The sequence below is a fragment of the Haliotis rubra genome, unplaced genomic scaffold, assembly GCF_003918875.1.
Source record: "Haliotis rubra isolate DU_JTF1 unplaced genomic scaffold, ASM391887v1 Scf385, whole genome shotgun sequence".
Classification (NCBI taxonomy): domain Eukaryota; kingdom Metazoa; phylum Mollusca; class Gastropoda; order Lepetellida; family Haliotidae; genus Haliotis; species Haliotis rubra.
Window position 1 is genome coordinate 688,675 of NW_025767063.1, and position 111,804 is coordinate 800,478.

The following is a 111,804-nucleotide window of genomic DNA, read 5'->3' on the forward strand; positions in this document are numbered from 1 at the left end:
TAGGGAGGTTACTGTGTGTCTCAGCTGACCAGTTGACCCACACATGGTTCCAGTGTTTATGTGTCATGGATAGTGACACACATTCACTAGTCGTCTACCAGATTGACCAGTTAACCCACACATGGTTCCAGTGTTTATGTGTCATGGATAGTGACACACATTCACTAGTCGTCTACCAGATTGACCAGTTGACCCACACATGGTTCCAGTGTTTATGTGTCATGGATAGTGACACACATTCACTAGTCGTCCACCATATTGACCAGTTGACCCACACATGGTTCCAGTGTTTATGTGTCATGGATAGTGACACACATTCACTAGTCGTCTACCAGCCTGACCGGTGGATCGCTTGTAGTAAGAGGCGACTAACGGGATCGGGTGGTCAGGCTTCGCTGACTTGGTTGACACATGTCATCGGTTCCCAATTGCGCAGATCAATGCTCATGCTGTTGATCACTGGATTGTCTGGTCCAGACTCCATTATTTACAGAACGCCGCCATATAGCTGGAATATTGCTGAGTGCGGCGTAAAACTCAACTCACTCACTCACTCACTCACTCACCGGTCGACCGACACATGGTTCCAGTGTTTATGTGTCAGTTGCTTGGTTTATCTACCTCTGACCTGCTTACTTCACATCAGGCGGACCCGTGAAGATTCGGGGTAGAACAGGTCTTCAGCAACCCATTGACCCATGAAGATCCGGGTTAGAACAGGTCTTCAGCAACCCATGGAGCCATGAAGATCCGGGGTAAAACAGGTCTTCAGCAACCCATGGACCCGTGAAGATCCGGGGTAGAACAGGTCTTCAGCAACCCATTGACCCATGAAGATCCGGGGTAAAACAGGTCTTCAGCAACCCATGGACCCGTGAAGATCCGGGGTAGAACAGGTCTTCAGCAACCCATGGACCCGTGAAGATCCGGGGTAGAATAGGTCTTCAGCAACCCATGGACCTGTGAAGATCAGGGGTAGAATAGGTCTTCAGCAACCCATGGACCCATGAAGATCAGGGGTAGAATAGGTCTTCAGCAACCCATGGACCCATGAAGATCAGGGGTAGAGGTTAGGTGAGGTGAAATTGGGTTTAACATCGTGCTTGAGAATATTTCGCTCATATGACGACGTGCATGCGTGCGTGTGTGTGTATGTGCGGCTGCTTGTACTAGCCCAGACTTAAGCTGGTTTTATAGTGCTAGTCCACTGAGATACCATGGCGCAGTGAAGCATGAATACCCCACTCAGATACATTATACTGACTCCGAGCCGACCAGTCCTTGTTGTACCCAGTAATGCCGAGAGCCAAGCAGGGACCAACAAGTACCATATTTTAACGTCTTTTGGTATGACGCGGTCGGGGATCGAACCCGCGACCTTCTGCTCTCCGGGCGGACGCTCTAACCACTACACCACGGAGGTGGTCCCGGGGTAGAACAGGTCTTCAGCAACCCATGGACCCGTGAAGATCTGGGATAGAACAGGTCTTCAGCAACCCATGCTTTCCACAAAAGGCCACTATGCTTGTCGTAAGAGGCGACTAACAGGATCGGGTGGTCAGGCTCGCTGACTTGGTTGACACATGCCATCGGTTCCCAATTGCGCAGATAGATGCTCATGCTGTTGATCACTGGATTGTCTGGTCCAGACTTGATTATTTACAGACTGCCGCCATATAGCTGGAATATTGCTGAGTGCGACGTAAAACTAAACTCACTCACTCACTCACTCACTCACTCACTCACTCACGTCATGCGTCAGAGTTTAGTTTGACCCTGGACACTTCAGAAACACTTCAGAAACACTTCACAATCACACAAAAATAAAGAGAGGATTTCATTTTGCTCTTAAGTTCTGAAAGTTTTGTTTATTTTGAAAATAGCAATGCATTTTGTTTGTTGTGTTGAGAAACATCTTAAAGGATTCTTCATACTTGTCAGGTGCGACAGAAGGAGATTAGAGACGCAGATGGGTAATGGCTTCCACTTAACAAAATAGGAATTTTCAAAGAAAAATACATCTCACAGATTTGTACCATTGGTGTAGCCATTTCATCCATGATCATACCATATATAACATGCAACTCAGTGCTGAACAGTGAAACGTTTTATATTATTCCACTATATTTCACCTCGGATCGATATACCCTACTGTTTTATGTACATATTTCTTACAATGCCTTTTTGGATGACAGATATGAATGTGGGAGAAAAATGCATGACGGACCAACTCGATTATGTGCAAGTCATCTATTTGCCATACAATACTGCATGTTGGCAAGTAATAAACAACCCCAGTTCATCCTACTTGGAAGGCAATACATGTCCCCATTGACCAGCCTTTGTTCCACAACAACTTGATAACCATTTTATTCAGATATATTCAGATCATAGCATCGCAGTGCAACTGTTCTGCCTTGTGGAAGCCATTTTATCAAGCTTTAGGTTTTACACATCAATTGAGTGACATTTGGTTGCAGTCTTGTTAATATCCAATTTAATGAAGGCAGTCTGTCTAATCCATTAGCACAGTCTGGGAGTAATTTGAATTAAATTCCATCAAGCAGTTTTTGTTAATGGTATTGATCAAATGCAGCATGTAAAAGTAAGACATATTTGTGTTTTTCTAGAATTTCCTGGTTGCCATGGTAATTGATTTGGTGTAAGTTTTCTTTCCTTTTTCATGTCTGCTTTTGTTTCATAATTCCAAAGTGCTACTTAGGTACAATTTCTCGAATTTCAATGTTTGATGCATATGAAATGTGAATATCTAAAAGGAGTGAAATGATATGTAAAATGATATGTGAAGTGGTGTTTGAAATTTGGGTAAATATAAAAACTATTTACACAGCGGAATCAAAGGAATCAAATGCTGACTTAATAGAAAGACAAATCTAGCACAGCCAGCCATCTGACAACAAATTACTAGTTTTCATGAAACAAAATCATAAACATTGACAACTCCCACTGTTTGCTTGAAAACAACAGAGGCGAAATTAAAAACTCATTCATTTCAAATAAATCTGGTAATACCCAAATCTGCTTAAATTATCATTGATCAAGATGGCAAATGATCATCACCAGCTGATTGATAGTAAATAATGTATTGATCGTTTGATTATATGTGTAAATTGACTATTGTCCTAGATCCCTGTTGCCATGATTGCAGTAAGCCCAACATCCAGGTGAAAATTGCCAGATCAATACGGCGGCCATGTTGGTTTGATGGAAAGTGATAAGGTGACCATCGACCATTACGAGGTTGTAGTTGCCAGACAGCAGGCTATGGGAGATGGACTATATGAGTATTAATCTATCTGGACATTAGTTGATTCAGCTTCCTCAGACCAAGTTGTTTTATGTCTCCATAATGGCAGACTGCAGATGTCTTGGGCAGCCATATTGGAAATCTGTCCAATCTAATCTTGATCTATAAGCACAGATTGATTGTTCTTAGAGAACTTTTATCAGCTGTGAAAGGACTTGGACATATTGGTGATCCTGTAAAGCTTGAGTTAGTCTGCATGGTCAGTTAGATGCTATTAACTCCAACCAAGGACTTGGTCTATTGCTGCCCTCAGTGTCGCAGGCACTGAAGGTCGGAGCACTTCAGGCTGCAGCTTCTCAGGGCCAGGGCTAGACCATTCATCTGTCTGGGCAGGTGCACGATGTTCACACATGATGATTAGTCTATGTATGGTTTAGCAAATGCAATAGTCTTCAGACAAAGCAGCTTGTTAAGTAAATGATTTGTGTTTTTTGTAAAACCTGAAAACATTTCGGTGAATAGATTAATAGTTCTTAAACCCAGTTAAGAACGGTGTCTGCACAGGACATCGACCATTGGGTGAAATGTTATGGTTCAGGTAAGAAAAAAGGTTGACGGCCTGTCCATTTGACCTTATACCAATTAACAGGGGATTAAAAAAGACAAAGAAATAATCCAGTGTTTACACAAGGTGATAATCCGGATTATGTGGTTGAAAGCACGACAACAGGAGAAGAGTATTATATTTCGTCCATTATATTTCATACAAAATCATCCCACATGAAGGAGGTGAGATGCAACATCTGCAAACTCTCTGGTGTTGATTTGTCCACTCCTGAGATCATGCCTAAGGACGTCCAGGCGACGGTCCAAGTCCCTGTATTGCATTTTCTTCAATTGATGTTTTTGTCCACCGCCGAACTGTAACAGGCGGACTTCAGTGTGAGTCTGCCATTTCGAAAATGAATGTAATCTACCTCGAGTTCTTTCCTTATATATATCCAAACTGAATAAAATTGTAAATATCACTCTCATATGATAACATTGATGACATTGACGACATTTTGTGTGAACTACGTGGTGAACTATGTTCACACCTTACGCGATGCTCACATTATGGACAATCTTAAAACAACATGTACGGGCGGAATTAGCGTGACTCGAACAACGCCTTCGACATCAAAGTATGCCGCAGGTCGATTTCGTGTCCATAGCGAAATTTCAAAAGGTCGACTTCGTGTCCATAAACCTAAAGAACAGACGTGCCCCCAAGGCCCAATACTTGAACATACAACCTTGATACCAGTTTATACAACAGGTTAAATTGCAAGACAGGGCTTAGCTAACACTGCTAATAATTTCAGATTATTGAAGAACAAACATAAAATCTGAATGAAAATCTGGTTACAGCACCCATTAACGAGCGTTTATTAATGGAAATAATCTGTGAACCCTAATATAGAAGGCCTACGCTAAGGATATTTGTTATCTCGTTGGTTTATGCTGCCATATTAACTTTCTATTCGGCTACTGTAGAATGGGTTGTAAGCTTCACAAGGCTGAGACACAGTTTAGTACGTTCAAGTTTCCATAATATCACCTGAATCAAATACTATTCCAGATAAAGAGGTTTGTTTTCTTAGTGCATCAATTTGAAATTTTGAGACAGTACCTAATTTGGTCACCAAGACAAGAAATGTTTGTTTTATTTGTGATGAGTTTGGTTAAACATTGCTGTAAATATTATTATCTCCAATCTAGTATGTGAGACTTTTCTTTAGGAATGATTTGATGCTTGTCAATCTGTTTTAACCTTGAAGCTTGCCATGTATTGCAATGTGCTATCTTGCTGTGGAGTGTAGCAGGCAGGAGAAGTCTGAGATTGTCCTGATGCTAGACGTAGTGGGGACATTGATGATAATCACATTAGACAGTAATAGAGCTTGGACCACATAATAACAGCTTGCCTCCGATCAGTGGCTTATGAACCTTAAAAATTGCTATTAAATGTTTGGGTCACTGGAACCAATGTCCATCTCAGCCCCAATCAGACAGAGCACATAAACAAAGCCATAACCCAAATTGCAGTTAAAGAGTGGTAGAGACGGGGGAAATAATGATTGTAGATCTTTGGAAAAACAGCTGTTGGGGTATGAAAATATTTTTGCCAGCTGAAAGAACCATGTTGTTTATTTGGGTAGACTAAAGTAGACACATTTCCTCCCTGAGATACAGGTACTGATCAGCAAACAGACTGTGAAGGAATAATTCTCTGCTGTTTTGTACAATGTTTGCAAGTCATTGTTAGAATCTACAATGTGCCCTCATGAGGCTTTGAGATAGAAAAAGTCCCAGGAATAGTATCAAGAGCTGATATTGTATGACTGACTGGAGGATTAGATTGTGTGACTACACTGTGTGACTTGTTGGCTACATTGTGTGACTTGTTGGCTACATTGTGTGACTGGTTGGTGACTTAATGACTACATTGTGTGACTTAATGGCAACAGTGTGTGACTGGGTGGTGACTGAGTGACTACATTGTGTGACTTAATGACTACATTGTGTGACTGGTTGGCTACATTGTGTGACTTGTTGACTACAGTGTGTGACTTAATGACTACATTGTGTGACTGGATGGCTACATTGTGTGACTTGTTGACTACAGTGTGTCTTAATGACTACAGTGTGTGACTGGGTGGTGACTGAGTGACTACATTGTGTGACTTAATGACTACATTGTGTGACTGGTTGGTGACTTAATGACTACAGTGTGTGACTTAATGGCAACAGTGTGTGACTGGGTGGTGACTGAGTGACTACATTGTGTGACTTAATGACTACATTGTGTGACTGGTTGGTGACTTAATGACTACAGTGTGTGACTTAATGACTACAGTGTGTGACTGTGTTGTGATGTATGACAGGGTGGTTACACTGTTTCATAAGCACCTGTTCATTGGTTGAAAAGTTTTGGGTGATTTGCAATTGAATACATCAGGTGCTGCTAGCTAAAGTAATACAGACAATGTAATAACTATGTATTTACACATTCTGAAGGATAATATAACTTCAAACAAGTGTTTTAGAAAATTCTCTTTTGAAACGGAAGACTTTCCTGTTCAACATGTAAAAAGCAATGTTAAAACAGCATATGATATGGAAAATATTGGCAAGTCAAGGTCCCAGCTGACAAAATTACCATGCCAAGACTTAGGTATCATTAATAGAACATGTCTGCTTAATGCATGGATCTGTCAGAACATCAGCAGGGGTCCACAAACAGCACAGTTGTGGCCCTGGCTGCTGTGTCATAGAGGTGTACATTGCCAACATGGTTTGTCCATAACTGGGGTGACAAAAGGATTAGGTAACAATTTGGTGGTGTGGAGCCAGTCATCCTCGTCAGCCTCTTAATGGAATATCACAAGTCAGTGGGAACATAATGGTTTGGGGAAATCGGAGAGCCTTCTGTCCGAGGGATGCTGTTAATGGAGGCTGGTGTTTGACACTACTGAGGATGCTCAGATGTCCTTGATTGTTTAAAAGGTGTCAGGCTGGATCCAATTTGTGGATGTCTTTTGAGCTCATGGACCAAACGTGGGAATAGTTTGGAAAAATGTTTAGTTTTGTTATTTGTTGTTTTAGACATGTGTGTTTGATGGTTTACTTTGAACATATCAATGATATTTGTAGCTGTTGCAGTGGAGGGATGTTAGTAGTGAGTTGGATGTTCTTGCTGCATTGGGAGCTATGAACAAGTGGTTGATGTAAATGGCTGTCTGCGTCTCTGTCTGTGGCAATCTCTGTGAGTGTGTGTCTCCATTGTTGTCTGTTTCTCAGTCTGTCTGTGTCAGTCACTCTGTGACTGTGTCTGTCCATCTGTGTCTGTCCATCTGTGTCTGTACATCTGTGTCCATCTGTCTGTACATCTGTGTCTGTCCATCTGTGTCTGTACATCTGTGTCCATCTGTCTGTACATCTGTGTCTGTACATCTGTGTCTGTACATCTGTGTGTCCATCTGTGTCTGTCCATCTGTCTGTCCATCTGTGTCTGTCCATCTGTCTGTACATCTGTCTGTCCATCTGTCTACATCTGTGTCTGTACATCTGTGTCTGTACATCTGTGTGTCCATCTGTGTCTGTCCATCTGTCTGTCCATCTGTGTCTGTCCATCTGTCTGTACATCTGTCTGTCCATCTGTGTCTGTACATCTGTGTCTGTTCATCTGTGTCTATACATTTCTTGCAATATGAAATACAATATCAAAATACCTCTGAACTCTAGAAAATAGGAAATATAAAATCATCTCAAGTTTTACCCAAATTAAGACTGTTTTCCAATTTCCTGCCAAGAGCACTTAGTTTGGAATCTCAGTGTAATCATTTCAAGCGTGTTGTGATGCCATTTTGTTTGAGTAAATCAATTATTTGGGGACAACAGGATTCGTAATTGTACACCTGGACTGCCTGTCCAGCAGTGATTGACATGACAGTAGGGAGGACAATCCCGGTAGATGTACATCCCACACGGTGATGGAGGGGCAGACGTCACGACACGAGGGTAGGGCAAGGATGTTGACAGGACAATGTTTACCTGAGACACACCTGGGACACCTGTACAGAATCTGTTAGAATTACCTGTCTGATTGGGCTGATTTATGTACAGGTATTCACTTGTGTTCACGAGGGACTGACATTTAGCTGTTCACATAACCACGGCAACATGGTGTACAGACTTGACCGACATGAACCAAAAGCCACAATCTCAATATTATATTATTTGAATAATGAGCTCCCTGGTTCACAATAATTATGAAACTTGGTTTGCCCCCACCACATCCATATTGGTGGCCATGATGTCCAGTCTGATTTGGGGCGGAGGGGTAGCCCAGCAGTTATAGTGTTTGCTCGTCATGCCGAGGCCCGTGTTTGATTCCCCATGACTACAATGTGTGACGCCCATTTCTGGTGTTCCCCTGCTGTGATATTGCTGGAATATTGCTAAAAGCGGCGTAAAACCAAACTCACTCACTCACTCCAGTCCAATTTAAGCTGATACCAGATTAAGTTCAGGCTGGGTCAAGTGTACCATATCCTGATGGAAGACGCCCATTGTGAGGATCATATTGTAACAGTGTCAGTTGGGTTTGGGCACAATTTGGTGACCAGCAGAAGGTAGATGGCCACCATTTTACAACTGAAGTGTTGCTGAGCAAGTCATTTTCTTTCACTCACTCACTCACTCACTCACCCACCCACATTCTCACTCATGCTATCAAATACTGTTTGTGGTCAATGACCACATGTAAATGACAATATGGTCATAAAATAAAAAACAATTCAAGATCGGTTCTAGTTTTATAAAAGCCTATGTACTTGTGTACACCTGATAAAACAATTCCGTTACTATGGTTATTGCACTGATTATCATGAACTACAGCAGATCTGTACAGAGATGCCTCAATTAGTCCATCATTAAGGGCGTGGTGTACTTTCTGTCACTGATAGGCACCTGATAAACCCACCAACTCCTAGCTAGGAAACAATTACCCAGGCTTAATGGACAGACAATGGTATCCCTGCTTACAATGGAGCTTACATAACTGAGTGGATGCAGATACCAGGAGTTGTTGTATAGCATATCAACAGCCTGGGTGACCCAGGTGGATCAGTTCACGGCCTCGGACCATGTACACACTAGCCAGGCAGAGGTGGAGGCTTGTTACTGTGGGACGGTGTGGGGCAAGGTTAGGACACTGCCTGTCATCAGGTCTGTCAGAGTATTTACATCACTCAACTCACATAGGTTCATGGGTTGTCATTGTCTGGGAAAGACTTACGCCGGTATCCCCCCTTTGATTTCATTCTAGTCACAACATATCACCTGAGGGGCGGTGGGGTAGCCTAGTGGTTAAAGCGTTGGCTCGTCACGCCGAAGACCCGGGTTCGAATCCCCACATGGGTACAATGTGTGAAGCCCATTTCTGGTGTCCCCCGACGTGATGTTGCTGGAATATTGCTAAAAGCGGCGTAAAACCAAACTCAGTCAGTCATATCACCTGAATATGTATTCCTCGTCTGATAAGGATGAGTTTTAATATGTTTTTGTAATTGTATCTGAACATGCTTAAAGACATCCAACTTCTAAAAATGACACTCAAAGAAATTTTTCCTCATTGTTAAAATTTAGGGGCCGAAGTCTTACCGAATTTTGCACTGGGCTGAAGAAAAAATGTAAATTTGTTTATTTCAAACCTGACTGGTCGGACAGCATCTTCATTTATGTGGACAGTTAAGATAAACATTCATTATGAATGTTTAATGGTACCTACCCCACAGAGGGAAAGCTGTAAATGACAAATAAAAACATGCATTATGTGTAGTCAAAACACCTAGAGAGGTAATATAACTTTTCATGAGACACTTGAACTAAAATCCCATTGTAAGAGTCTTCAGTTAAAATAGCAGGAGTCACACAGATCAACACAGACATTGGCAAATGTACGACATGTCGTCTTTACAGGGTTCCAATCAACTTGTACAAGTGCTTACTTCCTTTTATATATTTCAGTACAAACTTAATTGTATTGTACTTGTATTTATTGCAGTGACTGAGATTCAGTGCTATTTTTAGACCATCCCCCCTGAGTGTTTCAGGTTACTGTTACCACAGTGTACTCTTTAGGGATCTGTTGTCGTAGGAGCGAAATGTGTCAGAAATAAGTAATCTCTCATTTAGTCTGGTTGCGGGGAATCACAAATCTTGTCATTGTTTATCAATGAGGTCATCTTACGGTAGTAACCATCTTTGTGAAGCAGTTTTGAAATAACAACAGTGATGTGATTGTATTTCACATCATCATCACAAAGGCACACTTCGTGCTCTGTCATCCATGGTGACTGGTTTATACGACTGCATTACCCCATGTTTGATATGCAGTCAGTATGGGTGCTCTGTGTCAAGGCCAAAGCTGTCTGCCATTTGGATATCATGAGCATACCTGACACTATGTTTAATGATGCAGTAATGTTCCCTGCTTTTTTTCTGTAAAACGTTTTAACAAAATTTATTGGAGAACCGACCCTTGCTGTACTCCACTCTTAGCAGTTTCAGTTACAATATCAGTTTTCTGATGCAGATGTGACAATAATGATCAATAAGAACAACTGGAAGTATTTAAGAAAGGTGCCATCAATATCACAATCAGTCTGCAAACAGAATATTAGTATATTTTATTTGCTTACAAAGAATTCTCGATCAGCATCTCATGTGTTGATAAATAAAGTCTGAGATATTGATGTCAGAGCTTTCCTGTGTAGTGATTAAAAGTAGTGTTATTCAGAGCTGAGGATAATGTAGATGTAGTTAATGGAGCTAATGGTAGTTTAGGAAGAGTAGGGTTTGGGAGGGGTAGACTTTGGGAGGGGGTGTAGGCATTTGTATAACTTGGCTAACTAATTTACACATTATTTGCATGTTGACTGTCAGGGATGGCTTGATAGGGGAATATAAGATGGAGATGAATGAATAATTAATGAATTGTTGATTGTCCTTGTTACCTCAACTGTCACCAAGCATTATGTATTTATCACCTTTCATGGGATAGGTGTGACAGTGTGTGGGTGTGGGTGGGGTAAGGAGGGTAGAGCCGTTGGAGGAAAGGAATAACCTGGGACATGGGACACCAGTCTGAGGGAGGAGGGAGGGTATTCAAGCTGCTCTAGGGAAGAGGGAGGGTAGGGAAATACTGACTACCCTGAGAGAGGGTACTGGTGTCCAGGCTGCACCTGGGGAGGATGGATGGCACACAGAATTCAGGCAACCCTCGGGATTTTATAAAGGGAGAGGGGGGGTGTTACACAGGCTACCCAGGAGGAGGGGGTAGGTAGAACCCAGGGAGGGTTGGGCAAGGTAACCAGGCAGCCCAAGTATCTCCCATTCAGACATTAGGTATGGATGACAGGCACACTGATAACATTGAGAGGGTACATGATATGTATCTGATTGCTTGTCATGTCCAACTTGAGATTAATGTTCCGGTAATCCCACAGTAACACAATCCCTTTGATCACCTTAATGAGACCTGATTTGTTGCTATAACAATGGGGAAATGGAGTCCTTGAGTGGTATTTAGATGTTTGTAGTACACACAGATAACAGCTTCTGTCTTTCTGCTTGTGGTCTATTCTTGCCTCATCTTCAATTGTGAAAATCATTTGAAAAATAAACATTGTATCCTATTATGTCATTTTATAAACTCAAATATTTATAATTTTCCAGGTTGGACATTTTTACATTAATTGATTTGTTATTGAACTAAGTCAGATTTTTTCATATATTCATGGTTTTGCCCAACAGAAACATGTGTGTCCAATCTACAAATATAGTGAAAAAAATATGTTCCAACAAAAGAATTGCATAAAAATACTCATTGTGCCAAATACCTGATAAGAAGTTTATAGGTCCAGTAATTAAACTGATTAGTTAGTGTCTCTAAAGTTATACTTAAACTTCAAGTGTTAATTTTAGATACACAAAAATAACCAGAAATTCGGTTGGCACCATTCCTGAAAAAGATCCAGACTGAGTGGTAACTCTGTATTACCATGAACTTTTAAACATCCACTCTCCAAAATCTATTTTAGCTTTCCTTGGAGACGCGAATTTGTTTGATTTTTTCATTTTAACTAAGGGCAACTTGTGAATATTTTCTGGAAGTTCCTTGGCAGGGATACATTTTGTAAAATTGATTAAATTGCTTTCATTTTCACATGGAAATCTTAATGGCAATTTTGGTTTTAACAATCATATCACATAGAGAAATTAAACTAGCGCCAGAACGTCCTTACAGGAGAGTGAATCATTGTCAAGTCATTTCAGGCTGCAGGTTTAAACCCACAGTAATTTTACTGAAAGCTCAGGAAATCTCCCAGCTCTTTACAATCTTCCTAATTTGCATCCATTGTCAGTTTGAGGGAGACAGAGGTGTCGGGTGGAGCATTCACATCGTCCACACTCACTCGACTGTCAAACCGAGGGAGCATCGCTGTGTAATTTATGCTGATCTCGCATAAAATCCCTCTGGATCAATGCCGATCTGATTACGAGTATCTTCGCTCGGACAGTCAATATTTGCAGGCTAGCAGGGAGAACGCAGGGGCATCTTGTGTGATGCTGGTGTATTGGGAATAGCGTGATAGCACATCTGCCCCTTCTATTCTGGAGAGTGACGGCTTCAGAGGCCACTGGTGGAATGTGAAATAAGTAGTGATCATTGCCTGGGCTTTGTTTGTTACAGAGTGATAGCGAACTGCTAGTATACATGGAATAATTGACCAAGAGCCGTCCCCACGCAGAGGAAGTCAGCGGACATGTGTTAATGTGTGACTGACCAGTGGCCGGCAGGTGAAAGGCCAGCTGAAGGTAAATATATCATGTATGTTATGGTCAGTTTGAAGTGGACATCAGGGGTTGTGACACTGGTCATCAACCTCATGAATGTGCATACATCATTGTTGGGTTTACCACATCGTCCACCACACAGAAGTTCTGCAGCATAGACTGGTAAATAGCATTACTGTTGTCACCGGTGTCATTATCTTGTATATCATTTGCTTCTTGTTAATTGTAATTTGGTATCACTCTTTGGTGATTTATTTCCAGAATTAGCAATAGACTGCTTTCGTTCTTGAGTTTTAATGGTTGGTGCTGGGATGGAATTTTTGGAAATGAGGGAAAGGCTTATCGGAAATGTGCGAAGGATTTGTATGGATAGATCTGAATGTATGTATAATTGCCAGTGTTGCGGTTTGTGTAAATGCCTTTGTTTTCTGGAGTGCTGACGGTGTGGATGAAATCCTAGGAAGCGAAAGTGCTATTTGGATTATTCCTCTCCGTGAGTTATTTTGAGATTTTATCACCCGCCTGGCTGGAATAGATAAATCACTGTAAATGATGGAAGTCGATTCATGTAGAGATTGTCAGTGAAAATCTGGGATGGTGGTTTTCCTGGGATTCACTTTGCTGGATGTTGAATGTGGAACACATCATCTGTAGAAAGAGTAAATAATTATCAACATACTACCGTAGAAAATCACAGGATTTTTTCCGGTTCCATGCCTGGGCCCTGAAGTTGTAAAATTAGCTTTTCTCCTTCACTCCTTCAATTATCTGGTTTTAAATTAAATTTTAGCAACATGGATTTACAAAGTTTGGTGCTGCTTTCTTGTGTGGCATAACGAATATATATGTGACAGAACGTCATTCTCAACTCCCTTGAGGCAAACTCTGTTAATATTTTTAAATCTTGGAATTATTGTAGTCAAAACAAGTTAAGAAAAGTCCTTGTCTTGGAGGATGCTTGATGTTTGTGATGTAATCAGGATGTAAATAGTTTATGAAAACAACAGATTGTGTTACTTTGAAATAACAGAAACAGGCGATATGAAGGGCAACATCGTGTCTGTGATGTAATCAGTGTCTAAACAGTTTCTGAAGCTGCAGTCCATGGTTCTTTGAAATAGCAGTGTTGGGTAAATGATAAACATTCAATATTATCTGTTAAACAAGATACATTGTGTATGTAAACTGTTGTCAAGTAGACTAGACACAACAATATTTACGTTAAGCACTCAGGTAGTTAATGCTATGAGCCCTTTGTTTATGCAGGAACATTGTTGACTCGGAAAATGGTGTGTTAAATACTGCATTGTTCCCAGATTACAGCCTGTCAGAAGGCAACTACACTCATGTGTACTGATATATTTACACACATTTCCTGTGTGTGCGTAGGTAAAAAGGTTTAACACAAGGTGATGCTGGGATTGTGTCTGTATCTGCTGAAATATAGACATTGGGGAGGTCAGATCAGTGTAATCACTTTTCACATAATTTTGTATCAATTGGCAAGATGCTTTTGGAAAAGTAGCACCTGCAATAATACTTATTCAGTGGTGAAATGTATGACTGCAGTGTGCTGATATAGTAAAAAGGTGACTAACAGGATCGTGTGGTCAGGCTCGCTGACTTGGTTGACACATGTCATTATATCCCAGTTACCTAGATCAATGCTCATGCTGTTGATCACTGGATTGTCTGGTCCAGACTCGATATTTACAGACCGCCACCATTTAGCTGGAATATTGCTGAGTGAGGCATAAAACTAAACTCACATCACTCACTCACTCATGTGTTGGTGAGGGCCAGCAGTCAGCAGGGTCAGGGGTGTGTCAGACCCTGTGTATTGGTTGGTTGTGTGTTATACACTGATTACATAGTTCTTTGCTCACACTAATAATCACTGGATTGTCTGGTCCAGACTCAGTGATTTACATACCATTGTCAGATAGCTGGGAAATTGCTAGGTGTAGCTCAACCTCCCAGTCCTCGTTTATCAAGACATGGGTCTCCGTGGTCCAGGTATGACCAACTATATCCATAGTGACTAACAAACACCCAAATGTAAAACAGGTAAATTTACAGCTGTGGCCTAATCTATGCTAACCATGATGATGAACTGTAATCTAACCTGGCTGACAGATGCTTCCTGTGTACACTGATGGTCCAGCTCTACCTGGGCTATATTCCATTTATCACACACGTGGGTGGGCCTGCTCAGTGTTTATTGATTATTGTTGGGGATATGTTGGATAATGCAGCCATCTGTTCAGGTAGACCGACTGGCGGTGTTAATCAGCGATGTTGTAACTGCCATTGGGTGTTAAACCATTGCTTGTGTCAGGCTGATCGGTAATGGAATCACAGGTAATAGTCTCCGTGGCTGATGTCTGCAGGTTAGTGACAAATGTTCATTGCATGACTCTGTAAATGATGAAAGGGCTATGATTCTGGGAATATCAGGATATTGATATGTGAGGACTGTCATGTTTATTGGGGATTTTACTCTGAACGTGCAACACAAATGTCCTTGTTTGTCAAGGGTTACTGATTGCATGAGGAAGTATGAGAGGCATCTGTTGATGCATTTTATGATAATACAGATGAAAATTGACTACCAAAACAATTTGCAATCATGTGATTGTTGTTTACTGCTGCTCTCAGCATGATGGCATCATGTACAGTAGCAGCGTATATGCAGCAAAACTAATAATATATTATAGCAAAGTATATTCAGTAAGACTGATCATATATCATAGTGATAAATATATACCAATGTCAATCTGTATATACACTGCTATGATATGTGATAATTAATTTAACTATGAATATTTAGTCAATGAGATAATGTGTATCCCATTAAATATATTCTTGGGGGATTTGGGGCAGAATTGGTTCCCTGTCGTTTAGTCCTCTGGTACGTAGTATTTAGTTCCGTGGTATTTTGTGCTGAGGTATTTAAGCCTCTGGTATTCAGTTTCTGGTTCCCCGGAATTAGTATTTAGTTCCGTGGTATTTAGTTTTTAGTTCCCCAGTATTCAGTTCCCCCAGTTCAGTTCCCTGGTTGTTTCGAGACTTCAAAGAGCCTGTTGATGTTTTCACTGATACAAGGAACAGAAACACTGTGGCATATTGAGATGGAACAGTTGAAAGCAGACTCTCCCTTTCATGAATATTTTAGATCTGCAAGCCGAACAGCCAAGTGAGTCAGTTACGTCTCTGTTGTCACTATCAGTTGGGGCGAAATATCGAAATATTGTCCCTGACAGACAGCTCATTTCCCTGCCTGTTTTCACTAAATTAATGAGTTGTAAAATATACATTAAACAAAAGAAATCAAATTCAATGATGGATGAATTGTCAAACTTCCTTGCAAGCACGCATAAGCTGACATGCTATGTTTAGATGGATCACCAAGTAATTTGTGGAATCACTCTCTAAAATGATTTTATACTTTGGTCTCTGATGATCTCACTGTTGTCTCTGATGACCTCATTGTTGTCTCTGATGACCTCATTGTTGTCTCTGATGACCTCATTGTCTCTGATGACCTCATTGTTGTCTCTGATGATCTCCTTTTGTCTCTGATGATCTCACTTTTGTCTCTGATGATCTCACTGTTGTCTCTGATGACCTAACCTTTCTCTCTGATGATCTCACTTTTGTCTCTGATGACTTGTTATCTCTGATGACCTAACCTTTCTCTCTGATGACCTCACTGTTGTCTCTGATGACCTCACTGTTGTCTCTGATGACCCAACTTTGTAGCCATTAGGTCTGAAGTACCCTTGTTATCGCCAATCTAGAACAACCACTGCATATTTGCTGTTGTGGAAGATGTTCCCTGTACAGCTGCCAAGATAGATCCAACTACCTGCTTTTTGTTTTAAGAGTCAGCTCAATGGGTCTTGTGGTCAGACTCCATGCTCATTGCATATCATTGAAGCCATTGAATCATAGGATAGTGCTCATTACATCAACCACTGGTTCAGACTCATGAGACTGGTGTGGCTGACTACTCCCAACTGACGGTTGCTCTAGCCAGGGTCCACTGGGATGTCATACTTTGTTTGGTTGTTTTACATGCAACACTCTGTCTCGGTCTGTATATAATCAAGTCTGGGCCAGACAATCCAGTGACCAACATCATGAGTATTGATCTAAGCATTTGGGATATGATGACATGTGTCAACCAAGTCAGTGAGCCTGACCACCTGATCCTGTTAGCCGCCTGTTACGACAAGCATGGGTTGCTGAAGACCAGTTCTAACCCAGATCTTCACAGGGAGACAAGCATGGGTTGCTGAAGACCAATTCTAACCCAGATCTTCACGGGGAGACAAGCATGGGTTGCTGAAGACCAATTCTAACCCAGATCTTCACAGGGAGACAAGTATGGGTTGCTGAAGACCAATTCTAACCCGGATCTTCACGGGAGACAAGCATGGGTTGCTGAAGACCAATTCTAACCCGGATCTTCACAGGGAGACAAGCATGGGTTGCTGAAGACCAATTCTAACCCGGATCTTCACGGGGAGACAAGCATGGGTTGCTGAAGACCAATTCTAACCTGGATCTTCACGGGGAGACAAGCATGGGTTGCTGAAGACCAATTCTAACCCAGATCTTCACGTGGAGACAAGCATGGGTTGCTGAAGACCAATTCTAACCCAGATCTTCGCGTGGAGACAAGCATGGGTTGCTGAAGACCAGTTCTAACCCAGATCTTTATGGGTTAGGATGTCATATTGCAGATGTAACCATGGTTACAGTTGAGCTACTGTCGTAGTACTATAGTATTAGGTTTTGTAAAGCAATACGCGAAATATCAGAACATATTTGAGCAAACAAAATTGAATACAATTTTTCCTGTGTACATTGAAGTCGATTATACTGAGCAATTAATTTATTTTGGACAATCAGCTTTAGTTTCCAAATGTCTATTGACAATCGAGTAATGTCATGCAGTATCTATGTTGTGTTGGTGGTACCATGGGAAATACCGAATATATCTCATCATTTGCCACTAAGGAGGAGTGTAAATAAAAGCCTTCGCTACGCTGCTGGGGCTTCACATGGGGGTCCCTTCACTAAATCACACAGGACTGTTTGGGGATTAAGCGTGTATGTTTTTTTGTATATATAAAATGGGCTGTGACTTCTTTATCAAAAGTAATTTGTTGACAGAGTGTGTGTGTGGACCCTCACGTGCAATGCTGTGTCTTTGTTACAAAGTACCCCTGTGTGGACCCTCGCATGTAGTTCTGGATCTATGCCGCAAAGTCCCCCTGTGTGGACCCTCATTTATGATATGGATCTGTGCATTTTCTCTGTGTGGTATTAGATGAAAAAATAAGACATTTTCTCAGTGAAGAGTATAAGTAGTTGCCTCATTTTGGAAGCGTATTATTTTCAACTGCGATATGACGTCTAGACCATTATTTTCTTCATCAATCAGTTTGAAAAACAAGCAAGGGTTTGTTCAAGTTGAACCTGTTATTATTCTTCAAAACTTCTGAACAACTGTGACAAATGGGTAAAAAACATATTCAATTTATTAATATTTCATTGAGATATTTCATCATGGCATCCACTTCATGCATAATTTACAATACTTAGCACCAGGCCAGGATGCATGGGAACTTGCTTGTTGACAGATTCATGAATATTTAAGACAATCACATAATAACTTAGCACTATTTGGAGGAGGAGGATTTCTCTGCCTGGCTTCTGCTCAACATTGGCTGTGCTAGCGACCAGACAACTGATCATAATGCTAGTATTTGCCTGAGTTTGTCCAGAATGAACGGACTGATTATCTCGGATCATGCAATGCACTCTGTACACAAGGAGATAATAAAGGTCTGTTGTGTTGTTGCCAAAAGTGAACAGCTTTTAATGAAAGAGTGCTTTTTGGAAAGGAAAAGACTTATTTCCATATTGCGTGGGGAGAGTGATTTCTGATGCATCCTGAGAGAAGGTTGATACACAGATGTCGAACTCATTTCCGAGGGTGATAGAAACTTGACATTAAGAAAGGAAATTGCAAATGATAAAGTTACATCATCGTACCCCAGGATCTGCATATGTGGAGAAGTTGTCATTTGTAGGAAATTGGATTTGTTTGAAACGTGTACACTTTTGTAACACTCATGAAAACATCATTTCCTTTCTTAAGTTGAAGGAGTACAAAGACATTGTTAGCTGGAACTTTGATGTCAATCAAATAAACCAGTTTTTATTCATATTTTTGTGCATTGATGTGTTGACTGTCTAATGTGTTCCATTATTATAAATACACCCCAGAAGCTGCGGCTCTCTCTCAGTGAGGGGAAGTGATGTCAATATGCCCATGATCAGCGATTCCGTAGGGAGAATCTTGGATTCATCACGGTAACTTGATTGGACAGTTATTTTGTAAAATATTTGAAACTCAAAACTTGAGTTAAGGGAATAGTCCATTTATTCATCATAGCAGGGTGGCCAAATGACATTGGGCACAGGATAAATGAAGATGATTTGAGTTGCAAATCTGTCTCTGAGAGTAGCATGGACATCAAGTGTGTCCAGTCATTTCTACTGCTAGAATTGTGATTGGATGGTCAGAATGGCAGCAGAGTGTGACTGGCTGCTGGAGCACAGGGAAACTGTAGCACAAATAGGGTTGCGCAACAAAGAGAAATGACCAGTCTTCCTATATGCGAGTGAAGCGAGCTAACCTTGGCAATGTACTTCCCTCGCTTCGGTTCGAAAAATATTTTTAATATCAAAATAAAAAATCGCCACCATCAAAGGTAGACACCCATTTCCTCACAGGGTTGTGCTCTCAGATTTCCAACCTCATATTTAATAATTACTCATGTAAAACATATTTAATTCAACATTTTAAGCGCCACTCGTGCCATATCAATCCGTTCTTTGCCTCCATTACCCCTGCCAGCTTCCGGTTCAACTGCGATTTTTAGTTTTGATATTTTGATAAAAATATTTTTCGAACTGAATCGAGGGAAGTACGTTGCCAACCTTTGCTCGCTTCACTCTCATATAGGAAGACTGGTCATTTTCTTTTTGTTGCGCAACTCTATTTGCGCTACAGTTTGCCTGTGGCTGGATGGACACAGGGGAGGTCCGAACTGGACCTGTGAGTGGCTGACTATGTGTCCTCCTACCCTACCAGTAGACATCCTCTGACTGGGTAGATCTGCAGCAACAGAAGTTGTTGATGGACACAGGAAAGGCCGAACTGGACATGTGAATGTCTCACGTTCTGACCTCCTACCCTACCAGTAGACATGCTCTGACTGGTAGATCTGCTTCTGACCTTCTACCCTACAGGTAGACATCCTCTGACTGGTAGATCTGCAGCAACAGAAGTTGTTGATGGACACGGGAAAGGCCGAACTGGACATGTGAATGTCTCACGTTCTGACCTTCTACCCTACAGGTAGACATCCTCTGACTGTGTAGATCTGCAGCAACAGAAGTTGTTGATGGACACGGGAAAGGCCGAACTGGACATGTGAATGTCTCACGTTCTGACCTTCTACCCTACAGGTAGACATCCTCTGACTGGTAGATCTGCAGCGATATATATGCTGTTGTAAGATGAAGTCAGGATCAGATTGTCAGGCCTGGTGACTTGGTTTTGTTATCACACCCTGGTGGAATTGTTCATTAACAGTATCACTGGATTGTCTGGTTCCCACTTGATTGTTTGTAAGCCTGTCATCATGCAGCTGGGGTACTGCAATGTAAATAAACAAAACAATCTTGACAGCATGAATGGTTGCTCAGACCAGGAGTTTCATCCTGCAGGATTATACAGACAGATTTCATTTGGTTATTGTGGCATGATGATGACTATCAATATTAACAGAGTCTAGCTGCCCAATAAGCCAGTCGCCATGCTGTATATGTCTGTTGGTCATCCTGGTGTCACCAGATCACCCACTTGCGAGGTGATCAGTGCGCGTTCACTCACTCTAATTATAGTCTGTTTGCAGTGAAAACGTACCGATGAAATTCACTTTTTACAAAAAAGTAAGTCGAATAAAGTGAAATTAAGATTCCGAATCCTCATAATTTTACCTTGCCAATTGAACATTTAAATATCCAAATTTTATTCATCTTAGAATAAAAGTTGTTTAACAAATGATCATAGTTTCAAATGGCTATTATTGGTTTGTATTACAAGGGGTAAGCACAGTAGTTGGAACAGTGAAACAAATGCACGTGCGGTAGGTGATGAGCATTAACTTAGGCCAACCCTACTTGTTCTCGGTGTTTTATTTAATGTACGTTTTCACAGCAGACTATAGTCATACAGACACTAAAACAGTACAGTCCTCTAAGTCTGGACTTCCTAGCAAGTCTAGATTCCTGCAGTTTAAAGAAAGTCTTGCCATAATGATAATTTTATAGCATGTTTTCTTCTGTAAACTATTTTCATTTCAATGACATGTTAGTCCAGCTTTGAGTTAACCTAATGTCTGATGGAGTCACAAGATAGATTTCATTTTCGCCAGAGCTTATGAATTTGTTAGAAGTGTCTCGAAGGGTGTGTAGGATCTTTTAGAAGCTGAATATTTTTGTACACCTTAAAATCCAAGTTGGATACCTGTAAATATGTTCATCTTGTGATATGCAAGAAATATATTGAATTATTGTCTAAAGCATTTTGGGATTGAATCCAAGGTACAGTGCTTTCTGAAGGCTGAAGAAAGCCGTTGTAATGGGTAGGTTACAGGAATGAGAAGAACAAAATGGCAGACCTATTCTGAATGCTTGTCTCACTACTGATGAATGTACAAGCATTTGCTTTTCATATTCATGAACGTGAGATGGGTCTGTGGCATTGACACCTTCACAGTGACCCCTTCCGGCCTGGGGCAGATACGACCATTAGGAATTACTTACATGACAAACAGATTCATGGAAATGGTCAACAATAATATTTGTTGAAGCAATAACTGGCGGAATTTCCAAGAACGTTGGAACAACAATGTGAGCTACGATGAAGATCAATTGTTCAATCAGACGGCATGATGGGTAAGGGAGATATGATTGAGATTCTAATTAACGATGTGTATGCTTGACTGGCTCAGGACATGGTGTCGGAGCACAATCAAGCTCTCGGCAAGCAGCTTCACTTTAGGAGCGACTCCACTCCCTGGGACCATTCCACGGAAATATGTGTCTATGGGCAATTTGTCGTGAGCTGTTTTCGCCTCTGTTCTCAATCATAGAATTATCAGTTTCTTTTATTGATTGGTGACAATGAGCTGTGATTTATGTTCAGCTTCAAGCAAGGCTGTGATATTGACGTACAGGGAGAGACTTATCGGGCTGTTTTGGTATTGACCATGTCTTCCAACACGGCAGAGCATCTTCCCAATCCAGTAAAAATGTGATGATGTGTTTGGGCCACGTGTTTTGATACACACAATTACTGCTCGTTATTTCTGAGGCTTCCCAAATTTTATGCCTTTGCACAAGGGGATAATGATGGCTGTCGATTCCCCAATTATTTGGTTCAGTTTCAGATCAAATTGTCCTGACTGTAAAGCGATGGTGCTTGGAGACTAGCCCAGATCTGAATAGTCCCGGAGGAGGTGCTCTGGTAAAACGGCAAAGCTGTAACCCTAAAACATACATTGAATTGAGACTTACTTAGTCCTTTGATGGTTCGAGAAATAATTAATTTCATTCAACGAGCAGAGAGGGATCTTAATCATGAGCATCTCATGTGAGTTGCATATCTTGACTGAGGGGAATTAAAATTGAACTTGATATTGGATTGTCAGTTCGATGCAAAAAAACAAATATGAGAATGCATATTTCATTATACACCTCGTATGATATATACACTGTCAGTTGTGCTTTTAAGATCAATTTCATGATTATCTTGCCTGGAAGTTGTCTCTGTGAACTCGGATGTCTCTACTTGTTATTTTCACCCAGGGAGTTCGTCAGACTATCAAATCATCAATTAATGCAATATTGGCATTTTACTGTCTGTTTGAGAGCAATTAAACTGATGATGTAATTATAGACCTTATATATGTATATGGGAAGGATAGGAAGCAAGTTGGAGTGGTATTTAGATAGCAATCAGGCATCTATGTAGGCCTAATCACTGGAGGACACCAGTCAAAGTAGGGCATTAATCTCTTTCATGTACATTTCAGTGTCAACAGTGCTGGTCAGGTTACAAGCACCTAGTTTGTTCTACTGTCGGAAGCTGCAGTAACCTTCTTAATGCACTTCAGATGTTTAGTTTCTGGTTGGAAGTATTAACCACCATGTCATGATGGCTGTTTTCTCATTTAATCTTTCATCAGATGTCTGCAGTTTTTTCCAGATCAATACTTTTCTCAGAATTGATACAATATTTTAGAGTATACACACACTTTGAAGTCATTGAAATATCTTCGTTGTGATATTATAGTTAGTGAGCAAGTGAGTAGCCATATTCCAGCAATATCACGGCAGAGAACACCAGAAATGGGCTTCACACATTGTACCCATGTGGGGAATTGAACCTGGGACTTCGCTGGATGAGTGAACGCTTTAACCACTAGGCTACCCCACCACCCTGATATGATAATACTGCTAATGAGGAAACTATATGGTGGTGAACTGCATGCCGCACAAGCATGTTTTATTGTTATTGTTTGAAAAAATATGTGAATATGATTAAGAATTGTTATGTTTTTATCACTATTATTATATTTCATTGGGATGTTTGTTAAAAAATGTATTACAAATTTGTGGTAAAATAGCCTCATCCATTCAGTCCTTGTCAGATACAGTGTGTAGAGTCACATCACTTCCGCCGTGAAGCTGACACCTTGTGGTATAACCAGAGTTAATGTGGTGTTAAACCCAGCTCATTGGTCCATTTGCTCATTGTTTCTCGGGTTACCAAATTTACACTTTGACTTGTTCAGTATCTTCCATACTGCCATACAAAAAGATGCTGTGATCAGTTATCATCTATACTCAAAGAAACATCTCTTTTAGATTCGTCTATAAATAGCTCCACAGGAGTCTAGCAGTTTGATATTGAAGTGAAGTGTGAAAAAATAGCAATTTCGAATTGATTAGAACCAAATGATTGAATTTGTTATTGATTGAAGACTTTTAAAGTGAATTATGTTTTCATGCTTGAAGCAGATCAGGTTATTTGCTTGTTGACAGAACGCCGCGACACATGCTCAGTTAGCTACGTCCAGATTTTCCGTATTTAGTAAACGGTGCAAAAGATGCACATTGTGTGAAGAGTCTAGCACAGATGTTACTGTCTGGTGTCCTTCAGCCACCACAACGCTGTCACATTGTGTGAAGAGTCTAGCACAGATGTTACTGTCTGGTGTCCTTCAGCCACCACAACGCTGTCACATTGTGTGAAGAGTCTAGCACAGATGTTACTGTCTGGTGTCCTTCAGCCACCACAACGCTGTCACATTGTGTGAAGAGTCTAGCACAGATGTTACTGTCTGGTGTCCTTCAGCCACCACCACAACGCTGTCACATTGTGTGAAGAGTCTAGCACAGATGTTACTGTCTGGTGTCCTTCCAGCCACCACAACGCTGTCACATTGTGTAAAGAGTCTAGCACAGATGTTACTGTCTGGTGTCCTTCAGCCACCACAACGCTGTCACATTGTGTGAAGAGTCTAGCACAGATGTTACTGTCTGTCTGGTGTCCTTCAGCCACCACAAGCGCTGTCACATTGTGTGAAGAGTCTAGCACAGATGTTACTGTCTGGTGTCCTTCAGCCACCACAACGCTGTCACATTGTGTGTGAAGAGTCTAGCACAGATGTTACTGTCTGGTGTCCTTCAGCCACCACAACGCTGTCACATTGTCCAGCACAAGAGTCTCCAGCACAGATGTTACTGTCTGGTGTCCTTCGGCCACCACAACGCTGTCACATTGTGTAAAGAGTCCAGCAGAGATGTTACTGTCTGGTGTCCTTCAGCCACCACAACGCTGTCACATTGTGTAAAGAGTCTAGCACAGATGTTACTGTCTGGTGTCCTTCAGCCACCACAACGCTGTCACATTGTGTGAAGAGTCTAGCACAGATGTTACTGTCTGGTGTCCTTCAGCCACCACAACGCTGTCACATTGTGTAAAGAGTCTAGCACAGATGTTACTGTCTGGTGTCCTTCAGCCACCACAACGCTGTCACATTGTGTGAAGAGTCTAGCACAGATGTTACTGTCTGGTGTCCTTCAGCCACCACAACGCTGTCACATTGTGTGAAGAGTCTAGCACAGATGTTACTGTCTGGTGTCTTCGCCACCACAACGCTGTCACATTGTGTGAAGAGTCTAGCACAGATGTTACTGTCTGGTGTCCTTGAGCCACCACAAGCGCTGTCACATTGTGTGAAGAGTCTAGCACAGATGTTACTGTCTGGTGTCCTTCAGCCACCACAACGCTGTCACATTGTGTAAAGAGTCTAGCACAGATGTTACTGTCTGGTGTCCTTCAGCCACCACAACGCTGTCACATTGTGTGAAGAGTCTAGCACAGATGTTACTGTCTGGTGTCCTTCGGCCACCACAACGCTGTCACATTGTGTGAAGAGTCTAGCACAGATGTTACTGTCTGGTGTCCTTCGGCCACCACAACACTGTCACATTGTGTAAAGAGTCTAGCACAGATGTTACTGTCTGGTGTCCTTCAGCCACCACAATGCTGTCACATTGTAAGCTGCATAGCGGGCCAACAGTGGAAAGTGTTTAAAAACATAACAGTCATTACCCAGAAATGTTTCCAAAATTAATTTTGTATGTTTTTGAATATTCACTGAACAGGCTGGATGAAAATGAATGTGATGTGGCATACTGGATTTGTTGGGTTTCCTTCGGAGATTTATATGTTTTGAATCACCTTTGAAGAAGTTTTCTGTCTCGAACAAAATCCTAGGCGCTGCTGAGGATATCAATTCCCCTATCTGAATCGTATGTCAGCTTAAAGTATTCTTTATAAATTGCCTGCACTCATCTCACAGGGCTTTCACAGAGAGCCTTAAACGATGAAGTGTCGTTGGTATTTGTATATTAAAGTGCCTGGTACCCCAAGACGAGTCCATGTTCCTCAATGGTTTACAGTGCTGTTCACCCAGATTACAAGGTCCTGCTGCATAATACTGGGCATCAGTGAATATAGGAATACTGTATGTCATTTTCTGTCTGTGCTTATTTTTAATATGGCACCCTAGAAAGCATCTTGTACAACACTGAATGTTCTGATACAGAACGCCACGGCATAAAACTAAACTCACTCACTCACTCACTCTGATACTGAACCTGAAGAAAATGTGTTTGATTTTTTTTATGTTCAGAGTTTTGTTTATATGTTTGTTGTTTAACACCACCCTCAGGAATATTCCAGCTGTATGGCAGCGGTTTGTAAATATCTGAGTCTGGACCAGACACTCCAGTGATCAACATAATGAACATTGACCTATGCAGTTGGGATACAATGACATGTGTGAAGTCAGTGGACCTGACCGCTGGTTAGGCTCGCTAATCTTAAAGTACAATTGTTTATAATCTGTTGTAGCTGGAGTGCATCACTGTAAACACAGGTCAGTTCCAGAAAGTGATCTTATCAGTAAGATCGTAACTCCAGTAACTTAGCATAGACTAACGACTGTCTGATAACTGCGACCCCTCTCTTTGTGGAACCCCTGTACTTGGGGACACATCTGTCGTACTGGTGCCAACAACCTTTCAGCTAAAAAAGCAAGGAGACAGTCGTGAGTCATTAATTAGAGAGCTTTGCCAGCTAATTGTCCCCAGCCGAACACAGCTCAGCAGCTGCCCCTAGGATCTCCCCACGGAGCAGGCCAAGAAGGAAGCAACCCTATATGATGAGTGTGGCTCTATCTCCCGGAGGGATCCCTGTCCATGTTGGTGTGTTGAGCAATGAACTTGCTGACAAGGCAGCCAAAACCGCCCTAAAGCCCCAGAAGTTACGTAAGCATACCTACAAATGAATTCAAAAGCCTATTCAAAAATGGCAAAGTAAGTACCTAACTTCAAATTATAAACTAAAATGTCTACTCCAAAAACCACTCAATAAACTACAAATATACCATAAATATTATATACTGTAAACTGAGAAATATAGACAGGGTTATAACTATAACACAAATAACCAAACAGGTTAACTCCCACTTATATGAAATGAAAAAATGCCAGACTAGCAAATGCAAACACTTCAACGAAGCAGAAACACCCGAACATGTCCTACACTGTACACACTGTACACACTACCTACAACACAGAATGGTGCTCCAGAGTTCACTGGACACTAACACACACTGACACTACGTACAACACAGAATGGTGCTCCAGAGTTCACTGGACACTAACACACACTGTACACACTACAAACAACACAGAATGGTGCTCCGGAGGTCACTGGACACTAACACACACCTGACACTACCTACAACACAGAATGGTGCTCCAGAGTTCACTGGACACTAACACACACTGACACTACCTACAACACAGAATGGTGCTCCGGAGGTCACTGGACACTAACACACACTGACACTACCTACAACACAGAATGGTGCTCCGGAGGTCACTGGACACTAACACACACCTGACACTACCTACAACACAGAATGGTGCTCCAGAGTTCACTGGACACTAGCACACACTGACACTACCTACAACACAGAATGGTGCTCCGGAGGTCACTGGACACTAACACACACCTGACACTACCTACAACACAGAATGGTGCTTCGGAGGTCACTGGACACTAACACACACCTGACACTACCTACAACACAGAATAGTGCTCCAGAGTTCACTGGACACTAACACACACCTGACACTACCTACAACACAGAATAGTGCTCCAGAGTTCACTGGACACTAACACACACCTGACACTACCTACAACACAGAATAGTGCTCCAGAGTTCACTGGACACTAACACACACCTGACACTACCTACAACACAGAATAGTGCTCCGGAGGTCACTGGACACTAACACACACCTGACACTACCTACAACACAGAATAGTGCTCCAGAGTTCACTGGACACTAACACACACTTGCCACTACCTACAACACAGAATGGTGGACCAGAGTTCACTGGATACTAACACACACTGACACTACCTACAACACAGAATAGTGCTCCAGAGTTCACTGGACACTAACACACACCTAACAATACCTACAACACAGAATGGTGGACCAGAGTTCACTGGACACTAACACACACTGACACTACCTACAACACAGAATAGTGCTCCAGAGTTCACTGGACACTAACACACACCTGACACTACCTACAACACAGAATAGTGCTCCAGAGTTCACTGGACACTAACACACACTGTACACACTACCTACAACACAGAATAGTGCTCCAGAGTTCACTGGACACTAACACACACCTGACACTACCTACAACACAGAATAGTGCTCCAGAGTTCACTGGACACTAACACACACCTGACACTACCTACAACACAGAATAGTGCTCCAGAGTTCACTGGACACTAACACACACTGACACTACCTACAACACAGAATGGTGCTCCAGAGTTCACTGGACACTAACACACACTGACACTACCTACAACACAGAATAGTGCTCCAGAGTTCACTGGACACTAACACACACTGACACTACCTACAACACAGAATAGTGCTCCAGAGTTCACTGGACACTAACACACACCTGACACTATCTACAACATGGAATGGTGCTCCAGAGTTCACTGGACACTAACACACACTGACACTACCCACAACACGGAATGGTGCTCCAGAGTTCACTGGACACTAACACACACTGACACTACAAACAACACAGAATGGTTTCTCCAGAGTTCACTGGACACTAACACACACCTGGCACTACAAACACTCCTGAGCCCACTCTATAACACTCAAACCTTCAAAGCTTTGGGCTTTTTTCTAATCAAAACTGGCCTTCTGTGCTGCATATATTCGCACATAACCCACGAGTACCAACATAACAAAAACGTAGTAACCTAAAACGAAAAGAAGTAAAAAGACAAAAACAAAACAATATAAACAACAACGACCAAACTACCCCATACTTCCGATTCCCCCATGACTAATCTGGCAACATTCAAAATTCATACAAAAATTGAACATGCAGCGCAAACACCCCCCTGAGGTTGTCCTTCCTTTCAGTCATAGTCACCCCTCCTTCTATCTGACACTTAGTTGATGCTCATGCTGTGGATCACTGGATTGTCTGGTCCAGACTCAATTATTTACATATAATCGATGCCGTCATATAGCTGGAATATTGCTGAGTGTGGCATGAAACTAAACTCACTCACTCACTTAATGGCCTGGTACTAGGCCATGTGAAAAATATGCATCATGTCGGAAAACAGAATAAATCCTCATCAGCATCATTATCATGAGAAGTGGAGGCTGTACACAGATACTCCAGTCTCTGATGACCCATGTTTGGTGCTATATGCTGTGATATTGCTGGAATATTGCTAAAAGTGGCAAGACAATACTTGTTTGCTTACTACAATAACTGTTTGATTCAGATTCAGTCCACCTTGATACACTTTCATTAAAGTCAGTCGTGGCTTGCTGTTGCTCAGATCTAAGGACATCCAAGGACCTTTGTTAGCCTTTGAATACAATTGACATGACTCTGATACTGGCTGACTGAAGTGACTGGTGCCAGATAACAGACTGCTCAGATGGGGCCCACTCATTACAGCAGGCTTCATACAGTGTGCACTGTACAACAGGCTCCATACAGCAGGCTCCACAAAGTGGGCACTGTACAACAGGCTCCATACAGCAGGCTCCATAAAGTGGGCACTGTACAACAGGCTCCATACAGTGGTCTCTGTACAACAGGCTCCATTCAGCAGGCTTCATACAGTGTGCACTGTACAACAGGCTCCAACAGGCTTCCATACAGTGTGCACTGTACAACAGGCTTCATACAGTGTGCACTGTACAACAGGCTCCATGCACTGTACAACAGGCAGCAGGCTCCACAAAGTGGGCACTGTACAACAGGCTCCATGCAGCAGGCTCCGTAAAGTGGGCACTGTACAACAGGCTCCATACAGCAGGCTCTGTAAAGTGGGCACTGTACAACAGGCTCCATACAGTGGTCTCTGTACAACAGGCTCCATTCAGCAGGCTCCATAAAGTGGGCACTGTACAACAGGCTCCATACAGCAGGCTCCGTAAAGTGGGCACTGTACAACAGGCTCTGTAAAGTGGGCACTGTACAACAGGCTCCATAAAGTGGGCACTGTACAACAGGCTCCATACAGCAGGCTCCGTAAAGTGGGCACTGTACAACAGGCTCCGTGAAGTGGGCACTTTATGGCAGGCTCCATACAGTGGGCTACATACAGCAAAATGAGCTGACAATCAGTACAGACCAAGATGGATTCTGTTGACCTTTCAGCTTTAAAAAGTTAATAGCATTCTGGAGATAATGTCAAAACCTTGTGATGTACAATTCAGTAGTTCCCTAAGGTGTAAAAAACACTATACCAACAACTTATTTATTCTTAGCCGGACAACCAATAAACTGTCTTGTTGAAACCGTTCGTAATACTAATCAGAATCTGTGGCCTTTGAAGATAAAGATAATGAGGATTTCATTTTTTCAAAGGTTCCCAATAAAAATCTGAATATTCGTCTTGTGTTCTGATCTGTCATGAAGTCGTTGTCTCCGCACTCCACAGAAAGATCAGGCATTCTCTGAACAACATCAGAAGCCAGTATCGCGTTCTCGCTCAAGTCACAAGAGAGGCAGACGTATTAGCAGCAGTCTTTGAAGACGGCCAAGCTTTTGGTAAAGGGATTAGTTTCCCGATCAAGATGAACGCATTTACATAACTGCCTGTCAGTTGAAGCAGCCATGTTTTATTTCTTCTTGGTCAATTCTGTGGAAACGCTGGTCGGAGTGTTAGCGTAGCCATTTACCTTCCTGCGATCACCTTGTTTATCACTGCTACTTGACGTCTGCTGGGACCAAGTAATTGTGATCCTAACCCTGCGCCTTGGGATAGAAAATTGAATTTTGTGAATATTCATCACCTTTGACCACCTTCCGTGGTCGAGACATGGAAACGAGCTCAGATTAAAAGAAATGAAATTAATTCTGTGATGGTGAATTACATGGTCCGCGTCGATGTGACATTGTGCAGGATCTTCGATTGTCAAGATGCAATCCATCTAGCGTGTTTTTATTAAAAATGAAATTTCCAATTCTGAGTAATTTACCAAGCTTTGACAGGCCAAAATATTGGTACTGTGTGGATTGAAAGCAAACAAATTAACATATAGATATATGAGAGTTCTTGGATCAATTCTGTTGTGGACTGGTGGAGATACAGAGCGTGGAAGAATTTGGAAATCTAGCATATTAGCTTGTGCTGCAGGCAACTCAGATTAGCATATTGATACAGTTAGATATCTACTGGGTATCAAATATTCTGACAAACAGATGCATTGTAGCAGCTATTGCTTGTTGTGTCTAACTGATGCTTTTTTACTCTTTGTTCTTTTCTAAAAACTCATTTAATCTCCCTATTTGAAGTATAAATTTCAAGATGGTAATTATAGTTCAGCTATGAGTTTCTTGACATTTATAAATGTACAGCTCTTTATGTTCTTAGAAATCCTCATAAATTATATGTGTGATTAATTCCACAGACACCAATATTTCCGTGAAGTCTGGGAATAGAGTTTCAATATAACCATGACTCAAATCACTCAACATAGAACACACACATTATTAATTGATTAGTCAACTTTTTAAACTCTTTATTTAAAGCTGTTTCATTGTAGACTACTCATATTACATAGGGGGAATAATAGAATATTACATAACAATCAATAATATTTTACTTAATTACAGTGTTTGACTGACCAAGGTTTTTTAGTTTTTAAAATTCTCATTTTACATTGTACTGTCAGAAGTCATTTATCATTTACTTGATCACAGTGTTTGATAGACACCTCTGAAAATATCAAAAGCCCAGCTCAGCAAGATATATTGTCATAAACCTATTGTTCCCTTTGCACTAATCCACTTGTGCCATAAAAGCCTAATCCATCCCGCCCAGTGCACTCTATTGAGACATTATGGCCAGTCAGGGGCAAACACCAAGTGATTAGCAGTGTGAACCCCGAGCTCATAAGCGCTTCATTAAATCCACCAAGCTCTGTCTGGACTTGCTAATCACCGGCTATTTGGCCAACAATACATCTTTCCTCCCTGGGTGGAAATTAGGGGCGGGATTAGGGTGTTAAGATCTTCCCAGTCGTCTCCAGAGCAGCCAGTAGTGGCTGGCCAATACAGAAGCAGTTCCTTTAAGGCAAGTAGTTCTTTTTGAAGACGAATGTCATAAAATAGAACAATGCCAAATTACCTCGAGGTTCTGGCTCAGTCTGAAACTTCAGCATGAGTGACTGCCAGTGACTTCCAGTGACGACTGGCTCGCTGTCCTTTGAAGACCTGCCTGGGAAAGACAGGTTGATTAAGCTTGGTTGTAAAGTCATTGGGAGACAATTTGAGGTTGATGTGCCTTGGGGCAAGCACCTGGGTGTGTACAAGGTTGTTTCAGATTGTTGATGTCTATCTACATGTTAGGCTTACCTAGCCTGGAGGATATTTTGTTTCGAGATTGAGACTTGAGGAATTGGATAATATGGGCATGTCCCTAATCCTGGCTGTGACGACTTGGGTTTTGTGTTGTACAGATCCTACTCTCTGCAGTAGCTTGTTGGGAGTACATTGTTTCATACTGTGTTGTCAGTGGACTCATGTGCAGTCGTGGATTTATTTTGGGGTAAGTATTGTTACCATTTTGAAGTATTTGATATTACCTGTGTCTTCTGGAAGCCAGTGACATTCACAGGGCTTATGTAGTTGTCCGGGAACAGGGCAGAATGTGAGTGTATAGGTTAAACATATTTGACATATGATAATGACCTAATTCACATGATTTACTAAACTGATCCTCTATCCAGCCCCGCCCCCTTGCCCTTCAACCCACTCTTCAACTTCCAACTCCACCTGACCCCTCCCTACCTCACCCATCCCCACCCCCACCTCCCCCACCCCCATCCCACTGTACCTCACTCCCTTACTAAACTGCTCTGTTCACCATCCAACTGCTCCCATACTCCACCAAATGGTATTCTATATCTCTCCACCATTCCCTCCACCACTCTCAACACCACCACCCACAGCCCCCTTCACTTTTAAACCCGCCTACATCTCATGGATCTTAACAATCCAAGTCTTCCTTTAACCCCTTTACAATACAGGGGGCAGTGGGGTAGCCTAGTGGTTAAAGAGTTCACTTGTCACGCCGAACACCCGGTTTTGATTCCCCACAAGGGTACAATGTGTGAAGCCCATTTCTGGTGTCCCCCCGCCATAGTATTGCTGGAATATTGCTGAAAGCGGCATTAAACTAACTCACTCACTCACTCACTCACTCACTCACTCACTCACTCACTCACAATACAACTAGTTTTTATGTTGTGTTGGGCTGTAATTTGTTTTAAAGTTATGTAGGCTCAGGCTTGTTTCACCAATTTTTGTGAAATTGTTATGAAATGTATTGTGAAAAAACTTGGTGTTTTTTCTGGTGGTTTGACAAAAGTACATCATTTCCCAACAGATAATCATTGTGAAATGTTTGTCAATAAGCAAACACTGAATTAACAGACTCAAAATTATCAGACAGCTGTACAAAACCTCATACCTTTCTATTAAGTCTAAACCAGATTACATATCATCATTTCCCTAATTCTGTCTAATTTTGTCTTTAATGCATTCAAACCTATCCGACTATTTCAAAGTGATATCAACAAAATTTGTCATTAAAAAGGCATAAATTCTCTATTGCCATTTGTCAGAGAACACATTACACATGTCCCAAGAATACAACAAGACGTATAATTACTGTTAATACTTGATGTCAACCGTCAAACTCCGTGAGTTGGATCCAGCGTGAGAGACAGGAGTAAACAATGATCCATGTAGGCTGGGTTGTGGTTTGGATGACAGTAAATGCACCAATTACATGAACCAGCAGCTGAGTTGAACACAGGCAGACGAGCAGACGTGAGTCACATGTCGGAGTCGGGGGCACCAACCCCCCACTATTGTTCTGCTGCCATTCTGCAGGGTTTCCTTAGCTCACCTTACCACCCTGGCAGTCTTGCCATTGGTCCGCATCTTTGGTTTCTGAGTGAAGGGCGTAGGTAACCTAGTGGTTCAAGCATATATTCTTGCAGCTCTAGGGCCTGGTTCGTTTTTCACAAATATCTGACTTACTCACTTGGGTTTATGCTGTCTGTAGCAATATTACATGGTGAGGACAACTGAAATGGTCTTCACTAATTGTATCTTGAGAGGAATCAAACCCGGGTCTTCGGTGTGACAAGCAACAGCTTTAACCACTAGTCTTCCCCATTGTCCTCACTCACTCACTCACTTGGTGATGCGTGAAGATCCAGTTGAGCGATCACTTTAACTTGTGACTAGGCTACCCTCCGCCCCAACTATGTATTATATTCCATGTTGTGTATCAATATAACAGCATGAGCATCGATCTACGCAATAGGGATACGATGACATGTGTCAACCAAGTCAGATAGCCTGACCACCCAATCCCTGTGCCGTTAGTGCTGTTACAACAAGCATGGATTGTTCTGCAGAAACCCATGCTTGTTTGAGAGGCAACTTGCAGGATCGGGTAGTCAGGCTTGCTGACCTTGTTGACACATATTATCGAATTCCAATTGCGTAGATTGATGCTCATGCTGTTGATCACTGGATTGTCTGGTCCAGACTTGATTATGTGGGTTTTACAAAGTGAACTCTCCTTCTTCATCAAGAGGGGCAGAGGGGTAACCTGGTGGTTAAAGCGTTCGCTAGACACATCAAAGACACGGATTCGATTCACCACATGGGTACAATGTGTGAAGCCCATTTCTGGTGTCCCCAGCTGTGATGTTGCTGGAATATTGCTAAAAGTGGCGTAAAACCAAACTAACTCACTCACTCACTCACTCACTCACTCACTCACTCACTCACTCACTCACTCACTCACTCACTCACTCACTCACTCACTCACTCACTCACTCACTCTCTCTCACCAAACTGTCTCCTGACATTACTGCAGTACTGATCAAAGCAGCTTCCACAGAACTTTGGAGCTTCCTAAATGATGATACAATCGGCATGTTTGACCAGAGTCTGTCTGACACTATTCCCACACATCAGTCTAAACGCTAACAATGGCTACCAGTAGGTGCCCTGCGGTGACATAAAACTACATTCACTCATTCACCAAGTAACGTCTTCAGAGACTTCACCATTCAAGGTTGTGAGAGACATGTTGGCCCTTCCATTCCAACATTCAGCAGTTATATGTGAAATTTTACCATAAGCAGCACATTTTGCTTGATGAAGAAACTGTCACGTCATGTTGGAACTGTTCCTCCCTGCTGATGTTATTCGTTGAACCCTGAGCAAGCATCCAGTAATTTGTCCTGTGTTTCTGTCTTTAATGAAGTAAGGAGCACTCTCCAACAACCCTGATCAATACAGTTGTACCTCAAACCGTGGACTCACAGAAGTTATAATTCAAAATTAGATAAACTATTGAAAATCATTGGCAGATGAGGATAAAACATTATAGGCCATACAACCAAATAATAGAATTTCTTCCTTGTAAGTTTGACATGAAAATGAAGAAGTTATCGTGTTTGTACTTCGCCCATCAATTTCATGCTCTCCATGTCAGTCAGGCATAATGACTTGTGATCAGAGAGGATGCTGCACGAATTAGGCGTGACCTTGAGTCACCATGCATTCATTCTTCAACACAAATTTCCCAGCATGCTTTGTAGAGCTGTCAAAACGTTTCAATCAATTGAATGAAGGTATTGATGAGTCAGTAGAAGAACACATTTAATCATTGATTCTGTCCCAAAAATATAAAAAGTGTGTTTGACACATTTTCAAAACTGTAATGTTAAAACCTAAATGCATTTAATTAACTTTGTTTTTACCCAGTAGTGTTCAGTACAGCTATTAAGGAAAATAATTAGGAAATCATTTTGTGAAATTTGTCTCTTATCAGAGCAAAAGAACCCAGCTTGTTTGAGTTGTGTTTACACATGCATTGAGTCAACAGAAAATCGCAGGAACGTGTTTACAACTCACAATATGTTTATAATTTTGTTGAAAGCAATTGACTGTTTCCTCATCCTGTTTGTGCAGTAAGGAAAATACATGGAGAGTGTATACTTTCCTGTATACAGATGACAAACATATTCTTGCTGGACAAATAACCTAGATAGTACATATTCATGTCCAAGCCATCTCCACCTGCAGTGAGTGAGCCATTCTCCCACAAAGTACAACACCCTGGCTTCATGTATTGGTATTCCCCTTCCAGTTAGATGGTAATGCATTTCAGATTGGAATTATTCAGGGTTTAGGAAAACAAAAGACTTCGATCTGCCGTCAGAATAAACAGTTATTTCCTGACCATGACTATGAGGGAGAAATCTTATTAAGCTGAAATTTCTTGAAGGGCACAGTCTGTCAACATTACATTGGCATCGACCAATGCTGTGTATTCACAGACATTCAGCGCCTCTCCCCAGAGACTTCTTTGCCCCATTCTTTGGCAATTCTTCTCATATCATCACAGTTTGTCAGCAAGTGTGAAGTCTTTGCGTTGCAGTTATGCTCTAAGGATTCAAAATGTCCCGACTATAAAATGTATATGACGGATTGAGAGTGGTGAAAATGATATCTTGTGGTATAATGGCCATGAGGGATGGCTAGCAGGGCGATATACAGCACTGCTATAAGATAACCTGGGGCGATGCGGAGGAGGACTGGGAATGTACACTGGAACCTCCTGCCAGGGGAGTGTTGAAGTCTGTTTCAGGTTCACATCTTTCGGTGTTAGTTTATTGTCTTATTTTGCTTCCAGTTATGATAAAAATAACAACAATAATAATGCATGTGTTGCTGTAGTTGAACCCAGATCATAATGTCGGGAGACAAGAGACTGAAAGTCTTTTCATGGGTTGCTGAAGACTGTTTCTAAGCCTGACCTTCATTTGGGAAGACAAGATGGGTTGCTGAAGCCCAATTGTTAGACTGGTCTTCATTAGGGGAGACAAGCATGGGTTGCTGAAGCCCAGTTGTTAGACTGGTCTTCATTAGGCGATACAAGCATGGCTTGCTGAAGACAATTGTTTGACTGCTCTTGCTGGGAAGACAAGAGTTGTGAAGCCCTGTTAGACTGGTCTTCATTAGACGAGACAAGCATGGTTTTGTTGAAGCCCAGTTGTTAGACTGGTCTTCATTAGGGGAGACAAGCATGGGTTGTTGAAGCCCAGTTGTTAGACTGGTCTTCATTTGGGAAGACCTGAAGCCCAGTTGTTAGACATGGGTTGCTGAAGCCCAGTTGTTTGTTAGACTGGTCTGCTCATTAGGGAAGACAAGCATAGACTGGTCTTGCTGAAGCCCAGTTGTTAGACTGGTCTTCATTTAGGGGAGACAAGCATGGGTTGCTGAAGCCCAGTTGTTAGACTGGTCTTCATTAGGGGAGACAAGCATGGGTTGCTGAAGCCCAGTTGTTAGACTGGTCTTCATTAGGGGAGACAAGCATGGGTTGCTGAAGCCCAGTTGTTAGACTGGTCTTCATTTAGAGACAAGCATGGAGACAAGCATGTTGAAGCCCAGTTGTTAGACTGGTCTTCATTAGGGGAGACAAGCATGGTTTGCTGAAGCCCAGTTGTTAGACTGGTCTTCATTAGGGGAGACAAGCATGGGTTGCTGAAGCCCAGTTGTTAGACTGGTCTTCATTAGGGAGACAAGCATGGGTTGCTGAAGCCCAGTTGTTAGACTGGTCTTCATTAGGGGAGACAAGCATGGGTTGCTGAAGCCCAATTGTTAGACTGGTCTTCATTAGCGGAGACAAGCATGGGTTGCTGAAGCCCAGTTGTTAGACTGGTCTTCATTAGGGGAAGCCCAATTGTTTGACTGCTCTTCCTTTGGGAAGACAAGCATGGTTTGCTGAAGCCCAATTGTTAGACTGGTCTTCATTAGGGAGACAAGCATGGGTTGCTGAAGCCCAATTGTTAGACTGGTCTTCATTAGGGAGACAAGCATGGTTTGCTGAAGCCCAGTTGTTAGACTGGTCTTCATTAGGGAGACAAGCATGGTTTGTTGAATCCCCAAAACAGTGTAAATGGACGTAGATAGAAGTGACAAAAGCCTTTCCATATTCATAAGAAATCTCTGCCAAAAGCAGAGTTGATTGTACAATTGTGACTATATCATGAACAGATATTTGTTTCAGCAGTATTACAGCTATATGATGTTGTTTGTAAACAAATCGGGTCTGAACCAGACAATCCAGTGATCTTCTATTGGGGAGACAAGAATGGTTTCCCATGCAGTCCCTGCAGTGCCTGAAATGGCCAACATCTTGATCTGGGGCAGTTTGTATCGGTCAAGTACTCAGTTGTTTAGTGTTGCAACTCTCGCGCTTAGATTCGTGAAATATTTCCTCCAGTGGATTATGTATACAGGTAACACAGGAAAGAAAGATAAATATCTTCCTGTTAATGTATATGCCAACACACAAACAGAAAGTACAATCCTTTTCTGTTTTGGAGAGCTGACCGGTAGTCCCTGTGCCATCATTCAGAGAATACTGAGATTAGGAATGGGTTTGTACAAGGTGTCACAAGCCTGGTGGTGAGTGTTCATGCACTGGTTGTTAGTGTGTAGAGCTTGATAATGGAGTAAAAACTATACACTGACATGTCACTACACGTAATAAACCAAGAAGGGGACCGAACCCTGATCTTCAGCATGGAGAGCTTTTACCACTAGGCTACCCCACCACCCAACTACTGTAAACGTAGTATATTTCGGGGATAGGGATTTCCTGTGAGTAAACAAATAAACGCCGCCTGACAGGTTAAGCCACTCTGTTTGTTTTCACTGCTATTAGTGGCGGCCAAAGAGACAGCTGGCAGTTCCGGCAATTACTGATTGCGCGAATAATTGACCGTGCGATGTAGTCTAAACTGTCAATTCGCGAAAATTTCACCACGCGAAAATAGGTACGTTTACAGTATGTATTACCTCCATGTTGTCTATCAACACAACATCATGAACATTGATCTACGCATTGGGGATACGATGACATGTGTCAACCAAGTCACACTTACGACCAGAATGTATTGGTCTTCAGTAACCCATGCTTGTCGTAAGAGGCAACTAATGGGATCGGGTGGTCAGGCTCGCTGACTTGGTTGACACATGACATCGTATCCAAATTACATAGATTGTTGCTCATGATGAAATGTCATCGTAATCCCAATTGCGTAAATCGATGATCATGATGTTGATCTCTGGATTGTCTGGTCCAGACTTGATTATTTACAGATCGCCGCCATATAGCTGGAATATTGCTGAGTATGTGTTAAACAACAAACCAACCAACCAACATATATACACCCAGGATCTTGTTGAAAGTGTTCTCTATAAGATTTAACACTAAGCTGTATTGCCCACCCAAGGCCCAGCTGAAAGTGTCAATGGTGTATTTACTCTGTCTACCTGACTACAGACCTCTGGTGGCCAACTGTGTACAGCTGTGTCCCTGTCAACCCCCGACCACCACCAGCCAGCCATGTAAGTGTGCATATATGTAGTGCAGTGTCACAGCCGATCACACTGTCGTGACATGCTAATGATGACAATTACATAATTGGTGACAACTGGGGAAGTGTTTCTGGTTGTTCACGTGTTTCTGGGCTACAAATAACATCTGTATTCAGGCGTTTATGATGCATCAGTTTGTATGGGAAAAACGCTAGCTGTTCTCACATGATCTGTCAGTTTTCACAGATTACCAGAACATGGATGACGCTCCGAACGTTAAAGTTAGAGCTGCTACTATGTAGGTATAAGCTGACAGCCCTCATGTCACATACCTGCAATTGTTGAGGGTCCCATCCCCCTTTGTAGGCTTGTCACATGTCACATCATCTATGTTTAGTTTAACAACTCTTGAGTCATATCAGTGTTTTGTTACTACAAGTTAATTACTCTGACCATGCTTGCTGATCTTAGGGACAAAATAGTTTAGGTGATTTGTATGTTTGTTATTGAAAAATTAGAATCTGTGTACCAGATAAAGCTGGGGCACCCTGTGTACTCCACTGGGACATACAGAATGCCACTTACACAAATACCTTGTCAGGCATACCAAAATGGGGTCGGACAGAAGATTTGCTTGTATCAGTGTTCTTGTTTCCCACGGATGAGAGACGATTTGGGGACCAAGGCGTTAACAGTGTGTCAAACTTCATGTGTAACAAATAAGAGACATGGTTTGGTAAAACACTTCTTGACATGTGCTCCGTTTTTAATATTCATATTATGAATGGTCGTTGTGGCAGTGATGCACAACTCGGAGATTTTACTTACATAGGTCTGAATGGTACCAGTGTTATTGATTATGTTATTTCGTCAGCAGCATTATTTGACTATGTAAATGATTTCAGTATACAATCATGCATAGAATCAGACCATCTTCCCATTATATTACGAATAAAATCAAATCATAATAGAAAAGCTGATACACATGATAAAAGATCTGAAATTACGTACAGGTTTACTTGGGATAATGATAAGTCAGGACAGTTCAGGGAAAATTTGCTATCTGAAAACGTTCAGGAATTGCTAGATAAATCTGTTGATTGTGCTTTCACTAGTATAGATGAAAGTATACGATATATATGACAGATGCGATCTGTTCAGCGGCTTCTTGTATGAGAAAAAAGTTGGTCAATCAAAAGCATACTTGAAAAGTTGGTTTGACTCAGATTGCAAAAAAACTAAAACCGAAAGATGCAAATTTCTCAATAAGTTCCGGAAATGTAAAGACAAGCATTCATTTGATCAATATTGCATCGTAAGAAACCAATATAATGCACTTTGCAAGAAAAAACGTATTGACTATTTTAGAGAAAAACGAATAACAATAGAAAATAGCATATCTAATTCCAAACATTTCTGGTCTGAACTTAAACGTTTAAATAACCATCAAGTAAGGCAAAACAATATTCAGATACATGATTGGTTGGCACACTTTGGGCAACTCTTTTGTGGTGTTCATACAGTAGATAATAAAAATGACCATAATTATCATGACAATACAGAGCAGACCAACCTGAGCCGGCAAAATTCAGAACTTACGGCAGATATACTTGATTCACCAATCACTAGAGAAGAGATTTTTGAAAGTATTGACAATCTTAAATCAAACAAATCACCAGGATTTGATGGCATGATATCAGAATTCTTTAAACACTCGTCCGACCTTATATTGCCATACCTAGAACTACTATTTAATATCATATTGGAAAATGGTACTTTCCCAAAATGTTGGACGATTGGTATTTTTGTTCCGATCCATAAACATGGTGATGCAAATAACCCAAATAACTATAGAGGAATAACATTACTTAGTATATTTAGTAAAATTTTCACTTTTATAGTTAGTAAGAGACTTGTAAGCTGGGGAGATACAATGGATAAGATAAATGAATCTTAAGCTGGATTTAGACATGGATATACCACTGTTGATAACATGTTTATTTTACAAAGTATAATACAGAGATATTTGAATTTAAAAGGAGGAAAAGTATATGCCCTATTTGTAGATTTTGCTAAAGCCTTTGACTCTGTCCAACATAACAAGCTTTGGTCTCTATTTCAATATCATGGTCTCAGTAACAAAATGAGTAAACTTTTGACTAATATGTATGAGAACTTGAAGGCATGTGTTAAAAATAATCAAGAATTTTCGGAAACGCTCAAATTAAAACTTGGTGTAAGGCAAGGATGTATACTTAGTCCTTTCCTGTTTTCATTTTTCATCAATGAGCTTGCTGTTCAAATCGAAACTAATTGTTCAAGTGGCATACAACTTCACCCAGAAATATTTAAAATCTTCCTTCTGTTGTTTTGCAGGCGACATTGTGTTGTTTTCAAGCACCGTTAGTGGCCTCCAAAATCAAATAAATGAACTCGAACATTACTGCGATAAATGGAAATTAACAGTAAACAGAGAGAAAACAAAAATCATAGTCTTTAAAAAGGGAGGTAAACTTTCTAAAAAAGAAAAGTGGTTGTTTAATGGTATACATCTAGACTGTGTTAGCTATTATAAATATTTGGGATTGTATTTTACCAATGGTTTGTCTTGGAACATGCATGTCAAATATGCTTTCCAAGCAAAAAGCACACTTATTGGTATTATGAAGACAGTAAGTACACTTGGAGATATTAGTTACAAAACCTTTTTAAGATTTTTGATGCAAAGATAAACCCAATTTTGACGCACGGAGCAGAAATCTGGGATTAGCAGACTTTCATCAAATAGAAAGAATACACTTGTATGCATGCAAGAAATATCTTGGTGTTAAATTGAATACAGTTAATGCAGTAGTTTATGGTGAATGTGGCAGATATCCAATGCACTTGTTTACAAGCATAAAAGTTGTCAAATATTGGTTAAAACTGTTAAATATGCCTTCATATGGGTTACCTAAAAAAATGTTATAATATGATGTTATTGTATGATGAAAATGGACAAAGAAATTGGACATCTCATGTTAAGAACTTCTTATTCTCTGTTGGCTTCGGAAACGTTTGGAATGCACAATATGTAGAATCACATCGCCATTCATTCAGTCGTTAACCATAAGACTTAAAGACATATATCTTCAAACATGGTTTGAGAAAATATCTTTGTCAAGTAAATGTTTTACTATTCAAAATTTAAAAAGATTTATTCAATGAAGTATACTTATCATGTGTTAATATAAAGAAATTTAGGCGAACACTAGCAAGATTCCGATGTTCATCTCACGATTTGTTGATTGAAAGCGGCAGATATAAAAATGTTAAAAGAGAAGAGAGAATATGTACACTTTGTCGTTTAAATGAAATTGAAGATGAATATCACTTTCTCCTCATCTGTCCATCATATAATTCAATACGATGTAAATACATTAAAAAATATTACTATATCCATCCAAGCATCATAAAATTCTCTACCCTTATAAGCAGTAAAAATCAAAATATATTACAAAATCTTCATCCACACTGCAATGTTGTATAGAACAAAAGTTTTATCACTGTAATGTAAATATATTTATTTATGCAATTCCCCATTATATATGTATATGTACTAAAGGCCTGTGGCGTCTTCAGTACGAAATAAAGATGAAAAAAAATGGTATTTGTGATGCTTTGCTTTTGTTGGTGGTGATTCTCTTATTTGAATTGAAACTTATTAAAAATATTACAGTCATTAACAGGGTTAAGGGGGTTCCTGGGATCCAAAAGCTTTACTCCTTTGGTTTTCACCTCTTATCACCCCTAAATCAGACGTAGACAAGGACCCCTAAATTGTCCTCCTGTAACATCAGACGTAGACAAGGACTGCATGATTTTCAAAAAATATTTTTGAACACTGCATGTCACTACAGCAAGTCGGTAGAATCCTGACCAGACATGGCTATGTGAGAAGACTGCAGCAGTAGTGATGCATATCGCCAGGTAGTGTCACATTGTTGTGCAGCACCTGCTTTGTCCTGATCCAAATCTAGATCAACAAGCAGCAGGGTTTGTTTGCTTGAATTGTTTTGTATAGATTAATATAGGGTTGCATTGGACATAAACTATGAAACATGCAGTCAACACACAATGAGTTGGTTGTTGTCATGGAGGAAGCCTTTTGTTGGGTTGTGTGTTGTTGCACTTACAATATTCCTGCTAAATCATGGCAGCCTGTAAATATTGTGTCTAACAGAACCTGGGTCATATGTCTGGGTGATACAAAGGTGTGGATGTAGTGTAGGTGTCTATACATTCAACAGATGTAGGTGTCTATACATTCAACAGATGCAGGTGTCTACACATTCAACAGATGTAGGTGTCTACACATCCAGCAGATGTATGTGTCTACACATTCAACAGATGTAGGTGTCTACACATTCAACAGATGTAGGTGTCTACACACAGATGCAGGTGTCTACACACTCAACAGATGCAGGTGTCTACACATTCAACAGATGTAGGTGTCTCTACACACTCACATACACATCCAGCAGATGTAGGTGTCTACACATTCAACAGATGTAGGTGTCTGCATATTCAAGACTTGTAGGTGTCTACACATTCAACAGATGTAGGTGTCTACACATTCAACAGATGTAGGTGTCTACACATTCAACAGATGTAGGTGTCTACACATTCAACAATTGTAGGTGTCTACACATTCAACAGATGTAGGTGTCTACATATTCAAGACTTGTAGGTGTCTACACATTGAACAGATGTCGGTGTCTACACATTCAACAATTGTAGGTGTCTACACATCCAGCAGATGTAGGTGTCTACACATTCAACAGATGTAGGTGTCTGCATATTCAAGACTTGTAGGTGTCTACACATTAAACATTTGTAGGTGTCTACACATTGAACAGATGTAGGTGTCTACACATTGAACAGATGTAGGTGTCTACACATTCAACAGATGTAGGTGTCTACACATTGAACAGATGTAGGTGTCTACACATTGAACAGATGTAGGTGTCTACACATTCAACAGATGTAGGTGTCTACACACTCAACAGATGTAGGTGTCTACACATTCAACAGATGTAGGATTATGTTGCTGTAGGGCACTATGTGTGGGAACAAATATCCATTCCGAGAGAGATAGACACAAGAAATGTTCCTGGAAGCTTGAGCTCAACATCAACAACTCCTTCCACTTTGACAGTATATTTCTGTTTTGTAACCTTGTGCCAGAAATTGACCCAGCACAATTAGCTAAATGACCTGCGACAACAATCACAAAGATGGTAAATACGCCTGGATATGTATCATTAATAGAAGCTAATATCTGCCACCCTGAGGACTTGCCCCTCAGGAACTGGAGTGAATAAGGACCAAGCTCCCAGTTGATCCGTCGTTGAATACGCAGATTTGGTTCCATAGTCGGAAACTCTGATAAAATGCCGCTGGGATTTCAGACAGGACCAAACTGCCAGTAAAGTCACTGAGGCCACGTTCACAGAGTGTTCCTGCCTTCTGCTCTCAATTGGAACAACATTACAATATGCTTATTGATTGCTTCTCGGGCCAAGGGTTAATTTCTTCCGGTGGATTGAAGAATGCCCATTCCAGTACAGCCATCTGATATGACCTTCTGTGATCAGTTGGAACTGCTGAAATTGTAGTTAGGGTTGTGATAAATGAGTGAATTGTACAAAATTGCAATTGTGGGATTATAAGGAATGAAACTGATACGGATGGTGATTGGGTTCTTGTGATACATGGCAGATGGACCATTCATGCAGTTGGTGGAGCACCAAGAGCTGACATCTTCTACACAAAAGTCCAATAAAAATGGGGACGTTCTGGGAAATGTGATTTTATGTTACAGCAGAAGGTAATTTAGATAACATATCACCCATGCTGTCATTTTGTGGAAAAAAGGTATTAACGTTGTGTAAGATGAGTCCAAAATGACATAAACAGGAGATACCTCTGATTGCCGACTCTGATTGTCCGGTTTGTTTTATAACAGAGAAAGGTTATTCTGGAATTGTATGGGCAGACATGTCAGTATTCATTGGAATCATAGTACTGGGAGTATAATTTCTACTGAAGGTCCTTTTGGCATTTATCTATATTGTCATTTATGATGGTGATTGTTAAATTATACTGGTGGGATTCCAAAGGGATTCAAATGATATTCTGGAATATTGATTTACTGGATGTATAATTTTCTCATTTGTCTGATGTTGTTTTGTGGTGATGAGAACTTTTGTTAATTTTGTTTCCATTCATGCAAATATAGCGTCAGACATCTTACATCCGCAGCTGGGGAAATCATTATTATTTCACAAGGTTGCAACATTTTCCTTTGTCCACTGAAATGTTCTAATCTTGTTATCCCTGGCAAATAGAATATTTATGAACCTTTTTTAAAAAGCAAATTTTCTGTGAACCTTGCACATTTTTCATGAACAATTGATTTGTAAGATTAGAATATTTAAGTACTTGGGGGACATTGGGTTGGGATGAATCTACCACTCCATCAGTCAGGTTTCTATACATTTAATCCCTAAAGGATCAAGATGTCAGGCTGACCATGAACAAAATAGTGATTCTAGTTGTTTACTTTGCTGCAAAATGTATGGGGTTTTTCATCGTTTTCGCCTTGATGCCAAAAGCAGAATTTCCAAATGAATTTTGAATTGTGTACAGATCTGTGTGATCAAAGTAGACCGAATGAATAATTTCACAGGTCACTTGAGGAAAGAAGTGTTCCTTTTTTAGAGTAGTTGACCTAATTCAGACGGATGTTTGAGCTAGGAGTTTGGAAAGCAGTTTGGAAATTAGTTTAAGACTAATTAAGATGGATGTTTGAGCTGTAAATTTGAAAATCTCTAAACATCTCTTTCAGCTGGGAGTTAGGTATGTTTTAGGTGGATGCTTGAGTCTGGAGATAATTTAAGGCTTCTAAAGATCTTGTCTGTTGAAAATATGGGCATAATATTATTACAAGGGAGGTTGCAGCCATTTCTCAGCTCACCTGGCAGTTCTCAGCTCAGTCACAGATTCAACATGTTAATGAGACTTCGGACTTCTAACTCTCTCTAGGTTTATTCCTGCTTCTTGTTGATCCTTGTTGTTTGTTTTCAGATTTGGAATTATCTATAATACTGTGTGTGAGGACGGGAGACTTCTACAGATCCAAGCAACAGGTAAGACCTGAAGTATCTTGCTCTTACAGATTAATTGGAGGTAAAAATACTGGGTTGACATACATCGTTGTTCTACGGAGCCAACATAGAGCAAGCTTACAATGTCTGTAAACGCATCATGGTAATTTTTAAGCCAGACTGTTTGGTTACATGGTTGAAGGGTGATTGTGTGTCCAGTGGGGTAAGTTACATGGTTGAAGCCAGACATGTTTGGTTACATGGTTGAACTGTGTGTCCAGTGGGGTAATGTTTGGTTACATGGTTGAAGGGTGATTGTGTGTCCAGTGGGGTAATGTTTGGTTACATGGTTGAAGGGTGATTGTGTGTCCAGTGGGGTAATGTTTGGTTACATGGTTGAAGGGTGATTGTGTGTCCAGTGGGGTAATGTGTGGTTACATGGTTGAAGGGTGATCGTGTGTCCAGTGGGGTAATGGTTACATGGTTGAAGGGTGATGTGTGTGTCCAGTGGGGTAATGTTTGGTTACATGGTTGAAGGGTGTCGTGTGTCCAGTGGGGTAATGTTTGGTTACATGGTTACATGTAATGATACATGGTTGAAGGGTGTGTGTCCAGTGGGGTAATGTTTGGCTACATGGTTGAAGGGTTACAATGTTGGGTAATGTGTGTCCATCATGGTTACGGTTGAAGGGTGATTGTGTGTAATGTTTGGTTACATGGTTGAAGGGTGATTGTGTGTGTCCAGTGGGGTAATGTTTGGTTACATGGTTGAAGGGTGATTGTGTGTCCAGTGTGGGTGTCGTGTGTGTGTGGTTACATGGTTGAAGGGTGATCGTGTGTGTCCAGTGGGGTAATGCTACATGGTTGAAGGGTGAGTTACATGGTTGATGTTTGGTTACATGGTTGAAGGGTGATCGTGTGTCCAGTGGGGTAATGTTTGGTTACATGGTTGAAGGGTGATTGTGTGTCCAGTGGGGTAATGGGTACATGGTTGAAGGGTGATCGCAGGTGTCCAGTGGGGTAATGTGTGGTGCATGGTTGAACAGTGATTGTTACATGGTTGAAGGGTGATGTGTCCAGTGTGTCCAGTGGGGTAATGTGTGGTTACATGGTTGAAGGGTGATCGTGTGTCCAGTGGGGTAATGTGTGGTTACATGGTTGAAGGGTGATCGTGTGTCCAGTGGGGTAATGGTGTTGTGGTTACATGGTTGAAGGGTGATCGTGTGTCCAGTGGGGTAATGTGTGGCTACATGGTTGAAGGGTGATCGTGTGTCCAGTGGGGTAATGTTTGGTTACATGGTTGAAGGGTGATCGTGTGTCCAGTGGGGTAAATGCACACAATTATTCAACAATTACAACATTGGAGGATAAGTATTTCTTTTTCAAATACTTGTCGGAAGCTTTGCCTTGAGCTCATCAGTCTTGCAGTTCATCATTTTGTCAGCTCATAGACAAGTTTGTGTAAAGATGAAATAGAAAATATTCCTCAGGTTTGATTACTTCTCACAGCAACATTTTGATGGTTGGTGAATCTGGAAATGTGTCAAGTGGGTTACAATTATTTCTTTCATGTTTTCAATTAGAAAACCCCCAATCTCAACGTTAAAGATACGGTCCAAAGTTCTACTTCTCACTCATCAGTATGTTTTTAAGCGTCAGGGTTAACACTGATTTGATCAACCTTCAATCATACGGAAGGAGTATTGAAGCGAGCGATATTAACATAAATGTAATCATAAGATTTGTCTAACATGTTATTTCCAGCAGCAGGAGCATGTCTTGACTGAGTCTTGATGAATGCCTTCATCAGGATACAGTAACTGATTTGACGCTTAGTGGTCGTTAAATGACAGTTAGATTGATAACTGGCGTGAGCCAAGGAATAATGTGGTACTGTGGTCATGAGGAAGGTGATTGTGCAACTACTACATCCATCCAATGTATTGTTCATATGCGAAACACAAGTATTCTTGTGTATGTATGCAATAATGATGTATGATAATTGAATTGAAACTTCTTAGTTTATTTTTCATACCTCTTTTGCATAATGATGGTATGAAGAACCAGTGTATGAATGAAGGATTATTTTACTCTTTTTTGTGCATTCGTTGAATGATAACCGACACATTCTATAAAATCGCATCTTCTTATGTGGTTTGTTTCTCTTGAATTTGACTAAAAGTACATAAAAAAAGCCCTGAATTCGTTGAGGATACATTTCTGCTATCCCAGTAGTTACAATTGTAAAATTGGGTTGAGCTGCTTTCATAGATTGCTCCATATATTTTCAAGTAATAGGGACATGAACTGAAATGAACACCTCGATGTTCAAAATCCTGATCAATTGACTCAACATGTCTGTAGTACAAGCATGTACATGGGTGGAGATTTTCTGACAATCTCGCCTTTGTGCATGTTGTGCATCACCTCAGTGTTTTGTCCGAAGTTGCTGGAGCATGGCACTGTTGCTGAAAGCGACAGTTCACATTGAAAGTTATTTCATTTTGCATAAGATTATATAAAGTAGCACAAGTAGCAGAGTGCAGAGTCATCCTACAGATGACATTTTTCCACCAGCTAATGGAGTCAGTCATGTGAAGAGGGTGTGTGATCTTGGATCAGAATAGTTTGAATTTGATATGAACATGCACAAATGACATACAGGAGCCCGTGAAATTCTAGATTTCTCAAGTCTAGTCCAGTGAACCAGTGTAAACCCTATTACACTGGTCCTGAGAGTTTGTAGCTAGCCCTGCTTGAATGAGACAAATGTGTGCCATGTCTACATTAATGTCAGTTTTATTTAGCTCCAATTTGTAGAAAAATCCAGCATTAGGAACTGGTTCATGTGCTTCCTGCAGGGAGGACTACCATCATGTCTTGTATTTGTCTTTACCACATTTTAGTAGCCTTGGGCTGGAGGACCAGCATGAAGTCTGTTAAAGGAAGCAGACTAGATAGTTGCACAAGGCTAGACATTAGATGATATGTTCCGCAGGCTAGACTGTTGCATGGACTAGACTTTCAATGAGTTCATTAATCAGGATGCTCTACCCAGAAGTCAGGACAAGTGTGTCTAATGTTGAATGTATCCCAAGGCTAGTATCATTGCAGACATGTTTGAGGGTTTCCTCTATATTGTAGCAATCCGGGTAAATAATCGTTTCAGGTTAAATACATCCAGGACAAAGACAGAGTACACATTTGTGCAGAATGGTAAAAGTATTTTGTTCTTGACTTTGCCATGAACTCTGTGTGACCCATGGTGAGAATTACTGGTGTTGTATCAGTACTACTGCTCTCTGCACGGCAACAGGCTTCAGAGTGGTTGCTGAGCTTGTAGTGTTGGCTGCAAATCACGCACATTGTCATAATATCGGCATAACTCAACAAAGAAGGTATCACTGGGAATGATTGTTAGAAGGTCTTATCTTCCTCATTGGCCTTCTGAAGCTGGAGACAGAGAGATTGCCAGGCAGCGGCTGATGACACTTTCACATGGCAGTTTGTGAAACGGTCTGAGTCCGTGGGGAGTCAGGGTCAGGATTACAATTGGTTCCCAGCAACTGAGACTGGTTGTAGGAGGCAGCGGCATTCGGAGGTGATGGTGACATGTGGTGATGTTGTTGATAGCATGCATTATTGCTTATAGTCACTGGATTGCCTTGCCCAGACTTGCCCAGATTTGGTGTTGTATTGCTGCAATATTTCTGAATGTAGTAAGAAACCAAGCAAACTGGTTATTGGAAGTATCGCAGGCAGATGGATGATTGTTGCAGATGAGGGCATCTGGTGTAGAGAAAACTACAAGTTGGTTTCACCAAAGTGCTAGAAATCTAACTCTGTCATTGGGCTTTCCTCCCCGTATCTGGATCACGCAATGTTTCTGCAATATCTCTCAACGTAACATTAAACCAAACTCATTGATTGCATCCTGTGGTGTGAAAGAATGCATTGGAAAAACAGTTTTTAGAATCAGGATATATAAATTAGCATTGATTTTGAAGGTTTATGCCTGGCAGTCGCTTTATATGTGGGGTGGCTTTGTTCCTGTTTCCTTATTTTGGTCGCCTTATTTTGCCGTAGGTGAATACAGTGGCCAGCTACAGGTACGTGTCAGATGAGTCTGTCCACTGTCTCAGGTTGAGGTGGAGTGGAAGCAGTCAAGTCAGCCATGAGTACAGACAGGCTGAGGAAGTATAGTGTTTTCAGTATTGATTGGCTGTGTAACCTGGTCAGCTTGATGTTGGAGGACGACGTTCATGGAATCAATGTTCTGCACCTTTAAGAATATAATGTGTTGGTAGCAAACTTTAGCATTGATGGCTTCAACATGTTCAGTACAGCAGTCTCAGCGACATTAGTAGAACCCTGCAGCATTGTTGATGGAGGACAAAGTTTAGATTCAATGAAGATGACAGAATAAACTGAGGGTTGTTACCATTTTCATATCATTTCTTATCTCTGTGTATTGTGGATTCTGAGGAGACTTTGTTATATGTTTCCCAAGAAACAAGAGTGGCTAAAAGTATTCCATTTGACTTTGACCATACCTGATTTTCATCGTGGATGAAAGAGACTTCTCCCCCAGTATAGCTCCTGGGTGGCTCAGTTGTTTAGACACTGGATTCAGGTGCAGAGTTCACTCCCTTAGGTGTGCCAGACACCTATGAACATAGCTCCAAACTCTATTTGGACCTGGTTGTGTTTCTTGACAGCTCCATGCCTATGGGTTTCACCAAAACTGTAAACGTCTAAGTTAAGACAGTTGAGCTTTCCTCCCACGCCAAGCTTGATGTTGAATGACTGAAATACTTAAAGGGGAACTTGATGGATGTCAACTTCTGTATATGAAGAACATGACAGTTTGGAGTATATTCTGCTTGCCTTCATCAGGTGAATGATACTGCTGTAAGAATATCATCCTAAATGTCATGTTCCTTGTATGACAGAAGCTGACATGCATATATTCCCTGACAAGGTCACGACCACCACAGGTTAAATCACAAAAGATGGTGCTGATTACACATGATCATTACAAAACGTAGCAATAACAAACAGCGTATCTTTGTCTGTCATTGGTCTCACTCATGTCAAAGCTGTTTAAACCTGTTGGTTTCTGAAAAAAAAGTTCTCAGACTTTTTTAAACAATTTCATATTGGAAAGATAAGATCTATAAGATTTCAGAACTATCAGTTTTCAAGAATAGTTGTGATATTGCCATATTTGATGAAGTGAAATTTCCTTCAAAGTTTTTCTTCAGCTGTGTATTGACAGGTTTGTGGTGCTTCATTATATCGTGGGATTCTGACGTGTATTTTAGCAGCTTCATCCCAGTGTAGAGCTGGCTATAAATGGCTATATCAGCAGTTGCTGTAGCCATGCTGCTTGGTGTAGATACAATATTGGTCTAGACCCTTCACACACAATCAATATTTTGACCAACCTCCCTTTGAAATACAGATGTTCAATAAAACAATTAGCACATTGCATTTATATGTCTACATCATCCAGCCTAAGTTCTGCTGGGCAGCCTTTCATGTTCTGAAGCATTGTACTACTGTGCTGCTGGCTATTGTTCACTGGACAATAGTGTACAGGCCACATGGGTAACTCATTGTCCGGTCAGCTCTTACCTCAGTGTGGTGTCATCAGATTAACATTAATACATTACCTGGAGGCAGTGTGCCATCCGTCTTAAGGTGTTAATAAAGTCATTATGTCTGCTGTGTGAGGACTTATTGCTGGCCGGTTAGCACCTCATTAATCAGGGTGATAATGAGTCTGCCTGGCTACTGTGTGGGCTCCCAGCAGTTACACCACGGCAGATGACAGGGACAGTATGTACAGAGGCTGGTGAGTCAGACCAGTGGTGTTGGGAGGCAGTGTATCTCAGTGGTTTTATGTTCTGGGGGGAAATGTTGGTTTCTTTTTTAATCCAAGGGAGTGATTATGGTTATATGCTGCTTTTAGCAATATTCCAACAATATCACGGCAGGGACACCAGAAATGGGCTTCACTCATTGTACCCATGTGGGGAATCAAAGCCAGGTCTTCAGCCTGACGAGCGAACGCTTTAACGACTAGGCTACCCCACTGCCCCTTGTAATTTAAGACAAATGTTGGTCATTAACCTGGCAAGAACTTTAGTAAAGTTATTTGAATACCTAAAGAGAAGGCGCTATAGTCAGACACAGGCGTGATCATAAGACATAATGGTGAAGACAGTGATGTGTGCCTCAAGAAGAGTTAGAGAAGGGCTTGGTGGCCAGCAGGCTGTGGGACTTTGAGAAGCACTTGAGTTTATGTACTTGAAGGGACAGTATGTCGACTTTATGGGTGAGTTTAGTTTTACGCCGCTTTTAGCAATGTTACAGCAATATCACAATAGGGGACACCAGAAATGGACTTCACACATTGCACCAATGTGGGGAATCGAGCAATGGTCTTCGGCGTGATGAGCGAACACTTTGACAACTAGGCTACTTCACCGCCCCCTTGACTTTATGTAGGTAAACAATAGTTGAAAAAAACCAAGCTTGCTCGATTCTGCTCGCCTTATATCATGAGAGAAGTTTCTGCTCTGGCGACCACTGATGTGGGCTTATCACATGACCAGACATTTCTCTTGTTTCTAAACAAACACGCCAACTATGAAATAAGAACAGGTTGGCCTAATGCAAGCCTTTTGGTGCCGTTTGCATGTTGTTTTGTATAATTATATAGATAAACTTCACCAATAGTAACAGTGAAGTGCAGGACAATGCAACTGTACAATTTGGAATGACTTTGCTTGCTCTCCCTAGGGCTTTGATGACATCAACTGGAGGATAGATACTCAAATTAAAAGTTTTATACATTTTAGGATATTTTGTCGTAGATAGTAAAACATTTCATGGCGTATGGTAATCGAATTGTGTCGAGTAGTGAAATATGAAACAGATGAAAAAACATATGAGCAGACTGTGTGAGATGTGATGTTCAATATTAGATACTAGGCTGACTGCACGGAACTATATGGGTAAGAGAGTTCTTGGTATTATGCGACTGAGGCATGTATGTATGTTTGACTCTGTGACTTGGTTAATTGCTTGTCATCGTACCCTAGGGACAGGTTGTCCCTCATGCTATCAACCACTGTTTTCAGTGCCCAGATTGAATTATTTAGAGACCACTGCCATATAGATGAGTGGTTATAAACAAAACAGAACGGGTACAACTTATTGCTGTGGAGGTGTCTTACCTCTTCAACTATAGTCTGTTTGCAGTGAAAACGTACCGATGAATTTCACTTTAAACAAGAAAGTAAACCGAATAAAGTGAAATTAAGATTGTGAATCCTCATAATTCTACCTTGCCAATTGAACATTTAAGTCTCAGAATTTTATTCAACTAAGGATAAAAGTTGTTTAACAAACGATCATAGTTTCAAATCACTATTATCGCCAGCTCAGTGTTAGTACCATGATTTTCGAAACCTTATAATATAACACATAATTACCTGAGATGTGTACTAAGTAATATAACACATAATTACCTGAGATGTGTACTAAGTAATATAACACATAATTACCTGAGATGTGTACTAAGTAATATAACACATAATTAGGGGCGGTGGGGTAGCCTGATGGTTAAAGCGTTCGCTCATCACGCCGAAGACCCGGGTTCGATTCCCCACATGGGTACAATGTGTGAAGCCCATTTCTGGTGTCCCCTGCCGTGATGTTGCTGGAATATTGCTAAAAGCGGCGTAAAACCAAACTCAGTCAGTCAGTATACTGGTAACACATAATTACCTGAGATGTGTGTTTAGTAATACAACAGGTATATATTTACCTCTACTTAGTAATGTAACACATAATTACCTGAGATGTGTGTTTAGTAATACAACAGGTATATATTTACCTCTACTTAGTAATGTAACACATAATTACCTTAGATGTGTGTTTAGTAATACAACAGGTATATATTTACCTGTATTTAGAAATATAACACATAATTACCTGAGATGTGTACTTAGTAAAATTATAGATATATTTACCTGTACTTTGTATGTAATAGGTAGTTTGTTACCTGGGGCAGGTAGATAGTAGTACTATGGGATGGTCAAATGTTTATATGTGTGGCAAGAACATATACAGACAGCGGAATAGATTCAATGTGCTTTGTATAAGTTGACTTACAAGACACATCACTGAAGCAGTGCTTATATTGTAGAAATAACATGAACGAATGAACGAAGTCACCAACCAGTTTCTCCCTAATTCCCAGTGATGAAGCCCACATTAGCAGGTTCATGCAGGTTCCTGTTATGTACACTTGTGCAATGCTAGGTAATGCTTGGAACTCAGGTGTGTACAGGTATGTGTTATTGTGTGATGCATTCCTTGTGTGATGTAATGATAGATTATCAGCAAGTTAAATGTGTTAGCCTGTTATCACGACTAGACCGAGACTAATAGGCACCTTGATGACACACAGGATATTACATTTCAGTAGGCAAAATAAATTACTTTTTGCCTAATTGAAATTTGACAAATCTGGACTGAAAGACAAGGTTTGTGTTATGTTATATGATGTCACCTTTCTTAACCAAAGAAAGCAGCATTTGCTCTTGGTGCTGAATGAATGGATGATGTAGGTAACTCTTGAAATGAGAAAAGTACATCAAGGTACTATGGAACTCCAGTCAGTGATTACACTGGCAGATGTCCTTGATAATATGGACGATGGACCCTGTTACCAGCAGATAAGGATGTTAATATTTGCAGGGATTACGCTTTCCAGAGGTTATAACATAAATAAAAGTTTATTTAAAGGGTAAATATTCATTGTGTGTGAACAAGGCTGTGAGAGACCCCTGGATCTGTGGATTATGTTCATCATCTACAGTCCACGGTGCTGATCCACAAAGCGTTCATAGTGCTACGACATTTATAAGTCTATGATAAACTATGTATGACAGGTCGTAACATTACGAACTGTTTGTGGATCTGTGTTCAGGACCTTGTTCCACAAAGCAATCTAAGGGCTATGATACGCTAATGTTGAAGCAAGGGAGTTTCCATCACTTCAGCGTTAAGATCGTCCAGTGGAACGTGACTCTGTACTGCATGCAGGCTGTTGTCTGTCCGTCAGACTGCACTGGCTTGTGTCATCGTGTACTCTGACATTGGCATTGTCGTCAGGTGAACTTCAGACCAGTGATGACCAACACACTGCTTCACAAGCAGACTGCAGGAAGTGTGCCGGTGTAGGAACTGGGGTTTCTTTGAGGTGTGGATTTCTGTAGATGGTGCAACAGGAAACCCATTGTTGGTGTTGTGTTCAGGTTCAGTGACTCAAGGTCACCGGATACAGAGGCTGGGTGTCACTCGGGGTGGGACATCTGTACACTGTGAAACTGGGTTACTGGCGGATCACCACTGGTTAGGGTACCCTGTGATGCTGCGCAGACTGATTCGTATGTAGTTAAGTAACATTTTCATAAAATGTAATTAGATGGTATGTATGAATACCGCAGCTTCCTCTACATTCCCCTTACATACACAAGTGATATTGGCAAGTCTGTGGGGCACTGGTTGCCCAGTATTGTAAAGCATATGATATTGCTCTACTGAATTATTTCCCTTTGTCCAGCTAGGATTCACTTGTTTTGGGTTTAAACCTGTCCTTGTTGTTTCATCAAGATGGAGACTGTCAACAGGTGTCCTGGATGTCGCGTCACAATCCTACGTGTTGCTGTCGACTCCATTAAACTTGATGAGTTGTGATATAAGTCTGTGCACAGCTCACAACACCATCTGTTTTCAAAGTGTCTGACATGTTACGTGACAATGCCAATAATTCGCTTCTCTTCCTTAGATTTATCATCTAAGACTAAGAAAGAAATGCCCACTGATTTGAACACTGATGATAGAAATTCTGGTTTGATGTGTCAGTATCTGGGTTGATGTAGATAAACACTGCAGACTTGTTGGTGTTCTGCAGCTTCAGGCTGTGGTTTATTGGCTGTGAGTTACTGACGCGTATTACCTGGTGGAGGTAACCGACAGTCACATCATGGATGCCCTGAAGGCTTTTGTTTACTCTGATAAACAAATACAGTCAACTCCCGATGAGTCGAATCTCTGGGGACCAAGTAATAAATTCGACTTATCGATGTATTCGAGACATAGGTATGTCTATGAGGTAGAGAAAAGATGACCCAGTTCTAATTCCTCCGCCTAAGCATTTGTTTATCTAATGATTTAATAGGAGCACCTTATCAGTTCCAGTCTGATTAGCACAGACATTGATTTCCGTAAAATCACTAATCTGCCTTTTGAACTCAACCGTCAAAGGCGGAAAGGTGTGAGCCGCGCTGTTTTGTTAATTGGATCAGTTTGCTACACCAATCAACTTCTCATTGACTGACTTCGGCTTATGTATACAAGATTGCTGTTGTTTCAATCTCATGGGACCAAATTTTCTTCTCGAGTCATCGTGTGTATTTATGAGACGAATTCGTGTAACCGGTATTCAAATGATGACAACTATAACAGGGAATGGTCGGGACCGACAGGTACTTCGAGTTATGCATAATATTCGAGACACCGGCATTCGACTCATCGGGATTTGACTGTAGTTTCATAGTGTGCTTAATGACATCATATTTTCAATGTCAGTTCTGTGAATCTCTCTGCAGAGTAAACTGTCTCTGGTTGGTGTCATGACAAGTCTCTCGCTGATCTTCATAGAGACTGTACCCTGGCTGTCCATGCATCCCTCGTATGATGTTCTTCTAGTGACATCTACTGATGGAGGTAGCTGTGTGGTTAAAGTGTTCACTGGTCACACCCAAGTCTAAAGTTCGATTCCCCACATGGGGACAATGTGTGAAGCCCATTTTTGGTGGTGTTAGAGTTAAAACCAATTCACTCACTCACTCGCACAGAGTGGTCAGGTTTTTTGTTTGAAACAGATGAGTTTTTCAGCCTGCATTCCTTTTGTTTTGAAAAAAAAGCCAAACAGTTGTGAATTAGACCTAACAGTTGTGTATTAGACCTAACAGTTGTGAATTAGACCTAACAGTTGTGAATTAGACCTAACAGTTGTGCATTAGACCAAACAGTTGTGTATTAGACCTAACAGTTGTGTATTAGACCAAACAGTTGTGTTTTATACCTAACAGTTGTGTATTGTATTAGACCTAACAGTTGTGAATTAGACCTAACAGTTGTGAATTAGACCTAACAGTTGTGAATTAGACCTAACAGTTGTGCATTAGACCAAACAGTTGTGTATTAGACCTAACAGTTGTGTATTATACCAAACAGTTGTGTTTTATACCTAACAGTTGTGTATTGTATTAGACCTAACAGTTGTGTATTATACCTAACAGTTGTGTATTATACCTAACAGTTGTGTATTGTATTAGACCTAACAGTTGTGAATTAGACCTAACAGTTGTGTTTTATACCTAACAGTTGTGTATTAGACCTAACAGTTGTGTATTATACCTAACAGTTGTGTATTGTATTAGACCTAACAGTTGTGAATTAGACCTAACAGTTGTGTTTTATACCTAACAGTTGTGTATTAGACCTAACAGTTGTGTATTAGACCTAACAGTTGTGTATTAGACCTAACAGTTGTGTATTAGACCTAACAGTTGTGTATTAGACCTAACAGTTGTGTATTAGACCTAACAGTTGTGTTTTATACCTAACAGTTGTGTATGAGACCTAACAGTTGTGTATTAGACCTAACAGTTGTGTATTATACCTAACAGTTGTAAATTAGACCTAACAGTTGTGTTTTATACCTAAGAGTTGTGTATTAGACCAAACAGTTGTGTAGGAACAGGAACAGATATTTATCTGATTTCTGCTTCACACTCACCATCAACTAAATGCACAAACAAACTGGGAGTATTGAGACTTACTCTGCTTAAGTTTGATGTGACATGGTCAGTCTTAAGCCCTAGACACCATTAAACCATTAAACATCCGAGTCCTGTGGTGGGATTCGAACTACAGACTTATGTCCCAAAATCTACCACTTTACCTCTTGACCAAACAGGTTAGGTTGACACCGTGCCGTGATATAGCAGAGTAGACGGAGACACTTTACTTAAGATTACACTGACCGGATGCTGAAATATCCTCAGTTGATTAAATAGAGTAGAGTTGTGTACGGTGGATCATAGATAATCTTTCACTTGCTGATGAAATCAAGAATTTCACAAAGTTAGGAAATGAAATCTTTATCCAGCCTGACCAAACAGGAACTAATTTTGAGAAGGGGGCTTGTGGAATTACAAGACGGTATAATTCTTGGAAAACACGGCACCATAGTTTCAGTTGCTTCATCCCGGTGCTCACCTCATCCTAAAGAATGTTTTTCCCTACTGATAAAAAATATAGTTCATACATGTATCTGTAGATTTCAGTGATGGAATTCAGGGATTGGTGTTTTGTTATTTTCTACATTTATGCAATTGAAGTCTGGAAGTATATACATTATGAATTGAAAATTCTTTGAAGTTGTAATATGGGATTGTTTTTTACTGAATCACCGGTGTATTGAAGTAAAAAGTGTGCACAGCTGATTGCTATTTCCGGCTTAGTTGACAGAACAAATACACGAGGTAATCTTTATCTCTGCATAGAGGACAATGCCTTGCGTAACTTGATCTTGAATTGAAATTGTGAATTAACATGTCTAGTGATGGAATACATACAATATATCCATATGATATATCAGGGATGAGGAGGGAGCTTGGTGTGCAGATGGATGGCTGTCAGTACGCTACTGATGTATACATGGTAACAGATTTAACATTAATACTTTTATTTTAATCAAGACTTTTATTACCAAACATTACCATTTTCCTGGCATCACCATCAACATTGTAGAAGCAGTTCATGACATATAATACAAGGATGTTTTTCCTAGATACTCTGAAAGTTTGTCAGTGTCTGGGGAAGTATGATTTATGTATAACGTAGGTAGGGAATGTCGACCTCATGGATTCTGTTGATGGAAGGAATATTTTTGTCCCTGTGCATATATTTGGTTTCGAAGTTTGATCACTTTGATTTGAAGCAATCAGTTAGTGTAAACATATTTTATTCAAAATGAATTGAACTAGGATTGGTAAACAAGCCGTAATGGCTTATTTGAATACCTCTCCATTTCATTGATACATGAATAAAACAAATATTAAATAATATGCAGCATGATAGGAAAGCAAGCAACCAACCTGCGTATTAAACATTATTAATCATTTATCAAACCTATGCGATTTCATTATAAAAGTATGGACAGATTGTAGTATGAAAGAATTTACAAGTACATTTTTGTTTTGATTACCATTTAGGACAAAATTTAAATTATATCCATGTTCGTAAAAATACATGTGATGTCTGAAGCTATCAGTTGAAATGGAGCAGACTTTCATACCTGAATAGCTCATGGAATAGAAATGTAAAAAACACCCAATTCTTTGATGTTACTAGAATTATTCTATACTGGAATTGGGGCAGTGAGGTAGCCTACTGGTTAAGGTGTTTGCTCATAATTCTAAAGACCCAGGTTCGAGTCCCCACACTGTCACAATATGTGATACTACTGTATCAAGTTTAGGGAGCGACATTGATATAATCATGTTTATGCTTGTTTGCCAATACCGTCATGATTATTTGAATAAGTATGTTTAAACCAAATATTGCTAAAAGCAGCATATAACCATACTCACTCACTCGCTATATTGGCATTACTGCATAAGTGTAGTAATATGAAACAATCAGTATCTTTAACCTTGTTGGAGTAGTGTATAGCCCCCAACAGTGTGAAATGACTTGATTTCTCATATCTTAGTCTAAACAGATGTTCCATGTGGACATACAATTATGGAAAGGCTTTTGTTTAGAAAAGAAGCATGTTGACTTCTAGTGTGTCAAGGATTAATATTTTAATATTCCAGTAGTTTGTGAGTTTCATAAGCACACAGTATGCATGGAAACCAAGGACGAGTGAGTTATAGTCACGTCAGCCAGCTTTCAACTGTATGAAAGTTTGAACGTTATTAGTGAGTCAATTTCATTTTTTCATTTTTTGGGGGAGTATTTGCTTTACCAATTAAATTAAATTGCTTTAAATTAACAGTATCATTTCCTTACAGTCAAAATAAATGTAGCTTTCTACTTCTCTTTTACTGAAGTGGCTCTTTTGAGTTTGACTTCTATGAAGTAGAATGACATTTCTGTTGGTGGAAGACTCTGAAGGTCAGACACTTCGCGCTTTGAACTAATCATGCAGAGGTAGTAGTGATCAAAGAGAACAATAGACACCTACCGTGACAGATAGAAGTTTACCAAAATACCTGGCACTGACACTAATCACAACAAGGAATGACAGAGCGTGGCTAATTAGCTCAGTGCCAGGCCATAGACAAACATGGCAGCAAGAAAACAATGCTTTCACTTTGAGCTGTGGTCCATCATTATTTGTTTAGATAAGAATTTAATGAGCAAACTGGTGTTGTTTGAGGGAAGGGTGCCAGACAAGGCCAGACTCCATTGTTTGCTGGTCAACTCTTCACCTGAGTATTGTTCACCTGTAACGAGTTTACCTCCCCAGTGAAGGGGTTAGCTTGACCAGATACAGAACTTGTTCAGCAGAGCTGGTGGATGGGATACTGTAGTGTTTGTGTGATGGATTAACAGTGTGTGGAACTTGGAGGGATTAACAGTGTGTTGGACTTGGAGGGATTAACAGTGTTTTGGACTTGGAGGGATTAACAGTGTTTTGAACTTGCTAGGATTAACAGTGTTTTGAACTTGGAGGGATTGTACACTTTTTAAACAGATTATGAGGTAAGAATGTTAGCTACTTGTAGCATAATTCAGGGTTAGAAATATTTTTGTAATTTCACTAGTCTTAAAATGTGATATGCCAAATGTTAAACAGTGGTGGTCTACAAGGAAATATCACTGGTCCTTCCTTATTGTAACACTTTCAAGAGGTCCTGTCCTATGTTAATTCAGACTCTGATACTGTGATGTTTTGTTGGTGATATTTGATACTGAATCTTAAATGTTGTATTTCCTGGTGGCAAAGTGTGTTTTTGAATTCCTAATCTGTTCAACTAAGTGTAAAACTTTATTTGTAGATTATTATGGAAGATGTAAAAAGGATATTGATATGCCTTGTGTCTTGTTAACACTAAATAATAACAAATAACTGGGCGTTTTGATTGACGCATATGCGGACACAGTAACACTTAGTGACCCAAGTATTCTCCCTCAGGTAGCCGGTTCTCAGTATTTCTTATGCCTAGAGTTGAATTCCATGAAAAGGCGTGTGTACTGTAGTGACTGCGTAGATTTTACACTTAAACTAATTACATTTGTGTGTAGTAATGTGATATGTATTATCCCTGGAACGTGGATATTGTCTGGCTGTGTTGAACAGTGAGAGGGGGCTGGTTGTGATTAGGTTTGACAGCCGTGTTGACCTGGCTGTGTGGCTGATTGAATCAATCTTAGTCACAGTACGACCTATTTACAGCAGCATTTCTTCCCAACTGAGACCGTTTCTATGAAATGTACCCCACCTGTACACGTGGAAAGGTAAGGATCAACAATGTCTGGTTTAGGGCAGGGTTATATTCTATGTTGCTCACTGTTGCGCGTGGATTTAATCTTGAATTCAATGTGGATCAAATATCAGGCAGGTTTTGCAGCAGTTTCATGCTGTCATGGCAACCGATTGGATAGATTTAAAAAAAAAATGTCATTTGACAGACAGACAGACAATTTATTTCGGGTATTCAAGGCCATGTCCCATATTACAAAAGGGTTTTAACAGGTGTATTCATGCTGGTCATATTACAGGTCTTGTCACCGGAAAAAACTCTCGTAAAATAACAAATGTCATTTGAGACAATCACATTCCTGGTATTGATCATCTGTGTACACATGGTATGGAGGTGTACTCATGGAGGTGTACTCATGTCTGTGAAACTAGTGGTTGACATTGAACACAACAGCATGGCCATGGATACCTACGTCAGTGTGGAGAAGAGTCGTGGAAACAGATGATACTTAGTATTCATAGATTACCTGACAAATCAACTAAATGAACTGATGTACTATAGTACTCAGTGGTCTGTTTATACATATCTCACAGTTAAGTTATATTTGGTATATTCTGCTACTTAAATAATAACTATAATTCTGTCATTAATCCACTCACTCATGCCATGACTGATCAGCTATAGTAATATTAGAAGAAGCTGGTACTCTGTAAATACTTCTGTGTAGTTTAGAATGCTACTGTATATATTGAAAACGGCATAAGTGTTTGACACAGGCTGATATTTCCAGGTTGTATGTGGAGTTGGTCGCACTACTATATCGTAACAGGTTCAGAGGGTGTGATGTATGGCCATATAACAGTTTAACATGACAGTTTAACATGGAGGTCAACAATGAGTTTAGCACTATTTAACATGCTACCTTGCTCACTCACTATTTCCTTCTACTACCACATCACAGGTGATTTTCACATTCTGTGTCCAAACCCGTGACCATCTGATTTGTCCGATACACTACTGTGAATTCAGCAACATTGTGTTGGTTTTTGTCCACTTACCAAGAATCTACTCAGCTGACACATGGAAGCAAGTAAGGGCTTGTCTGGGAAGTGACACAAATTGTTTATAAATATTCAGAATATATCCTTGAGCTCTGAAGACATCTTTATTCACTCTGAATATAGATTAGGTTCTGATGGTTGGAAAAGCGCACTTCTTTTAGAACAGATAATGATGGCTTCTCTGCACGTGTACATCATGGCAAGTGATGTAAATATTGTCTGTGGGTAGGCAAATATTTTCACCATCATTGTTATGTTAGAAGAAGGAGGTTATCGTCGCATGTTGTTTTCTACTGCTGCTTCAATTCTCATTGTCAACACTTGATCAAGCAGACATATTGACAGCCAGGACTAACTGAATGGTTCCTTGGTTCTACATACAGTGTAGGGAAGGTATAGTGTTGATGCAGCTTCTGGTTTAACACCTACATCAAACGGTGGGCAGTCAAGATTATTGACTTGTGGGATGAGATTATTTACAGTAATTGGAACTGTGATCTTCAACAGAGACTGAAACCAGTCTAGCAAGTTTTGTTGGCAAGAGTGTTTATTGGCATACACAGAGCCTATTGCCTGGGGTGGTTCGGCAATCAGGGATACTGTCACACCTGACCTGGTGCCTCGTACAGCTACAGTCGAGGGGTTTCGTCAAGTTCTTGTTGTTCGTGATGCAGCATTTTCAGAGGCAGGAGTAAAAAAACCAAATTATTTCATCTCGAGGTTGATGTTGTGTGACGAGTCTTACACAAGGCGTGACTATTTTCCCAGAGACAGAATGAATATATCTCCGGTGGGTTTGTAATGCTGAGAGTTATATTTGTAGGGAACTTGTTTGGCTTTTGAAATTCAGGTGACGTTCAGTTCGGGATTTGTGAAGTCTGTGTACACCTGCGACTTTTGTGCATGGTGAATACACTTGTGAAGTGAAGATTGTGTGCCCTTGTGGGTTTGAATCACTCAGTGTTAGTCCTGCTTTGTGGCAGTGTATGTGCCAGACAATCAGGTGATTGATATTATGACCAATGGTCAACACCTGGGGGTACAGTGACACACAAGCACAGAAAATGCTGCTTTAGGATGTAAAAGAAGGATGAGGTATTTTAGAGACACTTCAATCACTGTGTTCAGACAAAACTGTACAGGGACAAGCTTGCTTGGCTGCTGTGTCAGTCTACAACACTGTCCTGTTTGATGCTTCGGTCTTGTTCATTAGTTACATGATGTGTTGACTTGTAGGTACTTAGGGACAAGTCCCACTGTATGCCATAGTATGGATTGATGCAGGACAGTTTGAGGATGAGGGCAAATCCAGGGCAGATATTCTATATATGACATGATTCAGCATGAACCAAGTTCAGAATGTTGTTTTTCATTGCAGGTGTAGTGTAGTGTGCATGATGTGACATTCAAGATGCTGCTGAGATGTCGTCGTCGGCCATGTTGAGACAGCCAGCGACACTGGTGGTGTTCTTCCTCTCCCTCGGCCTCCACCTTGCCACCAGCGCCGCCTTCATCTTCGACAGCAGCGGAAGTAAGCCTCCTCCATGTTGATGAATTGTGTGTCAAATAACAATGCTTACGTATAAAGGATTGGAAACAATTATCATCACATTTATACTTCTGTCAAAATGATGATAGTGTCGTGTGTAATCTGGCGTGGCATGGGAGGTTTAAAGGACAGTATGTTGACCGTTCTGAAGTATTGTTGTGTATAGCTGCCAATAACACGACAATACAGCCTTACACAACCACGTGACTTAAACTCCCATAGGTCTCCAGTGGCAGCATGTGAAGGATAAATAAGTATATAGAAATAGTGGTCCATGGTTTCGGAACATTCACAATGAAAGTTAATCATTCAAACTACAGTCAGACTCAGTGTCAGTTTTATTTTTAAGATGCACTGCCTTTGAATGAGAGGATCCTTTCATTTTTTGTAAAAATGTTAATTTTCTTTCCTGGCTGTTATCTGTTGTCTGAGCAAGTAACAGTAAATTGTAGCATGAACTGAGTCCTTATCTCCAGAACTTTATTGTTTGTTGTTTCACACCGCTACAGAAGCACTCAATATTTAGGAGGGTCCTCCTTTGTAACGTGTACATGTATGTTTGTTACCAGTTGTACGGCCCAAGAACCCATATGGTTTCATCGGCGATGTGCTGAACCTCACCTGCAATGTGACCGACCTCAAGGTCAGCGGCAATGTGTCGGGATACATGTACTTCACCAAGCAGTTCTACAACGAGGAGCGAGCACTGCCGCTGCACTACGTCCGGATACTCAGCACTCGCAGTATCCGGCTGCAGTATCCGGTGGAGTCCAGGAAACAGCAGGGGACGTACGTCTGCCACCTCAACAACACGGAGGATGGAACCAGTATGGTGCTCGGCAGCCAGTACGTCACTGTGGACTGTAAGTAGTATTGACAAGCATGTAGCTGTCTTCACCTCAGCTATGAGGGACAACCCAGACCTGTCATCTTGCACATTGGAATTCACTGTGCAGAGTTATCCTTCGTAGGTGTGCTAGAATATGTATTGCAAGTTTAATGTCCAGATAACTGTAATACAGTTCAGAGTGCTGATCCAGATATTATGGGTTGTAGTGAGTGCGTTTAGTTTTACGCTTTTTGCAATATTCCAGCAACATCATGGTGGGGGGACACCAGAAATGGGTCTAGCTTGTGTCCATGTGGGGAATCAAACCCGGGTCTTCGGCGTGATGAGCAAACACTTTAATCACTTGGCTACCCCACTGTCCCTTTAGTAGGCTTTAGTCCAGATTTTCCCAAGAATCACATCAGTCTGACAGCACCATGTAGCCATGCTAGTGTACTTCCACCAAGCTTTCAGGCTTTTCTCTAACAATCTTGTACACTAAAATACTGTTCAACATCAAACAATTAGATGAGAAAAGTTAAACTAATATGATGTTTTTTTACTGACTCCTTATGATGTTGTTTTATTTTGGCAGACCGAGCCATGGCCGTGAGTCGCATCAACTGCTCGGTGTACAACTGGGAGAACATGACTTGTACATGGGATCTGGGCAGAGATTATGTCAACAACTTCAACGTTCAGCTTGTGTGGGCCTTAATGTAAGTATGTCTTCTCATCTATGTTGGTGGAAGATTTTCCCACATTTAACACTGCAAGCAGACCTATGCTTGTCTTGGTGCTCAGAGCCTAACTCCACCTAATCGGACAGGAAAGCATGGTTGTGTCGGGTCAGGTGTTGTTTGATGCGTTGATGCTGTGACATGGTGAGGCTGAGGGTGAAGGCGCTGAAGTCGCTTGAGTCAAAACCTCAACAAGCTCCATGTCATGTTTACATTTTCTGTCAAACTCTATGTGCATGAAGATTATGTTGCGTTTTTGCTATTAAGTGCCTTTGAGTAAAATTATTATGTTCAAGTGTTGGTGTAATTATTTCCTTTTACATTCTCAGATATTTATTTGAAACATACAAGTTTCTGTTTTACAAATGAGCAGCAGGTCACAAGTCCAGAGCTTGATACAGATTAGTGGTGACCAACATTCAGATGAGATGTGTATGTGCATAAAATTCACCATTAACCTTTTGATTTTGATTTGCTGGTGTACAACTTTTGAAAAAAACAAATACTGTGTTCTTGTCCAGTGGAACCGTTTCTAGTGGAGAACCCACGTTTCTGTACAGAGCAAGATAGGCTGACAGTAGAGACCATGTACATTTACACTTCTGGAAAAAGTAACCAGGTTGTCACCAAAATAACAGTATAAGCAGAACTATTTTTAAAATTTGTTTTTAATTGGTTTAAAAGTATACATAACACACTCCACGTAACATATCACCCATGTTAAATAACCAGAGAAAACTATCAACATCCAGGGTGAATGATCAGATGTAATTGATGTTTATCAGTGGCTACGAATTCTGAAGCCTATTGGTTGACTACCAAGAAATGCTATCCAAGCACAGGCTACACATACTGGTGCAGGCTTCATGTGGTCCATCTGTTTGTCACATCTCAGTGGTAGTTTAATACATTTTTACAGACCATTTAAAGACTGGTATGTATTTTGAACTGTTTAGCTGCTTGTAATTTGCATCTTCAAAACGCTTGACCCATATGCCAGAGTTTAAAACTAACATGTGTTATAAGTTGATACATTTTCCTAATTCCTGCTTTCACAGCTTGTGTTGAATTTCTATTGAGCAATGCCTACCTTGCTTGTGTAGAGACAGACGAGGAAGTAAATAGATTTGTAAGGTTATGTTTGCTGTTAAGTGGTACTGAATACATGATATCTAGACAACGACCTTCCTCTACAACTAGTATACCTATAACATAACTTAGCCCAGTGCTTGGGGCATTGTAGTCGGAACCAAGTTAGTGAGTGAGTTCAGTTTTATGCCGCTTTTAGCAGTATTCCAGCAAGATATGGCCTTCACACATGGGACCCATGTGGGGAATCGAACACATCTTCGGCATGACAAGCGAATGCTTTAACCACTAGCCTCCCCACTACCCTTGGAACCAGGTTAGATTGGACCAGCTGTATGAGAGCAATGCATCACATTTGAGTCAACTAAATGGATCAAGTGATGAGATTCGAGTGGTGAGACTAGTGTCCATCTAAACAAAGAAAATCACAATGTCTTTAAAATCTTCATAAAATTATAAATATTTTCAAGTTATTGTTGTCGTACTGGTGATTTATAGCCAAATCACTCAGTGGACAGTACAGAGGAGTAAGGCTTTTGGACACTGCATCTTATAATTCATTAAACTGCCCTACACGGAACAGCTACGACACCGCGTGAACTTCACATTAACATTACATGTATTTCCATTCATAACCCAGCTGACCTGTAGGGTGTGTAACTCAACTGTCTATGTCACTAAGATTCAGTGTGCTTCATCAACGTCTAAACACAAATATAGTTAATCTCCATTATTTAGTGTTCAAATGTGAATATCTGCTCAGTAATTAATCAAAGATATTTATTGCTGAGTTTGGCATAAAACTAAAACTAAACTCAAAGATGTTTAATTTTCTGAAATACTTTTGAATTAGAATTTCTTTTTCACTTGGAAAGCTTCTCCTTGTCATGTTCCCCAACACTTCTTTTGGTGGAAGGTCACTTGTGCTTGTTTGAGCTTTGAGACTCCATACAGTGTTCCGTTACACACATTGCTTTCACACAATGGCTTGATGTTTATGGAATTTGTTACATTGTTTCTTGTGTTGCAGTTGGACTGTTTGAATATATTGTGTTAATTCATATGCTTACAGCACTATACCTTTGATTTAATATAATCACAATGAGAATTTGTATGTCGCAACATGATCATTTTTTTTAGTAGCTAAATAATCTTGTCATGTACAACATTTAATTCACCATGTTAGCTGTAGCCTGCTACCATTCCATCCATCTTAATCTTTTGCTCCAACTCCACCTGGGGTCTTCAGCTGGTAGGAGCGTCCATCTGACCCTCATCCTGATCTGTCCATCCTGTCCATCTGTCCACCCCATCCTGTCATGTGGTATTCCCAATCCATCCTGTCCACTTCAATCCCTCATCCCCCCACCTCCATACCCATCCCCCATCCTGTCCATCTGTATCCCCCATCCCCCATCACCCATCCCCCCCAATCCATCCTAAAAAAATCCCTCCCTCCATACATCCTCTCTATCATCCATCACTCTTTTCTCAATCAACCACTTTCAATTTCTCATCCTTGAATCTGTCACTAATCCATCTAAACCCCTGCGTCCATTAATCACTCATCCATCCTATCATTTCTCAATGTCATTTGTCCTATCACTTTTCTGTCACAAATCCATCCTTCCATCTCACTGATCTATCTGTCATCCTTTAGGTGGATTGATGGGTGATAGCATTCATCCATCTAGCATCTATTCATCAGTCATCCATCAATCCATCCACTATCCACTCTGTTGTGTGGTTTTTCATAAGTTTTTCTCTGTGTGTTCCAGCCATGGCCAGTTTGACTGCCCCCCATCCCTACGAATACCTCCTGCAGCTGGAGGCAGCATGATGGCAGGGACTCCTTCCAAGCCGGCAAGATCTACTACATGATGGTGATTGTCACTACCAAGGACAAGGCCAACAACACAATGAGCAGTGCTCAGTCTGGTCTGTTCAATAGAGACCAAGAATCTCGGTAAGTGCTCACCTTCAATCCAGGTATTGACTTCCTCTGAGAGGAGAGACACAAGTACTACAGGTTAGATGTTTGCCACATACATGACCAACCAAGAAACACAGTCAGGTTGGTTCAGTCCCAGTTTCTGGCACAGTTGTTGCCTTTGAGACAACAAGGCCCCTAAATCCCCAGGTTACTTTAGATGCTGTGTTGATGTTGCAGTGAAGCCAGCACCGGTGTCCAGCTTGACCCTGCTGGACAAGAACAGCACCTGCCTGTCACTCAAGTGGCACCACCCAGAGTCCAGGAACATGATGTACCGACTGCACGTGTGGCAGGGACAGAAGCAGAAGGTGAGGTGGAGGAGGACACTACCATCCATATGATGGTTTCACAATTTTGCAGACATTAATATAAAATGAATTTGTGTAGCTAATATGTATTATGTTGGCAGATTATTATGCATGATGTTTTATACTTTGACTGTTTTACAAGGACACATCTGAGAGTGGGAAGAGGTTATGTACAATTTGTTTGCTCAAGTTAACAGTGACATTTGTTTTCTTTGTAGTTGTGTTTTCAATTTTCAATGAAAAATTCAACAAAGATTGAGTGGTATATGATTCATTTTAATGTTGTTCAGACTATAGAACTATAGAACTATATTGACTGTCTGATTCCAGAAGTACTACATGACGCAGGAGAGGAGGAAGGTTATTTGTGGACTTCACCCGGCCATGGACTACGTGCTGCAGGTGTCCTGTATCCCCATCCCAGAAGGTCAGGTGGAGCCCAACGGCACTTACAGTGAATGGACCTCTATAGTGGAGAGGACACTGGAGGATGGTGAGAAATACACATTGTACAACACACGTTTGGAAGAAGCGACTAACGCAATCGGATGGTCAGGCTCTCTGACTTGGTTGACATATCCCATTTGCGTCGAATGATGCTCATTATGTTGATCACTGGTGCGTCTGGTCCATTATTTCAACTGCCACTGTAGCTGTAATGTTGCTGAGTTTGGCGTTAACCAATCAACCAGCCAACCATACTGTAACACGCTGTAGAACAAACTTTACCTAAAATCCATCTCAGTCCTGGTATAACAAACAGCATAACCAACATTATGTTACATCCATCTTAAAATGTTCTCATCTGATTTGTTCATGTGATCTTGATAATATATCCTGCCCAGGGTAAACTATAACACTACACTGTTTGTTATTCAGTGCCAAGTGGGGTTCCTGGTGTTGAGATCAGCAGCTTCAGATACCACAGGTGCAGCTCTCAGACCTCTGACTGTGAGGTCACCATCTACTGGCAGGTAGGTAGAATAGTGTTTGTTAGCTTATCTATAGTCCAATTATATGATGGAGCAAACAAACCAGACATTGATATTATGAACAAAATCCACATCTCTAGGGTATGGTGGTGGGCAGTTAATGGAGTTATCGAACCTGGTCATCTGAAAGTTTTATCAAAATACTGATTTAAATTTTCCTTTTAACCAACAGCCAGTTCCAGAAATGGAGTGTAATGGGGAGATAACCCAGTACCAGGTGACGCAGATCGACACAGAGTCGGGTCAGATGCAGGAGTTTGAGGTGGAAGGGTCAGACACATCGCTTGACCTTGGGGTCAAGAAGGTCAGACAGTACTTGATCAAACTGAAGGCCAGGACTCGGGTTGGATATTCAGAACATTATGCATCTTTGGTGATTCCAGCATTCCAAGACAGTAAGTAGATGATTTCAATCAGGTATTAACAAAATACAGACTAGGCATTTTCACGGTTACAGATAATCAGCACAGCGGTAACTGTAAAAAATTAAGCATAAAATTTATTGAAATAACAGGGGTGGAAATAACCCATTGCCCGACGTCCGAGTCTGGTGTTTTTTCCTGTCGGGCAAGCAAATGTGTATATCACGCTGTACCAATGTCCAGTTGACTTTCCAATGTTAATTATGTTGTTTATTTAAACAATCAACAAGAAACTTGGTATAGAGGAAACATTATCAGGGTAAGTGATTTTACATGTGTCACTGTACCGGTGTACACTAGCAATTTTAAAGTTATTTCCACCCCTGAATAACTTGGAAGTCAAAATAATTATTTGAAACTGAAAACATTGTTATGGTTTAGATGTTTAATTAACATTTCAGAATTGTTTTTCATATTGATACCACAGATAAGTTCATGTTGTTCCATGACCTGTTACAGAGTTACCTCCACCTACCAACATCTTGGTTGAGGCCGAGGATTCTGTTCTGCACATCAGCTGGGGTCCCCCAGAACTCTCCCAGAACTCCCCCGAGGGGCGGATCCTTGGGTATACACTGTACTACTGTACTGGCTCCAAGTTCACATACAAATGTGTGGTAAGATTTTGTTTTTACTTTGAAAAATGCAACTAGAATTACTATATGGTAGAAGAAATTAGTCCAAAATAAACCCATGGATACCTACAGACCAATGAGAGATAGGTTTGTATATAATACCATTATAAACAGTTTTATTGAGGCATGTATGCTGGGAATTGGGCATGCTCATAAAATGATGCAGGCCATGTGTGAGATGTGGAACCAACAATCAGTGAATCCTGACTTGGCTAAGGGAGGTAACTATTCAAAGCAAGTTGCTGCTGAACTTCAATACAGGTGGTGGCAATGACTCACATTTTCTGTATGTTCCAGGACAACATTCAGTGGCTGCCCTTCACCACTGACCAGATGGCATTTACTTGGTCAGTGCCTGATGGTAACATTGACAACAAGATGATTGGCATCTCAGCAGAGATGGAGATATCCAATGAGGCATTCAGCAGCGGAATTATGTGGAACATATGTGTGTATCAGAAGCGAAAGAGTGAGTACCAACCAGAAACTGATTGGTAGGAATTAAACAAATGTAGACATCAGACAGGACAAGTACACATTTCAAGTCTTTAACATGAAAAGGGGAAATCTGCTGCAGACATAACCTGGTTACAAGTCATGAAGGTGATGCAGTGCAAACCTGACTAAGAACCAGTCTGTTGATGATCTCCAAGCAACACATATATACTGTACCTACTCACGATTCACTGGAGGTAGGGTGCAGTATACTGTGCAGTAGGTATCATGATAAACATGAAAATCAAACCGACGTACCATCTGAACCACGTTTTCACCGTATCTTTGATTTTCAGAGCCCTCCACTCCTCAAAAAGTGCATTTTTCACCTGACCAGCCAGACGATGGCCTGCGTGTGGTGTGGGAGCGGTCAGACTGTACCCTGGATGCAGCATACATCACCCACTACCTGCTGTCATACTGCGCCACCAACAGTCAGGGAGGATGTGCAGGTAACCATGGAAACCCAAAACCAATATGGCTGTAATTAGTTACTATACACATGTAGTTTGAATGTCCAAACCGGCAAGGTACTAACCTGAAAGCCTGGAATGGAGGTGGAATCTGACAAATTGTAGTTCAGAAATTATGCCTTGTTTCCATGCAAACCTTGTAATATTGTTTAGACAGTTTAGACTTCCCTCCCTTACTTCCCTGTCAAAAGGCTGAAGTTGGCATACATTATGGATGTTTGTTATTTTAGGTTTTTATCGTTTGTATTGTTAGTGACTTGAAGTCATAAGAGAACTCCATGCATTGATCAAAACCAGATAATAATCTCATTTTTATTATGCAGCTATACTGGCCCCATACCGTGTCTAACTGTTGGTATGTATTTTTCAGGGCCCACAGTGAACCAGACTGTGTCTAACAAAGATGTGACTTACCTGATCAAGGATCTGTCAGCTGGAGTGAAGTACAGGGTGACTTTCCGGGCGGTGTCCAGGACAGGGAAGGGGCCAGAGAGTGACCCCATCACCCATATGGTTGTTAATAGTGGTAAGGAATATCTTACAAGTACTTCAAGTGTGTGTTAGTGTGTAGTGTCCGTGTCAGCAAGTGATGAAGAGACATTTCTCAGTGTAACTATTTACGCCTTATGGCTGGAATATTGCTGGGTGCGGTGTTAAACAACAAACGTAACTATTTACTAGTCTTCTGGAAGGTTTGGGAGTTATTTTGAGGGCATCGTTTAGTATTTGGTCACTTTGTCCGAGTCATAGAGGTCTACCACTGTGTGACCTCTGTAGACCTCAGGTCAGTTTTGTAATATGTCAACTTCCTTTGATAAACCTCCTTCCCCGGTTTTGTAATATGTCAACTTCCTTTGATAAACCTCCTTCCCCAGTTTTGTAATATGTCAACTTCCTTTGATAAACCTCCTTCCCCGGTTTTGTAATATGTCAACTTCCTTTGATAAATGTCAACTTCCTTTGATAAACCTCCTTCCCAGTTTTGTAATATGTCAACTTCCTTTGATAAACCTCCTTCCCCAGTTTTGTCCCAGTTTTGTATATGTCAACTTCCTTTGATAAACCTCCTTCCCCGGTTTTGTAATATGTCAACTTCCTTTGACAAACCTCCTTCAACCCTTTGATAAAGTTTTGTAATATGTCAACTTCCTTTGATAAACCTCCTTCCCCAGTTTTGTAATATGTCAACTTCCTTTGATAAACCTCCTTCCCCGGTTTTGTAATATGTCAACTTCCTTTGATAAACCTCCTTCCCCGGTTTTGTAATATGTCAACTTCCTTTGATAAACCTCCTTCCCCGGTTTTGTAATATGTCAACTTCCTTTGACAAACCTCCTTCCCCAGTTTTGTAATATGTCAACTTCCTTTGACAAACCTCCTTCCCCAGTTTTGTAATATGTCAACTTCCTTTGACAAACCTCCTTCCCAACTTCCTTTGACAAACCTCCTTTTTGTAATATGTCAACTTCCTTTGATAAACCTCCTTCCCCGGTTTTGTAAAATGTCAACTTCCTTTGACAAACCTCCTTCCCCAGTTTAGTAATATGTCAACTTCCTTTGACAAACCTCCTTCCCAGGGTCCTTGCTGAAGTCATTGTTTCTCACACGATCAACCATTGCTTCGTCTGGTCCAGGAGTTCACTTTTAGCTCAATTTCATTTTTGTACAATCTGTTCTCAGTCAGGCCAGAATTCAGAACAATTTCTTTCCATTTCTAGACCTGAACCCTGGTGAGATGGTTGGCGTGCTGTTTGCCTGTCTGTTTGTCCTGCTGCTGATCATCATTATCTTCATCTTCTGCTTCAAGTGAGTAGGGTAGATTACGCTTGGTCAGATAAACACGTGCTACCAGTGTGTCAGTAGTTTGTAAAATAAAATATTAAGTGTTAAATCAAAACAAATTGTTAGGTTGTTCAATATGTGTAAAATACATTAAGATGCAGGGCTGTATGACACCACGGTTTATGCATGTTGCAAGTCAGTATTTGATTACTGAATGTGAAACTGAAATTACTGCGTAGATGCTTTGCTTAATCTTATTGAACTATCCGAGAATTATCAATCAACCTGCGATGAATTGGGTGTCTTTGAAATTATTACTTTGGTTAATCAATAGTTTTGTAACTGTTTTAGTTTTTCTTTTCAGGAAAGTACACAAAATGAAGAAAGGTTTCTACATGCATGTTGACATTCCGAGTTTGGCAACATTACCTCCACTAAGAGAAGGAGTAAGTGCCACGCCTCGTTTGTTTGTTGTTAATTGCCATGCTCAGCAATATTTCAGCTATCAGATGGTAGCTGATACATATCTAGGTGCAAACTGATTATAAAGAAATGTCCCTAGTTAACTATGCTGTTTGAAGGAGGTGACTCATATATGTGGAGCAGTCAAAATGGAGCTCTGGTGTAAGAGGAGACAACTCTCAACATGAGTGAAACAAAGCATGCTGCATCGATAATATAAATGTCCTTGAATTCTTAAACCAAATTTACAAAGTAAAGTGTATACTGGAAATATAGATTAAACGTAGGTTGAAACTTAACCACCTGGATTTGTGTGTAGGATCCTCTCCATGATGTGTCACACCACTACCCTGGGCGTCCCCTGCCCCAGGTGCCCTCCGCCACCTCCCACACAGGACCTGATGATGGATACTCAAGTGCTGATGTAAGTATAGACAGTCTCAGACAGGGACAGGAGGGTCCAAGAGAAATATTTCTATCATTAAAATGGCAGTTGAAACAATAACAGCAAATATTGTTCAAATGTACGGATCCAGGACCTGATTCACAGAATGCAGTAGTTGATCCTTTACAGTTCTTATAGATATGTTACAGGGTTTGGGTAATAATGATAGCAAGTAGTCGTGATGACATTCTATATGTCAGTTACATATGACTGTGAGTTCAGGGCATGTTAATGTACATGTATAAAGTGAACATGTAGGTATATGCAAGTGTACTGTAAAACATTGCAAGGCTTCATAGTTCTTTACAACTTTAATTTCTTGGTTGTAACAAATATTTTTGGGTAGACTTAGCATGTATAATTTGCTTTGGACAACATTTTTATGTATACTTCCTAATGTATAGTGTTATTATATCTTGATTTGTGTTTTTTAACAGACTGATCCCAGTTTTGACCCACATCGATATGAACCAATATCCAAACCAGTAAATAACAACAATAATTCCACCAAGAGGAATGTGAGCGTCTCCTCTGAAACAGCCCTTCTGTCCAACATGGAGCACAACAACGAGGATGAAGGCAAATGTCAGCCTTATCAGGTCACACAGCTCAGCAAGATCCATGGACCTGGTACTTCCTCTCCGGCAGGAAGACCATCCGGGAAACGGTCCAGGAAACCATATATTAAGAAAGCAAGATTGCCAGACAGAAGTGGAATTTCTGAAAGGACAGACAACTCTGTGGAAAGGGTAGATAACTCTGTAGAGAGGTGTGAAAACTCAGTTGAGAGTTACTTACAGGCGGATATGACAGAGGAGTCAACAGGATCAAATTGTCTGCCGGACTCAAGGTGCAATCAGGGTCTTCCATTTAGTGAACAAAACAATTCCAGTCTTCATATTCCTCTACAAGATGCTCATGTTGGCTTTGTGTTGAACCCACCCCCACAGACGGGGCCCCCTCCTCCCCCTGCCCCGCTCCCTGGGGGCCATGTGATGTATGTGTCCTCACCACCCCCTAGTGACAATTCATCCTACATCACAGATGTGACAGCGTTAATGCGACCATTTGACAATAGCTTAGAACAGACTGCTGACACTGCCCTGTATAGTAAAATAGGGAGTGATGGAAGCTCATCCCCACCCCTCCATGCAGGGTATGTGTCATATGACCAGGCTGAGGCAGTGGGTCGCACCCCCTTTCAAACAAGCACCCCTCAGGGGGATGCTTCAATCGCAGTCAGGCCGCTGAGTGAATACATGAAGCATCTCCCCCTTAGCTACTATGAGGAACCACAGCCTGACCAGGAGAATGGTCCGACGACGGAACTGTGATGTCAGTGTGGAATATTATTGGTTATATTACTTACTGGAGATGATCTGACCCCAGAACAAGGACTGAGCCAATCAAAAGTAGAGACATGCAGTAGCCAATCAGAGGATACAGTTTTAGGACGAACCAATCAAAAGACAGCAAGGGGGAGAAAGTGATAGCCAATCAGAAAGAAGTATTGTCTGACCAATAACAGAGCACTGTTGAACAATGAAAGAAATGAGAAGTGCTATGAAAATTATTATTATCATATGAAGTTATTTATTTCCGTAGGATAAACTTCAGTGTTTTCAGCAGACTTTCTCTCATAGCTGGAGATGATCCTTCAATGGGACCAGAAGCACTGAGTTAGATCTCCATCAGGCTTATTGACTGTCATGAGTATCTGTAAGCACCATGTTACTGATATGAGTGAAAAAAGAGAAACTGTCATTTCATTGAGAATTTTGTTTTCTTTCTCCTACAAGTATAAAAAGATTAATATCTTTGTGATAATTTTGACATTCCATTATCGCTGGATCAAGTGTCATTGTTGCATGCATCATTGCTGCACAGATGACAATACATCTTGCAGTCCTTTCTATGAAATATATATATAGTCCTGATTCTGCATGTAGAAGTGCAGGTGCATGCATGTGCATGTATGCACATTTAACAATCTGTGATTTTATGGAGTTAAAGTCCAAGAAGCACACAGGGTAACTTATGCTTAAAGTTTCATCAAAATGTTCTTAAGCTTGAGAGTGACACTCAATGAATATAATGACTAAAGTGTACAGCGGATCCTGCACCAAACTTCAGTGGTACATCGGGTCCTGCCCTCAACACGGCAGTCTTAGCTCTCGGATGCAAGTCTTTGTTGATATACAGGACTTAGGTCAATCTTAGCTGTCAAATACTGGTAGTTTATTGGAATAGGGTGACGGTGGGGGAGGGGTCTCCTGTCAGGGTCAGCTGGTCATGTGTTTGAATCTCACATTCACTCCAAGATGTTTATTTTGGCTGCAACTGACCATGCTAAAGATGTTTCCTCACACAGTAACAATATGAAAACTTCATGTCCTGCAGACTGACCTTACAGCCCTATTACATAGTAACTTGATGTGTCTACTGCAGTAGAGAACAAAGAAAGCATTATTTAGTTTATGTTCTTCAGTTTCGAGAAATGAAGTGTTTCATTGTGGTACCTCATTAAGTTATTGCAATCAATCCATGGACCAATCTGTGGACAATTAGTGTTTTGTAAAATCACGGATTGTTTTTGTCTCAAGGTCAAAATATTCTTTGTGCCATCAGTTCAAAACATGATATTATAAAAAAATAGAAAATAATATATGTAGTATTGATGAGTGTCTACAGATGGTCTTTTGTTTCGCTTTTATGACATACTGACAATTAAAACCTTGAGTTTGAAAAGATTTTTTCTTCGTTTTGTGAGAGAATTGTGTCGGTGTATGATTAGAAAGCTGTCGAAACAAAGTGGGATGAAGTGATGAAGTATTCAGCATCCTCATCACTTGTCAAATTGTCAGCAACTATGTTTCATTCCTGTTTTAGATGTTTTTAAAATATCTTGCCTCAAAGTATATATATTTTTTTTAATATATATTTTTTTTATATTTTATGTTTCAAGAATGGAAGATCTCCATACAGGTTATGTATGCTTTCCATTTGAATTCAGTCTGATTTTCTTTTGTAAACATTTGTACATACATATCTGTACATAATTCTTTGTTCTTACTGATCAAATTTTAGGATCAACTTGAGGACTCCACACTTGTATATATGTAGCAATGTAACAGTACATTGTGATTGTTCATTTGTCAAAATAAGTGCTTTCGCTCAAGAATTTGATTCTTGAAGTTGGTATGTCTGTATATACAGTTCAAGGTGTATTTAATCCGTGTAAATCAAAATGTATTGTCTCACATTTCTTTAGAGAAATACACTTTCAGTGTTGCAACGATTTATGAAATGAAGAACTATTCTGTGGCTCTTAGTATGGCCATTTACCTTATTGCACTACCATGTGGCCCAGTGGTCTAAGGCACCGATGTTTGCTGTGCTGAGTTGCCTCCCTTAGATGTGTCATGATCATGTCTTCATCCTGCATTGCTTGTGATTTCTTCCAATGTTAAACCTAAAATGTAAAACATTGGGAATTGCTTTGGAATGATTTATGGAGAGTTTTGGTGCCAAATAGTGATTAATAGATATGTCAGACATACAGCTGTCACCTTACCTTGTCATAGTATCACATACTACCAGCCACAGATTTGCCTACCACCCTGTGATGTTTTTGTCCATGACATTAAACAGAGTACTCTCAACTAACTCCAAGTCCCAGCAAACCTCATTGCCTGTCAATAAGTACAAGACATGGAACATGTTAGGCATCGATCAGATTGACTGCTTAATGTCAGAGCTAAGAGGGTGCATAGTTCTTCCCTATTTCTTAGAACATCCAGGAATAGTTCCCCAGTCCATGGAGATGCCATGTGTTGGGCAGAATGGCTTTCCTTGGGCACACTAGAAACTTAATATTGTTGATAAGAGTCCCAAATTCACCCTGATGTTTCTAGGTTAGTCAGCACCAGACCAATACTTGTGGGTTTGGTTCACCAAAGTGGTCAAACTCTGAGACCTGCATCACTTTGGGGCTTTCTCTTACAAGACGTTGACACCTTGGACAGAACTCAATGTACTATTCAAGCCAGTGTTAGCCTAACACAATCAATCCAGGGAGCCGTTGTACAAAGCCATGTTAATGCTAAGAGGATCGTAATTCCCATACCTTGACAAAGACTTACGACAGTCTTAGTACATAAGTTGTTTTGTACAACACACGCTGTACAGTTGTAATTTTATCATCTCCATGTCCGAACCCCAAATGTCTTGCCAGGCTTGAAGATACTCTGTGCCACTTTGTGCTAAATCTTTCTATCTGACATCCATGACATGTACAGCATGACACAGCTGCATGTGATCATTGTTCCAGACTTTCTCCCAGTACTGAATATTTCCATGCACAAATCATGCACTGTTTGTGATGATGCTCCACCTGTTCATCCATCTCAGTATCAAGTGTTCACATTGATATGCTGCAGCGTTCTCATGGCATTAAATGACCAAGAATCATGTAAAAACAAAATATTGTATATGGCAAATGTGTTTCTTTGCAACGATACATACTTTAGGAGAATTTTATTGCTAATGATTGGAGTACAGCTAACGCAAATTTAGTTTCATTGAATGCTTTGGTGGCTTTGACTGAAGGGGAGGTAATTTTCTCTGTAGAGTTGTCTCCCTTGAATTACGCTGTTCGTTCTGACACAACAGCTGCGGTTTGTCTGTACCAAAACTAAACTTGTACTCAAGCAGTTACTGATTGACTGCATTACTTTGAACTATTCCACAATCGGCTGATATAATGAATTGTTCTAAGATATTTTGACACCCCCCAAAAATTTCAGTTTTAGATTTTTTATGGCCTATTAATATTTACAATATACATGTATCTTGTGTTTTAATCCATGGCTATTGACTAGAGCAGGCAGTTCCTGACTTGATTATGTTTAATGGTGAAAACAATGCATGTTCATGTGAATCTGTGGTGAAGCATGGAGAACTAGATTGTTTACCTTTATAATCTTTCCAACATTCCTGGGCTTCAGTTCTGATTCTCAAATTGAAATAATGAACATGCAGTCTTTTTGTATATTTCTTTTAGTTTCATTGTCAGATCAGACTTAATGCTTGAAGTTCAATATCTGGAACTGCCAACTTACAACTTAATTATGCTTTTGATAAGATTTTCTTTTACAGAAATTTCATATTTTTCTATGCTTGTTATCAGGTTGAATCAGAATTGAAGAATTGGTTCACAAAATTACTCATTCTCTCATACGGTTTTGCTTTGATTATTTCTTCAGCTGATATTTCAGCTTTTTCTTGCTTTACTCTGGTTGTGATTTGTACAAAGAAAGGTTGTGAATATTAAACTCTGTTGCGATCCTGACAATGAATTCCTGTTGTCTGTCTGTCTGTCTGCTGGTTGTGATGAAGCTCATGTTTGTGTGGTACCATCACTTTTATATATCATTGTTGAATAAACAACCTTCAAGCCAGTCTCCATGTCTGTTGTTTATCTGATGACCAGGGGTGAATAAACCACAGCACAAACCACTGCTTCAGCTCATAGGGGCAACTTGGCAAGTTGCATCAATGAGGATTGACTGATCAAAGACTCTCTGATAAGGAATTGTGGACTTCATGATAGCCACAACAATTTGAGTCAGTTGAGCAATTTATTTCCCTTAGGTGAAATAACCAGGGGTTGTGATGTTTGGAAAATGGGTCAACTTGTTGAACATGCAGGGATCAAGATGCTTTTGTGTGAGGCTCAGAATTTACCAGTATACACTCATATCCATGGTTCTGTTCCTTGGATTTCTGATCTGCAGACTGTAAATATCACAAGTATGGAATATACAACAATGAATGAGTGTGTAAGTTTTGTTTTACGTACTCAGCAATATTCCAGCTATATGACGGCAGATTGTAAATAATCGAGCCTGGACCAGACATCGATCTACATAATTGGGATACAATGACATGTGTCAACCAAGTCAGCAAGGCCTGACCACCCGGTCCTGTTAATCGCCTCTTATGACAAGCATGGGTTGCTGAAGATCAATTCTAACCCAGACCTTCACAGGCATATACAACAATAAAGTTATGAGGACAGTCATTATTTCCTCCTGGTAAATCTGCTAATATATTCCACAAAAGGAAAGCTACTGATGTTACAAGCTTATACCAACATAATGTAAATGGTATTATAGAAAGTATTGTTGTAATAAGTGTCACCTTTGTTAAATAGCTGATCGATCATTTACCGTACTGGCTATAATGCGAAGTGACTTAGTTTTAGGCTGGACGTTTACAGATGTAAGGCTTAGTAACATCAGGAGGAAACAGACTGGGACAAGTCCAAATTTTATACTAACCGGGTACCCAATCCCCAATTATCAGACCTTACCCAGGTACCTGCTGTAAGTCTCAAGAGTAGGGTAGAACGTATCATATTTGGAATAGTCTAACAGACCTCTGGCAAAAACTGTTTGGATACATGTATACAATGAAGTTGTCTGAAGAATTAGTTTACTCCAACAGAAATATTGCATTCGAGTCGGGATCGGGTGGTCATGCTTGCTGACTTGGTTGACACATGTCATCATATCCCACTTGCGTAGATTGATGCTCATGCTGTTGATCACTGGATGGTCTGGTCCAGACTCAATTATTTACAGACAGCCACCATATAGCTGGAATATTGCGAAGGGTCACGTAACACAACAAACCAAATCATACCTCAAAAGGCGTACAACAATGTTACAATGTTACAATTGGGGGGACAATTCACTGTGCAGAGTTGCTTCCCTTAGGCTTTCTACTATCCCATACTGGTAGTTATGATCTTTTGCATGACTCACATATCTACCTTGTGTGAGATTCTTGGTTTCCTTTTCAGAAATGAATCCTTCAAATTATCATGTTTTCTAACTGTCTTTTTTCAACCAAGTGAACCCCGAAATAGTTATATTTTATCCATCGTTTTCTGCTTGTTGTTTTTTGCAATTGAATTATTGGTTAAAACAGTGTATGAAATAAGGCCCGTCCGACCGTCCGAGGCTGTCTAGATTTCTGATGGACGGTCTAAATTTAAAGCCAGCCAGCCCGGTCTGGTAGAAATTTTAGATGTGCCATACATCTGAGTAATTCACCATATTTGGTCTGGTTAAATCCATTTTGGGCTTGTAACATTTTGAAGTTACTAGCCCTGATGTCTGGCTGGATTTTTGGCTTATTTCATACACTGGTTAAAAGCACATTAGGGGTGTCAGCAAATTTCCCATTCATGTTTCAAGACAGTATGTTGCTGATAACCATTATATCCTAGCTGGGTATCACAGAGGTTTCACAATGGTTTCACAGTGGGTGATAGATGGTGGTCCTGTACCCGTGAGGTTGTTCACCATGCAGTCTGTGATTGGATGATTGTCTGTCAATCTTACGATATGGGAGTAAGTCATGCCAGCACTAAGATCACTCCATGGGACATCAGTATTTATGAAGTTTTGGTCTGATGGCGGTGTCCTCGGTGAAAGGATCCTGCATGTCTGACATGCTTCATTATTTCAGAGATATCTACTATCATCAGAATTAATTTCCAGTGTCATTACTCACATAGTCCAGCTGAATGAATATCAGAATTCACATACTGTAACACATACATATTAATTTGGGAAAAGTATGAAATGAACCTAAATGGTTTTGAAATGAATGCAAGGGAGGACTTACAGAAAAAGAAATCTAAACATGGTTTCAGTGTTTTCAACATTCTGTCTATTTCTTCCCAATGTCAATAAAGAAAATACAAGAAATAACACAACAGGGACCAACCATTTGATATTTCCACCTTGGATGTGGAGGGGAGAGGATGCAGTGCTGGGAATGGTGCTACAAAAGATAATCTGTTCCCAAAATATGTTTTGACTAAAATAATTTGTCTTTATGTTTTACATCCCAAACAAATAAATCACTGGACACATTCAAAGTTAGCATGAAGTGATCTCCTTTCACAGATAAATATTGAATATTTGGAAGTGCTCATGAAAGAAATGTTCTGTCTCAAACAAAATCCAATGTACTCCCCGGAATATTCAATGGTTGGTCCCTCAGATTTCAAATTAAAAATGTGACATGCACATGAAATACACTGATAACACTTACAGTACAAATGTGGAGCTGTATGAGGGGATCCCTCTTCAATGACGATTATTTATCTAAGTGACAAAGAGCACCATGCATGGTGATCTTACAGGGAAATATTGGCCACAGGCAATACCACGGAAGCTATTGATCTGAACAATGTCACTGTGTTTGTATGAAGGGAATGTTGAAGCTGGAATACAGGGAGAGAGATCTGACCCATATAGCCTGTCATGTCATGTCATTACATGACAACTTTCCTGGCAGCCTGACAACCATGTCGTGTCTCAGGTGAGTATGTAATACAATTTGTGGTAAACACAGTTCTTTAAAAATCACTCTCTGTTCTGATAATCACCAAATAATGCTACATATCAAGAATAATTCATCAAGTAATGTTTATGCTAGTCTAATACTATTGACTGGCAGAATCAAAGTTTATATTAATTAAGTTTGTGATTGTCTGAACACATTTTAATGAATTAAAAATGAACTAAGAACTTGAATGTAGAGTTCATCAATGGTTTGTTTGAAAGATTCAAGATAAGATAGTGAAAAGTTCCTTGGTTATTCATAGTACCTTCCCAGGTTTTCCTTCACCAAATTATGAAATATTAGTGCTTATTCAATCTTTTATGTCATGTTATCTTTGAACAAGAGTATTTTGTTATTGTCCAACCTTTATTGTGTTTTTATCAACGTTATCAGCTAGGGATAGGAGGAAACTGATTTATATAGGAACAAACTGGCGTTGACATTAATTTTGGCAGTTGTGTGCGTATCCTGCAACGTTACACTGGTGGATAGTCTCACAGACATTGATGTCCTAGGTACAGTCAGGGTGCTAGTGTTATCATACCAGCAACGGGACAGAATTCAGGGGGAGACCTGTTTTCAAGGACCTACATGTTTATATTTCAGGACATCCAGATATATCCAACTATTTTAGCTACAAAGTTTTAAAGACAGAGAACATATATATATATATATATTCGTCTTAAAATTCCAGGCCCAGTTGAATATGAAACCACTGGGACCACTGTCTGATGTAGCCTCATCTGCAGCTGGTGCAGGGACCACTGTCTGTTGTTGTAGCATCACCTGTGGATAGTCCGTGGACCTCTGTCTGTTCTTGTAGCATCACCTGTGGATAGTGCTGGGACCACTGTCTGTTGTTGTAGCATCACCTGTGGATAGTGCTGGGACCACTGTCTGTTGTTGTAGCATCACCTGTGGATAGTGCTGGGACCACTGTCTGTTGTTGTAGCATCACCTGTAGATAGTGCTGGGACCACTGTCTGTTGTTGTAGCATCACCACCTGTGGATTGTACTGGGACCACTGTCTGATGCTGTAGGCTCACCTGTAGATTGTGTTGGGACCACTCTCTCATGTTGCCTTACCTGTAGATTATACTTGGACCACCGTCTGATGTTGTAGACTCACCTGTAGATTGTGTTGGGACCACTGTCTGATGTTGTAGACTCACCTGTAGATTGTGTTGGGACCACTGTCTGCTGTTGTAGACTCACCTGTAGATTGTGTTGGGACCACTGTCTGATGTTGTAGACTCACCTGTAGATTGTGTTGGGACCACTGTCTGATGTTGTAGACTCACCTGTAGATTGTGTTGGGACCACTGTCTGCTGTTGTAGACTCACCTATAGATTGTGTTGGGACCATTGTCTGATGTTGTAGACTCACCTGTAGATTGTGTTGGGACCACTGTCTGCTGTTGTAGACTCACCTGTAGATTGCGTTGGGACCACTGTCTGATGTTGCCTTACCTGTAGATTGTACTTGGACCACTGTCAGCTGTTGTAGCAACATATGTAAAGACCTGGGTCCTGGATACACCACCAACAATGAGGCTTCTGATACTGCTTTGTGTATGGTGCACCTACAGTCACCAGGGGATTGATGGTTCTACCTCTGGTCAAGGGGAGACTGGATTAGGTAAGTAGACATGCTTTAAAGGGAAGAGTGAGTGAGTTAGTTTTACACCGATTTTAACAATATTCCAGCAATATAAAGGCAGGGGAAAACCAGAAATGGGCTTGACACATTGTAGGAAATCGAACCCAGGTCTTTGGCATGACAAGCAGATGCTTTAAACTTTAGGCTACCCCACTGCCCCATAAAAGAGACAGTTTGGTAGCAAGTCATGTAGGTGTTCTATGGCGATCTGTTGGATGGTAGCAGGAAGTTGGGTATAGTGAGGCTGGATATGACTGACTGAGTTTGGTTTTACGCCGCTTTTAGCAATATTCCAGCATTATCACAGTGGGGGACACCAGAAATGGGCTTCACACATTGTGCCCATGTGGGGATTTGAACCCGGGTCTTCGGCGTGACGAACCTACGCTTTAACCACTAGGCTACCCCCACCGCCCCGGCTGGATATGAGTACTGAATGGTAATGTATGCTTGACTACCACCAGTTGAGGAGAGACCGGATTAGCTACGTGTTGTGACACAGTCCCCTTCACAAACATAGGGTGCAAAAATGTCATTGTGTTTCACTGTACAAACACAGTTATGTTTTGTGTTAACAAAAAAAATTACATGCTTTCACTTTCAAAGACTCTGTGCTTACAATGGAGTTATTTGTTGTTTAATGTCACACAGTATAATATCACATATTTGTATACAGACACTTATACTGAACTCAAAGGGACAACTAACTCTAGTTTGTTATAACTTTTTTACGCATCTTGACTAAAATATACAGCAAGTGATCACTGCCAAAAAACACTTGGTTTTATCTGTAGCTATAGGTTTGTTCTAAGTGTGTTTGTTTTAAACATAGTTTATCTTTAATTGGCTGACATTGTCAGTCATGTCAAATTTCTCAGTGAAAAGGGTGCATGCATGTCAATATCAAATGTTCCAGATGAAATAGGATCAAAGTTGGTGGTATACCAATACTATATCCTCTGAAAGGCAATATATCGGAACATCATATATCCTGAAACATCAAATGTGTTGTGCTGGTTGAAAGAGGCAATGGTAAGGGACATTGCTCTCAGTATCCATCACTAGCATTCGTCACCACTCGCCCCTTACTGTAACCTCGAAGAAGACTTGTAACCCTCTCGATGTTTGTTATATGCAAAAATACAACAATGTAATGGTTGCGGTGCTTTGATAAAAATAATCCTGACTTCTTAAATCGTTTATGGCATTACGTTATTGTTTAAAAAATCATGAAAAATATACATCATCATATTGAAAATACTAAGAACGTAGCTAACAGAATTCTGCCGTCTAATGTGAAGTTTTTGATAAGAATCATGCGATTGACAGTGAGAGATTCAAATACACGAACGTGTGTTTGCTGACATAACAGCTCTCACTGGTCCAACTGAGTGTAATTCTGACAATCTTGCGGGCTTGTTGTGGTGATTGTACGTGCGCTTCCAACAGTGTTAGGAAATGCAATTATACATCGCTACGAGTTTCAAAACAAGATTTATATCTGTATGTAACTAATCAACTTTAATCTTTAACATTGGGCATATATTTCACATCTCTGGGAATATTTTAGTCTGACCTTTTTTTGGTCATTCATATATTTTTCATCGAATTCATTTAAAATTCCACTTGGGATATGACAGCAAGGTTACACGTATGTTAAGTTGGTCACAATATGCATCATCAGATCACCTTGTCCAGGTACAAGCCACAAATTACATATGGTAATGACATGTATCTTCCCTTGTCATATAGGAGATTTGTTAATGACTGACAATGTCTGCCAATTACAAATATACAAAGGAACAAATTATGTATCATAAGTTTAGTGCCGTATTCCACAAATTGAGTCGTATGTGTGTATTTAACTGTACCCCTAGATCTCTTCATAAAAAATCTCTTGTCAAATGCAAACTTTCTATTTTACCCAAGAGGTATGGGTGGCCAGCTTATCTATGACAGTGGTTTTGAATCCCAAATTTGCCCTGATATGTTTCCAGGTTTGTCAGCAGTTCCAATGTTCTGTGTTTTACTAAATGGTAACCATGAACAATGCTATGGGATTCCTTTCCTCAGTTTAAATAAATGCAACAAGATTAATTCCAAAACCTCTGCTTTAAGCAGATATTGTATGATCATGACTGTCATAAGCATGTATTTTTTAATGAGTGTCAAATAGAGATGGCATCTGGTGTTTAGAAAAGGTTCATCCTGTCCTAGCCTTGTTCCAAGGCTGTACTAAATGCTAAGCCAATGGATGTATAGTAATTCTATCGTTTAAAGAGGCAAGTCTAGATAAGCGGACAGGATGCCAGTCTGTTAAAGGTATATTTTATGTTTTGTAGAAATTATCAGTGTCTTGCAATTATTTATTACCTTAGAGACTTGTACAAGTCTAACCCTGTCCCACCAGTAGCATTCATCACAAACACATGCAAAGCCACATCAATTGTTAACTTGGTGGTCTTAAACCAAAGTCACTGACCTTATCTGATGGCTGATTCCCCTGCATCTGATTGTACTGAATGCACAGATGACGTTGGACATCATAAAGCTCATGGAGTACTACACATCTTTACATTCTTGTGTGTTTCTCATTCCTAGGAAAACCGAAACTTGTGAATGGATTCAGCTGCTGTGTGGATGACTGGGAGAGCATGCTGTGTACATGGGAGCTCAGTCAGAACCTCGTCACCAACGACTCCATCACAGTGAGGCTGAAGTGGGCAATAATGTAAGTATATCATCGTCTCTACTGTCTGTAACATGTCATGAGAAACAATTTTGGGCAAAGGAAAGGAACACACTAATTGTGTTTTTATCAGAAATCGTTTTGATTAAAGATGTAGAATGCAAAAAGATGGTTCCTGAAGTATAGACTAGGCCATCTCTTACATATGAAATTTGCCCAAAATAGTACTCACCACATTTTTCTTTGATGGTAATTGGATATGTAGAACATTTCATAAAACACATTGTCATTTGTAAATTTTAGCTTATATCTCGTTTATAGATTCTACGAGATTCCAAATTTGATCATTCTAGCTAGTTATTGGTTCTAGATTTTAGATTCTATCATTTTAAGTCTTCATATATGTTCTAACAGATTTCACATTTGAATATTTTGTGCATAGGTTCCACTAGATTCACCATTATATTTACATTTGATCATTCTTAACAGCAGGATTTTATACAGGGGTTTCAGCAAATACAAAGTAGTGCTACTTTTAACAAACATGACATACAAGTCACTACTTGCTGATTTCAGTGGTATTACATTACATGTAATTATGTAATATTAAGTGAAATATATTTTACAGTTAAATCATTTAAACTATGATCACCACAATTGGTCAATGTTTTTATTCACACAATGAAAAATTTCCTTAAATTTTCAGTCAATTATCAGTCTTTGATTATACCCTGAAATGTTCCACTGGAACTCACAGCATTAATGGTGGACCTTTTAGTAGTTGATACTGCAGTATTCCCTGATTCATCAGTAGTTACCTAGATTAACTCCTGGGCTTGAAGTAGATATGACAGATGTCTGATGAGTAGTGTTATACTCCAGCCACAGGAAGAGAGGAAGGTACGTCCAGTTCACCATGTATGTCTCCATCTGCTTATATCTTTAGATAGCTTCAGTTTTTGCTTTGCTCTGCAAAAGAATTAACATTTGCATATTTCCTTAACATTTAATTCAGTGCATCTGGAGGCCTGGAGTGGTCCACCCATTTAAAGTGCCTCAACATGCTGTGCGGAGTTGTGTCCCTTGTGCATGCCAGAATACTATGACTTTGAGCTGAATCCATGTATTTTGCACTTCTAGCATTTTATTTTGCCACCATACATTCTCATGAGTTTCACCAAAGAAGTGTATATCTTAAGAGTAGTGCTGGTATTGGCACACAACCTTTGATACGATACCTAGGGCTGCAACGAATACACTATGTGGAGAATATGATACGTATCATGAATTTTGGGTTACGAATACGAATAGTTATTCACGAATACAATATTGTAGTTAAGTGATTGATGTTCAATATGGAACGCCCATGTTGACAGTTTTGATTTGTCACAGCAATAACCAGTGATCTCATGACACTCAAATTTGGTATGTAATAGTTATAATCGACAGTATCATGTGCAGTCTTGGCAAACTAACATGACTTGCACTACTGCAATGCTAGTACATGTTCCATTCTTGCATATCTCACAATGAAAAAGGACATAAGGGTTCAAGTAAAACATGCTCCCTTCAAAGAATCGTAAATATTTGTTAATATTCAGTTTTGGTGACCACAAATAACGAATTGAATTCATGAAGGGCTACGGTTCGATTCACCGAGTATGCCAGTGTATCGTTACAGCCTTATACATCACGATACTAACATTTTAGTTACAACAATATATTGCCAAAGTATTGTGCACTTCAACTGCGATACGGTCGGAATCCCGATCCGTATCACGATACTAAAATGGCCGCAACTTCCACGAACAAAATATTAAGTAAACATAAGTGATACATAACAACAAGAAGAGTTTTCAAGTATTTCATCAAATACCGCCGGCGTTGTTCAATGTCAATGTTCATTCCGAAATGAGATACAATAAGTTTATACACAGACTTTGTGAATGTTAATAACATGCGAGCGCTGTGTCTGACACAGTTCCCGACGCAAGAATTTCCGAGAAAACGTTTACTTATGAAGGGAAAATAAGTATGCATCTATTTTAATCATCAAACAAAAGTAAGTATTTTTTTCTTGACAGATATCGCGATTCGGCAATATTCAAAGTTAAACATCGATGTATCGTGGCTGTAGCGTGGCTATTGAAGTACTGTATCAGGATATACAACAATATAAAACTTTGTATCGATTCACTGTATTGGAGGCCCATGAATCAATGCATTGATATGTATCGATGAATCATCACACCACTACTAGATGTCACTTGATTCTCCTCCCCATCAAGGTGACATGATGTACGATACTACCAACTCAACACACTCATGCACCTGGATTAGATCAACCAAGTACGCTGTCCGTTTTGTGAAAGTCGGCAGCAGGGAGAAGGGGTTAGTGTAGAACAGTTGGGAGAAGAGTTATTTGCAGTATGTTTGTTATGACAAACAGCGTGTTACAACACTGTTGTAACCCGTGAAGATCCGGGTTAGAATATTGATCTTCAGTAGCCCATGCTTGTCATAAGAGGCGACTAACGGGATCAGGTGGTCAGGCTCGCTGACTTGTCATCGGTTCCCAATTGCGCAGATCGATGTTCATGTTCTTGATCACTGGATTGTCTGGTCCAGACTGGATTCTTTACAGACGGCCGGCATATAGCTGGAATATTGCTGAGTGTGGTGTAAAACTAAACTCACTCACCCATTACAACACTGTTGTCATATCACCAGTCAACATGCCAATAATGACCCAAGTCTAGATGTAATCAATTCTCTGGTTGATTTGCAAGACATGTTTTAATAATCAAGCTAATATGCAACTGATGTGCTGAAGAAGAACTACACAGTGACATTTAGGCCATGTGTTTCTCTAGCCCTTCTTGCCTTCTAGTATAACTCAGTGACCATCTTGGATGATCCCAGGCACATACAAACACTGACAGCATGAATTTCATTGAATGCCTCGCCTCCTCTTCAGCTTCATCACAGCTTAACATCTTCATGCCAAAGACATCACTCATTTGTAGCAAGATCAAATGGTAGATGTACAAATACTATGATATACTGATGAGAAGCTATGGCCAATATGGCCAATGGTTAACCCTTCAATATTTGATCTGTATTTTTTGCATGTGACCTTGCATTTGTTACACCAGTTTTGCATCTGCATCAGTGAGGGATAACACTTCAGATTCCAGGTCAGTCAAGTCCCCAGACTTGCCATAAGAGATGACGTAATGACCATCAAAGGTCAGGTTCAGTAACTCGGCTGATTGTGTATCATCACGACCTAACAGCAGGGATAGGTGCTCATGCTCTCAGTCACTAGTTGACTTTTATTCCATGGTTCTAGTATCCGTGAAGATCCAGGTTAGAATTGGTCTTCAGCAACCCATGCTTGTCATAAGAGAGACTAACGGGGATGGGGTGGTCAGGCTCACTGACTTGGTTGACATGTCATCGTATCCCACTTGCGTTGATCGATGCTCATGATGTTGATCACTGGATTGTCTGGTCCAGACTCGATTATTTACAGAATGCCGTCATATAGCTGGAATATTGCTGAGTGCAGCGTTAAACAACAACCAACTAACCTATCCATGGTTCTAGACATCTTGACATCTTGAACTATACCAGCAGACATCACACTGGTCCAAGTCTCTACAGCTTTCAATGAGATCAGAACTGTGCACTTTATTTGACTTCAAGACTAAAGCTTTACTAACCCCCTTTATTGTAGTATTTATTCTGCTATAAATATCATGCGTTCAGTTCATTCATTGTACATTCATCTGCTTCAAATTAAGAATAGCAATTAAACAATTAATGTGTCTGCCTAACTGAATATTCATTGTAGTCATTTGTCAAGAAAGTCATCATAAACTGAATATCCAATAATATTGTCTTGAACTGTATTTACCTTTACAGCTGAAGAAAGCATTACTTGTACCAAGCTGATACTCTTCTTGATCAGTCCTTTAATGGATGGCTTCAGTCCTTGCAAGCATTCACTCATTTCCAAATCTTTTGTCTTTGGATTCAGCTCAGGCTGTTTTCCAAGCCTCTGTTTCACCAAATACCTCTGACTATCAATCCAACATTTATGTCTATCAACGGGGGCGGTGGGGTAGCCTGTTGGTCAAAGCGTTGGCTCGTCACGCCGAAGTCCTGGGTTCGAACCCCCACATGGGTACAATGTGTGAAGCCCATCTCTGGTGTCCCCCACCGTGATGTTGCTTGAATATTGCTAAAAGCGGCGTAAAACCAAACTCAGTCAGTCAGTATGTCTATCAACCACCCACAAGTTTTTTAATTAGCTCAACGTTTGACAATCCTGTGAGTTGAACACATATCTACCAACTTACACTTGTACCTTCTCACTTACAGACATGTCTAGCAAATTACCCATCCGCTGACCAAACAACGTTGATAGCCACCCAACAACAATACTATGTCTATCCAACAACTCTACTATTTATCAAACAACTTTTCTGTATCCAGTCCCAATCCCCTCTTCCCATCCATTCATTACTCCATCCATCGTAGATCTAACCAATCCTTTCCCATCCATCATCCTCTCTTCCCATCCATCCATTGTAGATCTAACCAATACTTCTTTTCCATCCACCATCCCCTCTTCCCATCCATCCATTACTCCATCCATTGTAGTTCTAACCAATACTTCTTTTCCATCCACCATCCCTCTTCCTTCCATTGTAGATCTTAACTAATCCTCATTTCCCATCCACCATCCCCTCTTCCCATCCATTCATTACTCCACCCATTGTAGATCTAACCAATCCTTTCCCATCCATCCATCTAACTATGAACAAATTGTTTTTTGACTCACCCCTCTTTTTCCCATCTTTCCCTACCATACCCTATCCTCATCCATCCATCCATCCATCCCCCATCCATCCATCCCCCCAACAGTTCTCCAGCTGTTCACCTCTCTATTTGTCTGTGTTTCAGGGATGGACTGTCCTATTGTCCTCACCAGACTAAAACTTCCTGTCTCTGGAAGTCCAAGGATGTCAATGACACGTACAGGACTGGCCTGATCTACTACATGGAGGTTGTCGTGACAACTGGAGACAAGGCAGATGAAGCTGTGCTTGAGATTCAGAACTTTACCATCAGCACAGACAAGCTTGGTATGCATACAACACTTTCCATTCAGAACAGTGTATGAAATAAGGCCCGTCAGACTGCCAAGACGGGCTAGATTTGTGATGGATGATCTAAATTTACAGCTGGCCAGCCAGATGGTCTGGTAAAAGTTTTAGATTACATGTCCCATACATCTGAGTAATAATAATGACTGTTGTGAATAGACTGTTAGACAGTAAATACATGTCTCAGGTTCATTGAATTATTCATTGTAATTAAAAATTTAGTTATATTCTCAGGATTGTCTGATTTAGAATAAACTTACCCAGGGACAGCTGTTTTATGCGATGTAAAAATGTACATCCAGTGTACACAACTGCATGACTTGGATGCATAGAATAATAATAAACATCCCAATGAACTAAAAAAATTAAATATTGCATTGAAAGAATTTCATAGGTGCAAGTTTGAGCTAGTGGGTATAGTTTGAAAATAAATAATCTTTCAGTGGTCGACCTTGTATGAATGTAACCCACTGTGGTAACAAACAGCAAGCAAGAAACCAATACCTTTCTTCAGTTATTATACTACCAGTGTTCGAAATACCTGCCTGCCTGACTGCCCGGGACGGGTTATTTTCAACACGGACTGCCAGATTCTCACATTCACCTGCCCGACAGTCGGGTCTAAACAGCCCTATGGTCTGGCTGAAATTTTTGGGAGTTTCATACCCTGATATTACTGACAAAAAATATTGGAACTAAGAATTTGAATGCAGCTAACGTTGAGGTGGACGTGTGCAATACCGTGGCGTTGCAGCTGAACGCAACATCCAATCACAATGAAATTCCACATGATGCATGAACAACACGTGATGCACACAGAAGCTAAACTGGGTTCTCCTATTGGAGAACTCACAATCACTAATGAAATGCATTGAGGTGAACACATGCTGAAAAATGCCTCTGAGGCAGTATCTCAATGAACAGACAAAATGGAGAATTGTGGGTATGATTGAGGAGGGAACACCACTGTGCCAAGTTGCCTGAATGTTGGATAAATAAAAAAGTGTTATTTCATCAGCACCTGCTATCAATGGGAATTTTGTACAATAAATGGACGACAGAAGTGACTCTATCAAACCTGTCTGAAAGCAAGGCAGTCAAGCTCACCGGGATTGGGATAGGCAGCATGAGACCATTGGCGTTACACCATGTTCTGAGATGAGACCAAAATCAATGACACCTATGACAGAATTATTGACCCTATCACAATGGTGTCATGGTTAAAATCAGCACCTGCTATCAATGGGAATTGGTTCAGCGATATACAATTTTAAATGGCTCCACTGGATAGAATTATCGACAGATTTCAATTCCAAGATGATATCAGACCACACCATTAAAACCGCTTACTCTATCAAACCTGTCTGTCCCCAAAAGCAAGGCAGTCTGACGGAAGGGTGCCTCATCCATCAATCTGGCCCAGTTTGGGGTACAGCTACCCACGGGCACCACACAGAGGCACATCAAAGATTAAGCCCAGATTATTTTTTTGTGGACATTTAGAGGTAGTTTATACTATAATGAAAACTTTGGTTATTTTGCAGCAACATCTAGTATTGAATGTTAGTGAAGGAAGTAGTGAACAAACTTGAAAATACTTGTAGTACTTTTCGTTCCTAACAGATTTGGCATACTTAGCTTTGGAGCACAGATGTCACACTATCTCTTTCATTTTGCCCAAAGATATCTCCCAATACACTACCATGCAATATGCCACCACATCATCTTGTCTCGCTTTACTGAAATAACCTGTGAGTGAGTAAGTTTGAGCAATATTCCACCAATATCACACCAGAAATGGGCTTCACCATTTGTACCAATGTGGGGAATCGATGCTAGGTGTTCAGCATGATACTAGTAAGCAACACTTCAACAACCAGGCTACCCGACCCACCCGACATAACCAAGTAGTACAGATTTACCAATTAAGGTTAACGTTATCATGACAATTCACTTGACAATCATGTTCTAATGTTGAAAATACATTGCAAAAGTTGGGGGATGCAATTTAATCAGGATTAGTGATAGCTTGTTGTTATTGATTATAACTGCCTCAGACATCAGGGAATGCAATTTAATTATGAACAGTGCTAGTTTGTTATTACTGATTGTTGATACTAACGTATGAACAACACATCACTGGCCCACTGTGTTGGTGTTGCAGTGAAGCCTGCGCCTGTGGACAGCCTGACGGTGGTAACCAGGAACCGGACCTGTCTGTCTCTCCAGTGGGAACACAACAAGTCCTACAGGAACATGCTGTACACACTGCATGTGAAGCAGGGCTCCCACCTACAGGTGAATATCCTGGGTCCTTTCTGGGGAGATGCACAGTGATATTTGTTTCACCCGGCAACAAAAACATTTAATGTCTAACTTCAATCATTTGATACATCTTTCTGAACTTGTGTTCACACATAAGCAAGTGTTGAAGAGGTGCCTTTTGTTAATCAGGATTTTAATTTTATTCAACATGTTTCTGAAGCAGTAAGATCAGATGATCAGATGAGGGCATGGTTCATTTCCTTGTGAAGGATTAAATATTTCTTTATGACATTTTGCATTTAAATCAGCCATGTGCTGAACTAGTGCTCTTCAATATTCAGGATTTTTTGTGTTTTCCTCAGATAATAATTCTGATAAATTACAAAAATAGTTGAAAACATTTCTGGCATAAACTTAAAAACCTTTCAGTGTATCTTCAGTAAACTTTCCATATCTACCACGCTAGTAACCTGTGGGTCTCCTCGTGTTTGGAGAAAGTAAGATTATTCATGAATAGACATAAGCAGACAGGGAGTGTGAGGGGTTTAGAAGTTGGATTGGGACTTTTGTTTTAATATTTAGTTTTTCCAGGTTCTAGACTGAAGAAGACAAATGGAAAGAGTCTCTCTGGCTGAGCTATACATCATGTGTGACAATGTACATCAAGTAAACTTTGGAATTTTCAGATTTACAACTACACCAACACTACTAGTGCCACAACCTGTGGACTGCATCCAGGCTTGCTGTATACTCTGGAGGTGGCATGTGTCCCCATTCCCTATGGTTACAGGGAGCCTCATGGCTTCTACAGTCAAGGGATATCTGTTCATGACAGGACTCTGGAAGATGGTGAGTCAGACACTGTACAACTATAGTCTAGAGAGCTTCCCACATAACACTGTACAACTGTAGTCTAGACAGGTTCCCGCATAACACTGTACAACTGTAGTCTAGACAGGTTCCCGCATAACACTGTACAACTGTAGTCTAGAGAGGTTCCCGCATAACACTGTACAACTATAATCTAGAGAGGTTCCTGCATAACACTGTACAACTGTGGTCTAGAGAGGTTCCTGTACAACACTGTACAACTATAGTCTAGAGAGGTTCCCGCATAACACTGTACAACTGTAGTCTAGAGAGGTTCCGGCGTAACACTGTACAACTGTAGTCTAGAGATGTTCCTGCATAACACTGTACAACTGTGGTCTAGAGAGGTTCCCGCATAACACTGAACAACTGTAGTCTAGAGAGGTTCCCGCTTCACACTGTACAACTGTGGTCTAGAGAGGTTCCCGCTTCACACTGTACAACTGTAGTCTAGAGAGGTTCCCGCTTCACACTGTACAACTGTACCTGTATAACACTGTACAACTGTAGTCTAGAGATGTTCCTGCATAACACTGTACAACTGTAGTCTAGAGAGGTTCCCGCATAACACTGTACAACTGTAGTCTAGAGAGGTTCCCGCTTCACACTGTACAACTGTACCCATATAACACTGTACAACTGTAGTCTAGAGAGGTTCCCGTATAACACTGTACAACTATAGTCTAGACAGGTTCCTGTATAACACTGTACAACTGTAGTCTAGACAGGTTCCTGTATAACACTGTACAACTATAGTCTAGAGAGGTTCCTGTATAACACTGTACAACTATAGTCTAGAGAGGTTCCCGTATAACACTGTACAACTGTGGTCTAGAGAGGTTCCTGTATAACACTGTACAACTGTAGTCTAGAGAGGTTCCCGCATAACACTGTACAACTATAGTCAAGAGAGGTTCCTGCATAACACTGTACAACTGTGGTCTAGAAAGGTTCCTGTATAACACTGTACAACTGTAGTCTAGAGAGGTTCCCGCATCACACTGTACAACTGTACCCGTATAACACTGTACAACTGTAGTCTAGAGATGTTCCTGTATAACACTGTACAACTATAGTCTAGAGAGGTTCCTGTATAACACTGTACAACTATAGTCTAGAGAGGTTTCCGCATAACACTGTACAACTGTAGTCTAGAGATGTTCCTGTATAACACTGTACAACTATAGTCTAGAGGTTCCTGTATAACACTGTACAACTATAGTCTAGAGAGGTTCCGGCGTAACACTGTACAACTGTAGTCTAGAGAGGTTCCTGTATAACACTGTACAACTATAGTCTAGAGAGGTTTCCGCATAACACTGTACAACTGTAGTCTAGAGATGTTCCTGTATAACACTGTACAACTGTAGTCTAGAGAGGTTCCTGTATAACACTGTACAACTGTAGTCTAGAGAGGTTCCTGCATAACACTGTACAACTGTAGTCTAGAGAGGTTCCTGTATAACACTGTACAACTGTAGTCTAGAGAGGTTCCTGAATAACACTGTACAACTGTGGTCTAGAGAGGTTCCTGCATCACACTGTACAACTGTAGTCTAGAGAGGTTCCTGTATAACACTGTACAACTGTAGTCTAGAGAGGTTCCTGCATAACACTGTACAACTGTGGTCTAGAGAGATTCCCGTATAACACTGTACAACTATAGTCTAGAGAGGTTCCCTCATAACACTGTACAACTGTAGTCTAGAGAGGTTCCTGTATAACACTGTACAACTGTGGTCTAGAGAGGTTCCTGTATAACACTGTACAACTGTAGTCTAGAGAGGTTCCCTCATAACACTGTACAACTGTAGTCTAGAGAGGTTCCCTCATAACACTGTACAACTGTAGTCTAGAGAGGTTCCCTCATAACACTGTACAACTGTAGTCTAGAGAGGTTCCCTCATAACACTGTACAACTGTAGTCTAGAGAGGTTCCCGCATCACACTGTACAACTGTAGTCTAGAGAGGTTCCCTCATAACACTGTACAACTATAGTCTAGAGAGGTTCCTGTATAACACTGTACAACTGTAGTCTAGAGAGGTTCCTGTATAACACTGTACAACTATAGTCTAGAGAGGTTCCTGTATAACACTGTACAACTGTGGTCTAGAGAGGTTCCTGTATAACACTGTACAACTGTGGTCTAGAGAGGTTCCCGCATAACACTGTACAACTGTAGTCTAGAGAGGTTCCCATATAACACTGTACAACTGTAGTCTAGAGAGGTTCCTGTATAACACTGAACAACTATAGTCTAGAGAGGTTCTGGCATAACACTGTACAACTGTGGTCTAGAGAGGTTCCCTGAACACTGTACAACTGTACACACTGTACAACTGTAGTCTAGAGAGGTTCTGGCATAACACTGTACAACTGTGGTCTAGAGAGGTTCTGGCATAACACTGTACAACTGTAGTCTAGAGAGGTTCCTGTATAACACTGTACAACTATAGTCTAGAGAGGTTCCCGCATAACACTGTACAACTGTAGTCTAGAGAGGTTCCTGTATAACACTGTACAACTGTAGTCTAGAGAGGTTCCCATATAACACTGTACAACTGTAGTCTAGAGAGGTTCTGGCATAACACTGTACAACTGTGGTCTAGAGATGTTCCTGTATAACACTGTACAACTTTAGTCTAGAGAGGTTCCCTCATAACACTGTACAACTGTAGTCTAGAGAGGTTCCTGCATAACACTGAACAACTGTGGTCTAGAGAGGTTCCTGTATAACACTGTACAACTGTAGTCTAGAGAGGTTCCCGTATAACACTGTACAACTGTAGTCTAGAGAGGTTCCTGCATAACACTGTACAACTGTGGTCTAGAGAGGTTCCTGTATAACACTGTACAACTATAGTCTAGAGAGGTTCCCGTATAACACTGTACAACTGTAGTCTAGAGAGGTTCCTGCATAACACTGTACAACTGTAGTCTAGAGAGGTTCCTGCATAACACTGTACAACTATAGTCTAGAGAGGTTCCCGTATAACACTGTACAACTGTAGTCTAGAGAGGTTCTGGCATAACACTGTACAACTGTAGTCTAGAGAGGTTCCTGTATAACACTGTACAACTGTATTCTAGAGAGGTTCCTGCATAACACTGTACAACTATAGTCTAGAGAGGTTCCTGTATAACACTGTACAACTGTAGTCTAGAGAGGTTCCTGCATAACACTGTACAACTGTAGTCTAGAGAGGTTCCTGCATAACACTGTACAACTGTAGTCTAGAGAGGTTCCCGTCATAACACTGTACAACTGTAGTCTAGAGAGGTTCCTGCATAACACTGTACAACTGTGGTCTAGAGAGGTTCCTGTATAACACTGTACAACTGTAGTCTAGAGAGGTTCCTGTATAACACTGTACAACTGTAGTCTAGAGAGGTTCCTGCATAACACTGTACAACTGTAGTCTAGAGAGGTTCCCGTATAACACTGTACAACTGTAGTCTAGAGAGGTTCCTGCATAACACTGTACAACTGTGGTCTAGAGAGGTTCCCGTATAACACTGTACAACTGTAGTCTAGAGAGGTTCCTGCATAACACTGTACAACTGTAGTCTAGAGAGGTTCCCGTATAACACTGTACAACTTTAGTCTAGAGAGGTTCCGGCGTAACACTGTACAACTGTAGTCTAGAGAGGTTCCTGCATAACACTGTACAACTGTGGTCTAGAGAGGTTACTGTGTAGCATGCTCTCTGTGGTATAATCTTATTCATCATTTCAAAATGTCTGACACAGAAGGCCACAATTGTTTAGTCAGATCATGAATGTTGGTCTGTCTTTGTATCAACATATTCTACATTGTATGCAAGGAATGCAACGAAAATGGTCTTGCTTCTGCTGATTTGGTTGATGTTGTTATATTGAGTGAGGACAAGGGTACAGATAAGCTGCGTATCTGCGTAAATTACGCAAATATTCAATCCCTATTAAGTCTATTGCACACAAGTATGCTTGAGTGAGTGAGTTTAGTTTTATGCCACACTCAGCAGTATTCCAGCTATATGGCGGCGGTCTGTAAATAATCGAGTCTTGACCAGACAATCCAGGAATCAACAGCATGAACATCAAGTACACTTGAATTTTTGTAAATACTCAAAAACTGATCTTAGATGCGTGCATACAAAACTGTCAAATATGAGCTTGCGCGCTGGTGAATTAGTTCCTGTCACCAAACCTACTAGAATTTGGAGTAAGCAGCCAATGTGCTACAGATGGAGGTTACTGAGGATAGATAAAATAACAGAGGTATATTGAGAGGTTCTATTTCAACACATAGCTTGGCAACTTGCAGTCTTTCTTATCGTTTCTCATATTACACATCAAATATGAATAACAAACACATAAACCAACATTTGAACTTTAATATTTTTGTACAATGGAAAATGGCAAAACATCCAATTGAGTTTGAGTGAAGTGGGTACAATTGTTTTGATTACTCAAAGGAAAATTAGAATACCCAACTGAGATGAACACAAGCGAGTACATAACTCAATGACCCAAAAGGTTATCTGTAGCCCTGGTGAGGATGACTCAATTATTGTCCAAGGTGGCCTTAAATTGGTCAGGAGGCAGTCAGTGATGACCCCAAATTCTGGTAATATTTAAGATAAAACACATTCTTTTGAAAAAAGTAGGGTGTAATGAGCACAAGGTGTCACAACTATTGATATTTTATATCTTTCACCGGGACATCTTACTTTGATTTGCATTACTCACTGGCCAGAGAGCTCTAATGTCCATTACATTATTTCTCATGAAACGTCAAACTTCCAATGTCAGCATGGTTCATTCCATCTCATTCTTCCTGCAATGTAGCACCAAAGTTGTTCAGAGTGGTCAGTGGTTGTTGACAATGATGTACGCACCATCCAAGAACATCCCAGACATGTTTAAAATTGACAAGTCACAATACAAGCTGTGTGCATACAACAATGTCCCTGTCCCAGATGACACCACCTGTGCCTCCAGTATGTACTGTCAGTGACACACCTTACTCTAACACCTGTAGCTTGGTGAAGCTCATCTCCAAGCACCTCAGCCACAGTTTTGTAACACTGTCATTCTGATGAAATGGTCTTATGCACCAGTGGCGCCCTTGTTTGACCACATTGACATCTGTCATCATTGACTCATCAATGTTATTTGTCTGTCGATATTGTGATTGTAATTTGTGAAACGTTAAGAGCTCGTGTCACTTTGCTCTTGTTCCAGCTTCCAACATGCCAACTGCACAGAACTGTCCCTGACGTGACAGATGCTGCATGCAAAAATTGATCAACTCAGTTTCAAACAATATCAGAACAACTTTCAGTCTGCTTTCTATTACAGGAATGTACTGACATGTTTCACTGAAAATTTCAAAGTTTACCCTGACCATATTCATATGCATATCATGGAAAACACTTACATAAAATTGGCATGTTTACACTAACTTAATAACACATGAATGGAATAATAATTTTCTAAATCCATGTTCAATCATACAACTTGGTTCCTAAATAATATCATCCCATATTGGAATATCCCCAACCTTTTAATAGTTTATGTTATACCTGAAATATCAGGGTCTGTGGTTGAGTACGGCATATTGCCATAAAAAATATCCAAGGGCATAATGCTTCTAGTGGATAAAGATTAAAACATTATGTAACACGCTACTTTTACTACATTAATAGTATTCACATGTTGGGGAAGCTAGAGCACCTGATTGTTAAACCCCATACAGATTACTGCATGACATGATATCATATCACGATAGCATCCCGGATGACATTCAGCTTGTCATGTCACAATCATACCATGGCAGATCAATAATAGAAAATATCTATATATATCTTGTGTTCTATTCTCACAGTCTCCAGCAATCCATTCTTGTCAGACATGTTATTAAATGAATTATTGAGTACAGGTTTGAAAGCCCTGTCTTTTTCATGTCAATGTTATAACAAGTTTAAAATCAAATGAATTAGACATATTGTGTGTCAATGATCCTTGGGCTTCAGTCACAGCTTTGATTGGTCAAGAGTACCATTACTATTTTGATGAAATTTTGTGCAAAATTAATCAATAAATAAGTTCAGGTATGCAAAGAACATGTTATATTACAAGAGTGTAACAACAGTATTAACTTGCATAATTCAATATGGATTTGTTGACACTCTTTTTCCAAAGATTGATCATAATGAGAAGATATACAAAGGTTGTCGGTTTGGCTTATGTACTGGACATACCATTTTGATACTGATTTTAAGGGTCAAGTTAGGACCAGGGCTTATTCTATGAGATAGGCTTATCTATGGTCACATGTGGTAATTACTGCCATGATATAGCTGAGCGTGGCACTGAGCAACATTCAGCATTGTCTGTTATAGTACTATAGGCAGTGGTGCATGTGTTATTCAGTGCCAAGTGGGGTTCCTGGTGTTGAGATCAGCAGCTTCAGATACCACAGGTGCAGCTCTCAGACCTCTGACTGTGAGGTCACCATCTACTGGCAGGTATACACAAGGCTTTATGATAATGTTTCTCCTGATAAAGGAGTAATAATATAGTCATATTCTTTACAGTAAAGAAGTTTACATCAATACATTTTCCCCTTTCAAAATGCCATTCAAAGACATTAAGATACAAAAGGAAAGAGAGACAACAAACATGTTAATTCTATAAATGATATCTAAACCTTTTCACAAAATTACCATACCCATGTTCGTTGGTTTCACCTAAGCTGTACACCTGAGAGACATGTATCTCCTTGGCACTTTTGTCTGCATGAAAGTGAGACACTGTGATGTAACTGATATATTCACTCTCACTTTCTTTTTTCCATTGTTGTGATATTGCTGGAATATTGCCAACAGTTGAATAAACTCTACGCAATCGCTTATTCAATGTCTTCTTAAACCAACAGCCAGTTCCAAAAATGGAGTGTAATGGGGAGATAACTCAGTACCAGGTGACGCAGATCGACACAGAGTCGGGTCAGATGCAGGAGTTTGAGGTGGAAGGGTCAGACACATCACTTGACCTTGGGGTCAAGAAGGTCAGACAGTACTTGATCAAATTGAAGGCCAGGACTCTGGTTGGATATTCGGAACATTATACATCTCTGGTGATTCCAGCATACCAAGACAGTAAGCAAATGATTTTTTGAAAGTTCTGTAGACATCTCCAGTGGCTCATATACGAAAATCCACACGGATAAAAAAATCATCTATGATTCATCAATTACAAATTCCCTTACAAAGGCATTTTTGCTCAACACAAGAAACAATCATGCTGCACTTATCAGAGCTTATGCATCTTTCTTCCCTCCTCTCATTGCCGTAATCTTGTGATCAGGCAATCAGTAAATGTTAAAGCAGACGGTACATTATTATTACAGGCTTATTACACATGTATAGCTTTGTGCTACCTGGGTTCATGTTGTCCCTGGGGTGGTGGGGTAGCCTAGTGGTTAAGGCGTTGGCTCGTCATGCCAAAGACACAGGTTTGATTCCCCACATGGGCACAATGTGTAAAGACCATTGATATTGCTGGAATATTGCTAAAAGTGGAGTAAAAACTAAAACTCACTCACTCATGTTGTCCCTTGACATATTACAGAGTTGCCTCCCCCTACTAACATCTTGGTTGAGGCCGAGGGTTCTGTTCTGTACATCAGCTGGGGTCCCCCAGAACTCTCCCAGAACTCCCCCGAGGAGCGGATCCTTGGGTACACACTGTACTACTGTACTGGCTCCAAGTTCACATACAAATGTGAGGTAAGAAGTGAATAAACAGCTACACAGGCTGGTTAAAATTGCAGTTTGTTCTAAGATATCTGTGTGCACGAGCACGCTTGTACATGAAAATTGACATCAAATTTCTTTCAAATAAAGAAGCATTGTCATTGGACTAGTTGTTTATTTTGGGGATAGGGAGAGGGGTCATAGAAAAACTGTTACTTGCTTTTGTGGTGGTGGAGGAAGACAAAATAGTAGATGGATAAGGGGCATTAAAAATGTTACATAAAACTGGAGGGGAGCTTTTTAATGTAATTTCTTTTAAACAAATAAGTTATCTATTTCAACATTATCTAGCGACTGGTCATTTACTATGGGGTCAGTAGGGGGAAGGGGCATTAAAAAAGTTGGAGGGGAGCATTGTAATACAGCCCTAAGGCCATTAACTCCATTAATTCACATGCTTAAAATACCAAGGATGTTGCTGGTGTTGAATACAATGGGCTACTTGGGTTATAGAACACTGATTATTCTAAACTATTAACACTATGTACAGTAACGTAGGTGTTCAAAAGAAAGATCTACTTGGGTTACAGAACACCCATTATTCTAACCTATAAACACTATGTATTATAAGTAACACAAAAAGGTATTGTGCTTCATTGGGACATTTGGAACGACATCCTGAAGGCTGTTTCCATCATGTGGGGGTTTCAATGGGCCTCGACTGTTAACGCAGATGGTGGTCACAGCTGATGCTGACATTGTTAATTGAGTTGTTACTTTTTGCCCCTTTAGGGCATGCGACTCTGTCTCCTGTTACCCAGTATGGTTTGTCAATAAATCTGGGCACCATTGGACCAAATAACCTTAGCGCTTCGACAGTTGTCTGTGTTAAGGTATGGGGTTAAGGTATGGGGTTTATGACCACCTGAGCACTAAGATCGCTTTGTACAACAGTGCCCTGATATTATAAAACACTGATCAGGTGAATGACCAAATTTTAAGATGCTATCTTTAATAACACATTTACACTACTTTATATATGCAGCACAGTTCATTCTTTACTCTAGTCGGCATAGGTTATAGGGTATCAGCTGAACTCGAGGAAATGTTGTATGGAAATCTTTATCTAAATGCTATGTCTTGGATGTAGGCCTATCAGTTCAGTCAACACTTTACAAGTGGTGGTTTGAATCTTAGCTGGAATTCTCACTGTTGGTATCTCAAGTTTGACAACAGAAGAAAATAGTAACATTTTCAGTTTTTTATCTGCCTCATAAGATAAAAACAAACCCATCAACATATTAGCAGATGAGACAGTACTATGACATTACAAAATTTAGTTTCTGGTGAAAACAATATTTTTGTTAAATTCTGGTCATCATTACAATTATTATATTGAAAAGTTGATTTATGTAACTTTACCTTATTTACTGCACATTGTAAAGGTCACTGTATTTCATGCACCTCATATATGTCAAATTGTGTGTGTATATACTGCTGTAAATGACAAACCAAACTGTAAATTTGTAAACATGAAAACAAAAAAATATTAGCAAAGGAGGCTATGGGCTTTATCTATACTTACTACAGCTTATTAACATCCAAATAATAAAATAGTTTGTACACAAATCCAAATTGTATGATGTTTGAACTCTTATCCATTTTAATGGCAGATCTGACCTCTTCTTGAAATATATCTTTTTTTCCAATCCATCTTACAAGATACCTTTTTAAATCTATATGTAAACATCATAAATACACACAGCCTACTCTGTGAACTGAGAGACAGAATTCTATCAATGGTTCTCTGTGTACTTGTGAAAAGACTTGAAAGAAATCTGGTTTAGGAATTTGTAGGTCAACTCTCAAATTCAAACCTCACTTTCTACCCCAGGCCTGAAACCCCATAAAATATTTATGAATTAGCTGACTAGATCCAGACTGAGACAATATGATAATGATTATATTATCATCTAGAAACACATGACTAGTAGCTGCAGGCATGATTTGATTTGTATGATGGCTGAAGGCAACTACAAACAATCCTTATTGATATACCACATGAAGACACTGAAGTGAGTCTCTAACCGGCATTTTAATGACAGATTTTATTCATTACTTGGTAAACTTTTTATGTGCAAAAATTCTTGTTGGTAGGTGAAGACTAACAAATTTAGACAAGTTTTATTTTTGTTGATTCTCCATAAAGTCAATTATGGAGCAAGAGAGCAGTGTTTTCTTCTTTGATTGGCATTCTAGAAGTTGGGTAGATGAAGAATGAGGACTATTTTTATGGATATACAACTTCTTTATTTTATATAGGCGACGTTTCAACATAGATTCTAATGTCTAAATGGAGATGTGGCAGTCACAACCATCAACAGACTAAGTCACCACTTGCTGGACAACGACATTAGAATCTATGTTGAAACGTCGCCTATATAGAATAAAGAAGTTGTATATCCATAAAAATAGTCCTCATTCTTCAAGAGAGCAGTGCTTATAAGTCAGTTCATCTCACCATTTTACGTTTTGATATTTTATGATAGATATCTGCCATATATATTTTTTAACTTCTTTATAATTTTCATACAATAGATAGCATCAACACACAAACTTCCCTTTACATCAACATGGTGATAACCTATCAGCACGATAGCATGTGCCTCATCCTGTGGTGATCGGGTAAAAAATTTATTTTCAGGATCCTGTTCAGTGGCTCCACCTTCCCAACAATCAGACATCCTTCCAGTGGACAGTGCCTGGTGGTGACCTTGACAACAAGATGATTGGAATCTCTGTAGAGATGGAGACATCCAGACAGAAAGTCAGCAGTGGCCTGTTATGGAATCAGTGTGTGTACAGGCAGAAGGGTGAGTGCTTGACACAATGTCTTATATAAATAGTAACGTTCATGAACAGAGGTGAGGTGGGGATTAATATTGCATGTGTAAAGAAATGGGTTGGTGGGGGTAGGGGTTGTTTGTACCAGTGCAGACATATGACAGATTCATAGTGCTTGCCTGAGTTCTTTAGCTCACAGCAATACTGCATTATATACTGGCAGAATGTCAATAATCAAGTCTGGACAAACTGGACAAGACAATCTAGTGATCAATGTAATGAGCAACACTTCACACTGTTTTTGTATGACATGCCATCAACCAAGAAACGTTCATGTTTGAACTCAAATGTTTAGAACTCAGCTCTCAGAGCTCAAATCAAACAATTTGACTGTTAGAATGCAACTGCTAGTATTCAGCTGTGTCAGAGTACACAAGTCAGAACCTATTCAGAGAATGCTGTTCATCTGTAGCTGTGTCCCTGCATCATGCAGTGTTGTGTGGTCAGTGACTGCCCAGACCTGTATGTCTTTTCCTTTGAGCACTTCCAGATACTAGTGGTGACACCTACTGGATACTGCAGCCTTACATCACACCTGTAATGGCAGCTATGCTTACACATCTTAAATCTGGATCTATAAAGATCAAACTGGCCTCTGTTATATCATCCAAACCTTTCTCTACCTTCCATTATATTTCAGATCTTCTTCCTCCACATAATGTCCGTTTTTCACGCAAACAGCCTGACAATGGCCTCCAAGTTGACTGGGACAAGTTTGTGTGTGCAGAAGACCCTGTATATGTCAGCCACTTCGTGTTGTCTTACTGCGTCACCAACAGTCAGGCTGAATGTGCAGGTTGGTGCATAGGTGGATCGAGAAGGGAGTGCAGGGGTGTGCATCCCCCCCTTTTGTCCTTTCATTGCTATCATATAGTTATTTCATGAGCTTAAGGGGCAGTGGGGTAGCCTAGTGGTTAAAGTATTCGCTTGTCAATTACCCACATGAGTACAATGTGTGGAGATTATTTCCAGTGTCCCCCTCCATGATATTGCTGGAATATTGCTAAACTGGCATAAAACCCAACTCACTCACTCACTATTTCATGACCTCAGAACTGATGATATTATGAAATTACTACATTTGTATAAATGACATAGATGTAATTTTAGGGCCCACAGTGAACCAGATTTGTCTAATTATCTATGTGTATCTTATGAGGCAACAGTGAACCAACTATCCAACAAGCACTATTCACCTTACAGGCCCCACAGTCAACCTGACTTAAGTATCAATCTTTATGTAAGTTATTCTCCTCAATGTGGACCTAACTGTATTTAGGGTGATTTGAGGAGACTGATGTTTGTCAGTATTTTCAGATCCACCTTTGCAAGTCAACGTGTCCAACAAAGATGTGAGCCACATAATCCAGGGACTGTCAGCAGGAGTGAAGTACAGGGTGACTCTCCGGGCGGTGTCCAGGACAGGGGAGGGGCCAGACAGCGACCCTATCATCAAAAAGGTGACAAAAGGTAATGCCGACTGAAACCAAGTTATCTAGTTACTGTAACTTTGTCTTGTCTACATGCCATAACAAGTGCATGAATTAAAACATGTTAACTTATGTTGTTGCATACACATTTAACAAGTCAGAGGAAGGTGCTTGCACTGAAAGCTGCAACTGTCTATATAAGCAGGGTTGGAGAGGGAGAGTTAGGCATAATCAAGGTTTGCATCCCAGTTTAGGCTGATGTAACCGTTATGTGACTGGAATACTGGTCAAAGCCATTCAACCTGACACACTCACTCACTAAATAGCTTGCCTGTGCTTCATGATTAAGGATAAGGAAAATAGTATAACAACATCATTTATGTAACAAAGTTGGTTAGCTTGCCTGTGCATTTTGATAAGTGGTAAGGGAAGTAGTACAACAGTATCAGTTATCTTTAATATTGTTAGCAGTGCATTGTGATTATTAATAAGGAAAGTAGTAGAATAACAATATCAGTTATCGACTCAAGTTTGTAGTTACCTGCTTTCAGTTATAAGCTTTATCAGAACATAGCCAGCAATATCATATATGTACTTGTTGTACCCAGGAAAATACTCTTGTTATTTAGTTACATGTGACATTTTTCCTCAATAATCACCCTAGGCCCCCTAAAAATTGACATTGCTTATTTTCACCATACAAAGCAAGTTAAATCTGCTGTCGGAGATTGAGCAAGGGGAAGGAAATTAGTTACATTTCAAAGAAACATTTCAGAGTATAGCTACCAGGCAACTGTACACCCGCTGCAGGTTTTCTGGAAAATATATGTGTAATATACACATAAAAAGATGGAATGTGTTCATTTTTTTAAATATTACAGGGCACTTACAAAGATTACTTGCATATTAGCAAAGACGTTGCAAGGTCCTAGGACACATAATACTGCTTGAGTTTACTCCCTGTACAGACACCTTTTAGTTTGTAACTGTGACACTGGTTTCTACTTTCAGCTGCAGGTTACATGTGGGTGGTGGTGCTGGTAGTGGTGCTGGTACTTGTCCTCATGGTGTTGGTCTTTTGTGTTTGCTACTGGTGAGTAGATGTGATGCAAGATTGCTATGGCAGGTTCCCAAGCCTTTAGGTTGTTCTTACTGATGATGCATAGAAGTGTATTACTGGTAATAGATTTGTTTGTCGGTGTCTATGGAAGGAGTTTGAGAGACAGAAATACATTTCAACAGACAAATGTGTAGAGATTTGTGATAGGAGTAAGACAGACAAATGTGCATTCACAGATACATTTGTAGACATTTGTGAAAGGAATATGAGAGACTGACAGGAACATTAACAGATATATTGGTAGGGATCTTTGACCATGTGTATGGAGATGTCTCGTAGAGAAAACCAGAGAGCATGTCTATACAGATTTGTGCATGTGTTGTTTATACCACACATTTTTGCACACCTTGTGTTTAAAGCCAGTCTGTTTGTATCTGCAGGAAGGTACGCAAGGTGACAAAGAAAGGATTCTACTTGCCTGTCGAAATGCCTGAGTTTCCTCCATCACAGGTGTGTACTAGATATATGTATACTAATGTCCATGTGGCAGTGATACAGCTATTCTGAGAAACGGCTTGGTCACTTTCGTTGAATCATGGAGGCTATTAATTTCTTGATTACTGTATCATATCGACTCAACAAATATCCATTTGTGTTAGAGCTTGAGTGATTTAAGTGTTGAGTATGCACCAGGTTTTAAACAAAGACAATCACTACAGGAAGATGAAGCCAAATCTGCCTCTTCATCATCTTTTACCTCTGTCCTTCTATCAGTTGTATATGTTGTCTGTTTTACAGATTACTGCAAGTATTGGGCAACATGAATGTAATCCAAATGCCGTAGTTGAAGATAACAACAACAATTCAACAAAGAGGGATGTGTGTGTCTTTCCTGAGACAGTTTTTCTGTCACACATGGAACATCAGGATCAGAGTTCTACTTCTGGATCAAGAGCAAAGAGCCACATGAAGCTACACAGAGAAGAGGGAAGCTCTTCAGATGCAAGTGCAAAATTGTCCTCAACGGGAAACAAATCTGTAGAAACTTATTCAAAGGTAGACTTGCCAAGCGTGTGTACAAACGCAGATAACATGTCTGCCTGTCTGTCCAATCAGGACTGCCTAATTTCTGGACAGAATTATTCACCCGAGATGGAGGTTCAACTTGGGTTTATGTTTGCTTCATCACCATTTCCATTCCATGTCCTCAAAACTCAGTCACCCACGCTCCCCACTCTGCCACCCACACTCCACCCTCAGTCACTCAAACCCCACAATCAGCCACCCACACCATACATTCAACCACACACACCCAAAACTCAGTCACCATCACCCCCCGGTCTGTCACCCACACCCCACAGTCAGCCAACCACACCATACATTCAGCCACCCACACCCCCAACTCACTCACCCACACCCAACATTCAGTCAGCCACACCTCACACACTGTCACCCACACCCAATGCTAAGCCACCCACACCCTACCCTCAGTCACCAACACCCCACACACCGCTATCCACACCCAACACACAGTCACCCACACCCCATGCTCAGCCACCCACACCCCATGCTCAGTCACCCACACCCCACACACCGTTATCCACACCCAACATACAGTCACCCACACCTCAGCCACCCACATCCCACCCTCAGTCACCCACACACCCCGCTCTGTCACCCACACCCCACAGTCAGCCACCCACACCATACATTCAGCCACCCACACCCCACGCTCAGCCACCCACACCCCACCCTCAGTCATCCACACCCTACACACCATCATCTACACCTCACACACCGTCATCACCCACACCCAAAGCTCAGCCTCCCACACCCCACTCTCAGCCACCCACACCCCACTCTCAGTCACCCACACCCTACCAACCATCATCTACACCTCACACACCGTCATCACCCACACCCAAAGCTCAGCCACCCACACCCCACCCTCAGTCACCCACACCCCACACACCATTACCCACATTTAACACACAGTCACCCACACTCCCCACTCAATCAAACACACGTAATTCTTTTACCACAGACCCTTTCTCACTTGCTCATCTTCCCACTGGCCCATCTACACAACCCCAAACTCCTCCTACTGTTACAAGAGCCTATCTATCAAACCCCTTTGTCCCTCCTTCACATTCACAAGCTCCTCATAATGTTATC

The 111,804-nt window shown here is 40.5% G+C and overlaps 4 protein-coding genes and 1 long non-coding RNA gene across 5 annotated transcripts in view; all 5 read left to right on the forward strand.

Moving 5' to 3' along the window:
• The first annotated feature begins 12,264 nt into the window (after nucleotides 1-12,264).
• On the forward strand, nucleotides 12,265-67,228 carry LOC124286534. Its single transcript, XM_046722901.1, has 6 exons — nucleotides 12,265-12,694; nucleotides 46,533-46,594; nucleotides 64,576-64,728; nucleotides 65,316-65,609; nucleotides 66,171-66,294; nucleotides 67,101-67,228. Exons 3-6 carry the CDS (start codon nucleotides 64,620-64,622, stop codon nucleotides 67,114-67,116), a joined length of 543 nt encoding a protein of 180 aa, XP_046578857.1. The 5' UTR covers nucleotides 12,265-12,694; nucleotides 46,533-46,594; nucleotides 64,576-64,619; the 3' UTR covers nucleotides 67,117-67,228.
• On the forward strand, nucleotides 40,044-68,660 carry LOC124286535. The gene is made up of 3 exons (XR_006901057.1): nucleotides 40,044-40,054; nucleotides 42,879-42,880; nucleotides 68,045-68,660. It is a non-coding gene; the product is annotated as an uncharacterized LOC124286535 (long non-coding RNA).
• A 572-nt stretch (nucleotides 68,661-69,232) lies between these two features.
• On the forward strand, nucleotides 69,233-80,870 carry LOC124286532. Its single transcript, XM_046722900.1, has 13 exons — nucleotides 69,233-69,370; nucleotides 69,575-69,705; nucleotides 70,036-70,198; nucleotides 70,585-70,679; nucleotides 70,870-71,092; nucleotides 71,579-71,736; nucleotides 72,052-72,223; nucleotides 72,546-72,701; nucleotides 73,093-73,248; nucleotides 74,441-74,528; nucleotides 74,869-74,950; nucleotides 75,286-75,390; nucleotides 75,849-80,870. Exons 2-13 carry the CDS (start codon nucleotides 69,664-69,666, stop codon nucleotides 76,743-76,745), a joined length of 2,337 nt encoding a protein of 778 aa, XP_046578856.1. The 5' UTR covers nucleotides 69,233-69,370; nucleotides 69,575-69,663; the 3' UTR covers nucleotides 76,746-80,870.
• Nucleotides 80,871-93,126: 12,256 nt separating this feature from the next.
• Nucleotides 93,127-96,534, forward strand: LOC124286525. Its single transcript, XM_046722898.1, has 3 exons — nucleotides 93,127-93,335; nucleotides 95,521-95,654; nucleotides 96,308-96,534. Exons 1-3 carry the CDS (start codon nucleotides 93,251-93,253, stop codon nucleotides 96,494-96,496), a joined length of 408 nt encoding a protein of 135 aa, XP_046578854.1. The 5' UTR covers nucleotides 93,127-93,250; the 3' UTR covers nucleotides 96,497-96,534.
• A 6,371-nt stretch (nucleotides 96,535-102,905) lies between these two features.
• LOC124286502 (proteoglycan 4-like) overlaps nucleotides 102,906-111,804 on the forward strand; it is a 9,103-nt gene continuing 204 nt past the window's right edge. Inside the window, exons 1-9 of the mRNA XM_046722876.1 lie at nucleotides 102,906-103,005; nucleotides 103,416-103,638; nucleotides 104,111-104,268; nucleotides 106,940-107,108; nucleotides 107,780-107,935; nucleotides 108,457-108,609; nucleotides 109,581-109,662; nucleotides 110,070-110,139; nucleotides 110,428-111,804. The exon at nucleotides 110,428-111,804 is cut by the window's right edge and continues 204 nt beyond it. Coding sequence (XP_046578832.1) covers nucleotides 103,428-103,638; nucleotides 104,111-104,268; nucleotides 106,940-107,108; nucleotides 107,780-107,935; nucleotides 108,457-108,609; nucleotides 109,581-109,662; nucleotides 110,070-110,139; nucleotides 110,428-111,804 — 2,376 coding nt within the window. The 5' untranslated portion in view covers nucleotides 102,906-103,005; nucleotides 103,416-103,427. The remainder of the gene's footprint in view (nucleotides 103,006-103,415; nucleotides 103,639-104,110; nucleotides 104,269-106,939; nucleotides 107,109-107,779; nucleotides 107,936-108,456; nucleotides 108,610-109,580; nucleotides 109,663-110,069; nucleotides 110,140-110,427) is intronic.

What these genes read in the sequence shown, in the direction of transcription:
- LOC124286532 (XM_046722900.1), top strand. Translation starts at nt 69,664, where the DNA reads ATGATGTACCGACTGCACGTGTGGCAGGGACAGAAGCAGAAG. An exon ending in GATTCCAGCATTCCAAGACA is followed by an intron (nt 71,093 to 71,578) that starts GTAAGTAGATGA and finishes GACCTGTTACAG; the next exon opens with AGTTACCTCCACCTACCAAC. An exon ending in CCATATGGTTGTTAATAGTG is followed by an intron (nt 73,249 to 74,440) that starts GTAAGGAATATC and finishes TTCCATTTCTAG; the next exon opens with ACCTGAACCCTGGTGAGATG.
- LOC124286534 (XM_046722901.1), top strand. Translation starts at nt 64,620, where the DNA reads ATGTCGTCGTCGGCCATGTTGAGACAGCCAGCGACACTGGTGGTGTTC. An exon ending in CATCTTCGACAGCAGCGGAA is followed by an intron (nt 64,729 to 65,315) that starts GTAAGCCTCCTC and finishes GTTTGTTACCAG; the next exon opens with TTGTACGGCCCAAGAACCCA. An exon ending in CCAGTACGTCACTGTGGACT is followed by an intron (nt 65,610 to 66,170) that starts GTAAGTAGTATT and finishes TTATTTTGGCAG; the next exon opens with ACCGAGCCATGGCCGTGAGT.
- LOC124286525 (XM_046722898.1), top strand. Translation starts at nt 93,251, where the DNA reads ATGGAGGTTGTCGTGACAACTGGAGACAAGGCAGATGAAGCTGTGCTT. An exon ending in CATCAGCACAGACAAGCTTG is followed by an intron (nt 93,336 to 95,520) that starts GTATGCATACAA and finishes TTGGTGTTGCAG; the next exon opens with TGAAGCCTGCGCCTGTGGAC. An exon ending in AGCAGGGCTCCCACCTACAG is followed by an intron (nt 95,655 to 96,307) that starts GTGAATATCCTG and finishes TGGAATTTTCAG; the next exon opens with ATTTACAACTACACCAACAC.